The sequence below is a fragment of the Balaenoptera borealis genome (genome assembly GCF_965194805.1).
Source record: "Balaenoptera borealis genome assembly, chromosome: 4".
In the NCBI taxonomy this organism is placed as follows: domain Eukaryota; kingdom Metazoa; phylum Chordata; class Mammalia; order Artiodactyla; family Balaenopteridae; genus Balaenoptera; species Balaenoptera borealis.
Window position 1 is genome coordinate 134,688,911 of NC_138861.1, and position 144,179 is coordinate 134,833,089.

At 34.2% G+C, this 144,179-nt stretch overlaps 1 long non-coding RNA gene across 1 annotated transcript; it reads left to right on the top strand.

The window, feature by feature from the left end:
* The first annotated feature begins 65,471 nt into the window (after positions 1 to 65,471).
* Positions 65,472 to 113,782, top strand: LOC309628394. The gene is made up of 2 exons (XR_014244472.1): positions 65,472 to 84,043; positions 106,259 to 113,782. It is a non-coding gene; the product is annotated as an uncharacterized lncRNA (long non-coding RNA).
* Positions 113,783 to 144,179: the final 30,397 nt, after the last annotated feature.

Genomic DNA, 144,179 nt, shown 5'->3' on the forward strand with positions numbered 1-144,179 from the left:
TCATATCTAGTCTCCTAAGGACTTTAGAAAGTTCAATTCAATTGAGATTTTTACAACTCTACTCTGTGATAAGCAGAATCTCTGGATGAAGACAAAATTTGAAATAGCTCCTTCTAAAACACACATACACACATATACACTCACATCATTTATATGATGTGGTCCCTTCATTAACAGAATTTATAATTTGTTTGGAAGCTAAAAATAAACCTATTGAATAATTATTAGATCAAAACAATGTGTGATTGCAGTAATATTTTTTTTTAGTTTTTGTTTTTTATTGAAGTACAGTTGATTTACAATGTTGTGTTAGTTTCTGGTGTTCAGCAAAGTGATTCAGTTACATATATAGAGAGAGGTGGAGGAGGGATAATTTAGGAGTTTGGGATTAGCAGATACAAACTACTACATATAAAATAGATAAACTACAACAGTAATTTTGAAGGTATTAATATTTATTTATTTACCTGTTGCCCCAACTCTTTCTTCAAGTAAGCTCTTACTTAGAAACTAAACATGTCAAACATATAAAACACAGGTTCTGTGGTTGCAGCACATGTGGAGAAGCAAGGTTCTCTCATGTGAGCAATTCCATCCTTTAACAAAGCTCCTGAGAAGCTTAGTAGGGCCATGGATGGAACAGAGAATGAAAACCTCTGATGGAGTTTCAGTTCAAGGATTATAAATAACAGAAAGATCATCTGGTATAAGATATGCCAGGCAAACTCCACAGTGGAGAGTTTCAAGTGGAACTACAAAATAAATGCAGAATTTAGGTATATTTATTTATTCACATAGCTTTATATTCAGATTAAATGGTTGAGATCCTCAACACAAAGTATTCAATCTGGTGATTATTTACAATTTCCAAGCTCAAGGCAAACATGTCAAATCTGTCTTTCAAAATTTACATTTCGCAAATTAATTCATTCTGCTCTGCTCAAGAAAACTTAGTAAAGGTACTTAAAGGGTAATAACTTTAAACAAATAAAATATATTTTCTTCGTGTGCTTCTTTTGAAAAATAATTATGTGCATTTCTCATGAAGAAAAAGGTAAAAAAAAACAATGAGGAGTAAAACTGTACTGGTATTTTCCATCTTTAAGATAAAAGCACTATATGTACAGATATTTAATAATATGACATGGTTTAAATTGAAAGAAAGCTGGTGAAAATAGCTCAAATTATTATCATGAACTAAAGTCATTTAAAATAATTAAAGTGGAATAGGAAAATTTAATCTTTGCAATTTGGCATATTCCTTCTAATAGTAAAACAACTTTGTTTATAACAAAGATGTTACTCATTTATTTCCAGAGTACATCTTAGTACAACTGCATGGGAAAAAAATAAAAGCATAATGCTAGAAAGAAATGAAATAAAAACTGTTACATCCTTATAAAAGTTATAGTATTTTTTAAAAGAAAAATAATAAGTACTATATATCTAACTTAGATTGCATTCATTTTATTATTAATGCTTCTGAACGTGGAAGTAGCTATTATTGAGAATTTACAAAGATCCATGCATTCTACTGAGTCTGGTGCTAAACTTGGTTTATAGATATCATTGCCTTAATTTAATATTTCAATCAACATTTAAAAAACTGAGCCTTAGGGAGATTAAGGAATTTGTCCTAATTTACAAAATCAAAAACTGGCAAAGGTGACATTACAAATTCAGGACTCTCTGGTTTTAAATCTTGTGCTCTTAAACAATACATAGTTCTATATCCTGAACCCTTAAAGAGCAATCTTAGCAAACTTCTTGAAACTACTGATTTCCACAGAATATGATTAGTAAATAACTTCTTCATAGTGTTCATGTATTACCTGCTAATTAAAGAATGAGTCTTAAAAGTGATTAAAAACAAAATGGACATAACTCTACATCCGTCTGAATGTTTCTTCCAAATGGGTATGTACGAAGTGAAATGGAATAGAGTGACTAGAATACATTAACCCAAGCTTGCAATTTATGCATTGATTAAAGATTTACGGCACTTGTTACCTATACTTATGTAAATAGTTATACAAATATTTTCTTCTACCTGATTAACATAGCTGTGTAGTAATTATTTTATATTATGTAGAATTTATCTTTTCTTTATCATCCCTTTTATCTTTTAATTCTCATCACAACTCCATGAATAGTCCATTATTATTCTCATTTTAAAGATATTCCAGAGAAGTCAGTTAACTTGACCAACACCACACAACAACCAAAAGCAGTACTAGGAAGCAAACTGAGCTTCCTATGCCCTTCATCACAGCTAGGTGGCCTGTTGTATTGATTCAAGCAGTGTAAAGCCGGAAGAAAGATCTTGGTTCTTGTCTTCTTTGAAGAAAGAATTAAGCAAAGAGACCAAGATTGTGAAAAAGGTAAAAGCATTTATTAGAAGCAAATATGTGTGGAAGAAGCAAAATAGGTGTGGTAAAAACAAAATGTGTAGAAAAAGCAAAGTACCTGTGGAAAAAAACAAAATATGTGTTGAGCACACAGGCAAGTGCGGAGTGAGTTGTGTGCAATAGGGGCAGCTTAGGTTGTTTATATAGGGGCACTTTTCTGGGTTTTTTCTGGCCAATCATCTCCATATTTGGTCCTGGTGTGGCACACATCTTTCAGCCAGTATGGATCCCAGCTGGTGTCTTCTCCCTCCTTTTGTCCTTCCCCTCGACTGAGGGCCTTCTCAACACATGTGTTAGGCCAGGAAATCCACAAGAATACACCCAATCAGGGTGCAATGCTCTGCTGATATCCCATCTCGAAGTGTCAGCAGGAGACCAGCTGCAGTTGCTCAGCCCAGAGAAACCAGTTAGAGATGCTCAGCCGGGGACCTATCTACTACCTCAGTACCTTTCTAGATCTAATACAATGTGCAGAGTTTAACAATAAGTTCATGTGCATGTTATCACCATTTTTATTTAAAAGTTATGTTTATGCACAAAAATAAATTATACACTTTTGATAAAACATTAGTATTACTTAGAGTCAATTGCCTCTCCATTTAAGTGAGTAATTTCAGCATTTCAGTAGGGGTAAAGATAATAACCAAACATTTTCATTTTGCCCAAAAAAGTAAATATTTGACTTTAGGATTTCTCATACAGTAGTAATTCATCTTAATTCTGTGTATACACTTAGTAATATTAAGAAATTTTTACAGTAATAATTATAGGCAATGTTACTAATGCAATGTCTATGTAGAAAATGTTTATTAATATTTATACATATGTAGGGAAACCTTCATATTGATATTTACTTGAGAAAATACTGTTATGACTCAACCACAAAAATTCAAAGTTTGTCCATACATAATGAAACTGCCACTTACTATACAGTCCACCTATCCCTAGGCTACAATTCATATTAACTATAGTAAAAAAAAAGAAAAACTAAATATTTGAGACATGTATCTGTTATATAATAAGACACCTCCATAATTCAGTATTTTGAAGAAGAACAGAAGTTGATTTCTCTTTCATATTTAGTCCTTTCAGTATTCAAAGGTGTAGTAACTCTACTTCTGGAAATCATTTAAAGTCACCAGTTTCTTCTGTTTTGCTCCAACATTTTGATATGCTTGAGGCATTATTTTTTCAAGTGGTCACATTTATGGCCATATCCCTGCCAGGCTCTGTATTCCAAAGGGCAGGGAGGGAAAAGAGCCTGACTGCACATGTGCCTGATGTTTAAACCTAGATCCAAAAAACAGTAGATAACATGTCTGCTCACATTCTGTGGATAAGAAATTAGCCATATGGCTATACCTATCTGCAAGGTACATGCTGCCAGCTATAACTCTATCACCTTAAAAAAATTGTAAATTGATTTGGTGCATACACATACTAGTCTGCCGTGGTCCTCTTTGGCCACTCAAATCTCCATGCTCATTCCTTCCACATGTAGACACAAGCACTCCCTCTCCAGGGGAGACAACTTCATAATATAGCCAGATAATACCTCTGAATAAGATTTGGGAATTGGGAGCAAAGTACTGTATTCCCCATCAATTTCAGATAAAACTTCTTGTGGACTAGTGACTTTCAAAATAAATACATGTTATCTAATTCCCCCCTCCCCAACAAATGTATGCACACCTAATAAATACAAATACAGCAACAGGAAAGGATAGCCATAATAAATCTTTGATTCAAAAATGGAAATAATTAGAAACACTAAGTAGTCACTGGCTCTTTTTTGTCCCAAACTTTATTGATAGGTAATTAACAAATAACATTGTATAATTTTAAGATGTACAGTAAGATAATTTGATAATGTATATATTGTGAAATGATTACCACGGTGAGGTCAGTTAACATATCCATCACCTCACATAATTACTTTTTTGTGTGTCTGTGGTAAGAACATTTAAGATCTACTCTCCAAGCAAGTTTCAAGTATACAATAGTCACCATGCTGTATATTAGATCCCCAGAAATTATTCATCTTATGATTGAAAGTTTGTACCTTTTGACCAACATCTCCCCATTTCTCCCTACCCACCCCCTAGCCCCTGGTAACCACCATTCTACTCTTTGTTTATATGAGTTCCAATTTTTTTAGATTCCACATTTAAGTGACATAATACAAGGCTCTCATTCAGATTTGACGGAGAAGTCAAATCTTTACAGATAAGCAAAAGCTAAGAGAATTCAGGACCACCAAACCAGCTTTACAATAAATGCCAAAGGAACTTCTCTAGGGAGGAAAAAAAAGAGGCCACAACTAGAAACGAGAAAGTCATAAATGGAACAGCTCACCAGTAAAGTCAAACAGACAGTAAAAGTAGGAAATCATCCACACAAAAATATGATATCAAAACCAGCAGCAGTGAGAAGAGGAGAGTACAAATGCAGGAAATGGGAAATGCATTAGAAATTAAGAGACCAGCAACTTAAAATAACCTTATATATATATATATATATATAGACTGCTATATCAAAACCTCATGGGAACTGCAAAACAAAAAACTACAATAGATACACATACAAAAAAGAAAAAGCAATCCAAACACAACACTAAAGATAGTCATCAAATCACAAGAGAACAAAAGAGGAAGGGGAGAAAAAATACCTATAAAAACAAAACCGAAACAATTAAGAAAATGGCAGTAAGAACATACATATCGATAATTACCTTAAATGTAACTGGATTAAATGCTCCAACCAAAAGACATAGACTGGCTGAATGGATAAAAAAATAAAAGTCGTATATGTGCTGTCTATAAGACAGACACCCACTTCAGATCTAGGGACACATACAGACTGAAAGTAAGGAGATGGAAAAAGGTATTCCATGTAAATGGAAATCAAAAGAAAGCTGGAGTAGCAATACTCATGTCAGACAAAATAGATTTTAAAAAAAGACTGTTACAAGAGACAAGGAAGGACACTACATAATGATCAAGGGATCAATCCAAGAAGAAGATATAACAATTGTAAATATATATGCACCCAACATAGGAGCACATCAATATATAAGGCAAATGTTAACAACCATGAAAGGGGAAATCAACAAGCTATAGGAGAGAATTCATTTCCTTGTCTTTTCCAGCTAGAGGTTACGTACATTCCTTGGCTCATGGTTCTTTCCTCCATCTTCAAAACCAGCAGCACAGAATCTTCAGATTTCTCTGCTTCTGAATAAGGACACTATGGCCCTTATAAGTGAAAGTGTCAGGGAGTAGTCATTGGCTCTTAAGAATGATAGAATCCTGAGCGGTTAAAATTCCAATGATACATCCCCTGACCCGACATGGAAAAATTTCCTTAACTCTAGGAGGAACTACCTTCACTGTTTCAAGAAGGAGTGAAAATATGCCAGTGTGTCTACAACCTTGAAATTAAGGACAAGGGAAAGATTAGATAAGCATGGAGGTGTGGAGTGTCCAACTATAAAGAAATAATTAAGGTAACCGTATAATTTGTCATCCAACAGGAACACATTTGAGAGTGAAAGGTGATACTAAAAGTAATTAACATCCCTTAATTGATCTACTAGGAGCATAAGCCAGATTTTTCTAGGCAAATTGCAGTCCATGTTTATTCTGCTTGAAACTAAATAAAATTCTAGCTATGGGAGAAGTACTGTCTAGTGGGAGCTGTGGTCATAATTAGATACCTCCTTCCTTGGAGGGAGGTGGATTATGAATGTAGGGAATACATACTTGGCTATCCAGGCCTCTTTTTCAGTCCTCCTCTTGCCACTGCCTTCCGTTTCAACTTTGGTGTGGAAATCTGTATAGATCAGCCTTCCAGAACACAGTTGGAGAAAGGAAGAGACTGGATCATGGCACAGGGGGAAATCATGGGGGAAGATATAGGTAATTACACAACACACATCTTCTATTAAAAACAAAAATCTGGCAATACTTTGTAAGCATGCTCACTTTCATCCACCATGTACTCATTCACCAAAGACAGCAGCTATATGGCTGCATCCACACGTTTTTGGACAGAAAATGAGTTTTCTAGTTCACATCAGTTTCCATTTTCCAAATGGGCCTCTTCATTTGCTTTAGGTACCTGCCTGCAGGTGACTTCATCAGCACCCATAGACATCTGATATTGTAGCACCAATATTAAAGAAACAAATACGTCAGTAGAAGAGAGTGGTCTACATAAAGAGGTAGAGAAAGAATCAGATGGTGTTTATTCAGCACATTCTAGAAAAGTGTCATTTAACCAGAAAACTCACATATTTGGCATGTATATCCCTAATACAGAGATAGGTGCATTGAATAAATTTAGCCTAAAACAGATAAATTTTTAAATTGTGTAACGCTTTGCCCTGTATGAAATCACCAAACAACTTAGTTCTTATAGGGAGGGTCTGCACCAGTCATGTTGATAAAATTGTCTAGCCTAGTACTGTCCAATAGAAATATAGTGAGTTTTACATGTGTAATTTTAAATTTTATGGATGCCATATTATAAAAAGGAAAAGGAAACGGGTACAATTCGTTGTAATTATATATTTTATCCCAATATGTAAACAATTTTATTATGTAATCAATATAAAAGAATTAATGGGATTTTTGCATTTTTTTGCACTAAGTCACTGAAATCCAGAGTGTATTTTTTACTTATAGCATATCTCAATTTGGACTAGCCACGTTTCAAGTGTTCAATGGGCATGTGTGGCTAGCGGCTACCATATTGGATAAGGTAGGTCTAGTCTATTTAAACCCTATCTTTTTCATTAGAAATTTTAAACCGTGTACCTGAAAAATCTTGCACATTTAGTATCTCAGAGTTTAATGTAACGTGGATCACAGATAATGTGGAAATTCTTGGTCTGTGAAGCTAACAACCAGATCTTATTACCTAATAACTCCCTCTACAGATCTATCTGAACTACCAGCTGATGTTTAATAAGCTATTTCTGTCTCAAAAGCAATTACTATATATCATCACTTATAATGTGGGGTAAATTTTTTCTTTGAATAGTCTCTGAAGTTATGTTTGACCATTAGTTTGTTTATTTGAATTATTAATCAAACAGAAAACTGCTGACCATTTTCTCCAAATCCTATGAAAATTACTCTGAGATCTTATTTCTTTGCCAGAATATATCCTTAAAAATGTTATGGAGTTGTTCCAGCTGTTTCTTTGACCATCGCGGTTTGTTCTAAAAGTACAAGACAAATGTTTGAGTCTTTCCTGCCATTGGTCAAAAGCATTGCTCGGAGTATTGTTTCACTGCTTTCCTTGTTCAACATTACCATGAAAGGGAAAAGGGTGCCTCTTCTGCACCAGCCTCTGCTTCCTGTCTTGAAATACTTTGCATTATGTCACTGATCTTCAGCAAAATCCAGCCTGTTTAAATTAAAGTACTACATGGAATTATCTACATTTTCCTGGTGAATAGCCAGCATTTTACATGCTGAACTGTCATTCATCTTGCATTATTTACCACTTGTATAAATGGACTAGTTTTCAAGATGCTGTTGAAACAAAAACAATAACAGAAAAGTTCTATTAGGAAAAGGGGCCCTCTAGCAATTCTTGCTTCACAGTCCATTACTTCCCCAATCAGTAAACTGTGGAGTTCACTAAAAGTAATTTAAACTAATGGTTTGGTAAAAGGCAATCCAAATAAGGTGCTATTATGGAATAATGCAAACTGCAGTTTTTTCCTGGTCAGTCACTGGAAGAAACTGTGCAGAGATATCGGAAGGAAACCTGTGGACACTTTTCACAGGCCTTTCTCAAACAGGCAGCCTGCTGTTCAGGGTGAGGGAACCAGGTTTCTAGGAAGTGCCTTTGCTACATTGTGACGAATGCCACATAGTAGGGATCACCAGATCTGGGGGTCCAAAAGGTTTCATAGATCCCACTTTGGAGACTCAGTAACTTGTTAATAATAATTCAGGTCAACAAATATGTAAGTATGTAAAAATTTGGGCAAATCCTGTGAGATATAACATTATATTGATAATAAACATGAACCCAGACCACCTGAAATTATAAAAGTTAATGGGGAGATAAATATAAATATCATGAGCTGAATTAAAAGCTATTCTAGAAAGCCATGGAATTCCAGAGGAGACAGACTATAAACAATAGATCATATAAGTAGGATCTTACTGAACTTTAAGAAATATATTTACATGAATAAATCCAATTTTGTGTCCACTTGATTTTACACTAATATGAAATGGATAGCTTTTATCGTCATGATATAAACATGATCAGCTACTTAATGCAAAAGGGTAAAGCACTTGATGTCATCTATGCCATCTAATAATAAAAGTTCCTTTAAGTGGTCCTATTCATGTAATGCAAAATATAATTGAATCAAATCAAGTAGCAGGAATAATGTACTCTTATCAGAGGAAATTCAATCATTCCTTTGATGAAAATGTAAACAATATTATATTATCATTCTGAGAGGGCTTTTTTCTATCATAAGCCTGAATCTCTATCAAGTCCATTACCTTTGGCCTGATAATTAATAGCTTCCACCTGTCAACTGCACCACCTTTTTTTTCTCTCTAGGAGTTCCTTTGGGCATCCTAGGGTCTCTCACTTAATTAGAACTACTGTTTACAGATGTGGTTGGCTGTAGTGCACTCAGTCTTTTCTTTCTCTCGTATGCGCACTGTCTCTTTCTTTCTTTCTACTTTTTCAAAGTTAAGAAAAGGTTTATGCAAGTCATGTGTTGGTGAAGGCAGCACTAAACAACATTTATCTCCTAAGCTTGAGGGGGATTTGTGCACCCTCAGATATAGCTGTCTAGAGCCAGCTACTTATTTCTATTGCTCTCTTTCTAGAGAAGAAAGAAAATTCTTCCTTTTCTACTGTCTAGCTTTTCCAAAGGAGAATCTACATAAAAGGGATTGGAGTCTCGAGAGGCAAAGTTTCATCGATTTAACATGCATCCATCTTTCCTAGGTTTGCATAGGAACTCTTCATGGCTGGGAAACAGGTGGGTGTGGACCAGGATCAGGGTGGAAGAAATTTCCATCTTATACTAAATTTAAAATCATTTTTTTTAAAACTCCTGGGCTTTGGCCTCAAGTCTGCTTCACAGTGCCAGACTTTTTTTTAACATTTATAATAGTGTTTTTATATGATTCCTTTTTCTTCATTCAGATTTTTTTCACCTGAAATCCAAATTATGGATGGGGTTCTAATTCTTCCTTATGATGGCTTATGAGATGTGGGTGGACATCTTTTAAATGTTTATGAGATTTAGATGTGATGTTTACTTGCTGGATCCACATAGAGTTACTCAAAAAGGGCAAGAGATCTGACTCAGCCAAATTTTATGACATAAAATTTGTAGAAATGGAATTTAGACACAAATGCCTATATTGATGGCATATCTTTAGTAAAGTATGTTCATCAAAACGTCTGTATATTTCTATCATAATTTAAAATGCTCAGCTTTTTTTGTCATGAAAAGGTACTATTTTGGCTTAATAAAGAGATACTATAGTTAGTAATACACTTTTCATGCCTCTTCTCAGCAGTGATGAAATTTACCAGATGGTTAGATTTATAGGGGTGACTGTGGGTAAGTCACTGAGACAATAAATCTCTTAGTGGAAAGCAGGATGATCCTGACTGCAATCGTTAGGTAAAAGTCTGACTCCTTTGAGAATTGTACTGAAAAATACTCTATTAAGGATTTTATATTAACCAGCACCTCAGGTTGAAGGACTGTGGCCTAAAAATTATTGATCTCTGTAAATACACACTCATAATTGTAATATTCTACTTCTGCCTCAAATATGACTAGAATCAATATGAGAACATACACCCTGTCACAATTCCCTTAGATGTAATTATCTAGTGCCTACACTAGCAATGGTATTGTATTGACCAGCGAGCAAGCTGGCTCCTCCTGTAACCAGCAGAAAATAGGATGATGCTCTTTGTCACTAGCCTTACCTCTGAGCAGCTATTTTTTGCTCTTGATGTCCTGACAACTCACCTTTGCCTTTCTTGTTCCTTGAAACCTTGTTACTTTTCTACATTCTTATTCCCAGAGCTTCTGTTTATTACAGACAACTGTTATTACCTGGTACACAGTTTTTCCTTGTTTCCCTAACTCATCCTCATACTGTATGATTTTAATATCCTCTGTGTGCAAACCACTTACTGCTATTGACAGATACTACTGATCTTAACTAATAGCGTAACAAAATTATCTAGGAAGCTTTATGAAAAACAGGTTTGGGTCCACCTCAAGTATACATGGTTTAAAAAAACAAAGTAAAATTTCATCTCTCTCACATGTCCCAAATCCATTCCTAAGTCATTTTTGTATGCCCTTCCTGAAATATTTTATGAATATTCTAGGAAGTATTTGCTTTCATTTTCCTAAATTTGGGGTCATACTTTGTTCATTAGGATTGTTCTGCTCAGTACATTTTTCCCTTTATAATGCTTTCTGTGGATATCACCACTTTAGATCTGATTTATTATTTTCTAACTGCATATTATTTAAGTATAATATATTTAACTTATCTTCCACTGGTAGAAACTTAAATTGTTCTAAAACTACGCTATTATAAACTGTTACAACAAATGTCTTTTCCTATCTTTACACAATTGTGTTAATATTTTTCTAGTGTAAACTCCTAGAAGTGGAATTTCTGAGTCTAAGAGATTATACAGGTTTATGTTGAACAGATCCTGCCAAATTTCCTGCCAAAACGTCCATACAACTGTTTGCGCTCAGTCAGCCATATGACAATGCCAATTGCCCCCTTTCTTGGCCAAAAATAGGCATCATCACACTTTTTAATCTTTGCGAAACTTATAGGAATAATATACTCTCTAACTGGACTCTCATTTGTAATTCGTTACTTTTGAGTGAGATTGAGAATTTATTTCTCTGCTTATAAGCATTTTTATGTACTTTGTTGTAAACTGTTCATATTGATGATTTGACTGTTGAGTTTATAGTCTTTTTCCTATTTGATTTGTAAAACATTACATAACCACATTAGTGATTTGTCATGTTTTGCCAGTTTCACTTTTCAAAAACTGAATGTATAATTTATTTCTATGTGCATCTTTTTCTTTTAATTAAAGTGGTAATTTTGAAAACCTTTTGAATGGCTTCTTTATTCTGTGCCATACATGAAAAGGTTTTAACTTTTCAGTAATTTCTTATGTTTTCTTCTGGGCCTCTAGTTTTTTTCCCAGTGTTTACACACTTCATGCAACTAGGTTTTATTTTGGCTTAACAGATTAAGTAATTTTTTTTAGAATTTTACTATGAAAATTTTCAAACACATAGAAAAGACTTAAGAATTTTACAGTGATATACCCATTACCAAGGTTCTACAATTACATTTTAACTATTTTAGGTTCATCACACAACTTTCCATCTATCATTTTGAGACATTTAACATTACCTTGTAAAAATATAATATTACAAATATTATTGTTTCTAATTTTGCCATCTTATTGTAAGTTGCATTTGATATTTTATCATTGTTGTTCATTTTCTACCTTTTGCTGGAAGCTCTATTTGTTGTGTAAATGTCTGGCTTTAGAAGGTATGCATATTATAGTATCTATTCTTCAAAACTACCAATAATATACTTAAAACTTAGGTATCCCAGTGTATCCATTTTAGCTAATAAAAAATAACTTCACTATGAAAATGGAGAGAATTTGAACACCTATATCTCAACCTACCTCTATTTGTCATTTTTATTCCAAATTTGCCTTGTTCAGTTTTGTAACATTTGCAATCTTTTAAAATAGTTCTCTTCATCGTTTAGTCTTTAATTAGTGGTAGTCACTGCTCACTACTTTAAAAAAAACACTTTACTTCTCCATTCCTGAGTTCTTCATTTTGATTTTTTCCCATTGGCTGAATGTTTTTGCCTAATACTCTGTCTAGTTGTTTTAATAGTTATTCCCAGATTAACTTGCTGGGCTATGATCTATTATTTCTTACATGTTTGAGAACATAAACACACATCAAAGTTCTTTTTCCCAAACCTTTACGGAGAGTTGCATTTTCTCCTGTCAGTGATCACTGCTCTGGGAAGTCTGAAGTCCTTATTTCCCTCTGTTGTAGGTGCCTTTACATCTTGGATGAAGATTTTGTTGTTTTTGTTGTTGTCTTGAAGTTCATAATATTTATCAAGATACAAATGTGTGAGGAATATTAATTAATGACATTTCCTAGTACAAATTGTACATTCTGATCTACAAATTCTATTATTCATCTAAGAAAACAATTGTTTCTATAACTTAGATTTTTCTTTTAACTCTGTTGTCTTATCTAGAAATGCAATTATACAGATTAGATCTTTTTAAAGTTTTATGTTTATCATCTTTGTGCTTTAATTCTTGGTTCTTCTCAACTTCATGTAATGTAGCTTCTCCTATCCATGCCCCAACTCAATTTTCAATAGAATCTATATTTTCCCTCAAATGCTAGCATGACTTTTTGAAATGATTTAATTCTACTACAGATTTTCTTCAGGCTCTGTTCATTCATTTTTTAAATCCCTTTTGGTGAGAGTAATCGTCTCTTCTTTTTTAATCATGTCTCATTTTTTGATATCCTTTAAAATAATTCATATACTTCTTCCTTTGAGGTTATGGAGAGGTATTTTTTCTCTGAAAATTTCCAAGGGCAATTCTTCTAATTGAAATACTTCATTATCTTTTGCTATGCTTTAGCCTGTCTCTGTTTTTAATTTTTTCATTTCAGTTTTGCATGGACACTATTTTTTTCCATTTTTAGTTATTTCTCTTCTCCAAATTGAGATTTTAATAGAGCCAGCTAATGCTGAAGAGTAGAATGGGAGTTAGTTGGGCAGATGGGGATTTGGGAAGCACTTTGTACTCTTATCATCCCTGTGTCCACCTGCCACACTTTGTCATCCTTGGAAGTTCAGCTTACATTTAGATAGGGCATGATTTGAAGGCAAAGGTCATTCACATTTATCTTATTGTATTACCCAGTTTTAAAATCTCATTAATTATACTTTAAATAAATTGGTCACATTGATAACCTAGCTCCGAACCCACTAAACCTTTGATTCCCAGCTAGCACTTTCACCTTTTGGCACATTCCTGGCTCTCCTTCAAACCTGGCTCCGCATAAATCCATCTTGGCCCATTTTTATCTTTATCTCATTGTGAGGTCAATTAGAAACTCATGGTAATTATAAATGTCCCTAAGTGAACATGGATACAACAAATTAGGGTGTAGTATAATCAATGTAAGAAAAAAGGCTGGCAATAAATATACCAATATGGTGCTAATAGTCATCTCTAAATTGAGAGAACAAAGATAATTTTTAATTCTCTTAACATTTATTTTAAAAATATCTTTCTGTGAATTGAGTTTTCCTCCCCCATTTTTTTTTAATAGCCTGAAAATTATTCCATATGAATTTCTATTACTGGAGACAAGGGAATTAGTAGACAAGAATTTCACACTTTTCATATGTTACTGGTACAAACTTTAATTATTTTCTCATTCATGTTGGTTCCTTGGTCAGTTTTGTTGCTCCTTTTAAGAATTTTCCAGTTTTTTCTTTTCTTCTTTATTCTTTCTAGGTAAAGCTACTAATACTACATATATTATCCAGTTGGGAATAAATGCTGCTTTCTCTCTTTTTGTGTTATTTTAAAATATACTTCAAGATGAGGTCTAGTGTTGGTTGTATGAGAGTGGTTTGAAAATAACACATTCAAGATTATGATTTGTTTAAACCATTCAAAATAATTCTTAAAACAAGTTAAATATCTTATTTTGTTAAAAGATGTGGTCAATTTGTGCATTTATATAACTAAAGTCTAACAAGTCTCAGTTAATACTTTGGAAACATTAAACACAGAGTCCCTGGCCAATTTTCTCAGTGGGTTGTATGATATTTTGCTCTGACACTTTATGTGGTGGGTATGATCATAAACTAAAGTTTTTGCACATGGACCATATTAAAAGTATTTCGGGGGAGGGGTTTACCTACTTAGTCTCCAATTAGAATTTTTCACTAAACTTTAGCAGAAAACAAAAGTTCATAAATTCAGGGTCTTTGACATGCTGTAATATTTGCACATGGAAATGATCATATGAAGAACTACACCACCCAAGCAGTAACAGTAAAAAATAATGTTTTCAAAGAAAGTTTGGAATTAAAGTGAAAACATGAGGCAAAAATCAAAGGTAAAACTTAACATAGCACCAAAATACTGATAAAAGATATATAGATTGTTCATGTATTTTAGAGTAAACACTGAAGTTAAGGATACAAAAAAGTTTTGTGTAATGAAGTTTCCTGAAGTATTTACTACAGTGTTTCTAGATTTGTGTGTAAACACATCAAGTCCCAAAGGGTTGTGTGTAAAGCTGGGGATTACTTGCAACATGGATTCTAGCTCTTCCCCAAAGCACTTATAGCTTGTAGTACCCTAAACCTTTTGTTTTGTCATCATTTTCATGAATCTATCTATCTTTAAGCAGTGATTTAAATAAAAATGGTCTATGGCATTCAGTCCTTTCCATTACTGTGGGTTTTCTGTCTCTTGAATTTTTTTCTTTCAAATTCCTTTTATTATACTTAAGTAATTCTTTCTAAGGGCTATCTCTCCCTTCCACATTCCTCTATCATATACCAGTAATCTACAAGTATACTATAAAATGATAATAATTTAAACACTGTTTCAATTTCCTGACAACTAAGAGTATACTGCCTTGACCCTCATAAGCAATATATTGATAAGGTATTAATATCACTTTCGAAGTCATTTTGAAAAATATTGTTAACAAATATTCATCAGCTATTGGGTATGTGCCATATCCCCTACATAACATTTATTTGACCATAAAAATTTTATCCATTTCAAAATTCAGAATTATTTTGCTCCTCTTGGAACTTCTGTAAGCCTTAAGGTAAAAAGAAATGGTCAATGCTTATGAGTGTACTGATCCCTCTTCTCACTACTGTCATAGTGGATATGGGTCTGCATCTTCAAAATTCACATTTCCAATTTAATTGTCCAGTAAAGGAATGGACATGGTGCTAAATAAATATACAGTGTGGATACAATGGAAATGCTATACATTCTAAGACAAATTAGCAACCATTTATTGTTTTATATATTGAACTTTTGTATGGAAACTCTTTGGAATGAAGGAAAGATTGATAATAGTATTTGAAAAATATAGTTTTGACCCAACTACTATTTTTGATTGTCAGATAACCCATTTTTATATATAAGGGTCTTAATAATGTTTTAAAACATTTTAAAACATGTTAAAATTAAATATTTATACCAATAATTTTACACAAAGATGAAGACAAAATGATTATTTCTGAAATAAATGATTAGTTGCATCATCTTTTATGCCCACAGTCTTGAAGAGAAGGTTATTCATAAACATGAATTGGTAACCAACAGTTTGTTCCTCGTGGGCTTTTATGAATATTTGTTAAAAAGATAATTATGTAGATGGTCATTTAGAGAAAATTATCCGGTAACACTTCTTACATGTTTCTGTTTTCATATGAATTACCAACATTAATCTGTTGATGCTCTTCTTAGAGTTTTAATAGAATATTTCATTTTTGAGATAATCATCAACATGTAAAGGAAAGGATGATTACAATATGTCTGTTTCTGTTAGAAATCATCAAGTCCCTCAGATACACACACATTCCAGATATAGAAAATTTTTCAGAAGAGAGTAAGAAAAATGTATGAATATATTTGTACTCTGTAAAAATGCAGGTGTTATTTGTTGCCAAATCTTACATCACTAGATGTGGTTATAAGGTACCCAGAATCATGTTATGATTCCTGCATTCTCAGACAGTTAGATATGCTTTAAACAACTTTGAAATTTTTCAGACTAGTAGAAGCAAGGATAACTATTGTTTCATGTTTATGTTTTATATTCCAGAGGAAAATACTTTCAAATAAATATTCTTTATGACTTTTTAGCAATTTTTAAAGTCAGCAGGGTATATTAACAATTGTGAAATGATTCCCAAGTTGTAGTTTGTTCTTGCCCTTTTTTTTTACCTTTTAGACAGCTTTTAAACCAGCCATGCTTTATAAAATATTGCAGTCTTTAGAGGAGCATGTGTGTATGACAACAAAGCTAACTTCTCTGAAAAGATATTAACTTTATCTAAGGGGATCCCTAACAACTTAAAGGTACATAAAAACAAATAAGTATTTTGTTTCATCACATCTAAAGTTTATTTTATCAGAATTTAGTAAGGAAGAGTTGGCTATTGAATGTGAAGTACATGGTGACTGGCTACTAGATAGTCCCTAAATGATTCTGAATTTGTATATAGCCAGAAATTAAAAAAAATTTTTAAATTCCTTTAAAAATTCACAGAAGTAGGATTTTATAATATCTCCTCAAGTTAGTTGTTTTAATTTCAGCTGATTTTTCTCTAGGAATAAATTACATGAAGTAATTCATCAGTGTATCAGTAAATAGATTGAGCTAATGTGTGTGTGTATGTGCGCACGGGCACGCGAGAGTGCACATGTGTATCCATAACTCTTTTCCCTGGGAAAGAAGAAAATAAATTATAAAATATACTTCCATAATAAGGTCATTCTTTTGGAAATTTTCATATTGATATATATTATAGTAAAGTATTTTAAGATATTTTAATTGTAGTGGATAAATTTTCAGTTGTAACATAGCAGAAATATTGCTGAATTTGGTGTCATAATACATAGATTTCAGTCCTAACACATAATCACTTACTGGTTCTGTTCCTTGACCTTAGTTGATCCTTCAGTCTAAAGTAATAATTTTTAGCAAACTGTCATCATATTCAGCACAGTGTTTTGCATGGAGTCAATTCTCAATAAAATGCAAATGAATTAAAGGTATTGTATTTAGATAGTTGGAGAATTATATGTCTGCCACAGTTGTGCAGATAACAGAGAAAAAATACTTCAAAATATTTCTTGTAATAATTCTTGACCGTTCTTGGTGAACCTTTGTCCTTTTTTTTTACTTTCCTCAGATTGGTTGATGATCATTATAGAGAGAACTTTGAGAGAAATTATCTATTTGCAGACAAAAAAAAAAAAAAAAACTTGCCTGCCATTTCAGTAAATGAAGAATGTTGTGGGCCTTCAAGTGGTCAACCTCTGCTGCCACCCCCTGTGGTGCGCCCTGAGGGGAATTCAGGATGGAGAAAAACCAGAAGCATTCTGTGCTTTGGATACTAGCCCTAGATAGTTAAGATGCATATCCGAGGAATAATTTCAATGAACCCAGATTCTTGCACCTTCCCATACATAAAAAAGTACTCAAATCATTAGTTTGAGATGTGTGTTTTTTGTGATTAGCAGTAATCTTTTGATGTGACACTACATGTTTTTTTCTTTTTATTCACCAAAAACTCATATATCCTGGCTCCTCCCTTACCTCTTTGGCTCAGTTCCTCAGAACTATCTGAGAGGCTGTTTCCTGGGCTATAGTCCTCAGTAAGGTCCCCAAACAAAACATAACTTGCAACTTTAAGTTGTGTGTTTTTCTCCAGTTGACATATTACAGAGAATAGCTAATTTATTTTAACTATATTCTCATAGTTGACTCAGTAGTGATTTCTTTCCTATAAAAATATTTTTGACATTTATTAAGTGTGTCATCACATAAATCAATTTTGTCAAGATTTAGTGAGCTACAATTGTGAGTGCCTGAATTATTATTAAATATTCTATAAGGGAACAAGATAAATGGAATGCACATATTAACTACCTTTTTTATTTACAGAGGAACACAGTTTCCTCCTTTGCGTTCTGTCTCTTCAGTCTCCTAAATTATCTTCATCCTTCATTGACCACCTCATGATTTTTAGTAAGTAGAAATGTTACACAGTGTACTTTTTCTTGAGACCTGAACATGTAACTTATTTATGCCAGCGTGAAAAAAATGATTTTCTTCCTTTTTATTGACATGTATAAGAGAAGCTGAATAGTAATATTCTCTTCTTTGGAGTCTATTCTGTGCTCTTAGCTTTATTTGCTGTGTTTTAATCAAGTGAATTATCTAGTAACAGGTTTAGAACAACACAGCAAATAAAGTAAAAATACATATGAATATGTATTAAGCTAAAGTAAAAATACATATCGCATCTTTCCTTGTTTTGCAGGTACAATAGAAAAGATGCAACACATTTAAATGAATTTCAAAGGCCTTAGGTATCTTGGGGTATATTTTCACCTTGTTTTTCCAGAATTGCATTGTTAGTGCATTGCTTCACTCCTTTTATATCCCAATCATCCAGGCCAGTACTAATTGATATATGTTGCTTGATATCCTATATATCCTAAGTAAAAGTACTGAATTAGGAATCCAATTTGATTTTGAAATAAGTCACTATTGTAACTTGGGCAGTGTGAAGTTAATTTCCTTCAGTGGTAATTATTTTCTTTCTTTAAAGTCAGTGGCATTCATTAGGGAAGACTAGAAAGGATACATAAAAGCTTAGGTAGACAGAGATAAACAGGAACTTTAAGTTATTCCTCTTGTTTCCCCTTAATAGGGATTATTTCAGTATTTGAGTGCAATTGACTTCTTCCAGCTTTCATGTTCCTGTTCTGCCTGAGGTATTGCTTATGGTTGTTACATCTCCTACTGTGGCTTTAAAAGTGATTTGAAAAGTCTGTTGTTTAAAACTCTCAGGCAGATGTTACTTTTACCAACACAGTCAAGCATGGCTCCTGTGTGTTTGACTTTCAAAATCCCTGCTAAGTTCCTTGCTGAGATCAGAAATGGTTTGTTTATTAAAACTGTATCTTTACATAATGTGGGGGGTCTAGAAAGAAATACCAGCTCTGTGACAGAATCCCAGGGGAATATATACCTACTTAATCTTTCATCCAACACCATTTTCCAGTAACAAAGACGTATGTCTAAATTTATGAAATGAACAAATAGTGTTTTGGTTTTCATCAGTATCAAGTTGGTTTATTCACAATCAGGAATTTCCAGAGTAGACTCTATAGTTGTTTTGCATATGAGGCTGGAATATTAAAAAAGCGTATTTTTATTGAATATGTTTGGCATAGTCTAACTATTTATAATTGAGTTTTCATCACAAATAATTTTTGTATCTCTAATCAACATAACTTAAAGATGGGAAATGATCTCTAATTAACTTATGACTTTGTATATTTAATTTAAACCATGATTTCATTTTAAAGACAGAAAATTGGTATTATTAAGATATTAATTTACATTCTTTGAACTACTTTAATGTAATTCAGTTACCTGGTTCTGAATATAAAGAAAATAAAAACCAAATCCCATGATTTAATTTCTGCTGCAAAGCACATTATAGAACATCAAGAAAAGGTGATTACATCAAGAATCTATGCTCCTTAATAATTGGTAATAGAGATGCCATGCCTTAATTCATATTTTCTTTAAGAAAGTAGGTAAGACATTTTCATTATAAGATATACAAGGAGAGAAAATTTCACCCTTTAGAGGTAACAACACATTATTTGTGGGTACCCATAATTTCTCCCTCCTAAAAGAAACAAGTTGATTTAAAAATGATGTAGGTCTTATTTCAACTTATTAGGTATCAAAATTAATTATCAAACTTACAATTAGTGAAGTAATACATAATATTATCATTAGTTTAACTGCAACATGGACACCTTATGATGTTTAATTTTCTCATTTGTTAAATGGTGATAACATTTATGTTGAGATTGCTTATTTGTGAAACATGCATTTTCTGATGCATAGTGCCTGAAACCATGATTTTAAAAAAAAAGTAATAGAGTATTATTCACAGAGTAATTTTTTAGCCCTAAATTCTATTTGTAAATTATAAACTAAAATCAGTAATGTATTTCTGATACTACATTATTTTCTTCTCCTCTAGAGGAAAGTCACCACAAAACTTTCTTCTTTACTTAGCTAAATTTTACTTCCTCCAAGAGCAGGATGATAATTTATTCTTCTTAAATTTCTGCTTAACATCCTAGGTGCCTGCTGGGCCTTTAATCCCAAATCACTGGACTCTGTAAAAAGAGGAGAGAGAGACACACACAAGGGAAGCTGGCCAGGTGAAAGATAAAAATACTATAATTATTCTGCCACAAGCCAAGGAACACTTGAGACTACCAGAGGCTTAAGAGGCAAAGAAGGATCATCAAGATTCTTCAGAGATAGTTTGGCCTTGCCAACTGTGGTATTTCAGACTTTTAGCCTACAGAATTGCGAAGGAATAAATTTCTGTTGTTTTAAAAGCCACACAGTTGATAGTACATTTTTATGGCAGCCCTGGGCAACAACTAATATTAATAGTAAATTTAGAAAAGAAGAAAGTTTAATATCAATGTTCTAAGATTTCATTTTAAATAGCTAGTGAAAAGATACCACCCAAATAATGAGAAGAAACAAAATAATAGAGATATGAGCGTATATCGACAGAATAGGGAAAAATGTTAAAGTCAAAAATTGGTTCTTTAAGACTATTTTTTTAAATGAAAATTCACTGGTAGGAATGACAAATAAGAGAGGAAACACAAATTACCATTAACAGAAAAGAAAAAAAAAAAACATCTAGAGGTTGCCACCATAGATATTACAAACATTAAAAAGATTGAAAATTTCCTAAATAATTTTATGTCAATAAATTTGAAATCTTAGATGAAATATGGTAATTCCTTGATAAAAACAACTAACTAAAACAGACACTGGGTGAAATAGAAAACACAAAGTGAATAGCCCTATGACTATAAAAGAAGTAATATATGCTAACAAAACTTTGTCCACAGAGAAACTTTAGGCCCGTTTGATACACCAGTAAATTTTATCAACCATATAAATAAATGGTTCTAAACTTACAGAAAACCTCTTGGAATTAGAAAAGAGGGAAACTCTTTGTAGCATGTCCTATGAGGTGAGCAAATATCTAACATCAAAATGTGATAAAGACATTAAAGAAAAAAGAAAACTATAGAGCTCTAGCCCTAATGAACATATGCAGAAACATCTTGGACAAAATATTAGTAAATCAAATAGAGCAATTTATCAACAGAAAAAGGAGCAAAACTATCATGCCAAAATGTGGGTTAGCCCAATACTAGAAGACCACCTTGACATTTGAAAATTTATCCATATATTCTACCACATTAATAAAGTAAGGGGAAGAACCCACATATGACCATTTTAATAGATGCAATTTGGCACCCATTCACAGGATAGCTATGAAAAACCTAAAGATAATATCAAACATAATGGTCAAATAATGATTGCTTTCCCTTCAATTTAAGGAAAATAATGAATGACTGCTCTCCTTGCTTTTACTTAACATTGTCTAGAAGTTCCTGCCCAAAAAAATAAACAAAGTGTATTAAGAAATAATATGAACAATAAATGAAAACTAAAGAAATAAAGAAAATAAAAGTTAAAAGTATAAGGATTAAAAAGAAAGATGTAAAATAACTCTAGTCACAGATGAGTCAAACAAGATTGTTTACACAGAAAATCCTAAAGAAACTACAAAACAACTATGGCATTAATGATTAAAATTAGCAAGGTTGAAAGATTCACAATCATATAAAATTCAATTATATTTCAAAGTAATAGTAGTAAAAGGATTGAAAAATAAAGTTTTAAAACTCCATTTCTCAATACTATTTAAGTAAATAACTAGAAATTAATTTCATAAACAGGGTAAAAAAAACACCTGTTCATTGATAACTACAAGAAATTACTGAAAAAAATTTAAATACTTCAGTAAATGGAGAAATAAATGTATTCCTGGATTAGAAAACTCAACATTGTTAAAATTTCTATTTTCCTCAGAAGGATTTTTCATTGATGTGACAAGTTTCTTCTAAAATATACTCTAAAATTTGTATGGAAATGCAAAGAACCTATGTAGCTAAACAATTTTGAAAATAAAAACAGATTTGGAGACCTTAAAATATCTCATTTCAGGTGTTACTACAATGATACACAGTCAGGTTAGTTTGGACCTAAAGATAAATTAAATATACTCAGTGGAAAGGATAAGGAATCCAGAAACAGACCTACATTTAGAAGGTAAATTGACTTTTGACATAGGCTCCAAAGTAATTCATGGGATAAGAAAAGCCTTTTCAAAGAAATTACATTGAAAAAAAATCGCATATCTAATCATAAAAAAAGGAACTACTTCCTCCTACCTTATATCAGAAATTAACCAATATTTTGGGATGAATAACGAAATTATACATAAAATCTAAAATGATGAATATTCTAGAAATAAAAAACAGAGGCATGTCTTATCCTGAGAGTAGGCAAAAAAGTATTTTGGAGAAGACACACGAAGCCATAACAATTTAAAAAATGTATAATCAGATCTCATCAAAAGGCAACGTTAAAAATTTGTTTTGAAGCAAACCATAGACTGGGAGAAAATAATTGAGAAAAAATTCATATGCTGATTAAACACAGACATACACACACAAAATTAATAATTAAAAGACTGTCATTCCAATGAAGAAATGAATGAAAGACTGAAATAGTCATTTCAAATAGGAATATTTGAAAGAAAGGAATAGCCCTAGAGAAAATAAACTAAGATAATATAAAATCTTTCATTTACTTTTTCTTATTTTTATTTTTAAACAGATCTTTATTGGAGTATAATTGCTTCACAATACTGTGTTAGTTTCTGTTGTACAACAAAGTGAATCAGCCACATGCATACATATGTCCCCGTATCCCCTCCCCCTAGAGCCTCCCTCCCATCCTCCCTCTAGGTCATTGCAAAGCACCAAGCTAATCTCCCTGTGCTATACTGCTGCTTCCCACTATCTAACTATTTTACATTCGGTAGTGTATATATGTTGATACTACTCTCACTTCGATCCAGCTTCCCCCTCCCACCCCATGTCCTCAAGTCCATCCTCTATGTCTACTCTTTATTTCTGCCCTGCAACTAGGTTCATAAGTACCTTTTTTTTTTTTTTTTTTTTAGATTCCATATATATGTGTTAGCATACGGTATTTGTCTTTCTCTTTCTGACTTACTTCACTCTGTATGACAGACTCTAGGTCCATCTACCTCACTACAAATAACTCAATTTTGTTTCTTTTTATGGATGAGTAATATTCCATTGTACATATGTGCCACATCTTCTTTATCCATTCATCTGTTGATAGACATTTTGGTTGGTTCCATGTCCTGGCTATTGTAAATAGTGCTTCAAAGAACATTGTGGTACATGTGTCTTTCTGAATTATGGTTTTGTCAGGGATATGCCCAGTAGTGGGGTTGCTGGGTCATATGGTAGTTCTATTTTTAGTTTTTCAAGGAACCTCCATACTGTTTTCCATAGTGGTTGTATCAGTTTACATTCCCACCAACCGTGCAGGAGGGTTCCTTTTTCACCACACCCTTTCCAGCATTTATTGTTTCTAGATTTTTTGATAATGGCCATTCTGACCAGTGTGAGGTGATACCTTATTGTAGTTTTGATTTGCGTTTCTCTAAAAATTAGTGATGTTGAGCATCTTTTCATGTACCTCTTGGCCATCTATCTGTCTTCCTTGGTGAAATGTCTATTTAGGTCTTCTGCCCATTTTTTAACTGGATTGTTTGTCTTTTTGATATTGAGCTCCATGAACTGTTCCTATATTTTGGAGATTAATCCTTTGTCTCTTGTTTCATTTGCAAATACTTTCTCCCATTCTGAGGGTTGTCTTTTTGTCTTATTTATGGTTTCCTTTGCTGTGCAAAAGCTTTTAAGTTCCATTTGTTTATTTTTGTTTTTATTTCTGTTACTGTAGGAGGTGGGTCAAAAAAGATCTTGCTGTGTTTTATGTCAAAGAGTGTTTTTCTATGTTTTCCTCTAAGAGTTTTATAGTGTCTGGTATTACATTTAAGTCTTTAATCCATTTGGAGTTTATTTTGGGGTATGGTGTTAAGTAGTGTTCTAATTTCATTCTTTTACATGTAGCTGTCCAGTTTTCCCAGCACCACTTATTGAAGAGGTTGTCTTTTCTCCATTGTACATTCTTGCCTCCTTTGTCATAAATTAGGTTCCCATATGTGCGTGGGTTTATCTCTGGGCATTCTATCCTGTACCATTGATCTATATTTCTTTTTTTCTGCCAGTACCATATTGTCTTGATTTCTGTAGCTTTGTGGTATAGTTTGAAGTTGGGGAGAATGATCCCTCCAACTCCATTTTTCTTTCTCAAGATTGCTTTGGCTATTCGGGGTCTTTTGTGTTTCCATACGAATTGTGAAATTTGTTGTTCTAATTCTGTGAAGAATGCCATTGGTAGTTTGATAGGGATTGCACTGAATCTGTTGATGGCTTTGGGTAGTATAGTCATTTTCACAGCATTGATCTTCCAATCCAAGAACATGGTATATTTCTCCATCTGTTTATGTCATCTTTGATTTCTTTCATCAGTGTTTTATAGTTTTCTGAGTACAAGTCCTTTGCCTCCTTAGGGAGGTTTATTTCTAGGTATTTTATTCTTTTTGTTGCAGTGGTAAATGGGAGTGTTTCCTTAATTTCTCTTTCAGATTTTTCGTTGTTTTTTTATAGGAATGCCAGAGATTTCTGTGTATGAATTTTGTATCCTGCAATCTTACGAAATTCACTGATTAGTTCTAGTAGTTTTCTGCTGGCATTTTTAGGATTTTCTATGTATAGTATCATGTCATCTGCAAACAGTGACAGTTTTACTTCTTCTTTTCCAATTTGTATTATTTTATTTCTTTTTCTTCTCTGATTGCCATGGCTAGGACTTCCAAAACTATGTTGAATAAGAGTGGCGAGAGTGGACATCCTTGTCTTTTTCCTGATCGTAGTGGAAATGCTTTCAGTTTTTCACCATTGAGTATGATGCTTCCTGTGGGTGTGTCATATATGGCCTCTATTATGTGGAGGTAGGTTCCCTCTATGCCCATTTTCTGGCAAGTTTTTCATCATAAATGGGTGTTGAATTTTTTCAAAAGCTTTTTCTGCATCTATTGAGATGATCATATGGTTTTTATTCCTTAATTTGTTAATGTGGTGTATCACATTGATTGATTTGCATATATTGAAGAATCCTTGCATCCCTGGGATAAATCCCACTTGATCATGGTGTATAATCCTTTTAATGTGTTGTTGGATTCTGTTTGCTAGTGTTCTGTTGAGGACTTTTGCATCTATGTTCATCAGTGATATTTGTCTATAATTTTCTTATTTTGTGATATCTTTTCCTGCTTTTGGTATCAGGGTGATGGTGGCTTTGTAGAATGAACTGGCGGGTGTTTCTCCCTCTGCAATCTTTTGGAAGAGTTTGAGAAGGATCAGTGTTAGCTCTTCTCTAAATGTTTGATAGAATTCACCTGTGAAGCCATCTGGCCCTGGACTTCTGTGTGCTGGAAGATTTTTAATTATGGTTTCAATTTCATTACTTGTGATAGGTCTGTTTATATTTTCTAATTCTTCCTGGTTCAGTCTTGGAAAATTGTAGCTTTCCAAGAATTTATCCATTTCTACATGGCTGTCCATTTTATTGGCATATAGTTGTTTGTAGTACTCTCTTATAATCCTTTGTATTTCTGCAGTGTCAGTTGTGATTTCTCCTTTTTCATTTCTAATTTTATTGATTTGCATCTTCTCCCTTTTTTTCTTGATGAGTCTGGCTAAGGGTTTATCAATTTTGTTTATCTTCTCAAAGAACCAGCTTTTAGTTTTTTTGATCTTTGCTATTGATTTCTTCATTTCTGTTTCATTTATTTCTGCTCTGGTCTTTATGATTTCTTTCCTTCTACTGACTTTAAGTTTTCTTTTTTCTCCTTTCTCTACTTGTTTTAAGTGTAGGGTTAGATTGTTTATTTGAGATTTTTCTTGTTTCTTGAGGTGAGATTGAATTGCTATAAAATTCCCTCTTAGAACTGCTTCTGCTGTGTCCCATAGGTTTTGGGGTCATTGTATTTTCACTGTCATTTGTTTCTATGTATTTTTTGATTTCCTCTTTGATTTCTTCAGTGATCCATTGGTTATTTAGTAACATATTGCTTAGTCTCCATGTGTTTGTGTTTTTAAAGCTTTTTTTCCCCTGCAATCTATTTCTAATATCATAGCATTATGGTCAGAAAAGATGCTTGATATGATTTAAATTTTCATAGGCTTGATTTGTAACCCAAGACGTGATGTATTCTGGGTAATGTTCCATATGCACTTGAGAAGAAAGTGTATTCTGCTGTTTCCAGAAGGAATATCCTATAAATATTAATTACGTCTATCTGGTCTAATGTGTCATTTAAGGCCAGTGCTTCCTTATCAATTTTCTATCTGGATGATCTGTCCATTGGTGTAAGGGGGGTGTTAATGTCTCCCACTATTATTGTGTTACTGTTGATTTCCCCTTTTATGGCTGTTAGCACTTTCCTTATGTATTGAGGTGCTTCTATGTTGGGTGTATATATATTTACAATTGTTATATCTTCTTCTTGGATTGATCCCTTGATCATTATGTAGTGTCCTTCCTTGTCTCTTGTAACGGTCTTTAGTTTAAAAGTCTATTTTTTCTGATATGAGTGTTGCTACTCCAACTTTCTTTGGATTTCCATTTGCATGGAATATCTTCTTCCAGCCCTTCACTTTCAGTCTGTATGTGTCCCTAGGTCTGAATTGGGTCTCTTGTAGACAGCATATATATGAGTCTTGTTTTTGTATGTATTCAGCCAGTCTCTGTCTTTTGGTTGGGGCATTTAATCCATTTACATTCAAGGTTATTATTGATGTGAATGTTCCTATTACCATTTTCTTAATTTGTTTTGGGTTTGTTTTTGTGGGTCTTTTTCTTCTCTTGTGTTTCTAGCCTAGAGAGGTTTCTTTAGCATTTGTTGTAAAGCTGGTTTGGTGGTGCTGTGTTCTCTTAACTTTGCTTGTCTGAAAATCTTTTGACTTCTCTGTTGAATCTGAATGCAATCCTTGCTGGGTAGAGTAATCTTGGTTGTAGGTTTTTCTCTTTCATCACTTTACATATATCCTGCCACTCCCTTCTGGCCTGCAGAGTTTCTACTGAAAAATCAGCTCATAACCTTATGGGGATTCCTTTGTATTTTTTGTTTCTCCCTTGCTGCTTTTAATATTTTTTCTTTGAATTTAATTTTTGTTAGTTTGATTAATATGTGTCTTGGTGTGTTTTTCCTAGGGTTTTTGTTGTATGGGACTCTCTGTGCTTCCTGGACTTGGGTGACTATTTCCTTTCCAATGTTAGGGAAGTTTTTGACTATAATCTCTTCAAATATTTTCTCAGACCCTTTCTTTTTCTCTTCTTCTTCTGGGATGCCTATAATTCAAATGTTGGTGTGTTTAGTGTTGTCTCAGACGTCTCTGAGATTGTCTTCAATTCTTTTCATTGTTTTTTCTTTATTCTGCTCCTCAGCAGTTATTTCCACCATTTTGTCTTCCAGCTCACTTATTCATTCTTCTGCCTCAGTTATTCTGTTATTGATTCCTTCTACTGTATTTTTCATTTCAATTATTGTGTTGTTCATTTCTGTTTGTTCTTTAGTTCTTCTAGATCTTTGTTAAACATTTCTTGTATTTTCTTAATCCGTGCCTCTATTCCGAGATTCTGGATCATCTTGACTATCATTACTCTGAATTTTTTCACGTAGATTTCCTATTTCCTCTTCATTTATTTGCTCTTGTTGGTTTTTACCTTGCTCCTTCATCTGTGACATACTTTTTACAGTCTCATTTTTTTTTTTTTTTTTTATGAGTGGGATTGTGTTCCTGTCTTACTGGTTGTTTGGCTTGAGGCTTCCAACACTGGAGTTTGTAGGCTGTTGGGCAGAGCTGGATCTTGGTGCTGAGATGAGGACCTCTGTGAGACCTTGCTCTAATGAATATTTCCTGGGGTCTCAGGTTCTCCTGTTAGTCCAGTGGTTTGAACTTGGAGCTTCCACTGCAGGAACTTCAGCCCGACCCCCAGTTCGTGAATCAAGGTCCTGCAAGCCATGTGGGGTGGCAAGAAAATAAAAAAAGAGAACAATAACAAAGTAAAAAATAAAATTAGACTAGGAAACTAGCAGACATGTTAGAAAGAATATAAAAATAACAATATAGCTGAATCAACAACCAGAAGGTACATCAGTACCACAGTAGTAAAAAAAGAGGAGGAAGGAAATGAAAAAAAAAAAAAGAAAGCAATAAAAAGGGGGAAAGGCCTTGGCTGTGAAGGGTGGGGCCTAAGCAAGGGCGAGGTTTGGGTGGTGAGTGGGCCCTATGCTTAGGACCCACAGGGCTGGAAAAGGCCCTGGGGGCTCTGGGGGTTGGGGCTTAGGCTCAAGAAACAGAAGGGGTCCAGGTATGTCTCCCACCTCTGATCTCAGAAGGCAGGGGACCTCACCTGGGAGCCCAGCAGGCTTCCTGGGCTTGAGTGGGCGGGGCAAATGCCCTCCTCTCCTCTCCTGCTCCTCCCGGACGGCTTCTCTCATGTGCCTCTCTTTACCTCCCCAGCCTCAGGGGCGCCAATCCTGTCTGGCCTCCACTTCTCCTCCCTCCTCTGTCCCCCCAACATCCTACCAGTTTACTTGGGGGTTCCTCCCATCTCCTTGGGCATCCGAGACCCCACCCGTTACGGCAGGCACCCTAGTTGTGGGGAGACGCTAACTTGGTGTCTTCCCTCACTGCCATCTTGACTTCACCCCCTATTTTTTCTTATTCTTAACTGAGCTAATAGATAGCACTTTGTTCAAAATAATAATAGCAACAGTGTATTTGGTTGTGATACTTTATGGATAAGTGAATGAATGACAGCAATATTGTAAGGGATAGATGGGAAGAATTGGGAATACTCTGTTATAATGTACTTAAACTTCACATAATATGACAGTGTTATTTGGAAGAGGACTTGAAGTATTACTTGGAAGATGTAAATGGAACCACTAAAAAAAGAAAATAATGTAAAAGTAATATGCATTTAAATTTTATTGAATAAAATCACTATGAGTTGATCCTAAAATAATTCAAGAATTGAATGACAGAAAACATGAAGCTTTTTCTTGCAATGTGCTCAATAGATAGTGAAGGAATGATGGAGCTATGTGGTCATCGATAGTTTCTAAATCTAGTTGATGAAAATTTGACTAGGATCAGGATATTTACATCATTTCAAGGTATTGCCTTAATTTTATTAAATTATTAAATTTGTTAAATATCAAATGTTAAATTTAAATTGTTAACTAAAATGAGATAAATTATCATTATGGCTACCAGACACCACTATAGCCAAATAATAAAAGTTTACATCTGCTATATTGTGACAAACTGACACAATATGCTTTCTGATAGTGATGCACTAGAAAAGAACGTATTATCAATTCAATACATTTCTGCCAAAAATGCATACCTGAGTACATTTATGAGGTAGCTTCAGACAAACTCAAATTGAGAAATATTCAACAAAGCAACTGGTCTGTACTCTCAAATATGTCAGGGGGAAAAAAAGACAAATAAAAGCTGAAGAATCATTCCAGACTGGACAATTGAATGCAATGTGTGATTGTGAGTTGGATCATGGACATGGGGGGAAAAAAGCTATATAAAAAGAGTTATTATTTGTACAATTAATGACATTTGAATTTGGATTGTGGATTAAATAATAATATTGTATAAATGCTAAATTTTCTGTTATTGGTAATTGTATAATTTAAATGTATAAGAGAGTGTCTGGGTCTAAGGAAATACATACACAGAGCATTTTAGGGGTAAGTAGGCAGAGTGTCTTCAGCTTACTCTCAAAATATTCAGAAAAAAAATAGACCAGGTAGATAGATAGATATCAATAGATAGAGACATAGACTTTGTAAATAGATGGATACATTGGTAGGAAGAAAGAATGATACATGGGGGAAAATGTAAACATTTGGTGGATCTAAGTAAGGTACATATGGGGGCTCTTCGTATTCTTATTACAACTTTTCTGTAAGTTTGAAGATATATTAAAATTAAAATCTATGAGTAAAAATTACACATTCGTTCTTTCTAATTTCTAAAAATTTGGAAATAGCAAAAATATGCTGTACTTATTGCTGTGGATAAATGTACTGCATAGAAAAATGTAAAATATATTAAGACCATGAAGAACTTTAAAGATCATTCTATAGAAAAAATAAATCTATTTCCAAATTTACCACTTAACAGGTCTCCCTGAAAGATCATATTACTGTGGAAAGAAAAAGCGTTTTGAGGGGAAAGAACAAGAGAGAGAGGGAGAAGGCTAGGGATATTCTCTGTATTATCACATTTAATCCTCAGAAGAATCCTTAGATTATGTTCTATTACCCAATTTTCAGATTAAAAAGTGAATTCATAAAGATCAAGTATATTATGCAAAGCCACAGGGTTTACAACTTAGTTTGTATCTAGCGTTGAATCCACATATTTCTGACCCCAACATCCATGCTCTACCCTCAATACCCAAAACAATGAATTTTTAAACTGATAGTTATATTTACTAAAATATATTTAAAAACATTTATTTATTCAAATATATATATATATATTTATGCTCACGTTTTCTTAAACACAAAGTCAAAAATTATAAAAGTGTTTATAATGAAAAGTACATTCTTTCTATCAATACACTCTGGTCCATGTTCTTATTAATTCATATTCCCAGTAATAGTCTGACCATATATAATCATATAAGTAAATATCACTTTTAATTCTTTACATAAAAGGTAAATCATGGTTCCTAACCTCACTTTTTTTTACTTAACAATATATCTTAACATGTATCTCAGTAGTGTATTCTGTAACTTTTAAAAGATATTACATCCCTATTTTAAAATACAAGGTCTCCAGTTGATATTAAATTTGGTTGCCCCCACACTTTTGAAATCAAACATTGCCACAATGAATCCTTTACTCACATATATGTATATGTGTATACATATGAGTACTTCTATAAAAATATTCTACAATTAAAATTTCTTGTTCAAAAAATATATGCCTTGCTAGCTTGATATTGTCAAAATGCCTGCTAAAGATGGTGTACTAAAAAAAATACATTTAAGAATGTCTGTTTCCCCACTCCTAAAAATACAACATTACAAATAGATATGGAATTTTTTCTCACTGTATTTTTAATTTGCTATTCTTTCAAATTTCCTAAGGGGGCTCATTTTTGTTTCATGAATTTAAAAGCCAATATGTCTATTTCCTGTTGGGGAAGTCTTTATTCATGCCTTTTGCCCATTTTATATTCTTTGTCTATATATATTTTCTTTTTTTCAAATTCTTTATATTTTAAGTATATTTTACTGATAGTCCTCATCAAACGTGTATCTTTAATATTTTTAAGTTGGTCTTTTGTTTTTTTAATGTATATGCAGTATCTTCTATGGAGAATTTTAAAATATTTATTCAAAAACATTTATCAGTCTTTTCTGTTATGAATGTCTGGGTACCATCCCTAGGAAGGATTTCTTTGCTGTCATTATATGAAATGTAAGTCTTTGGTATTTCCTTTTATTCTTCCTTTACTTACATTTAAATTTTTATTTTTCTAGAAGTTCTTTTGTTTAAGTCAGCTAGCCAAGTGTATTTATTTCCTATGATTATACAATTGTCCCTATACCATTTCTGTGCTCTTTTGAAGTATTCTTCTTATTATATTTTCTTTTTACCCATATATTTGGGTCTATTTCTGGTCTATGTTTTATCACTCTTTCTATCTCTGCACCAGGAGCAAACAACTTTAATTGCTTTAGCTTTATAATATTTACATAAGATAGAATATATTCTCTTCTTTACCTTTTATTCTTCCCCTCATGACTACTTTCCAGAATTTTTCTGGTTATTCTTACACATTTTCCAAATTAATGCTAGAAACATCTCTTATTCTAAAAAATCTGTATGAATAATTTTAATATCTCATTAAGCTATAAAATAACTTAAGAAGAATTGTCATCTGTACAATTCTAAGTCCTTGATTCCAACAAAGGCATTTATCTTTCAATTTATTCAGAATTCTTGTTCCATTGGTAGCATTTTATAATTTTCTTATTAAGTTTATACCTGGGGATCTTTGCCTTTCTGCTGTTTTAAATGGTGGCAGGCTTAGCAATTGCCCCTTGGGTTAAATTCAGTAACTTCTTTAAACTTCAGTTTATGCTGCTATCCTTAGGTGTGGCATTTGGGAAGGTTCTAAATCCCTCAGTAGCCATACAAGGCAGATTAAGAATAGGATAATGTAGGTTCACATTGAAGACGCAATAGCAATGTATACAAAAGATTCACATTAAGATTTTGTTTTCTTTTGTTGTTGTTGTTTTCAGTGCAGCTGATGCCCATGCCTAAGAAAGAATTATCCGTATGTTAGGGACGCATACATAATGGCTGGGCTTGAGATCGGGGCTTTAGTTCTGGAAGCTGGGCATATTAGTTGCTAATGGACATGAGTTAAAGGGGGTAGTACTTAAGAAGAAGACTAATCTGATAGGCTGACTTCATACCTTATTGTGAAAAGAGTTATAATAAGGAGTCCTATGTCTTGACATTTACACAGAAACCAAGAGTATATCACTCTATACTAGACATGGGTTATGGGTCTGGCTGGATGCTCCAGGAGGGGACAGAAACCTGAAAAATTTCACGACATCCCCCAACACACAGAAAATCATTGATCTAAAAACAAACCAAGAAAAGATTATTTTAAACTTCTCCACCTATCTTAATACTATCTTAAACTCCTCACAATCAGAGATATTGGAGCTAAAAGTAAGTGAAGACTACTAGTATTATTCTTTTCCCTGTCATATGTTATGTTGGCTTGGAAACTGGAACAAGCTAGCACCCATTGGTCACTGCATCAAGCTCTGAGAAATGAGAAGGCAGAGGTGGGGGAAATATGCTCAAAGAACTATAGCTCTGTCTCTGTGCCTTATTCCTTGCCGCTTCCCCAGTGGTCATTCTTTCCTAGGAACTACAGATACCTGCTTTGCAAATATACTCAATTCTGCTCCAGGGGTCACCACCGTGATAACTTTCGTAACAGATCCAAAAGACAAGCCTGAATGTGTTTCTGCTTTTATTACAATGGAGATTCCCATTTAATAAGTTAGAATTCTCCATTCAGAGCAAAAGAGCAATTTGAAAAATAAACGTATCTATGTAACTAAAGTCCAAATATGAGCCCATTTGAAAATGTGTTTGTATAATTTACAAATGTAACAAATATCTCTACATGTATCTAAATTACTTAGTATATAATATCTTTATTTTCAGCTTTCCATGGAATTTAGGCATTTTCCATGAATGAGCTTTATGAATGAAGTCATCTGTACAATGTCACTTTCTTATGGGACTCCAAAAGTAATAAGGGAAAATAGAGTCAGTAATATTCTAAACATTCATTCACTTAATAAATATTTATTGTTGGTATTTTTCTAGACTGTAGAAATACAGTAGTATAGAACCAAATCTTTGCCCCCATGGAAGTTACACTCTGGTTGGGATAGATATGTAATAATAATTTTTTAAAAGATTAAGTTAAATATATTCAATGTATGTTACTCTGGAGATAATAGGACTCAGTGGGAAGTTGAAATTTTAATATTTTAAGGACGGGAGGGAGCCAGCCTGCATGTAATATGTTTGTCCAATAGTGAGTCTCCCGAGCTCCAGCAGTTCCAGCTTGCCGCTGTTCTGATCGACTGAAGGCCATGAAGTAACAGCTGTTAAATACTTTCGATATCATTCCTAAGTGGCCATCTATTGTTTTCACAGAAACCACCCCCCTCTTTTTTTTCTGGGATCATCTGCCTTTCTTTCTGAATCCTAAATCCATCTTTCTGAGTCCAAAAATGATGGACCCAGGATTAAGCTTCAGCCAAAACCTGGCCAATCATAGACCTTCCTAGGTTTCAAACCATAGATCTAAGGAAAGGTTCTCAGTGTCCTTCTATGGGCAAAATGGTGATGTATAGAGCACAAGTTCTGCCAGTTGCATATCATATATACATATGAATCTTCCTTTTTTGTGTGCCTGGTTAAAGCTGAATTTATGTCACTTGTAAAAAATAATTTAAAAAAAAATTTTTTTACATTTATTTTTTGGCTGCATTGGGTCTTCGTTCCTGCATGCAGGCTTTCTCTAGTTGTGGCAAGCGGGGGCTACTCTTAGCTGCAGTGCGTGGGCTTCTCATTGCGGTGGCTTCTCTTATTGTGGAGCATGGGCTGTAGGTGCACGGGCTTCAGTAGTTGCAGCACACGGGCTCAGTAGTTGCAGCACCGGGGCTCAGTAGTTTTGGCTCGCAGGCTGTAGAGTGCAGGCTCAGTAGTTGTGGCACATGGGCTTAGTTGCTCTAGGGCATGTGGGATCTTCCTGGGCCAGGGATCAAACTCATGTCCCCTGCATTGGCAGGCGGATTCTTAACCACCGCACCACCAGGGAAGTCCCTAAAAAATAATCTTAAATAAGACAATCAGTTATGTACCAGACACTGTGGTAATATCTATAAACACTGTTAGTATTTCTCACAATTAAGCCAAAGAAACTTGATTTAATTACAAATCTAAATCAGAGAGCACTATCACATTAACCATCTCATTTAATCCTTACAAAACTCATATGTGGCTTACTTCAACTGGGTGACTTCCCAATTCCATACAGACAATTAAGTTGCAGAATCATTATTCAAACTGAGATTCCAAAGCTAAATCATCAAAGCTATACTATTAATGACTTCTAGGTTGCCAGAATTTGGAAGAAAATTTATTGTTCACTTATTTTTAAAAATTCTATAAATATTTATGGAAAAGTCAAAGATGAGGAAGGAACAATAATAAAAATAAAATGCTGTGATGTTTCAGAGAAAGTAGAATTTGGCATTTGGACAACTCCATAAATATTGCAGGGAAAAAGGAACTGAGGACTATATTATACATGTTGTTTTTCTTGCCCTTATTATATAGTCTGTGTGACTCTTCCCCCTTCGCTCTAATGAGACTTCAAGTTTTTAATCTTAATACAAATGTAACAGAGAATTTTTCCCAGAGTTAACTTTCAGCCCCATATAAAATTTGACTAGCATTAACAATTATACAAGCTTTAGAAAGTGACAGGTAATTAAAAACATTGTCAACTTTATTATATAATTCTATTCTCCTAGCTCAGTAATATGGACAGGAGTTTTCTCAGCTTACAGAAAACAAAGAGATTAGTGTTCATATGTTTAAAAAAATGATTACTCAAAGCAATTTAGCTTACAAGTGACAGAATCAGAACCATAATCCAAATAGTCTAACCATTACTTTTATAGCCTCTCTACCTAAAGCTATACAAATGTATTATATTTAAGAGTATTATGGATTGCTGATCATTTTTTGTTTTTGTTTTATTTATTTTTTAAAAATCTGCTATCTGTTATTTGGTCACTGCTTCAGGAATTAGCTTTGAGCATTAGGAGTAGAAAAAATTACTTAAATGTCTGTTGTTTCAAGGAATGGAAACTAAGACCACTCCAAACATGGAATTTACTGATTGAAAAGACAATGGGATGTTCACAGGAAAAGTCACATGTATGACTTTTGGAGGATTTAATATGTAAAGATGTGAGGTGGTGACTGTCTGTATCTGTTCCAGAAAGAAACACAATCCATTTTCTATCAATACTTGAGTCTCCAATCTGGAGATGTGATTTCCCTACTGACACATAGTCTGTGTTTTTCCTTAACTTTACTTAGGTTTATTGTGGTGCTATTTCAAGCCTTGACTCTCAATGAAATTTCAGCTCCAGAGCCTACCACTATATATGTTTCTGAGTTGATTTTTTTTTTTTTTTTAAAGATCAGACTGCTCCTGAGCCAGCCAATTTGTTCACTCTGTTAGGGTTAACTGTATACTCTGATCTAATTTGATATGGCCAAAAGGATGGGTCCAATAATATAAACATGGGTGTCCCAGCATATCTTTTACAAATAATTTGCCTTTTCAGAAACACTTATGTGAAGGATTTGAAATTTTGTTAGTTGGGAAAATTTTACCTTAGAACTTTATTTTCCCTAAGAAGATATGTTATCCACATACCTGTCTGTACCCCTCTCTTCACTTTTGCCTCAGTAGACACTTTCAATGCTTCCAGATGAAGGGGCTCAGAAAACGTTTGGTAAACATGTTCTTCTGGATAAGGTCAAACTATTTTGCACCTAAGGAATTTCTAATAAAATCAATAGCCAGAATGAGATTTTATAGAAGCAAAAGCAAAAACATGTGAACCATGACTGACCAAACTATGTGAGGTGTGACTGACAAAAACATTAGTCAGGTTTTCTTAAGAGCAAATGAGCTAAGTCTGGGCAAAACTACTATAATTAGAGCAGATATGAAAGTATGAATCATTCAGAAGTGACTAGCAACTTCTGATTATCATGGATTTAATTTTCTTAACGTTTCATCTAGAAATAATAGGCTTATAGATACATTGCAAAATAGTTCAAAGAATCCCTGCTTATACTTTACACGGAGATTCTCCAAATGTGAACAATTTACCATATAAAAAACATACAGTCCGTGAAACTTTCTGAACCATTTCAAAATAAATGACAGACGTGACTCCTTCTGCTCCTAAATAATTTCCTAGAAACAAGGACTCTCTTGCATAACCAAAGTACAATTATAAAACTCAGAAAGACACCGCTGACATAATAAAATTACCTAAAAATAATTACCTAAAACTATTACCTAAAAATAAAATCTGTAGATTTTATTCAAATTTTGACAATTTCTCCACTCATGTCCTTTACCTGATCAAGGATTCAATCCAGTCACATGTTGCATTTAACTGTGATGCTGTTAAATCTCCTTTAATTTGGAACAGGTCTTTACTTTGTCTGTCATGACCTTGACTCTTATGAGGAATATAGAGTGTCTCTCAGTTTAGTTTTGTCTTGTATTTCCTCATGGGTATATTCATATTTTGTAGTTTGATGGAGTATCACAGAAGTGGTTTTTGTATTCTTCTCAGTAAGTCATATAGAAAACATGATGTTGATTTGTCCCATTACTAATTATATTAAATTGATCACTTGGTGCTGATGGTATCTACAAGATTTCTCTACCATAAAGTTACTGCAAGATTTCTCTACTATAAAGTTACAGTATTTTCTTTGTACTCAATTAGTATATTGAGAGGAGATATCAATACTTTGTGACTACATTTAACCCTTGAACAGTGCACAGTCAAAAATCTATGTATAAGTTATAACTGGCCCTTCATATCTGAAGTTTCTCCATATCTGAAGTTCTGCATCCTCGGATTCAACCGACCATGGATTGGCTCATGTACTACCATAGTATTTACTATTGAAAAAAGTCTGCATATAAGTGGACCTATGCAGTTCCAATCCATGTTATTCTAGGGTCAACTGTATATAGGTTTCTCATCATGATTTCATCTCCTAATATTACCAATAGTGATGATGCTAATTTTATTAGTCAATGTGCTTCAAATATTCTGGACTAGTCCTAAATCTAGAGCAGAATGAATGTTTCCCAATTTAAAATAATCAACCAAGAATTTTTTTCTAAGCAATTCGCCATTCTACTTTCTTAGCGATATATACTGCTCTAGTAATAGCAAGAACGTTTTCAGGGAGGGGATCATTCCTAGCCTATTCAGTAATCTAAAAGATCAATGCATTTGGCACTTTCTTTAAACTTCACTTTATAATTTTTTTCTTTGTTTTGGTTTAGTTCTGGGGTTGGTTTGTTTGTCTGTTTTCCCCCTACTGTTCTTTTTCTCCAAGTGGCAATTCAGCTGTAAGATTTTACCCATTTGTTCAACAATGTCACGCCGAGCAATGCTACAATCACGAATTCTGAATATAACAGAAACTTGTTTAATTTGACTAATCATTTTCACCTGTAAAACATTATGGCTTTTGCCTTTATGGGCCCCATCCTTGCTTTTGGTCTGAGATCATCTTTACACAGACTCCTTTTCCCCATCTATATCTATACAGAAGCAAATGCTTTAAACAAACTTCCTGAATTATTCTTTTATGTTAACCTGAAATTCTCATTCTCTGCAGCATAATTCATCTGTGTAGAATCAGATTTTCCCTGATTCAATATTAGTAAACTCTTAATTTCATTGTGGCTTTGAGTCTTTATATTTCTTTTATCAGTAATACAGCAGAATCTGCAAAGATAAATATAATGATGTTTTAAAGCCAAGATATGGAAACATTTATTTAATGAAAAAATATTGCCCTAATCTGAGAATAACAGTGATGATTTAAGAAGATGTGAACTATTTTATGCATTGGTGTCACATCCCCTAAGCCTATCTCTAGGGTACCACAACCTCTGTTTATAAAGCTTAGCTACAGGATATTCAAAATATTTGCTAACCTGCTTGGGTCAGCATATTCCAGGGTTATCTAGTCTTAGGGTAGCATAACCAGGTGGTGTATCAATCTTGACAGAGCTCTGAAGGGGGCAAGACTGGAATACATACAGAACATTCACAGTGGGGTTAAACAAGTAAGGACTTAGAGATTATTGCATTGGAAATTTTAAATATACTCATTTCTAAGTTTCACTTGAGAAATAAAAAAATATGAGTGGTTTACCCTCAACCTATGCAAGTAAACTGTAATTTGTTAAGAAAATAAAACATAAGCAAACTCTACTGACTTCCCTTTGTGTTCTTTATACATGTATACCTTGTTTCATTGCGCTTTGCTTTAGTGTGCTTTGCAGATATTGTGTTGTTTACTAATTGAAGGTTTGTGGTAACCCTCTGTCAAACAGTCTATTGGCATCGTTTTTTCAAAAGCATTTGCTCACTTTGTGTCTCTGTGTCACATTTTGATAATTCTTGCAATATTTCAAATTTTTTCATTATTATTTATTGTAGTGATCAGTGATCAGTGATCTTTGATCAGTGATCTTTGATGTTACAATTGTAATTGTTTTGGGACACCACGGACCACACCCATAGTTGCATGCCTCTCACTTTAAATGAAAAGCTAGAAATGATTAAGCTTAGTGAGAAAAGCATGTGGAAAGGTGAGACAGGCTGAAAGCTACGCCTCTTGTGCCAAACACCCACATTGTAAATGCAAAGGCAAAGTTCTTCAAGGATATTAAAAGTGCTACTCCAGTGAATACACGAATAAGAAAGCGAAACAGACTTATTGTTGATATAAAGTTTTTAATGGTCTGGATAGAAGATCAAACCAGCCACAAATTTCCCTTAAGCCAAAGCCTAATCCAGAGCAAGGCCATAACTCTCTTCAATTCTATGAAGGCTGAGAGAGGTGAAGAAACTGCAGAAGAAAAGTCTGAAGCTAGCAGAGGTTGGTTCATGAAGTTTAAGGAAAGAAGCCATCTCCATAACATCGAAGTGCAAGGTGAAGCAGCAAGTGCTGATGCGGAAGCTGCAGCAAGTTATCCAGAAGATCTAGCTAAGATAATGAATGAATGTGACTACAGTAAATGGCAGATTTCAAGATAGATGAAATAGCCTCATATTGGAAAAAGATGCCATCCAGGACTTTCATAGCTAGAGAGGAGAAGTCAATGCCTGGCTTCAAAGATTCGAAGGACAGGGTGACTCTTTTATTAGAGGCTAATGCAGCTGGTGACTTTAAGTTGAAGCCAGTGCTCAGTTACCATTACTAATATCCAAAATCTACTAATTTACTCTTAAATATGCTAAATCTGCTAATTCTACTCTGCCCATGCTCTATAAATGGAACAAGGAAGCCTGGATGATAGCACATCTGTATTTAGCATGGTTTACTGAATATTTAAAGCCCACTGTGGAGACCTACTGCTCAGAAAAAAATGGTTCCATATTACTGCTCATTGACAATGCACCTGGTCACCCAAGAGATCTGATGGAGATGTACAGTATTAATGTTTTTATGCCTGCTAACAGAACATCCATTCTGCAGCCCATGAATCAAGGAGTCATTTAGATTCTCAGGTCTTATTATTTAAGAAATACATTTCATGAGGCTATAGCTGCCATAGATAGTGATTCCTCTGATGAATCTAGACAAAGTCAATTGAAAACCTTCTGGAAAGGATTCACCATTATAGATGCCACTAAGAACATTTGCGATTCATGGGACAAGGTCAAAATATCAACATTAACAGGAGCTTGGAAGAATTTGAATCCAAACCTCATCCATGGATCACCTTGAGGGGTTCAAGACTTCACTGGAGGAAGTAACTTCAGCTGTGATGAGAATAACTAGAGAAAATTAGAAGTGGAGACCGAAGATATGACTGAATTGCTGCAATCTCATGACGAGTTGCTTCTTATGGATGAGGAAAGAAACCAGTTTCTTGAGATGGAATCTACTTCTGTTGAAGATGCTGTGAAGATTGTTGAAATGACAACAAAGGGTTTAGAATATTATGTAAACTTAGTTGATAAAGCATTGTCATGGTTTGAGAGGATTGACTCCAATTTAGAAAGAAGTTCTACTGTGGGTAAAATGCTATCAAACAAGCATTGCATGCAAAGAAGAGTCAATTGATGTGTCAGACTTCACTGTGGTCCTATTTTTAAAAAATTGCCACAGTCATTCCTTCAGCAACCATTCCTTCAGCAATCAATCAGCAGCCATCAACATGGGGGCAAGGCCCTCCACCAGCAAAACGATTAGGACTTGTTGAAGGCTCAGATGATGATTAGCATTTTTTAACAATAAGGTACTTAAAAATTAAGGTATGTACATTTTTAGACATAATGCTATTGCACACTCAGTATAGTGTACAGTATAGTATAAACATAACTTTTATATACACTGGGAAACAAAAACATTTGTGTGACTCTTTTAATTGTGGTAGTCTGGAACTGAACCTGCAATATCTGCAAGGTATGCCTATATTAGTCGACAGGAACTAAAGCAAAACAAACAAACAAAAAAACCCAAAAGCTATGTATCTCATAGATACAGAGAACAGATTAGTAGTTGCCAGAGGCAGGGGAGTGGGGATTGGGCTAAATGGGTAAAAGGAGTTAAAAGGTACAAATTTCCAGTTATAAAATAAATAAGTCATAGGGAAGTAATGTACAGCATGGTTACTGCAGTTAATAGTACTGGATTATGTATCTGAAAGTTCTTAGGAGAGTAGATCTTCAAAGTTCTCATTACAAGGGAAAAAATCTGGAACTATGTATTGTGACAGATATGAACTAGACTTTTTGTAGTATGTTTACACCTGAACCTAATATAATGTTGTATGTTAATTATACCTCAATTTTTTAAAAAAACTGTGTATCAAGTTGAGTATATGGTAGACTTACTAGTGTTACTTGACACAACAAAAACCTGTTATCCTTTATTTATTTACTTGATATATTTTTGAAATCTAACTGGTCCTTTAAGTCTGGAATGATCGGGATAAGTAATAGAGGTACTCAAGTAAAGGAGCTGAAAATTGACTATTTGTGAACCAAATGTGGAGATTTCATTGACTTAAGTCTTCAGGGTGTAATGAGAAAATTTGTGTCCTGGAAAAAGAAATGGAAATATATCAGTATCCTATCATGGAAGAATCAACAGACTTCTATTTTTCTAATTTTATTGTTTCCTGGTCACTCTTTTAGAAAATTAAATAATAATAGTACAAACAGACTGGAAAATTCTTAACCCTGTTATCAAAATGTGGAAAATTTCATCTGCAATCATCAAATCTCAGACTCATAGGTGCTCAACACTCAAAGGGACATTGAAAGCCATCTTATTATTCTCCCCTCTGGTGGAGATTTGGTTGAATGTTATGTAACCATATATACTATTAAGTCTGTGCATTTGTGTGTCCTTTTCTCAGCACACTCTTCTAACATCCAAATCAGAGTCATGTTTTAAAGTTTCTAAACAGAGTTTTGTGGCATAATGATTTTTCTCTCTGCTAATTTACAGAAACATTGTGCATCTACTTTAATAACCTTTCTTTCCAGAAGGTCATTAGGATATCTCCTTTGTCTTGGTGGGACAAACCAAAAGTTTACTAAACTCTGTCGAATAAGCTAGTATCATCACATTCTTGTGCTGCTTTTTTCTGAGCTTGCACCTGTAATTCCATAAAAACCAAAGAGAAAAATCAGTCCCTAGCACTTCAGTACTCTGATTATTAACATAATTCCACTGATGCATTTGTCTTTAAAGGAGCTCAGCACTCAAGATGCATAATTTGAATTGGCTTTGCTTAGAAATATGGTTCAAATAGTCAAGGAAGAATACAACCAAAATCCAGACAATGAAATTTTATCCTGGCACTGTATATTCTAAGAACTATAGACTCTGAAATGAGCTTAGATATAAAATTCCACACAATGAGGAATAGCAACATATTAAACCTAAAGGAGGCCGATATCAAATTAGTATAGTATGTATTACAAAATGTGATCATTAATAATAACTTTCTGGCTTTAGTGTCTAAAAAAACCTTTAGCAACCATGATCGACTCCCAGTCCTTTAAAATATTTTTCAAACTGCTAAATTTGACAAGGCATTGCTCTGCTGACCATGTACAGTAAATAACCAAAAGCATGGAATGTATCATTGGAGGACCTACTGCTGATGAAATCATCGTGATTTTTATAGCCTAGCTCACTTTTACAAGCAGAAGTGCTGCAAGGGTCAAAGCCCTGTTTCATGTCATATGGCAATTGAACGAAGCTGGACACCCACCGTGAGACACTGAGGTGGCCAGCTGGCATGGTGGCAGCTCTGCCGTATTGTTTTGCCCACCCACACAGTGTGTTTTAAACCAGTAAATAAAGAACACAACAGTAATTTTATAAAATTACCAACTATAAACAATCAAATCATTAGATAAAAGTATTGGTAACAAAAAAAAGAGAGAGAAAGAAATTACACATGAATCTTAAATATGCTGGAAGAATAAAACCTTTCCAAATGCAACAAACAGGCCAGAAAAAAAAAAAAAAATCTCTTAAAGTGCTATATGAGACAATACAGTCTTCTACATTCAAGTTTCAGCCAAGAAACTACAGAAGAGAACTAGATGTAACTACCAGTTTTAGCCGTAATATTAACATGTAATACACTGGAGGATATCTTCAGTACCTTTCTTGGCATTCTAAAAAGTAAGCACTCTGTGAAGTAGAACAGGCTATATGTTAAGGAGTCTGACATAGAACACTTATGTCATGCTCCAATTTCAGAACCTAACACAAAAACCTGACATTCTGATAAATGAAAACTAGTGGGTAGTTGGGATAATCTAAATAGTTCGGACATCTCTAGTTGACACTTTTACATGTTTAAAAATAAATCTAATTCTACTTGCAAAAGAACTATATTGTGTCTTCTAAATTGATTAATAGATGTATTAGTAATTGTTTTTATTCTTTGAATAATAAAATAACTAAATTTATAAAGTTATTTTAACCAAAATAATAAACATGGGTTGAAAAAAAATTGCTTTGCGTTAGATTGGGGTGGGTCAATTACTCCCATATAGAGATTGTATATTTTCTGTGAATTAAGTTTCTAGAAAATTTCACAGGTAAGAGATAATTTTTAAAATGTTGTTTTTTTCACATAAAGAACTCGGGTGCTCTGCAACTTTAATTTCCATTTACTCTATTGTTCAGCAACCACTGTTTACTTTTCATTTGTGGGGTATTTCGTACATATCTCTGCATGATATTTCTGCTGGCTTACTTTGTAAAGTATCTAAAAGTTTTTCAAATGAGTTAGAAATTGTGATTCCTAGTGAATGCATGTAATCACCAAGACAAGAGATAATCAAAGAAAATATTATTTTAAAATAGGCCAGTTCCTACTACAAGAGTAAATTATTGACTCTTTAGCCCTCTGTTTTGAGGTTTTATAGATAGCTTTAAGAGCTCAATGAGCCCTCTTCAGTCCAGCCCACCTTCCTTCAGAGCCGCAAATAATCAAGTTTAGATTTTTTTTTTTTTTAACAACAACAGCAACAACCATGCAAAAATCAAGTTGTGAGGATTGAAGAAGGGGGAGAAAGAGGGTAGAGCAAATTTGTCTTCTATTAGCACATTTTGACTACAATTAGCATGTTAACATGATTTCCTTTTATCCAGTTACCTTCTAAAGGTATTGAAATTGCCCCACCTCCCTCCAAGTGAGGCTGAGATTCTGAATTCCCACAGTTAGGATACAACCTTGGAATCTGCCTTCAGCTATAGGTAGAGACAAAGGAGACAGTGAAATTGACTTCTAGGTGATGCGACATGAGGAAGAAAAGAATAGGTTGAAATGGTCAATGTTTGTGGGGAAAAGCACTGTCTGCTGAGACATCATAAGTAAGAGGACAAGAAGGTGGCATCTAGCAAATTTTCCTGGGAAAAGGTTCACAGGGAACTGGAGATTTTGTGGTGTGCTACTTAAGGGTTTAAAGAAATATTTCTTAAATATACAAATTCAGGACTGATAATCAAAAATGAAACAGAGGGACTGAAATATTGCCTGAGTATGAGACTACATGAAGCTGAGATGCAAGGTGAACTTGATACAGAAGAAAAATTTCTGGTGGTCAGCCCACAAGGGTGTACTGAACTCTACCCAGCTGAGCGCAAACGTGAGGGTAGGCATGCAAGGAAGGCTTGGCCTCTGTGTAGGGTGGACTCAGCTTGGTCATGTAGAATGAGAGCGCTGAAAATGGAACTGGGAAATCTGAATTTTAATCCAGATTTTTTAATTATCTAGAAAATAATTTGGAAAATTACATCATTGGGATGAGGTTTCATCATCTGGAAATATTATGTCAAAAATACTAAGGCATATTCAGTTCCTAAATTCAGTGTCAGTAAAATGGGGTGGAGTGAAGGAGAGGAGCCCCAATATGAATATTACTAGCTCCACAGTACTGCTTAGGAAAATTGCATATTTTGTGTATATTTACCACTTTTAAATGACTTCATCAATGATGTCATATGTTGATTGGATTTAATCTGTATTGTTTTAAAACTCTCCTTTTCTACCACCCCAGTGAAAGCAAAGAGTACATTTTTTAACTGTATAACATTTGAAACTGGGCATTTTTTCTTCCTTTTGTGATACATATCCTTAAGTGGTTTAAAACAATCATTAGTTCTGATTTATGTCTTGTATATACAGAAAGTAAACTATTCTCTCACTGTAGTAGTTTCCAAGATACCATTTTATAAATGACAGAGTATCTAGTTAACAAAAGAAACTGAAGTCATTAATAAGGAAAACTGCTTTTCTGGAAACCAAACATATGAACAGCTAAGCTCAGAATAGAAATAAGCAGTTTAAAGTTTTATGGTAAGGGCAATATGTTACTATGACACCACTGGAGGTACATATGTTGAACTTAATTTTTCCCCTGGGAGAGGGAATCACCTGCAGAGGGAACCCATCAGTCTGGGGTGTAGACTACGAAGGAGAGAAGACAGAAAGAATGTTCTCTGTCATTTAAGGGTGGGAACTAAGAGCTGATCCCTTAGCCAGTACAGAAAGATCCTGTCCCTAAATAGAATTTTTGATACTCTGCAGTCTGTGGCCTCTGAATTCCTTATTCAGGGTCTTCCTTTTGGGGTACACTTGAGGGTTTTTTCCCTAGGGAAGAATAGCTTTCTTGTATAAAGAATGACTTCACATGACTTCACATGACTTGCTGTAATTGTGAATGAGCTAATCAAAATCTTAGGATTAAAAAAAAAACATAAAAATAAACTTAGGGAGGTCATCTCCTTCATTTTTCAGTTACTTCCTGCCAGGTTCCAGCAATCATATTAAACTCAAGGGGCAAAAATGTTATTAAGTAGGCTTAAAAATTATTTGCAGGAAAAAAACCTGGTATGTATAATCTATAAAACAATGCCTCACAGAGCAGATTACTATAAGAGCATTGAGTTTTTAAATATTTTGATTATTGGAGAAAGTATAATTATAGCTGTATATTGCTCATCTGGTCAACTGACTGAAACAATAGGATAAATACTTCATTTACTTGATAACGTGTTTTTTCTAAATCATTTATATTTTCCCACAATTATAAGTGGAAAGTATTAATAATGAAAACAAAATGAAGTTGAGATATCTAAGGAGTATTTTTTAAAAGCTCACACACGTGATTATACTTCTGTTCTTGTTTTTAATCTGTTCATTTTAACTGTTTAAACCCAAATTTAGAAAATGGTTATACCTCAAGCACTTTTTTTTTCATGTTCTCCTGTTTTAGATGTAGTTAGTTTTCCCCTCTGGCATGACATTGTAGCTATGGAAGCATGTCAGCTATTAAAGGAAATAGCTGCAGAGAATAAAAGTCTTAGACTTTTAAATACTATGAAAATAGTTAACTACTCAATTTGTCCTCAGAAGTGAGATTTTTAGTTATAATATTTTGAAAGAAAATTTACTGAACAAATATGAAATGATCCAAATGTTTTATAATTTTAAGAACAACCTCAAATTAGTAATGCAAATGAAGGTACTTGGGATAATTATTTTTCAAACTAATAATCATTTTACAGAAAATCACACATCTTTCTATTGCTTTGTACTAATGCATCTTTTAATTGCCACAAAATTAGTCTTCTAGGGATGGTGGTGGCAGTGATATTTCTTTTAGTGGTGATGACTAAGATGATTTTTCAAGTAATAGAATTTAAAACATCACTGAATACATTAGCATCTTGCTATATCCTTACTTATTGGTGGATGAAACTCTCAGGAATCTATAAAATACAGAGTCATAAATATCATTAAAATTTGGATAACTCAAAGAACATGTCAGTGAGCACTGTACATTTCATTATTCCTCATTCTATATAGAATCGAAGTAATAACGTTCTGGAGTGTATGCGTCAGAGTATCCTACTTTGAGACGATAAGGCCAGACCCTTAGGCTTTATACCTCCCACTTGCTCAGCCACCTGAAAAAGGTGTGAGCTGCCCTGGGAAGGGAGTGTCCTCAGGGGGTGGCTCCTTGCAACTGAGACAGATCCTGAGGAAGTTGCTGACAGGTAGAGGCTGTCTGCTGACTGTTCTCTTTGCCCTTAGGCAGAGTCCTTCCTTGAATTGGTATCTGGGAAGTGGATTTACACATCTGTCACAAGGGTGGTAACACTAGAGAGTGTAGAAAGAGGTCAGATTCTGGATATATTTTAAAGGTAGGGCTGATATAATTTCCTGATGGATTACAAGTGTGCAGTGAGAAAAGTAGTTAACAGGAAGATCCCTAGATTAGGTATTTTTACCAAACTAAATGCATGAAGAGTGAAATTTTTTTTCTTTTAGGAGTACATTTGGAGATTGGAGAAATGAAAAATTTTGTTTGGGGCATATTAAGTTTGAGCTGTGTATTCAACATCTCATGCAAATGTCAGTTGTAGATTCAGATGTATGAGGTTAGTCGGGAGATTGGGGGTGGAAATGTAAATCTGGACATTTTTACAGTTATATGGTTGGACAGGAGTGAGGGTTAAGGTAAGACAAGAAAGTCAAAAAAGAGGCAACACTTAGAGTTAATCCAAAATTTAAACGTTGTAGTGATGAAGAGGATCCAGAAAGGAGATTAGAAAAAATTTCCAGTGAGGTGATGCAGAGCAAGAGAAGGAGTAAACTGAAGAAGATATTTCAGGTTTGGAAGATAGAGATCAAGATGTTTCCAAATCACTGAATCTGACTTTTTTCATGTTATGATGGAAAAACTCTCCCTTGATTAACAAGGAGTACAGCTGATTTAAATAGTGCAGTGTTGTCGAAGTACAACATTTTCTCTATAAAAATGAATGACTAAGCAATAACCATTGGCTTTCACAAAGTTGTATTTAACTATAAAGATGCTTTTGGAAGTGAAATATGAATTAACTTTGACAAAAAAAGAGAGTTTAATATGCTTAACTGTAATGATTGCCTAGAAAAACATTCCAAATCCAGTCAAAATTAGTATTCTTCTAAATACACAAAAGCTGTGTTCTCTGCATAAGTTTCTGCTTGGTCAGTAGCTAATTTTACATGAATGTCTTGCTTATGAAGGAAGTTTTGGGGATTGATATAACTAAAAGATAGTGTTAGCTTAGGTTTTCCTTTTTGCTTTCCTTTTGTTGTGTTAACTGCATATGTAAAACTGACTCTCTCAAAACAAACTTGTAGATATATTTAAATGATTTTTAAAATAATAAATTATTTTAGAGTTTATTTACATAAAAAATGAAAATGAACATGAAACCCATTTGAGACTGTCAAGAGAACTTAAGCTTTGTTGCAAACATATTAAATATATGCCCATTCAGCACTTGGGCAAATGTTATAATGCAGTTTTATCACTCTATAAACAACTAGTATTGTCTTAGATATACTGAAAATACAGTAGCAGGCTACATTTGGACCAAATTATTTTATTTTATTTTAGTTTGGAATTTTATTTTTTTTTTTTATACAGCAGGTTCTTATTAGTTATCTATTTTATACATATTAGTGTATATATGTCAATCCCAATCTCCCAATTCATCCCACCACCACCAACCCCCCCGCTCCCTGGACCAAATAATTTTAAATGTGAAACTAACGTGATAAAAAATAATGAAAAACTATTTTGTTTATTTAAGAAAAAAACCTCACCTATATAGTATTTATTGGCCATTGGTTTGTTTGCCTATCTTCAAGGATATAATTAAAGTTAGTATAATTTACTCTTTCCATGCTAATATTTGGATTTAATATTCTTGAAATTTATTTTTTTAAATCCCCGTATAAAATTAGATTCTAATTCTTATTCTTTCAGTAACATAATATTTATTAAAAAGAAGTCTTTATTATGAGGAACAGTGTTATATGTTAATTTCTGTATGACCACATGTACCCTGGAAAAATTTTCAAATTAAAATATTTATTTAAGTAAACCAAAATTATATTTGGGTACATTCAATCAGATTAACATTTGTTTCTGGTGGAAATACTTGTTTAAGTTTCAATTTGTTAAAGGTTGTTTCAATCACAGTGTTGTTTACTTTTAAGACATTGAGGATAATATGAAATTTTTGTAATTTGCAAAGACATATTGCAAGTTAAAATGTAGTTTACCCATGAAATAACCTCGACATGATTGGAATTTATTTTAAATTGTGAAAATGGTGAAACCCTGCCATAACTCAGTAAGTAAGGTCCAAAAATTCAACCATACAAAATGTGGTGTAGTGGTATTGCAATGTTAACAAAAAAAAAAAAAAAAATGCATTTTTTAGTTAGTCTTCCAGTGACTACATGGTAAAGGAAAAGAGAAAACATTGCATTTATTTGTTTTTATTTATTAGGCCAACTGGGAAAAGGACTGATTGTTACAAAAAAAAAAAAAAGTAACAAAAAAATGCACCCTATACTGAACTAAGAAAGACTGAAATGATCATGAGACAGTCATTTGCTAACACTTCCTTCTGTCACCCAATCATCAAGAAGAAGTTAGCTTTTACCCACCCTGCCCCTTTTGGAGAACTTGGGCAGGCCAGAGCGTTGGCATTATTCACCAGTACCACATAATCTGTATTTTACTGTGGGGGGCTTACTGTAATTTGAAATACCATCTACTTCAACAGTCTTTGTTTGTACACTCACCATCTTGTTTATTGCCAAGGTTTATTTAGTTGATCTGACTGGCTAGTGGATTATAATGTCCACTACCTCATTGCCTTCCAGACTGTTGATTAACAAGAAAGGTCTTTCCAACTAAAGAATAGCCTTTCTGAAAAGAACCTAAATCGAGTTGTACTTCTCTAAGGAAAATTCTAAACACATTGTGTGTGTTTGTTTTTTCATCATTCCTAGGGTATGGAAAACTGTATGTTTTATTAAAACTGTGTTTTGTTAAGAAGCAAGTGTTGTTTGCAATATTTTATTTAAAAAATTAGAGTGCTATCCCAACCCACAATTTATTTCTACATTTACTTTTTCTTCAACATATACTGGGGCCTATGGTAGCTAATGAAGATACAAATATGAATAATTCACAGCCTTTGTGCCCAAGCTGCTCATAGTCTAGTGGCAGTGAAAAACAAAGAAAAATTGTAATAAGTGTGATACAGGCTATAAAGGAATACTCACAAGAGTCAGTAGTGCCACTAAGGAGCAAGTAGATTTGAAAGTAGAACAGGCCTAAATATAATGTTTGAAAGAGTTTTCAAAATTAAAACCTGGGAAGTAGTAAAATAGGTAAATAATTTGATGTTCTTTTTAAAGTTACCACTCATAATAGATCAGCAGCTCTTTTCAAAGCCTGGTAAAAAGAGAATCCTTTACTACCCTGACTAAAAGGAAATTAAGGAAGAGAGGGGGAGATATCATGAGCAAAAATATTTCAGGTACTTCTCTTTGATATACAGGGCTCTGGTATACTTACACTAGGGTTGTATGTCTGTCATAAGACATACAGCTTGCAATCTCATAATGAAGAGATGATTACATTTCACATATGCCTCCCTTATGGGAGAAAACATATTATTTAAAATGAGGTTAACCAGCAAATACAATTGTTTAATTTCATTATGGGTTTGGATCCCAGGTGTAGCTTTATAGCCATATTAGCAAGCATTAGTTTTGGTGTGTTTTTCTACCAAATCCTTTTAACATTTCTTTGGGGAGATAAAAAATAGAGATTATCAGAGTTCTTTTAATGCCTTTATCCATTGTCTCTATAACCAATTTTAAGATGAAAATGCCAGAGAGACTTTACAATAAATAGCATCATTGTGCTCTGAGATATTACACAATACGAAGTATAAAGCACCACCCTCAGAGTGGCTCCATCTTTTGTTCTTATCATTCTACAACTTCTAGCAGTTAAGACAGCAAACAGGGTGAATAAAAGAGTCTCTAAAGTACTGAGACTATAGATAATTCCCTTCTACTCTGGATTTCCCTATGTCTCAAAGTTCAAATTTGGAATGTATTTATTTCAGGAAAATGTCTTGAGAAAAGCATTCAACATGCGCTCCTTTTAAGTCATGTTAAGCGCAGTGCTCTTGCATTATCTACATTTGGTCCTGTTTCAAATCTATGTTCTTTTTCTAAAATATTTGTTCTTATTTTGATTTGTTCCACTTAAGTTATTAAATTGTACTACATGGCACACAACATCAATTGACATGATTTTAGTAAAGCCTACTGGTAAAGATTTTAAATTATTAAATGAACAATTCTTAGTTTTCTTGCAAATTTGCCCCCTTATAATGCATAACACTTTACAATTCCTACTCTCTAACCAATTTATGTGTAATTAACCACTCTCTTCAGGTGCTTCTCATACCCGCTTGACTGCATTTTTTCATTGTCTTTTGTTGATTTTCCTTCCCTTCCTACCTTGTAAATATTAGTGTTACCTGAAATTTTATGCGTTTCCTTCTACTCATCACTATGCTTTCTTCCTGAGCCATTTTGTCTGCTCCTCTATTTTCAGTATATTTCAAATATGTCAAGCTATTAAACCTATAATCTTAACCAAGTCTTCTAAAATCTTCAAATGATGTATACCTCAATTGGATATTCTTATAACATGAGCTGGAAAAATACTTCCCTCATTTTCCAATTTGATTTGGAAATTCTCTTGTTTTTGTCTTGTTGACACACTATTAACTGAAACATGTTCTTAAGAAATAAAATTAGGAATGTAGTATGGAAGGAGAAAAATCTTGTTCCAAAGAGAATGTACTTTATGTATTCTTGACTCATGCTAAACATTATCTATTCTAACCATTAGTCAATAATTGAATTGTCAAAGCAATTACTTTGATAGTCATTATCTTTAGGGAATACTTTTATCTGTTGCGTTCTTTATTGTATACTTGAGATATCTGACTAATATAAACTATAAATGTTTATTCCCTGGCAATTATAAAGAAAGTCTTAAAATATTATACAGAGTTTCACTTTTTCTAATAGATGCTTAATGAACTATCACAAAGAGAAATGAAATTCATATATTGATTCAGCTTACAACTTGATATTGCTGTAAGTTTTCATAAACATGTGTATCTTTCAAGCAGAATTGGTGAAGAACAACTCATAAATAAACTTTTAAAACTATTTAATTTTTTAGTGTACTGGAGATATTTTTATAAGCGGTTGAACTATCATTGCTCAGTGGAGGACATCCTCTGAACATAGATGTTTATTTATTGAAAATTACTGATGCATTAACCCAGAGCAATGTTATTGAAACATAGTTGTTTTTGAGAGAGCTAAAGACTTAGTTCTCTAGTAGAGAGAAGTTTTGGGCCTTTTGAACTTCATTATTCTTCATTATTTTGTGCTACAGTCTTTTATTATTTTGGCTGGTCCAAAATAAGCTTTCAGTTTCCGTTAAATATATTAATTATTTGATTACGAATTCTTGTGTCAAAAGTTTTTTGTTGTTGTTTGTCTGTATGCTTCTGACTTTAATTTTAAAGTCCTTTGGGTCAGCACTCGAAAACTTATTCACATGTAGTTTGACCTGGTAAAAAGCAAAATCTAATTTCAAAGTTTATTTCTTTATTAAAACTAATTTGTTATAAATGCAGTTCATCTGAGGTATATATATATATATATATATATATATATATATACACACACACACACACACACACACATATGTATTCCATTGTCTTTCTATTAACCTATATCTTTGCTCCTTGAGAGTGGACTAGTTATATTTCAGTATGTAGTAATATAATGGGACTAAAAAGTTAAAGTTACACTGTGAAATAGAGTAAAATAATAAAATACCACTTAATTCAGATAGCTACTGTGAGAAGATGGTTTCATTATTTATAATTATCAATTTAGAACAAATGCAATAAATTGCAAAGGAGATGTTTACATTAGGTCATAATCTTAAAATAGATATAATCTACATATTCTAAATGCAATAAAGATTGCTTGAAATCCCAATGAGTGGGAATTCAGAAAAGCATGCCCTCTGTTCTTTAGTTTCTCTGTTTTAAAAAAATATATTATTGATGTTTATTATAATATCTTAAAGAGACATTCAGTAACATTCAAAAAGATGGAGCAGAGGATCCCAAAGGACCCTGTATCAGTCAAAGTCCAGTCAAGAGACGTAAACCGTACCAGCTCTTTTAGCAAAGAGAGCTTAGCTTAAAGAATGGTTAATGAGTTGCTGAAATATTGAAACATAATAAAAGAGAAACTAAGCCATTATTTTGGAAACAACTGTAGGAAGCAGATATCATCCCTGGAACTATGAGAACAAAGGGAAGAGATTGGGATTACCAAACCTTTGAAGTTTGGAGAAGAGGTCTTCCTAAACTGAACGCCAACCTCCCAGGGGAAGAAGTTTGTCTGACACTAATATCTCAGAGCTTAGAAGAGGGGCTCTAAGAGACTGGGACTTGGATTTCTGAGAAGGGGATGCTGTCTGGTTCCATGCCAGTGTCATTGAAAGGTCACAAGTACAAATATTGGAAAAACTCCAAACTGCTGCAAGTGAAATGAACCCACCAAAGCTGGCTTGAAGAAGCAAGGGTGGGTGCCATTGAGAGGAACAGGAAGTCTGAAAAATCAGTGAGAAAGGAACAATTTCCTTCTTACTCTTCCAGCCTCGCAATCTCCCTTTAACTCCCTGGCAGAGCCTAACAGGAAGCCAGCTGACAAGGCACGACTGTAGTTTGTGGAGCTCTAGCCCCCGTATCAAAAAAATCACTGTATAGAAGGATAGGTTAAAAGGAAAGAAAACTAGCTTAATAGCTAGCACAACTGAACGCTAAAGTTGGCAGTGTTAGGGAGATGCATTTTAAAATTGTGAAATCAAATTGAAACTGCAAGTTTCGCTGGCTGGCTCTAAATCCTAAAAGTGACATAATATGATGGAATTTAAAGAATATTTTCTGAGATATAATTGACATATAGTATTATATTAATTTCAGGTGTACAACATAATGATTCTATATCTTTAAAAGTTTTTGATTCTACTCTTAAATAATATCTTTTGAAAGGTATGACAAACCTGAACCTCAGCAAGGAAAACAAAAAAATTGAGTAAAACTCTGAAAAGAGAATAATATTCATAACTGTCTATTCCCCAGTGCACACACATACAAAGTATAAAGGTTACATTTGTGATAAAAGGTGACCAAGTGCGTTAAAGAAAAGGAAGGCTTTGCGATCTGACCATCAGAAACAGGTCAGATTTATCAAAAGCTATCTATACAATGTTTGTTTATGGTCCCTGGGAGAGTATCCACTGCTTACATGTGTTTATAAAAGGAAAACTTCTGTTAGATAGAACATAAACCAACTAGTTATTTCCCCCACAATTCCCTGAAAGATTATTATCTAGATTTATCCAAAAATAGTTGGCTTTCTTCTAAAACTACATCCTAGAAAAGCAGTCACATTTGCTTATTAGCTCTGAACATGTCTTCTACATTTTTTCTTATTTTTTTAGGAGACGAACTATGCAAGAATATTTTACTAAAAATCATGGTCCTTAGCTTGGGGTGCAAATAAACTGAATGAGAGAGAAGTTGAGAATTGCTGCAGAGGAATTTTTTCAGAGCACATCTTTATGCTAAAAGGGACATAGCTTATACTATATCCATCTCTATTGGAAAGCACCAGTCTAAAGTAACTATTACTAGCTTGTTCTATTATAAATATCCATAAATATATACTTAGGAAAAATAAAGGTTCTAGACACACATGCACTTCAATTTATCTCTTATTGGTATGTATAACTATAAGTAAATTTATTAAATTATTAAAGATATATGTCGATACCAATTTTATTGCACAGTAGCACAAATCTAGAAAAGCCATATAAACAGTTATTTGATTGCAAGGCATTAAAAAGTGGCTAATATTTATTGAGTGCTTTCTAAGTATCCAGAGCTATTCTAGGTATTGTGGATACATAGTTGAAGAAATAGATACTTCCCAACTCATTTACTAAGGCCATTAGTACCTTGATACAAAACCATATAAAAATGGTACAAAAAACAAACAAGATTGATGTCGCTAATGAACTTAGATACAAATCCCTCGACAAAATATTAACAAATCAAATCCAGAATTACATAAAAATAACAACAGACATGATCAAGTGAAATTTATTCCAATTATGTAAAGCTGGTTCAACATTTAAAAATTAATCAATGTAATTAACAGGCTAATGAAGAAAAATTTTATGATCATGTTAATGGATGCAGAATAAATATTTGTCATAATTATTAATATCCATTATCCAATATTCATTAATGTTATAAACTCTCACCAAGTTAAGAATGAAGGGAGCCAGCTAAAATTGATATGGTTCATCTACAAGATACTAACATCATAATGGTGAAACACCGAACGTGTTTCCTCTAAAATCTGGTACAAATCACGGATACTTGTTCTCATCACTCTTATCCAACCTAGTAACAGAAGGTCTAACTGTTGCAATAAGAAAAAAGGAAATACAGATCAGAAAGATATAAAACAGCCCATACTTGTAGATGATTGTCTATACAGAAAATCCTGAAGAATCTACCAAAACAAAACAAAACAAAATCCAACAACCAAAAAAAACTTCTAAACTGATGTCAGTTCAGCAATTTTGTAGGATGTAAGAACACTCAAACCAAAATTAAAAACATAACAAAATCACTCTAAAAATAGTTATATACTTAACAAAACATGCACAGAATCTGTATGATAATTTTTAATGGTGATTAAAGAAATCAAAGAAGACCAGAACAGTGGAGAGAAATATTGGAAGACTCAACCTAGTACACGTGTCATGTCTTCCTAAATTGGTTTAAAGGCTTATTGCAATTCCTATTAAAACCACAGTAAGGTATTTTTTGTTGACATAGGCAAGTTTATAATTTATATGGAAAAATACAGACCCTAGAATAGCTTTAAACTCTCAAGGAATATAATAGGAGGAATCACTCTACCTGATATGAGGCCTGCTATATAGGCACAGTAAACAAGACAGTGTAATACTGGTAAGGTATAGACACATAGATCATTGAAGCAGAATAGAGAATCCTGAAGTAAATGGATCCAACTGATATTTGTCAAAAGTGTAAAAGCAAACCAGTGGAGGAAAGATAGCTTTTCAACAAATGGTATTGGAACAATTGGACATCCAGAGACCCCCCCAATCCCCCAAAACAAAACAAAACAAAACAAAACCCACTTGACTCAAACCACAATTTTATACTAAAAATTTACTCAGAATGGATCCAGAGTTAAATTTAAAGTGCAGAAATATAAAAATTTTAGAAAAAAACCATAGGAGGTAATTTTTTGGATCCCAGGCTAGGCAAAGAATATGATCCATAATAAGAAATATTGATAAATTAAAATTCTTTTCTCTGTCAAAGATCTTGTTAAGAGCATGAAAATACAACCTCCCAACAGGGAGGAAATATTTGCAAATCTCATATTAGACAAAGGACTAATATCTAGAATATACAATACAAAGGACTCTCAAAACTCAGTAGTTAAAAAAACACATGCAATTAGAAAATGGGAAAGAATTATGAACACATATTGCTGAAAGGGATCTACAGATGGAAAATAAATACATAAAAAAAGGGTTCAACCTCATTAACTCTTAAGGAAATACAAATACTAAGCCACAATAAGATATTACTATATCTTATACTACCAGAATAGCTAAAATTAAAAAAGTAATAAGACCACATACTGGCAAGGATGTAGAGAAAATATTTTAATCTTACATTGAAGGTGGGAGTATAAAATGGTACAATCTCTCTGAATAAAGATTGTCAATATCTTATAAAACTAAGCATGTAACTACCATGCAACCCAGGAATTGCACTCTTGAACATTTACCCTAAAGAAATGAAAATTTATGTTTACTCAGAAATCTGCGCACAAATGTTCATAGCAGATTTGTTTTATAGCAGCTTAAACTGGAAATAACCCAGATGTCCTTCAATAGTTTAATGGTTAAGCAAACTGTGGTGCATTCATACCAGGGATATTACTCAGAAATAAATAGGATGGAACTATTGATACAAGCAACAGTTTGGATGAATCTGCTGACCTTTATGCTGAGTGGAAAAAAAAAAAAATCCTACAGTGTTACAGACTGAGTCTATTTATAAAACATTCTTGAAATGACAAAATTATAGAAATGGAAGCAGATTAATGGCTCCAGGGATTAGGAACTGGGGGATGAGTGTAGATCTAAAAGGACAATAGAAGAGATCCTTTTGATAAAGGAACTATTATGTATCTTGACTGTTTAAATATTAATAACCTGTGATTTTGCAGTATAGTTTCACAAGATGTTACCATTAGGGGAAACTGGATTACCTTGCATTATTTCTAACTACTACATATGAATCTACAGTTATCTCAATAAAAAGTTAAATTAAGGAATAAACATAATTTGCTTTATAGATGATGTTATGATTCAATATTATAGATGATGTTAAGATTCACCTGACAGATTGGAAGAGGATACACTCTATAAATTTGAGTAGCACTAATATATAGACTTACAAGAAATTATTGCAATAAATAGAAATAAATAATCCATAGAAGTATAGGCAAGACATGAGCATATAATTTATATAAGATAATACTCAAATGGATAATAAGTATATGCGGACATATGGAAGTTCACTGGAATCAGACACAAAGGTTATCCCACCCACTAGGTCTGCAATATTTTGAAGTTTAAACATTGTCAAGTGTTTATAGAGATGTGGGGAAACGGAATTCCTGATGCATGTGCATTTGATGCAAGAACGTACTAGTACAGCCTTCTTAGAGAGCAATCTGCAGTACTTAGTAAAATTCAGCATATATACATATACATATACATCATACACACACATACACACACTTATACCTTGCACAAAATCTAAGACAGAGCAACATAGCAATTATTCTTTGTACAAAACCCAGTATATTCATACACTATTCCATTATGGGACAAATACAGGTATGTTCATCTCAGTGTGCTTTGTGGTAGGGAGAAATTTAAGACAGCTTAGGTATCTATTAATGGAAAGATAGATAAGCAAAATATGGTGAATATACAGGAAAGAATTCTAAGCAGCCATTTGAAGCATCAAACTAGATGTAGACACAGTAAGATGGACAAATCTTAATATTATAGCAATTGAATATGCCGTTCAGTTAATAAAAATTTTGTATATATACATATATAAAAATATATGTATTAATATATAATATATATAATACAAAATCTGTACTGAGAATTTACAAAGATACATATCTCACACATTAAGGGGTTTGACAATATGTAGGGAGGGCTTTAGGAATGGGGTTAAAAGGAATACATGATAAACTAAATAACTGATGATATTGAAAAATTGAATATTTTATTGATAATACAGTCCAGGACCAGAGATGCCTTTGGGCCAAGTCACTCTGAATCTACCAGATTGCTTGGAGAAATAACTCTATGCATTTCTGAACTCAAGGGGCTGTATAAATAAAAATCAGGACTGAGCCATACATGTGGTTATATAAAGTCCAGAAATTATCAATGCAAGGTCATGTGTATCAGGGTGCCTTGAGCATCTGCCTGATTCTTCTTTTGTTGGCCATCCTTGTGATATTTTCATCCAAAAGAGAATAAATACAACATCAAGTTGTCTGGGCATCGAGTTTCTAAAAAGGTGGACACACAATTTAAAACTAACTAGGCCAAGAGGGCTAGACTGAGAGAGATTCATTATCAGTGTTTCAAAAATGATACTCTTTAGCAATTTATAGGGGAGAATAAGCTTCTAAATAATAAGGATTATGTAAATTCGAAATCCGGGATCCATCTTTGGTACCATATTGTCTCTTACCCCTCCTATTTGCTCTATCACTATACCTTATATATTTTAAGGACTATTTAATGCTTTGAACCCACCCACTTCTTGTCCTATCAACTGTCACCATCCTAGGCTAAGCTGGCATCATCTCTAAGCCCCATTATTCTAAATGTCTCTGAACTTCCAGTATTCATGCTGGCTCTTTCCAAGCAGTTTACTACACTGAAGCCAGAGTGGTCATTTAAAAATACAATTCTAATCACACTTTCACCCCAGTGCCACTCTCCATCCCCCCACTTAAAATATTTCAAGGGTATTATATTGTATATGTATAGAATCGAGGGGAGGATAGAAAACTTCTTGTGGCCTACAAATCCCCGCATATTCTAACTCCTGCTAAAAAACACCAGCAGAATTGTCTGTTGATTCAACAAAATTGAATGTATTGTGTATACTGCAATAAGGGGAAATGTCACCTAGGCAGAGTCTTAGTAATGTCTCAGAAGAAGAAGACCGGGGGAGAATATTTGTGAAGTTTCGAAATCTGGACTCAAGTGGTATAAGGAGAGTCTTTCAAAGCAGGGAGCTTATTAGGATTAGGCACATTTTGTGTCATAATAATAGTTTAGGATTCGGTAACCCAGCGTAGAAGTAAGTTTTAGGTAAACTGATAAATGAGCTGGTTGTCTACGAGAGCAATGTATTCTTCTGATCAAGGAACTATCTCCCCAGATTAATTCAGATAGATTGGTTTGTAGGAATTTCCCAAAGGAACCAGAGAAGTACTTATTGGTTTACAGCCTATTTTTTGGGACAAGAGTTTCTTAAAGCCAATAGGAGAGTCTTGTTGACTCAGGTGGCCTCTGTTCTCAGGCCTCAATAGTTAAACTCTGTGGAGGGGGAAGGTCTTGGGTCTCATTCTTCAGCTTGAGTTTATATAAATTTTTCTCTTTCTCCTCCAGCCATATTCCCTTGCTATATATAATCAGGGAGTTGTATATCTCATGGTCTCTCTTTCAGTGGTGTTTTTTGTATATGCATTTCTTCCTGCATAGAATGCTCTTCTATTTCCCCTTTTCATATCTTAAACTCCTATTTCTTCTTCATGGCTCAGTAATTACTTCCTTGGAAAAGTCCTTCCTGATACCTCCGAATTAGATAAATCAGTCTATTTTGTGCTTTTGTAATTCCAAAAATTGCTTACTTGTAGACTTACAGTTATAATTTTATTTTGTTTGCTTGATTATTTGATTAAAGGATAACTCCTCCACTAGACTAGACTAAGCTTTAAGAGGTAGATTTCTTATTGCTTTGGCTCACTCTTAGACTCTCAGTATCTATTACACTATGTCACATGTTATTTTCTCAAATATTTGGATGCAGGATGAAAAGATGAATAGAAAATATCCCTCTACCTAAATACTTTTGATTTTACCTTCTACCGAAATCTAATATTCATAACTAAACCCTTGGGCCATGTAATTACCACCAGGAATCCTGAACGTATCACTGGAGATGATTCCATGGAGTGAAGAAGTAGTTTTTTCCAGTAAGCAGAGTGGAGACTCAGCATAATATAATTTAAATGTTTAAAGACTATGAACCTTTATTTTAAATCCCAAATTGCTGAATTGAGACTTATCAGTATGGAAGATGTTAACCGAAGTGATTCATGGTAATTAGGATTATTCAAAGTACTTTATTATATTAAAAAAAATATTCAAAATGGGAAAATTTTCTCACTTTGAATTTCAGAGTATTTTCTCAGAAGATATTGTGTATCCAAATATAAATATGAAAATCCAAGCTTAGCATCTGTGAACAATAAGGAAATGCTTTATTTATTATAATCAGAGATGCTAAGAAATTGAATATGAGACTGATATGTTTTTCTTTTCTGATCTTCTCTGTTTTATTTTTTTATTTGAATTTTATTTATTTTTATAAAGAAAGTTCTTATTAGTTACCTATTTTATACATATTAGTGTATATATGTCAATCACAATCTCCCAATTCATCCCACCATCACCCCCCCGCCACTTTCCCCCCTTGGTGTCCATACATTTGTTCTCTACATCTGTGTCTCTATTTCTGCCTTGCAAACCGGTTCATCTGTACCATTTTTCTAGATTCCACATATATGCATTAATATACGATATTTGTTTTTCTCTTTCTGACTTACTTCACTCTGTATGGCAGTCTCTGGGTCCATCCACATCTCTACAAATGACCCAGTTTCATTCCTTTTTAAGGCTGAGTAATATTCCATTGTATATATGTGCCACATCTTTATCCATTCGTCTGTCGATGGGCATTTAGGTTGCTTCCATGACCTGGCTATTGTAAATAGTGCTGCAATGAACATTGGGGTGCATGTGTCATTTTGAATTATGGTTTTCTCTGGGTATATGCCCAGTAGTGGTATTGCTGGGTCATACGGTAATTCTATTTTTAGTTTTCTAAGGAACGTCCATACTGTTCTCCATAGTGGCTGTATCAATTTACATTCCCACCAACAGTGCAAGAGGGTTCCCTTTTCTCCACATCCTCTCCAGCATTTGTTGTTTGTAGATTTTCTGATGATGCCCAGAGACTAATATTTTAAAAGCATGTATTTTTAAATGTTTTTCCTCCAATTCAGTTTAGTTTGATGTCATGGAAGAAATTATTGACAGAGGATACAAGTGTGCGTGCACACACACACACACACACACACACACACCACACAATCTCAAGATATATGAGAGAAAACAATAAAACATTTTAAGTAATTTAAAAAGTAAGCCAAATAAGCTATTTACTTCTCACTTTGACCAGAAGACTATAGGCTAAATTTAAGTGAATTGAAATGAAATAACATTTGTTAAGCATCTACCAAGGCCTAGCACTGAACTTAGTACTGTTGGTATCAAAAGAAGAACATGAAGGAGATAAAGTCTCTTTCTTAACTGGTTCTAGACTAGAGGAGACAGGGGACTTCCCTGGTGGTGCACTGGTTAAGAATCTGCCTGCCAATGCAGGGGACATGAGTTTGAACCCTGGCCCGGGAAGATCCCACATGCTACGGAGCAACTAAGCCCGTACACCACAACTACTGAGCCTGCGTTCTAGAGCCCGCGAGCCACAACTACTGAAGCCCGCATGCCTAGAGCCTATGCTCTGCAACGAGAAGCCACCGCGATGAGAAGCCTGTGCACCGCAACAAAGAGTAGCCCCTGCTCGCCACAACTAAAGAAAGACTGCGTGCAGCGACGAAGACCCAACGCAGCCAAAAAATAAATAAATAAATGTATAAACTAGAGGCGACAGATAAGTAAGCAATCGAGTGAGATGCATTTTTATAAGGCCAAGTGGTAAAAGAAGCATAAAACATATAGAGAAGACAATGACTGACATGCTAATAAAGTAGGTAGATTTATGAAAGATTTGGACATTGAGGGAAAATTAGAAAGTGAAGACACACTAAAAGAAAGTGAGCCCAAAGAGATACTAAAACACATTTGTTTATACTCATCTTAAGCACTTTCTTTCTAGGTCAACTTGTTTGAATGTAGTCTCCTAAGAAAAAATATTCACTCTCAAGTCTTATCATACTGTTTATAGAAATGTGCTGTTTGTGAGGACTTAATTCACATAATTAAAGGAGCAGAGCATACAAATAAGGCACTAAGAGTGCTCTGGCATGATAAACTGCTAAGTCTGAATTCCATAGTAATGAAAGCTAGCCCTATCAGAAACCCAGGTACCATAATTGGGAAACATTTCTTCATGGAACCTTCTCATTTCTGCACAGCTTGTGAGAAGAAGCACTAACAGCACTTTGTTTTGGATTATCTTTGTAAGTACATCTGTAAAAGGAACAGCCTTTAATGATGTCTCCTTCCAGGTAAAAGGGCAAGCTTGCTGCCCATTATAAACATTGGGATTCTCTTAGCTCAAGATTCCTCTCCTTTAATGCAACTCGCTAAATGTGCAGGCATCCATCTGAGCTCTTCTGAACAATCCCATGAGACCTTTCATCAGAAAACTGATGAAAATTCAGAAATTCATAGATGCTTATGTTGCTTATTGTGCCCTGAACCAGGAATCTTGGGTCTTCTGAAAGCATTCATAAACTTGCTAGCTTGCAAGCAGGGTAACATCGCAGATTCTTCAGAAGTCTTGACAGTTTGTGCTACTAGAACAAAAGTATCATAAACTGGATGATTTAAACAACAAACATTTATTTTCATAGTTCTGGAGCCTGGGAAGTCTAGGGTGAAGGGGTCAGCAGATTCCTTGTCTGAAAATGGTCTACTTCCTGGTTCATGGATGGCTGTTTCTCTCTGTGTCCTCAGATGGTGTAAAGAGTGAGACCACTCTCTGATATCTCTTTCATAAAAACACTGACCTAATTACCTCCCAAAGACCCCACCTCCTAACACTATCACACTGGGGATTAGGATTTCAACGCCTGAATTTTGGAGGGACAGAAACATTCAGTCCATAACAACAGTTTTAGCAATGAGGATGGGATGCTGACAGAGACGTGACTCTCTAGAAAGGAAGGATAAGGTTGTTATTGACCAATTAACAGGATTTGAAGGAAGACCATGAGAATAAATCACAAGTGTGTTGACCATGCTATAAGGCTAATTGGGCAATAAGTCATCCTCTACTTTTTTGCCTGTTACTGAGGAAGAATTAGGTCAGTTGTTACAGCTGAGTACTGGAAAATAGTTTCAGAGCTATTGTAGTTTCCTCAATAGTATCTTTTTTGCTTAATACCCTTCAGGCAGGGGGATTCCTTGCCAATCTGGTGGTCACCCCATTGCAACAACAAATGCTAAGATTCACCCTAGGTGGCCAGAAGGTTTCACTCCCTTTCAGACAATAAAGAGATAAGCTCATAGGCTGAATGAGAAGGGAGGAAAATTTCTCTAGTGCTATGGCAGAAACCAAACCAATTATGAGTATGCTGGTTCTCTTGGAAGATGAGGAAATGTGTTCTGTAATGCTTGTTTAGGAAGATGATGGCAACAGCTGGACTGTCTTAAATCTTCATCTTAGCTTCTCCTGGCGTCTACCGTGCCAACTTTAGATACATTCAAAGATAACCATAAAAGATCTCAGAGTTTTATTGCAGTGGTTTTTGACTCATTTAAGGGAGCTTTGGCCCTCTCTGGGGAATTTCCCTGAGCATAAAAAATCCTCCTACCCCCATTAAGATGAAACCCAATATAAATTTAAGAGATATTATCATGACAGTGGGGTAGTTAATACCATAGATAAAGAAGGAGTCCTTCAGGAATAAAGACGCAGACGTAGAGAATGGACTTGAGGATGGGGGACGGGAAGGGTAAGCTGGGACAAAGTGGGAGAGTGGCATGGACATACATACACTACCAAATGTAAAATAGATGGCTAGTGGGAAGCAGCCACATAGCACAGGGAGATCAGCTCGGTGCTTTGTGACCACCTAGAGGGGTGGGATAGGGAGGGTGGGAGAGAGACACAAGAAGGAGGGAATATGGGGATATATGTGTACATATAGCTGATTCACTTTGTTATACAGCAGAAACTAACACACCATTGTAAAGCAGTTATACTCCAATAAAGATGTTAAAAAAAAAAAAAAAAAGATGGAGTACTTTATAAAGTGTTGCCATGTGAATTATTGATGGTTGAGTCACCCAGCCACTGGGTTCAAGGCCTATGGCCCCAGTGGGAAAGGAATTTGGGGATATCAAGTTATCCCCAAAGCTGAAGTAGATATTATAGGGAATAATTGCCTTATCACCTGATATAGGGCATTGGGTAGACCAAAGACAGTGGAAGTTAGTTTGATTGAGCTGTCAGCAGCAACGTCTACACTCAAAGAACAGAAAATAAATTCATCTGGCTTATTATTCATCTGGCTTACAGTGAGAGCCACTTACTTGTACCATGCCGCATATCTCTCACTCCTCCATGATATCAGTTACCTTAAGATAGAAGAGGATTAGGTGTGGCAGCAAGGTCTCCCTCTCTACAAGGTGGACTGAAGACTTTACATACCATGGAGTATACTGAAGACCTTTGGGGATGTGAAGAATTCCCATGTGTATGGCTCTTTCCAATAGGCTCCCATGGGGTAGAAGTGGGGAAACAGATGCATGATTTTAGCCCATGGGGTTTGGGCAGGATTACTAGTGGGAAAGCGAGGTAAGCATGATCTTAAAGGTGAGGACTTTTAAGATTGTATTGGACTAATACAGTGTACTCTTATTGCTTCTATATCTGAGTATATCATAGGAACTGATGTTCTATATGCTTGTGCTTCTCCATCACATAAGTACCATACAGGATTCCCCTGATTGAGAATGTCTCACAATAGAAAACTACTAACAAGACAAACTCATCTGCCATTTGCCACCAGTTGGTGGATAAGAATTTAGTGTGGCTGCTTCTATCCTTGATATCTAAAGCTTTTACTCTTTAGTTGATTTTTCTCAGTCACCTTCTGAATTGTCTTGGCAAATCAGAGCCTCAGTGGTCCTGAGAATGATGTAATCACACCATTGCCAGCAGGAATGACAGATAAACACTTACATAATTCAAATGGCTGTTCACCAGTAAAGTTTCTAGGGACTACATGGACACATTCATAATGATTAACTCTGCTGGCAGTCAAAAAATATTGGTTATGTTTTTGGACAACCTCCTGAACAGCAAAAATAAGACCTACTACCTTACTGGAGTTTTGGAGTATTAGAGACAATGCTTGCCTCATTAATGCATTCTTCTTAGTCTTTATATTGGCTGATTCACAAAGAAGCATCCCTTCAGTGGGGCCCAAACTGAGAATGCTGTTTGGAACCTGTCCATCTTGTTGTGGTATGCGTTTTGTCATTGTGGTGCCCCAGCGTAAAGTGACCTTTTTGGACTACAAGTCTTTGATAGTCTTGCTCAATGAAGTCTCAAACAAATGGATGGCACTTAACACCCAAAGGCACTCCCTAGGGTTTTGGATTTATCGCCTCCCTAACATGGCTCTCAAGTATACTCCTTTTGAAAGCAGGTATTAGATTTTTACCAGGAGCTTGTTGATACTGAATGCCTGACCAAGGGGGCTTTGTGATTCTCTTGCCTGATATTCCCATGATGGAGTAAATCAACATGTACTCAATAACTAACAAGGTAGAAAGAACCGACAAGCTTACTTGTCCATTGGAAATGGCATATTCAAAATACAACCTGCCTAGCCCCAGTGACATCTTGGCATTACATGAAAAAAGTAGCAATCATCCTCTTCTTTGACCCCTGGAGCAAATCTGCAGTTTCATGAGGGCCCTCAGTTCACCGAGGCTCCCTGAATTCCTGGGCTAGATTTAGTGATGATTCACCTTAGTTGAAACCCAGTATTGTTACAGGACCTATAGAATCAGCTTTGTATAGCCAAAAGCAGTCGAGGTCACTCTGCTTAGTGGGCAGAACTCAAGGCCATTCTCATAGCTCTGGCTGGTCCTTTCAGGAACCTTGTTATATTTTACTGACTCTTAGGTTGTTGCCCATGGCCTGGGTGCTTCATTTGCCACATTGAAGACAGCAGACTGGCAGATTAAAGATACCCCTTTTTGGGACCATTAACTCTGGAAACAAATGTTGGCTGCTTATCAATCCATCTAGGTCACTTATGCAGATGTTCAGAGTAGGGGATCATTCTGTGATAAGTCAAACAGGAAGTAAGCTGCTGCTCAAGGCTACACCACTCAAACTGTCCTCATTACTGCCCGAGCCCATCATTTTGGGAGACATGTAACATATTCAGTATTATATCTGGCTATAATGTGAAGGACTCCATGTTTTTCTTTTGTCTCTGACTCAGGAGTCTTGTGTCTTCTACCAGCATCCATGGAACTCTAGCAACCTAACTTGTTCACTTGCAAATAGCATAAAATCTTAGACCTTTCACAGTTCTTGACACCTGTAGATAGGCATTTTAAAATCTGTGATTCAGCAGATTTAATAGTTTTCATATGTCATATTTGAATTGTGGAATGTATGTGTATGCATATGCATGTGCATATGCCTTCTTGTTTCAGTTAATAAAATCTATTTATAAAATTTCATTCTGAGTGTGCATAAAAATGGGAATTCTTGGACTATTAAGAAGAGCAGCTTTCAAGATATGCTTTGTATTTCTCTTTCTGGCTTACTTCAGTCTGTATGACAGACTCAGGTCCATCCACATCTCTACAAATGACCCAATTTCGTTCCTTTTTATGGCTGAGTAATATTCCATTGTATATATCTACCACATCTTCTTTATCCATTCATCTGTCGTTGGACATTTAGGTTGTTTCCATGTCCTGACTATTGTAAATAGTGCTGCAATGAACATTAACGCATATATGTGGTATCTACAAAAATGGTACAGATGAACCTAGTTCTAGGGCAGAAATAGAGATGTGGACATACAGAATGGACATGTGGGCACAGGAGGGGAAGGGGAGGGTGGGACAAATTGGGAGATTAGGTTTGACATAAATACAATACCATGTGTTAAATAGATAGCTAGTGGGAAACTGCTGTATAGCACAGGGAGCTCAGCTCGGTGCTCTGTGATAAACCTAGATGGGTGGGATAGGGGGAGTGGGAGGGAGGTCAAAGAGGAAGGCGATATAGGTATACATATGGCTGATTCACTTCACTGTACAGCAGAAATTAACCCAACATTATAAAATAATTATACTCCAATAAAAAAAAAAAGATATACTTTGTAGAGACAATGCTAACTGAAGTGTTAACTTAAATATTCCCCCAAGTAAACTCTTGCATGAATAGAAGCTAAATCTTTAAGATTACTATTATTTAAGAACAATAATATTTCAAACACTTAGTATTCATATCAGCAATAATTATAATAGGTCAAAAGTTCTATTATCATCATACAGCACCTTATTATTACTGTTTCTTACCCGTTAATAGGTTACTTATTTCTAGGATTTATCAATCTAGTAGTTTTAGTATGCACTAAATATTTTTTCAAAAAAATTTTTCTTTTCGAAATATGGTAAGTGAATTAGTGAAAGTAAAATATTGAATTCAAAGAATGAGAGGGTAAGATTTGAAAATCTATGATTTAGTTATTATTAATAACAAAGAGTTTTTCCCAAAATTGTATTTCTTTTTCCATGAGAAATAGAGTTATTAGATCTAATGCCATGCAAGCTAATGCATTACATTTCACCAGAACAAATGACAACTGTGGGCTGGTTTTCATTGCCATAAAAAACAGATGAAAATTTCAAAGTTAGCTCTTTTGGATTGTTTCCTACATATACAGTACCACTGAAAACTCACTCCTATCCTTGATGGTGGGAAGATAAACACTCCCTCAACATTTGGTGAAGCTTCTTGATCAGTAAATACAGTCTTGAATAAGGGAATAAATGTTTTATTGACATGAATACTGTTTTCTCCCTGGAAGAGGCGATGAATGAATCATCCTGCACTATCATTTGTTCTGAGATTCAACGTCAGACAGAGCATTTGATGGAAAAGTTTCACTAAACAGGGTTTTATGGGAAGATAATATCTTTTGACTTTTTTTAATGTTTGGGAACCATTTAATATTTTGGCCTATTTTGTCTCCCAGAAGTTGGTTACATGGTAAATTATTTTCACTCGTATAGTCATTCTTGCATTGCTAAGTGAAAAGTGTTTTGCCATTATTTGGTGCCTTGTTATTCAGTTTTAGCAACTACCCTGTGAGGTTGTGCAACATAATGAAATTCCTTTTTATTTTTTAATAAGAGGCAATAACGATGTACGAAAAGTCAATTTCATTTTTGTACGAGAGAGTAGCAAAGCAGAGTTCCATGCAGAGTTCTCTGAAGGATTTATTCCACTATTTCATTGTCTGTCTATACACAATATGCCAAGTAAAATATCAAAACTATCTTTCTTTTCATCTATTATTTTCTCATTTATTTATTAGACCCTGTTTTTACAAATTGGAGAGTCTAGAAGCCTTACTTTGCTGATACAGAGGTCACATTTTCAGGAAATGTTGCAAAATTACTAGTTATTGTACCAAGTTCATACAGTTATACCAAATCCATTACTTACTCCACCTACACTTAACTGAAATGGGCATGAAACCTTAAGTTATCACTTGTAGATGTGTCATTTTAATATGACTGACATGCTGTGTTTCTGAAAGAAGTAATGAAAAAAACTGAAAACACATGACCTTCAAAATGTTCGACCATTTGGATCCTGTCTCTATAATCCCTTCAAACTTGAACACAAGATGCATGAGCGTTGGGCTTTCTCTGTTTATTTAACTGACTATCCAAACAGCCTAGAATAGTGTATGGAGTGTAGTAAGTATACAAGTATACAAGCATCTATACTTCGAAGTTTACAAAGCATTAGTTAAAATTCTATTTGCCTTTTCCCATTATAGTTAATTCCTAGCCAAGGTAAAGTAAATGTTGATAAAGTTATCATTTCGAGAAGTAAGAATTCTGCTGGAAAAATTGCTACTCAAAATTTTTTGATGCTTTTTCTTATTTGGGAAGTGCTAGAAATTCTATGAAGAATATTACTGTGATGTTTACACAATAAGACCTTTAACCTTTGTTTTTTAAAGACTATAACCTTAATTAAATAAGCTTTATAAAGTTCTACAAATGGAGCTTCTCTTTCAGAAAGATTATAATCACTTATGATCTTCACAAAGAATCAGTAGAATAGTGATTATACTTCAAGTAAACAACTAAAATCCACAGAATCAGTTAAGACTTTCTTGATCCTAAAATAATTGATTCTTCTCCTGAATGCTCAAATAGCAGTAACTGCAACTTTCTTCTGGTGGTTATTCTTTTCTAAATCATTTTGGGATCAAAGAGCAACCCCCAAAAAAACCCTCCCTTTTCTTAAGTTCTGTATCAATTGAGAATTGATACAAAATAATGAAATGGGAGATTATCTTTACTCCTAAATAAAAGATAAATGTAACTTAGAAGTTGCATCTTTATCTTTGAGAGAGTGGGCTTCCTTATAATGAGGCTAACTACATTATTTAGTATTTCAACCAGGGAAGAAAAAAGGAGCAATGTTATTAATTACATTGAGCATAAATTAAGACCATCCTGACAAACCAAGACATATGTTTACACTGTTTGTAATGAACCACAGACTTCAACAAATGTACCCATCCTATAGCAGACTCTGCTGAATGATCCCAGACCTCTCTCCTGAAAGCAAACCCTTTTTGCTTCATGCTGGAAAGCAGAAAAGAGAATATATTCTCAGCAGGCAGATTTTCTCCCAAGAAGGAAAGAATTGAGGCAAACCTTGTCAGTTTATTCTCCCAAATTTATTGTGCCAAGCCTCTAATGTAGGAGGGGACCGACGGGGAGGGACAGTGAGAGGTCAGGGGTTTCACACCAGTGGTTATCTCTCCATATGGAAGACAACATCAGGAGGGAGTCACAAGTGTCCCTCCCCCACTCCTCAAAATCTTATACTATTTTCTAAGCACCAATCCTTCTACATTTGGGACAAATTCAGTACTTGTGTGTTTTAGCAGAAAAGCAAAGAATTAGACCAAGTTCTTAGCTCTTGTGTTTACAGAGACTAATCTTGAAAGAAACAATATAAAGTTTATTCTAAAAAAAATTGTTTTCAAGAATAGATAGCCAATTAGAGACTGTCTTCATTGCCATGGCCATGGAGAGGAAAGAAAAAAGAGACTGATGAAAACAAGATGGTTAGATGTTGATATGTGACCATAAGAAAAGTTTTTGCTTCCTGCCCTACAGAGCATGAGCCTGCCATGAGGGTAGAAGGGTAAAGCAAAAGAAGAAACCCAAGATAGGTTTATATGCATGAGGACAGGTAAGACAGTGCCTTTCTTCCTGAATGAGGGCTTAGTGAATCCTATGCCCAATAGTTAAATAGAGTAAAAGTATTGCATGTGGCATCAATGAAACAAGCCTAAGATACAGGATACGAAATAGTACAATTTTTTTTTTTTAAGCTGCAAGGGTAAGTCACAGAGACCCAAAGGACTTTTTGACCTTTTGTTTGGGAAAATGAAATGAGAACAACAATGGAGAGAGCAGATGGGGACACAGATTAATGTTCAATAGTCTTCCATTCCTCCCAAGCATGCCGATATAATACATAAATCCCTAGAAACAATAGCAGCCCTAAAGAGAAGGATATAAATCTTCAACTATTAAGATAATGATGCTGTCTCTTTGAAAAAAAAATAGAGCAGGGGGGAAATTGAGCCATTGAAAAACAGTTATATTCATATATATGTGTATATTTATTATGTTGACTGTTTACATTTATGGATCCTTGGCACATTTTGAATGATCTTCCCATATTTGGGTAATTTGGATAATTCACCCAAAGAAGAAGTAAAATGTATCTCTTGTAGTCTCTCTTGTACATTCACAGGCATGTGACCCAGGATTTATCAATCAGATGCCCCCTTAAGGGGCTTTAATTTGGAAATGAGCACTGTTAAGAAGTGGCAGCTGTGTGGAATAGATATTTTTTTATAGGGTAAAGGCAGAAGCATACAGCTTTTGAATGGTAATACTGTAAGTAATTCTTATGTTCAATTCTAGTTTTATTAGTTTGCTAAAGCTTCCATAACAAAGACCACAAATTAAGTGGTTTAAAGAACAAAAATCATGGTCTCACAATTTTAGAGGCTAGCAGTCTGAGATCAAGGGGTTGAAAGTATTGGGTTTTCCTGAGAGCTGTGAGGGAGGCCATTCTATGTCCCTCTCCCAGGTTCTGGAGTTTGCTGGCAATCTTTGACTTATAGATGCACTATCCAATCTCTGCCTCTGCCACAGATGTCTCGGTGTTAATAGGTGAGTTCCCTTCACCTGTGGTCCATGTGCTTTCCAAGCTCATGTTTTTGTGCTGGTTTTTGGTTTGAGTAAGTCTGCCTGTGAGCCCTTTAAGAGCTGGTTTTCCATTCCCTGCAGTTCTATGGTTTTCCCAGACATATTCCCTGTTGGTTTTCAAAGCCAGGTGTTTTGGAGGCTTGTTTCTCCTGTTCAGGATCTAAGGGTTGGGGTGCCTGATGTGGAGCTCGAATCCCTTGCTTTTCAGGGAGAAGTTTCATACTTTTGTGATCCTTCCCAATTATAGGTCACCACAGCTTGGGTGTGATTTTTTTCCTTGTTAAGACCATATCTCTGCCTCTCATCCATCTCAGTGCCGTTCTTTTACCCTGTGTTGGGGAGGTTCCGGTCATTCAGTTTTCAGGACTCTTTCAGAGGGAATTATTCCATATGTAGATGTAGATTTGTTATGTCCATGGGAGGAGGTGAGTTCAGGATCCCCCTATGCTGCCATCTCAAACCCCTTCTCTATGTTTAAATGTGAAACTATACACTAACAAAATAAAGCAGAGAAACATGGTGGCCACAAAAAATTCTCACATTTTTTGAACATGTGTGTTTAATAATAAATAAGCAAGTAAGGAAGGCAATTACAGCTAAAGGCAGTAAATAAAACATAAGGATAAATCATTTCTGAGCTGGGCACCATACAAAAAGTCCAAAAGTGTTGTTTCCTTACTAAAATTGCACATAAGTGACAGATATTGGTAATCTGAAATAAAACATGCTTTTACTTTTATCTTTTTCATGGTTATATGAATTATCTGGGCTCTGCAAATGAACTGAGAATTTGAAACATCTTTAAGATTTGAAACATCCATCTCCTGAAGGTTCCGTGAGGGGGCACAAGCTTTGAAACAAGAAAAAAACATTGTCTTGGTTGAGTATGGATAAAGTTAACACATTAGGAGGATGGAAGAAATACATCTTCCATCACCAGATGCCACATGACTAGTACTAAAGCAGGACCTATATTTTATTCTAAAATATAAAATCAACTAACCACTCTGTTGCAGAACATGTTTTAGACTTAGATTAAAAACAAACAACAACAAAAACCAAAAACAAACAAATTACCACTGTGTTAAAAAATGGCAGTTGAATACCTTAAGGTAGAGCAGAACTTCTTAAATTTCAGCATATACCAGAATCACTGGAGCCCTTATTTAAAAAAAAAATAGATTGTTGGGCCAATACTCTGAGTTTCTAATTAATCCTGTGGCAGGGCCAAGGATTTTCCAAATCCTCTTTTTTTCCTTTTTCTACCAACTCTCTGCCCCCTCTCATACCAGTCCTGGAGGCAGTAGATGGAATATGAGGGGGAGCTATTTGCCCCTCTTTTGTCCTCTGCTCACCAAATATCAATCTAATGGCAAAATTGACTCTATGAAAAATGTCAGTACCTGCTTTGTTAATTGTTATTTTTATTACATCCTTTAATATTATTGCATGGTTGCAACTGCCTTTTTAAAATTAATTTTGAGGTTGTAGAAAGATTTTATTTTATTTTATTTTTAAATTTATTTTATTTATTTATTTGGCTGTGTTGGGTCTTCGCTTCTGTGCGAGGGCTTTCTCTAGTTGCAGCGAGCGGGGGCCACTCTTCATCGCGGTGCGTGGGCCTCTCACTGTCGTGGCCTCTCTTGTTGCGGAGCACAGGCTCCAGATGCGCAGGCTCAGTAGTTGTGGCTCACGGGCCTAGTTGCTCCGCGGCATGTGGGATCCTCCCAGACCAGGGCTCGAACCCGTGTTCCCTGCAGGCAGATTCTCAACCACTGCGCCACCAGGGAAGCCCCAGATTTTATTTTTTTTAATGGCAGATGCTCTCTTTCTCAAACTGGGGGTAGAAAGTCTTGGCTTGTAGCTGAAGCATTTGGGCAAAGTTCTTTACAGCATTTAAAAAAAAAATTACATTTACTTGGGAAAATAGCGTCATGTGAGAGGACCGTAGCAATCATAACACCTTGGGTGCCAGAAAACACTCACTCTGGGTGGCTTGGATGACTCCAAATTAAGAGCATTATTTTTTTTTTTTTTTGGTGGTAGAAAGTCCCCGCAGTGCATTAATGTCTACGGAAAGCTAATAGCAGCGCTGTCTCTAAAGCTACTGGTTTGTAGTTTATGAGTCTGCAAGGCAGAAGAATAACAGACACATATCACTGACAGTTAACAAAGCTATCTTTCATGATTTTCTTTTTTTTTTGCCCTTTTACCAAAAGTCTCATTTTGTAGAAAAACCCTCTACAAATGATGACTTAAATTATTTCCAAAGAAGCATTTCTTCCTCAAATTATCTAAAGTCTTAAAAATGCCACAATGTTATTTTAGCAATTCCTCAGGGCTTCCCCCCTCTTTTATATGTATATACAACATGAAAAATGATGTTTAAAATGTTTTTCTCTTTTTGCATCTGATATGCGTGGCCTTATATCACAAGTAATTCTGTAATCTTGCTAGTATTCTTTATGGAGAATAGGCACATTTGATTATATGCAATCTTTTGCAAGAATCTATATAGTAACATTAGTATCTAGCATATATTGCGAATCTGCCTGTGAAAAATAAGATGTTTAGTCATTTGTCTAGTTTATTTTCACTCGGAATTGTCATGTATGAAGAGAGGGGCTATCAGAGGTGGTCATAATTGTTGAGGCTCCAAAGTTTTACCAGAGTGAAATACCACAGTTTTACTAAGTCTTTTTTTTTCTTTTTGATGGGTGTATTTTATGCTTGGTACCACAGTTAGTCCCTAAAGGCACTCTCTTTCCTCAGATGTCTTGGTTTAATATGGACAAACATTCCAAAGTAATTTTTTTAAGAAGGGGAAAATTAAGACAATAAAATATGGAATCTAGACACAGGTAAGTTTACATAGAGTCTCTTCTCTGAAGGTAGCCGGAATCTTAACCACAGATTGACTTGTCTGGCCAACTTTCAAGGACTTAAAGACTTTCCCTTAATTCCGTCCGGTATTGTTTCCGACCAGTAAGGCCAGCTTCAGGTTGGTACCCTGAATGGGTAGGTAAAGTCCCCAACCAGTTGCACAGCACTCTTCTGCCCTATCTCCTGTGTTGTGTCGTACTTCAGTTCAGACCAGTCTTGATCTCTGCTTCATAAAGGAAAGACACCATCCCCCATCTGGTCCAAAGTAACTCCTCTCTCTTCAGACTGACCTGCAATAACTTCCTAGAATTTATTGTTCTTGTTTGCTTACTCTGTCCTAGAGTGATTATTCTCAATTCCAAGTAATATTTCTCTACCCTCTTTTCCTTACCTAATTAAGCAGAAGACAATTCAAATGTCATCAGGAACCTAAAATGTAATGTGAATATGTGAAATGGTGCTGGGGACGGGGCATGATAATTGTTTTATCTCAGTGGCTTTTTTAAAAAATTCACCACTTGGTGAAATCAAAGGCCACCAAAAAATAATGTTTTCTAATTATCAGCTTGACACCAGTTACGGGCAGGAGGAGGAGGCAATGGGGATAAAGAGATGCAACACTTTAAAAAAGTATGTAGATAGAGAGGTAAATGCATGGGTATATATATATATATATATATATATATATATATATACACATATATGTATAGAGCACGTGGAACAAATAATTGTTCATTTAATCAATATATATGTGTGTGTATACATATATATATACATCACCACCTTATAAATATATGGATATAGAAATTTTTCTAAATGAATATATATACTGTTTGCTTTTAGAATTCTAAAGGCAGGAGTATTTCAGAAATAATATAGATAAAGGTAGAAAAAAATGATGTTTGTTAAAAAATATATCTTTTTATAGGCACTAAACTATTAGAGCAGTGCTCCTAACGGTATCTTATTTATGTGACATCATGATTCTCTCAGAATTTTACAATAGACTCTACAGTATTGAAGTGTGTGCTGACCAAGTTTGAGGCAGAAAAATAGAAGCATAGGTCTGTATATAAGTTTAGGTTATTCTGGGTCCGCCAATTAGCCAGAAATAGTTTCACTTAGAACAATGTGTGGTTTACATCAATATTTTAAATTATCTTGATACAGTGTAGTTCTGTGTTAAAACATAATGTTCTAATAAATTTCTCAGCACTCGTGGGTTGCTTTACAATCCTGACAATTGTATATAAGGTCATTTAGCATGGCACATTTTACATCCTGACAGAGGGGAGCCCTGAGTCCCATGACTGTAAGCATTAGTGCTAAACATTTCAGAGGAAGATATATGTTATCTGCTTTAGTTGACCAACCTAAGGTGAAACCACTAGCATCAACCCAGCTTGGTTTGTATGCTTTAGTGAAATGCTTTCGATAACTTGGTCAGCTATGAATCTGCTCCTCTATACAGAAATGCATGGTTTGTTATAACTCTTAGACTGGAGAAGCAATTCCTGTGGCTTCTTAGAAAGATGATCTTTCTGACTTTAAATTTAGAATAGCTGAACATCTCTGACTGCTGTGCAGTACTGGGGAGGGAGGCTGCTAAAGATACAAAGACTGCAGCTGTGCTTATTTTGGAAGACCCACAGTGCAGAGTCAGTTGTTGTGCTTAGATTATAATGCATGGCTGAGATATCCAAGTGTACAAGGGATGATGGACCAGAATAGGCTAACAGAAAAGCAGATGGGCCTCTGTAAAATGAAATCATCGAAGCGAATATCAATTAAAATTAAAGTTTGTACCTATGCTTAAACAAGAAGTTATATTTCTGGGATGGAAATCCTAATTGTGTCTTCTCAACTGATTTGAAGGCAAAATATGTTCTCCTTATTTTCTCTTTAGCTTTTCCATTTATTTGTGGTAAACAAAATGGAAGAAAATAAGTGGAAAGCAGATAATGATTTTTGACTACATGTAAATAAAACTTCTTTGATCTTAGGAAAAAACATTGTTTCACACAAAATGATTTTTTAAATGATGCCCATATTTTTAAATCTAGAGATTAAATGAGCAATTATTTGTTCCATGTGCTATATCAGTGAAAGCCTTACACTTTGACATCCTTATCACCTTGTGTTAAATTTAAATGAACAATCACATAGTTCTAGTACCTTGGTTCATGTGAATCATGAATTTTTATATTATTTCTAAAGGAAGTGTTCAAAAAATACATTTTTTTCAAAGAATAGTTTTTTTAGGCTGCTCCATTCCCTATCAGCAATCTATAATATTTACCACTAGGTCAATATCCTGGACTTATTATTCTCTTAAATATATCCCTGTGCGGATATGAACAAATGGAGACAATTTATATATTGTTCCTTAATATATCCTTTCTCTAATGCTTCAGTAAACCCTAAATGCTACAGAAAATATTGATATTATTTAAGAATAAATGGTTTATTATGAAGTTCCCTCCCTCCAATAAACAAAACAAAAAAACAAACAAACAAAAGAACAAAACAAAAAGATTTGAGAAAGAAAGAAAATCTTGGGAAACTAAGAACATAATGTGGCTTCCAATTATATTTTAGGCAAGATAGGAAATATCAACCAAGAACTGTAGTTTTAAGACCTTTATAAAAGTATAAAATATTTTCATATTACTTATTTTTGATGATCCAGACTGTTTTAGCCTAATGATTAATGATACATTGCTTAAGATGAAACTGCTTAGGGGGATAGTTTCCAGGAAAGTATCCACTAACAGTTATTTTTTTCTGTGAAAGAAAACTGCAGTTGACCAAAAGGTAGAGTAGGTAGTAATATTTAGAAAGAAAAAAAAAAAAGAAAGAAAGAGAGGGAGATATATGTATTTAATGTCACTATACAGATAGATCCCTGCAAAAGATTGCAAATGATCAAGCATGCCTATTCTCCATAAAGAATACTGCCAAGATTACAGAATTACTTGTGATTTAAGGCCTTGCACATTAGATGCAAGAAGGGAAAAAATAGTCCCTTCTTGCATCTGGGAGGGAGGGCTATCTGTGTATCATTTCTTTTACTTCAGAAAAGTAAAGCTCAAGATTACTTGTGCTTGAAAATTGTTTTAAGATAGATAGAAGAAAGATCCTATATTCTACATTTCAATAGAAGCTAAAATATGTTTTGCTGAACACTGCTCTTTTGATTTAAAACAAAACAAAACAAAACAAAAACTTTTAAAGGAAAATAGAAATTGTCTGTTTCTGGTTATTTTGCACTTAAACCATTAAAATGTTGTTTTCTTAGTTTCCATTAATTTTGCAAAATCATTTTTAACAATTTCAATAATCACTTTAGTTGCATTTCTCTTAAATGCAGGCCTGTTTTCCAAGTACAAATAAATTTGAACAAAAGATTTGATTTCTGTTAGAAATTTCTCCAGATGTGAATTTTGAAATACGGCTCATGTTATTATTCTGGTTTGCAGTAAAACATGGATTAAGGCATGAAAAGAAAAAGAAAATGCTTGGTAAATAAATAAGTAGATAATTAAACTTTGTTTACCATTCCATCCACAGATTTTTATGTTTGCCAGAATATAACATTGGCTTAAGAGATGGGGTGTCAGTTAACTTGAAGCCAAACAATTCAATATTTAGGAAAATAAGAACTGAATTTTGTTGAAAAACAAGTTACTTTCAGATTTCACTTAATTCATATGGCCACCATTTTGTATTTGTGCATGTTCTAGCTTAGCATTAGTAATGATGCTAAGCTGAATGGCATTATTGTAGCCCTATGCCTGTCCCTTGAACAATTTTCAGCCACAGGTAATCAATATGACCAAATATGTTAGTCAAATAATTCAAATTCAAATAAATAAAATAGTTCAAATTCAAAAACACTTTTCATCATTTTATCATGTCATCCTGACTTCATATCATCAGAGAGACACAATGTATAAACCAACATTTTGTGTTATCACATTTGAAAATACAGCTAATTTTAAAAGACATTTGTTGGCAAAATATAAATATATAAATATATATATAATCATTTTATTTCTCTTTCTTTTTTTTCTTTCTATCATATATTGGGTAAACAAAATTAAATATCATTTGGGTATTGTTGCAACCAGACACACTTCTGTTCCTGCAATATAGGATTTCATATTATCGCATTGATATAATTTCACCAGTCAGACCAGCAAGCAATTTAAAGACTTCTACCATTCTTTGAGAAGACAAGGGAGACTAGGCACTCACATATTCACAGTGAGCATAAAATTTGGTAACTGTCTTCTGGGGAGTAATTTGCCAGTGTACATTAAATTTTAATTGTGCACAGAAAGCTGTTTTACAGAAATTACATCATAGTACAGATGTTCACGGAAGCATTACACCAAGAATGGACACCACTTACCTTCCCATCAATAAGGGAATAGTTAAACTATGATAGATCCATTAAAGTGAATACAGAGCAGCCATGAAAAAGAGGAGATATATATTGAATGCTATGAAAAGATGCACATGGTATGTTCAATAAAATGAAGACTAATATTAGAAGTCTTAGAAGATTATTCTATTTCCTATAAAGAATAACAGCTAAATATATTTATGCATATCAGTAAAAAAAAGATGTCTGGAAGAATAGCAGCAAACTTAGGTGGAGGGATGGAAAGTGGACATTGAGAGGGTTTGACTCCTTGCCTTTTATGTTTATGTCTATATCTTAGGAGTAAACTTAGTTTACTTTACAGATTTTTCTGCTCTTTTCTGCTAAAAGCCAATCCTGAAAACAGCACTTATTCCCCTTGGTCAGCATTTTTCTTTTTTCCTGAAAACTACTCTTCATCCAAAATAAATATTTCTACTGTACCACAAAACAAATTATTCAGCTTTAAAATTGCACAGCCTTTGCCATATAGTAAATTCCACTAAGCCATGGCAAAACTCCATCTCCAATTCAGAAAACGTTTATGTTTGACCAGGGGGAATGATGATAAATTGTTTATATTACTCTTTGTCTTCTGGGGAAATGTTTTCATTAAGTCTGAATGCTATCTAATGATTAAGACAGGAAAGTTTGAGAAAAGCTACTACTGTTATTCAATCACTAAATACAGATCACATTAAGATAGAGCAAGGGGGTGGGGGAAATGGCCATGCTATCTGCTTTTGGACTCTCCTTGCTACCCAATCTCCTGCTGCTCAAGGTAGGAGTAAAACATCTTTCTCACTAACGAGTGACTTTCTTTCTCTTGCAGGAGAATATTATACTCTACTGTTGAATGTTTTCTTAGTGTTATGACTCTGTGTGTGTGTGTGTGTGTGTGTGTGTGTGAATTCACAGAAAACTACAAGGTTTCAATGGATGTCTGAGAAATACGTGCTTTTTGCCATCTCTAATGTTGCCCCATCTCAAATTAATTAAATTAATGGCTGCATATAAATCTGTTAGCTCCATTACTTTTATGGCTTCATCATTTTTAAGTATTTTAACAATTTAAAATATTAAGAAATTATAAAATAGACACGTAATTCCGTATTCTGCGTTTTGAGTTAATGTTACTCATTTTCTGTGTTTCTACATAAATATGGTTGAATGATATTAAACGAGAAAATCTGATATTATATATTTAATCAAAATCAACCCTTCAACATTTGGTATACTTCAGTTTTGGGTAGTTTTTATGATGTCATGATGAATATACTTATATATCTGGATTTCCCCTATTTTAATGAGTTGCTTTGGAGATATTCCTGTAAATAAAATTAATTTATTGAACAATATGACTTAAGATGCATGGCAAACTGCCTTCAAATTTAGCATTGTATATTTAGCAGAATATTCATAATATGGTCAACTAGGCTTTATTAAATTCCATAATAATTTAGAATATTTATATAAATAGGAAAACAAATGTTCATATTGAGTAATGAGTCTTAATTAGTTTGAATTTGTTTTATCGTTAAGTAAGGCATATGTATTTTTTTCATAATAGCTTTGAGGTCCTATCTACCTGGGTAATGAAAAATTCAGTTTAGTTTTATTTTGAGGACATTCTCCTTCCCTACCTTTCCGTAGTTGTATACAATGCAGTAATTTGTAGTAAATATCACTGGTCTTTACTTCGTTACGGTCTCCACTGCCAATGTCCATTATCTAAGCCAATTTGATCCACTCAAATTTGTTAAATTTAGCGACCTATACTTCTACCTAAGCTTTTAAGGCCATTACATTCAGGGTTATGCCTCTCTAATATATGTATACCGTCCCCAGCAGAGCCCAGCCATCTTCAGGATTACTGAATTTTGTTACATTACTGTATCAGAGATCCTCAAGACCACCTTCAAATTCAATGATTCACTGGAAGGACTCACAGGACCCAGAAAACCATTATACTTACAGTTACAACTTATTATAGAAAAAGGATACAGTTTGAAATCAGCAAAGGTAAAGGCACATAGGGCAGGTAAGGCACTATACTTCCATGTGCTCTCTTCTGGTAGAATCTTAAAGATAGTGCTTAACCTGCCAGCAATGATGTGTGACATGTACGAAGTACTACCAACCAGGGAAGCTCACCTGAGTCTTGGTGTGCAGAGTTTTTACTGGAAGTTGGTCACTGATCCATGGTTGAACACCTGCATGGCTGACATTAGTCACTTAGTTTCCAGACCCTACAGAGACCTAACTGATACCTTGTAGCCCAAGGCTTCAAGAAAACAAAAATACTCTTATCCCGTACAGCTGCGCCCAACCCCTTGAAAGGCCCTGAAATTTAAAAAGCCAGAGCTTTTCTTTGAAAAATGTAATCCTCTTTACTCTCTGTAATGCAGGGAATTTCAGACCTTCAAAAACAAATAATTACAATGACTTCCTTGTCCTCTTTCAGGGGATCAAAGAAAAAATATTCCTCTCATTCTTCCCAGATACACGTAGAAGAAAAAAAAAAAAATGACTTCTTTAATCAGCTGTTTTTCCACAGATGTAATATATTCCCAGAGACATCATGGTTGTTTCAAGATACTAAGTTATGAAGTTGATTTGTTACATAGCAATAGTGATCAGAACAGTTAGATTCACACATGTAATTAATAAATTAAATGTGAATCATTTTATGACTGATGTTTTTCCATTTAGATAGTCAGATTCCGCTACATAAACTAAAATATAGGTAGTTTAGAAAATTTTAGAAATAATAAACAACATTGAAACTATATGTACTTAATGCAGATATAATTATGAATTTTCTACTGATCAATTCTTTGGGGCTTCCTTTTTTTGTTTTTGTTTTTAAATTAAATATGTCATAAAGAAGTCATTATTAATTTTTAAAACAAAGTATATGCAAATATATGGGCACATATGTTCCTATGTTAAACCCCATGTTCCTCAGCCACAGAGTTACCATTTATTTGTTTGTTTTGTTCTTTCACAGAGTTACCTTTGAAAAGCCACGATTTGGGTTTTTTGTGGGTTTTTTTGCATATTCTTTATGAGGTGACCTATGCATATACAAGCATCTACCTCTATCTATATTTTTTAAGCAAATTTTAGTAAACTGCACACTATGGTATAACATATTTTTTCCTAAAATATACATATTGGAAATTATACAGCTATTTTTCTGTGTCGTGGTTTGTATTTTTATTTTATGTATGTCATTTTAACCTTGTGTTTTTAATGTTCTGTAGTTAACTGTGTTTTCTTTAATGAAATCTAGAATTGTTGATCATACTCTCAAAGATCTTTCTAACTCTACTATAGAAATATCACAAATAAGAGAAATATTAACATTTTTACATTTGGATTTTTTCCTTCTTATTTATTCCCACTCTTTAAAGAATCATTTCCAAAATATTTCCCAGAGGTCTACTAAATTATCACAATCATTTATTTTAAAATATAGAATTTCCACTACTTTAAATTAAATTTTTATTTTATTTTAAATTATCATATATGCTTATACCGATTTATGAAATTTATAGCTAAATTATACTGATATAGCTATGTATGTACCATCACAACAACTGTTTTAATTATTACATTTTGTCATATATTTTAATATCTGGTAGAGCTACTTCATGACTTTATTTTGATTTTTAGAATTTTCTAGGATAAACTGGGTTGTTTATTTTTCCAAATAAAATAGAACATAAGAAACATAACTTACTAAACTTTTAAATGAATATAGTGCCACAGAAGCACAGGCCTAGATTAAAAAGGCTTTTACAGTTCAAGTCTTAAAACGAACTTCAGGCCTCCAAAGATACACTAACAAAAGTGGCCATGAAAACTGTGCAGACACAAAGGAATGTACACTACATAAAACTCATTTCAGATGTGTCCCTAAGAATAACGTTTAAGAAAATAATCTCCCAGAATACAGACACAAGGACCATGGAAAACCTTGAAAAAGCACATTCTTCCCAGAGGACTGAATTTCATCTTGGGAGACAGAGATAATGCCCCTCTCCATGGCAAAGAACAGATCTGTTTTCTCCTCCAGGATTATAATTATGTCATTTTATTGTAATGATATAAGAATGTCTCCCACTAGCGCAAAGGTTAGCAGAATTGATATCGTAACATTGGGAGTTTTATAAACTCAGAATTCCTGGGCTGGGATGAAGACCCATTGGGTGAACAGCATCAGCCTGTTCCACAATTATGGGACTCGGGGTGTCAATTGTAACTGATGCAAACATGCAGCTCATGTTACCTGCTGTGCCACCAGTGATACAGTTCTTTGTCCCTGACACAGGATTTTTGTGATTTTTTTCATCATCAATGACACTATAGTAGAATAACTTGTTAGCTTACAACCAGGGTAAAATCCAAAACACTGGAGAATTTTTTGATAATAATATATCTTTTCAATATTAGGTCACCTGAACAAGGGAAGCCATATTGAATCAGATACAAAGAACCACACATCACGTGATGAACCTGGACTTCATGCTCAATGCAATTACTGGACGAGAACTTGTGTTGTTACTCTTGGTAAAAAGGTTATGTTCTATTTGTATAGTGTTATGAGTTGAAGTGTGTCCCCCCTCAAATTCATATGTTGAAGTCCTAACTCCCAGTATCTTATAATGTCACCTTATTTGACAATAAGACTATTTCAGATGTAGTTAAGTTGAGATGAGGTCATCAGGGTAGGTGCTGATCCAATAACTATATCTTTATAAAAACAGGAAATTTGAACACAAAGATATTCATACAGGGAGAATGCTGTGTGAAGCTGAAGGAAAGTATTGGGGTGAGGCTTCCAGACTGTGAGACAATATATTTCTGTTGCTTAAGTCACCCAGTCTGTGGTAGTACTTTGTTATAGCAGCTCTAGCAAACTAATGTAGGAAAAGGGTGAAATGGATGTATGGAAATCCGGAGAGCAGGGACTTAATTGGCTGCCCAACATATGTCCTTTTATTTCTAGGATGACATTTAAACTGCATTCCCATTCTACCTTATATTCTGGTGGGGACAGGCATCTGATTTCTGGATATTACAATGCAGATGAGAAGTATAAAAACACCATTTAGAAGCCTGGGTCATAAAAGCCTTTGACTCATTATCCTTCATGACTTTTCATCTTTCAGTAGTAATCGCTGAAGCCATGTTTTGAAAACAAAAGAACCAAAAAAAATTTTTTTAAGTGCATCTTTCAATTCACTTTTGAAGTCTATGAGTGAGAACTGTGTTAAGTCACTGAGATTTTGGATTTTATCTGTTAAAGTAGCTAATATTATCTAGACAAATACACAATGACAACTTCCTTACCAGTAACCCGATCACATTATACAGATTAATAATTCAGGAATATTTTGGAAAGTTTGTGTTGGGATGATTGGAGAGTGAAGATATACTGAACCTTTGTTCTATGTTATTAGGTAGCATTAACTGTCCAATTTGATAAAATGTAATGAGCATAATAGAGAACCACATCGTTTTGTAAGTTGATTATCCAGATTTCCCTGAGGGGGATGGGTATTAAGTGTGAGCTATGAAAATGCCAACTCTGAATACTTTATAATCCAATATTTTCTGACATTAAACTTAAATTGGTTTCCTGTAGTATTTTTTTTTTAAAGAAATGTATGTTTTGTAGCTATGAGTGAATACTTTAGAGTTAAAAGATAAGCACTAAGAGCCTCTTCTAGAATGGAGGCATGAGGAGATCTGCACACTGGCTCCCTGGCATAACCTGGTAAAATTTTTATGAAAGAAAACATTTAAAGTCTATGGATATTGTCTTAAAGGCATACACCAAATGAAGAAATGTTTATTCAAGAAAATCTACATTTTGGTAAGACTAGCAAGAGTCGGTGGCACTTGATCCATAACCGGCGCCCTCTCCCGCAATTCCACAGATTAGTATGATAACATCTCTACTCTTGGTAGATGTGGTGAAGAAGATGGGACTTCCTCCTCCTTCAGTAATCAGTCAAGTGCTTCAGTATCTTCCTGGGAGAGGCAATCAACCAGCATTTATCATTCTCCCAAGCTCCATGTTGCAGAGCCTAAATTTCAGACTAGTGCAGCAGAGAGGCTGGGTCTTCCTTCCTCTCCCTAGCTTTCCTTCTTCCATACGGTGATGGTTCCACTGCAAGAGAGGAAGACTGAGAATACTAGCACCCTATCCTTGCTGCAGGCTGCTTAAAGGGCAGAAGTTCTGTGCAGGGAAAGGCAAGCTGAGAAGACCAAAGGCAACTGGTTCACATGCTGCCTTGCTCATCAAACAGGAATGTCTTTCTGAGAGAAGTGGACGACTCTCTCTGCTCCCACCTTAGGGTCAGGGGCTCAGAGGTTTTGCCCAAAGGGTAAAGATATGTCATAATAACACAGAGCTCCAAAGCCCTCCCCTCCAAAAATGACTGTATTTAGAACAGAATGTGGGGAACTAAAGGCTAAGGTAATCTGAAAAACAGTGAAGATTTTGGTGGGAAGCAATTTAGAGGAGGCCGGTCATAAGAACCTTAAACTAAGCTGTAGATCAGCTACTCCATCAGAGAGAACCAGGGAAAGAAACAGATAAGGAAGCCTTACTGGAGTCAGAACAAACCTTGAAGACTGACCTCCAAAATTATTTCTTCAGGACCTCAGACTTAGTTGGATTAGACTGAGGAGCAATTCACACCCCACAGCATAGTCAAAACCAATAGTGCAATCAGCTGACAGTTACTGGAGCCTAACTGCTGTGTGTGATACCAAAAGAGACAGATAGCCTAACAGAGAGAAGGGGAAAGTCAAAGAAAGCCCTGTCAAAACCACTGACATACCAGGGTGTCTGTGCACACACCCAAGGCTGCCTGCACCCTCTGAGTAGTGACATCAGAGGCCTCACACTATAGGGAAATATACTTTGTTAAAATAGTCCAGCCAAGTCTCTAAACAAATAAGCAGGCAAGCAAACAAATAAGACGATAATAGCAAGCCCTGGAGAGGGAAGATCAATATCCAGAGTTGCTACTGTATATTATCAAAAATCAAAAATTTTTTCAACAAAAATTTATAAAACGTGAAAAAAAAAACCCCTGAAAGTTGTGACCCATACATAGAGACAAAGCAGGCGACAGAAATTGCCTGGGAGAGGGCTTAGATGTTAGACTTAACAGACAAACACATAAAATAACTATTATAAATATGTTCAAAGAAACAAAGAAAACACTTAAATAAAGGAAGTTATAGTGACAATATCTCATCAAATAAAGAATATAAATAAAGAGACAGAAATAATGAAGAAAGACTCATATAGAAATTCTGGAATTTAAAAGTACAACTGAAATAAAATTTTCTCTAGAGAGGCAAAATAGTATATTTAAAACAACAAAAACCAATTGCCAGTGAACTTGAATTTAGATTCACAGAGATTATGCAATCTGAAGAGTAAAGGGAAAAAATTAAGAAACATAAACAAATCTTCAGATAAATATAGGATACCAATATACAACATAATAGGAGTAGCAGAGAAAGAGCAGAAAGAGAAAAGGAAAGAAAAAATATTTGGAGAAATAATAGCTGAAAACTTGCCAAATCTGATGAAATATACAAATGGTCATTAAACATCAGGAAATTCAAATCAAAATTGTAATGTGTTACTACTTCACACTCACGAAGATGACCATAATCAAAAATATAAATAAGTGTTGGCATAGATGTGGAGAATTTGGAAACCTCACACATTGCTATTAGGAATTTAGACTCAGGTGTGGTCACTTTGAAAATAGTCTGGCAGTTCCTCACAAGTTTAAACTTGGAGTTATCATATGACCCAGAAATTCCATTCTTAGGCATATAATTAGGAAAATTGAAAACATACAGCCACACAAAAACTTACAAACAGATGTTCATAGCAACATTATTTATAATAGCCCCAAAGTGGAAATGACCCAAATGTCCATCAACTAATAAATAGAAAAATTAAAAGCTGTATATCCATACAATGTAATGATTTTTTTCATAATAAAAAAGAGCAAAGTATTGACACATGCTACAACATGAATGGACCTCAGAAAGATGATGTTGGGTTAAAGAATCCAGTCATAAAGGGCTACATATTTTATGGTTTCATTATTAAAAATGAACACAATAGGCAAATATAGAGACAGAAAGTAGATTAGTGTTGGCTAGGACTGAGAGTGTTGGGGAAGGAAAAGAGTGACTGTTAATGGCTACAAGGCTTGTTTTGGGTTAATGACAACATTCTAAAATTGATTGTATTAATGGTTGCACAACTTTGAGACTATCCCGAAGACTATTGAATTTTATACTTTAAATGTGTGAATTGTATGGTATGAGTCTAATCTCAGTAAAGATGTTATATTTTTAAAAAGGATAAGCATACCTCTCCAGAGGTTTACACTCTATTTAGAAAATAAAATGTTTATAGGATCAATCAAAATTTGATAAGAGCCGTGAAACATTAATGAACAAACTAACACTATTTTACTAACTCGATTGTGGGGGTGTTTCATTTGGGAAAACCAGATAAGAATTCATATGAACGGTGGAATTTGGGCTTCAGAATGATATCCATAGATATTGAATGTACACTGTGAGAAAATAGTGAAAAATGGAAAAGATATAGCATCTTCTGGAATGGAGTAGAATGTACAGCAGAGGATTAGCTTTGAAAAATGCAACTTCTGACATGAAAAGGAAATCAAATCATGGCAGGCCTTGGATGTCATGCTAGCAAATTTGTTCAATACTTCAGCTTGAGAAAGTTTTTCAAAGGTTTAAATAAGGTAGTAAAAAATTACTGTATCAGTTGATTGCAGTTTCTTGGTAATAAAAATTTCTCAGTTTCCAATAACAATTGTTAAGGGACTTCTGTCTTTAGAGGTACACAATTTCTAAAGGTTGACTTGGTTGTCAGGCTTATTTTTATTCTCAACACATACTGCTTTGAAACAGTTGAGTTGGTCATCTTTCATGGTCAACGAGTTGGTCATCTTTCATGGTCAATGAGAAGAAGTTTTAGAGGGTAGTCTAAATGACACATAAAAAGACTGACCGATAATATATCACTAACATATTTATTTGCATTCTCCGTCAGTCTCAAGGGATTTTAATTACCTAGATTGAATGAAATAAATTAAATGATATTATTGGAAGTTTGGAGATTTTGATTAGTTCCTAGATTTTTACTTAATATCAGTTTCATGCTTTCAGAAAACTAAAAAGTCTACACATTCAAATCAAGAAGCTTATATTTTTTCTTTTTTGGAAACTGAGGAAATGTCACCCTAATGTAATATTATCCTGCCATATCAGCAAGAAAACTCAACTCTAGCAAAATGTGTAATATGAATTTCTCTGATTCAATGTCACACACTCTCCAAAGTTGTCTTATAATTTCAATATTTAGCTTCAAGATAGAAATATTACATTTTAATAGTGGTGTTGTTATTATTTATTATAATTATATTATTTCATTGTTTAAATATTTTTATGGCTGCGTGGGTGTTTTAAATACAAATAGCCATATTATTTTAGACAATTATTTTAGACAATCATTTTAGAGATATGATCTATCACACCCAGCCTTTTGTAGATGAAACTGAGTCCAAGAAAGACTGTGAGGGGCTAATGGGTTTATCACAATTTAGTGCCAAAGCTGGGATACAATTCAAACATCTTAATTTCAAGATCAGTGACTTTCCTTATATACCATCCAATAGATTAGCTAACAATTGTTTGGATAATCATGTAGGAAACCTAATAAAATTATGTGACATGGTAATAAATGATTTCTACTTCTGGCCTGTCAAGGATTTGGACTGTATAGACTATATCAAGCCCCAGAGCCATTTATTATATTCTGCTATGTGACATTCAGTCATGGGGGCCTGCCCGAATTTAGATCTTCGTGGATAGCAAGGGGTCAGTTAAGTCCGTTCAGCCAAGCACTAAGTCCTCATGTTTGGCTTCAGTACTGCTGGCATTTTCCTGCCTCAGCATGAGCACAGTCTTACTCAGTGCTCTCACAGAGTGTGAGAGAAATGAATTGCATTAGGTTTTAACAATAAAGATGCAGTTACCTTCTGCCGTTTCCAGATTTCCTGTGTGACAAACGTCAGAATTAAACTGTTGCAACATTCAGCACATTTTTATCCAGATAAATATTGAAAACATATTTAATGCAATATCGAAGGGATTAGAGCATTCAGAAAAGGGAAAGTCTGACTAATGCAGCAGCTGCACAGCATTCCAGCGCACTCAAGCTATTGCCAGCATTTATTAGCCAGTCAAGTCTTTGACAATAAACAATCTGCGGTCCGGCTCATGTTCTCCAGCGGATAGTTGTTGGAAGTTTGTTTTCATGACGGCATTAACAGCTCTTGTTTCTGCAGGTTGCCTATTATTACTGCTTAATTAACATCGGAAGTCTTTTAATCGAACTTTAAATGTACTTTTAATTGCATTCCAACAGATGATATTTTTATGTCAATGATCCACTTGCAAAGGGTAAATAAATTCATATATATCAAAAATAGAATTTGCAACAGAAAATAGCGTATCTGTTAACTGCAAAAATTGAGCTGGTTGTTTCTTAATACCTTATTTCAAAAACTTTATATCTAAAATAAAATGAAACAAAAGAAGCACACCATTTTTTCAGCCTTCTTCCATATGTAATGCACTGTTTACATCTCTCTATAACTATATTATCTCATGGGGTTAGAATCAGGCCTGCTTTTAAGCAGGTTCACATGGAAAGGACAAAATGGTTGCAGAAAGGGTTTCATTTCCGATGGGATGGGTTTTGCTCTGTTTCCAGGTAATACTAGTTGTTCGATCTTTTGAATCTCACTTTTGGGTAGAATGGATCATTAATGTGGTCAAAAATCATTTTTTGTAGTTAAAATTGGAAGGTATCCAAACGATATGACAAAGAAATAATTAAAACAAGAGGAGGTTTTTTCCCCTTGGAGAGTATCTCTAATAAATATTTTGAAGAAAAAGTGGAAATCTAAACTCAGGAAATTAAATGTAAATATCTCTAGGACTTCAACTGTAAAACTACAAATGTAAAGATAAAATTTAATGCAAAAGATAGACTCAGTAATATGTTACTCTTACATAGCATTTTACTAGCAATTAATACTCCGTATATACATGCATACCAACGCTTATGTACTTTGCCATTAAAATTTAAACTTAGGCTTCTCTTATTTTTTTTCCTTTAATATATTCCATCTAGAGAGTATTTTGAAATTATTTCAACAACAAGAATGGGACCAATGTGATTTCTGCCCCCATAAATACAAATAGCATAAAAATGAAATTCCGTGTATATAAGCATCCATGTTTATGTAACATAGCAATGTAATCTTTAAACATTTAATCTATTTTGTTTTGTTTTTGGTCTCTAGGAGTTTACAATGTATAGATATTGTCAATTAAATAACCAAATTAAGTTTGAATAATCTAAACATAACCTCTAAAACTTAAATTCCTTTATTAAGGACCTCTACATCACACTTGTGGAGAGTTTATGAAATTTTTAGGCAGTAAAACTTTTGAGATGTATGTAATGAAGAATTAGGGTGAAACATTATTCAGTTCCTATGAAAATAAATGTATTCAATTAATATAATTATTTTAATTAAATCAGTATCCTAGGATAGTTTAAAGGGCTATAGATAAAATTTAAAGCACAAGTTAAATAACTCTAAAACTTATGCCCAAACTAGCTGTTATTGCATATCTCATATCAATCAACCATTTAGATTAATCTATAAAATGAATCTTTCAACCTGTAGCAATCTTCTCCTGTTTTAGAAAGACAATGGTCCAGTCTGTATGTAGGTTGAGATTCCATAACATAAGGCTTCAAAAAAGTATCTTCTTTATAGGAATGGGAGAATGGGGAAGGAGATATTCTGTTTAGTTGTATTAGAGAGTTGTAAGTGGTTGTTCATATAAATATAATTTCTTTAAAAGTACTTACCAATATATAATAGCATGTACTTAATCTACTGATGTAGAAGCATATGAAATCAATAACCTCTCATCTCAGGCTTATGGTTTATTATTGTCTCCTACTGATTCAGTAGAATATGTTATAATTTTGTTTTCTATAAAGCTTTCTTCTTAGTCACTGTATGACTTTATATAGTTTCCCATACCTGCTCTATCCTTGAGGAACTTGTATTTTAGATAAATGAAAAAAAGTCTAAACAAAAAGTATCACCAATTTTATAGGTGCTTTAATAAGAAATAATAAGGCACAAAAATCTTTTTAAAGAAGACTTTTTATTTATTTATTTATTTTTTTTATGGCTGTGTTGGGTCTTCGTTTCTGTGCGAGGGCTTTCTCTAGTTGTGGCAAGCGGGGACCGCTCTTCATCGCGGTGCGCAGGCCTCTAACTATCGCAGCCTCTCTTGTTGTGGAGCACAGGCTCCAGACTATCGCGGCCTCTCTTGTTGTGGAGCACAGGCTCCAGACGTGCAGGCTCAGTAATTGTGGCTCACGGGCCTAGTTGCTCCGCGGCATGTGGGATCTTCCCAGACCAGGGCTCGAACCCCTGTCCCCTGTGTTGGCAGGCAGATTCTCAACCACTGCACCACCAGGGAAGCCCTAAAGAAGACTCTTTTAAAAAATCTTCACAGAAGGGGATCAAACTTCTTTATGCATGAGGGAGTATTTGGGGCTGAATCTTAGAATACAACTATTAAAGGTTCAAAAAAGCAGTTTTCCTACAAGTATTTCATTGCTAAACAATATAAAGTATTAGAAGTTTTGAGACCCAACTGAAAGAAAATATCTGTAGAGTTATACACAAACCAGTAAGCTTGTTAAACAAACAAGAAATATTATATTTTCATGTTTCATGCAAATGTGAGAAAATGTAAGAAAACTTGGGGTGGAAAATATAAGAAAAATATTTTTATTTTATTATTGTATTAGGCAAATATACTTTCTATTATACAAGAAAAAGTATAAAACATTATTACTTACCTGAATGATACAATGGAACATATATACAGAAAGTTCATTAAACTCTTCACTTCATTTTGATATTTTCACTGCTGGAACTGGTTGCTTTAATTAAAATATGGAACATCCATATGTAATATTGGTGTAGTCTAAGTATTTATGCCCCCCCAAATTCTTATGTTGGAATCTTAACCCCCATATATGATGGTATTAGGAGGTGAGGTCTTTGGGAGGTGCTTATGTCTTCATGAGGGTGGAGCCCTCATGAATGGGATGGTGTTCTTATAAAAGTGGCCACACAGAGATCCCTTGGCCCTTTCACCATGTGAGGGCACAATGAGAAGGTGCCATCTATGAACAAGGAAGTGGGCCCTCACCAGAACACAACTATATTCATGCCTTGATCTTGGACTCCCCAGCTCCAGAACTGTGAGAAATAAATGTTTCTTATTTATAAGTCACCCAGTCTATTGGAGTAAGTAATCAGCCTGAAGGGACTAAGATAAATGTATATGTATTTTTAACAATTTATTGAGTCACTTATATTTATTCTATTCTATAAGCAATAACTCTACTCCCAGCCTTTGCTGTGTATTCCATAAATATTTGTTATTGATCAAAATGAGGCTAGACCAAGAATATGTGATATGTTACTGCTATCCATTTTCATCCTGCATAGTCAGTGTTCTTCTTGTTTTAATTATTTCTTTGGCATATCGTTTGGATACCTTCCAATTTTAACTACAAAAAATGATTTTTGACTACATTAATGATCAATTCTGCCCGAAAGTGAGATTCAAAAGATTGAACAAGTAGTATTACCTGGAAACAGATCACTCAGAGCAAAACCCATCCAATCAGGAAAGAAACCCTTTCTGCAACCACTTTGGCCTTTCCATGTGAACCTGCTCAAAAGCAGGCCTGATTCTAACCCCATGAGATAATATAGTTATAGAGAGATGTAAACAGTGCATTACATATTGAAGAAGGCTGAAAAAAATGTACTCTTCTTTTGTTTCATTTTATTTTAGGATACAAAGTTTTTGAAATAAGGTATTAAGAAACAACCAGCTCAAGTTTTGCAGTTAACAGATACCCTATTTTCTGTTGGAATTCCTATTGTAACTGACATGGTGGTTGGGATAGGAGGTTCTGAAAGAAGCAATCGAGCCAGATTACTATAATAATTTAATAAGTACTGATCAACAAGGGACACCCACAGTTCATAAGACCCACTTACATAGACAAAGTTTCACATCAGATTCAAATGCCCAATTTTAAAAGATAAGCAGACAACCATAATCAGGAAATATCTGGGGAGGCCTCCAATATGAAATAAATAGATCAATACAGATAAACAAGCAAAAAAGGAACCTGTAAGAAACATGAAATTCAAAAAGAAAAAGTTAGTATCATTAATATTCTCAGAGATAAAAGAAAGAGATGTATCCATGCAAGAAGACCAGGATGTAACAAAAAAGAACTTTTGGAAATGTAAAATATATAGTAGAAATGGAAATTCAGTATATTGACTGGAAACTTAAATTAAGGAAGACTCCCATAAAGTAGACCAAAAAGACACATTTATGGGTAACAGGAGAAAAAAAGATAAAAAAATCAGAGGCTCAGGTCTGGAGTTCCAACATCTCAATAAAAAGAGTCCATGCAAAAGAGAGAAGAGAAACAAAAGAAAAAGGATGAGAAAATAAACTAATACAAGAAATTATTCTTGGAATGAAAGGATTAGTTTCTTGATTAAATAGACCCACCAAATGCCTAGAACAATAGATGAAAATGGATCTACCTCTGCATATGATCCTACAGTTTCTGAATGTCGAGCATTGTTATCAATGAGAACAGCATGATTTTCAGAGAGGAAAAAAAGAGTTTTTATATGAGAAATCAAACATCATATTTGAAGCTAGAAGACAATGGAGGTATGGCTTAAAATATTGAGGATAATTTTTCCAACCTAGTATTCTGTCCCTAAAGGAACTGTCAGTTAAATGTGATTGCAGATGTTTTCCTATAAAAAGTGTTGAAAAACTATTTACTTTCAATAACTCATTATCAAAAGCTACTAGTGAATAATCTTAAGAGAAAATGAAATAATTAACAAGTAATTAAATTATAGGGGTTGAATAATTTTTTTTAAAAAAGGAAAAGAGAATCTGAAGGTGATAAAGAACAAGATCTAGAGAGCAAACACTCCAGACTAGAGCAAGTCAGAAATCGCTGATGACTTTTGTAGGACATCTGATGCATTAGAATATATTTTTTAAAATATTTTATTTATAGAGGTAAACTTGGGATCGGTGATTAACACATAGAACTGGTGATTAATACGTTGAAAACTAAGCAAGTAGAGATAATTAGCAACCACAGGGGAAAAAAATAAATTGTTCAAGAAAAGAAAAGAACATTAATATTCTGTACAACTTAGATGTGAATCATGTCTACATAGTCAAAATAATATAAACGCAGACTATTGATCTAACTAGAACTATAGCTATGTTTAGGAATAGACAGAAGGAAAGTGTGTTTGTTGCATTTTGTGGTAAAAATAGCTCAATTCCCAAGACATAGAGATAAATAACAAATGTGACAACTAACATAGTTAAAAGTTATTGCTTCTGGGAAGCAGTAAATGATGAGAGAGTTTTTTGAGAAGGGGTTAGAAGACTGCCATTTTTCATAAAGAAAGGCTTGACTCCTTAAACAACATATAAGTTTGAGAAAATTAAATATAATTTTGACCCAAAAATGATCATTTAAAAAAGAGATTATATGAAATGGGAGAATAAAATTCAATTCTGTTCAAGAGAAGAAACACTATTCTTGAGTAAGTAAGATATGTGGAAATGAACCATACTGACAGCAAAGTAATTGGGAAGCACTGACTTGTATTTAATTCTATATGACCTGTACAAGAACATGTCTTCAGTGTTGTTTGTTCCTTAATTCCACTGAGACTGCTTGCAAGTTACTTATTATTCTCTCTCAATGCTCAACAGATGGAGGATTTATCATATATTCTATTCTTTTCTTTGATCTGATAGAATACAGTTTACATTTAAATCTAATCCAATATTATAAAGAAAATGCCAAATGTTAAAAAATCACAAAATGCTAAAAGAACATTTACAGTACAATAAAATGCCTGATTATAAACACTGTTACAAAAAACACCATACATAAAACCACTTTAACTTTTAACCAGATTATCATCTGGAAGGCAATGTACACATTTTGAGATCTAGAGCCATTGCTCCAGTGTTTTAAATTAAAATGGAATTTTGCCAGAACACACACACACACACACACACACACACACACACACAAAACCCCAAGAGGAGGAACACAAAACCCCAAGAGGAGGAACACAAAGAATAAATAGAATAAACCTAAAAACGATCAAGACAAATTTAATGTGTTCTAGGAGAGCTGTAATTTGAAATCAAGTATCAGTGAATTATTTTAAAACCATACTACTAAATGATCAACACATTAATGTACTCATTTTGAACCTTTCCTGCAGAAAGGATCAGATAAGAAATGTATTACAGTGGCCCAGAGAATGACATCACAAATAAGTATATTCGTTTTGCAGACTGTTGGCCAAACAACAGCATATTAGGCAGCATAGGCAAGTAAGGGAAAAGGTGTATGCTTTTTAAACTTCTCCAAAATACTCTTGTTAAACCCAACTCATGATTTCAGGTTATGTACAGCCCAGGGTTAAAAGGAACAATGATCAAGTTGGACTCAGACTAAATTTGTGTTAAACTGGTAGAAGTAAATGTCAGGAGCACTAATGGTCAACATGACTGATTATAAAGAAAGTTCTTTTCCAAAATGCACTGTTCATTTTGTTTCTTAGGAAAAATTATATTAATAAAATAGAAATAGTTTACTAAAGGTGCTTAGTTTATAAATACAAAACTAATCATTAAATCCACACTGCTAAACAGCTCACTCTATAAAGTAGAAAAATGATTCATGTTTATACTTTAAAAGTTTTATGTGTGAGTGTGGTTGTGTGTGTGTGTGAGTGTTTAAGGTGTAGGGGGTAGCATTTTGTTCTTGGAAGTTTTTCATAATTTTTCTTCATTCAAATACAAATGTATCATGAAATGGAATTAATATTAAGTTCAGATATAAAAAATACAATGTTATATACTACATGCAGCTGACAATAGCCAAATAAAGAAATCTACTTTAGGAGAGATTATGAAATACTTGGGAGCTTCTAGAAGCCTAGACACTCCAATCCATAACCAAGCATGGAGGTCTGACTGAGTTAAGACACCTACCCAAGACACCTACATCAGAAAGACAAGCCTGAACCTGAGTACACACATTTCTCATTTTTGAGATCATGAATGTTTTTATATCCTAATACAAACTTTTACCAAAAATATTCTTATTTTAGGTCTATAGTTAACATTCTCTTGATTCTGTCCTCTGAAAGATCTGGAAGGATATGAACAGTCTGAAGTGATGTTCAAAGAGCCTAAGCTCTAAATTTCATAGTGTCAGAGTAGTAAAATATGTCCACTGTTGAATAAAACTTGGGGAACATGAAGACATGCGGTTTGTTGAATTTTCCTGACTTGATGTTTTGTTACTGTTCTTTGAGATTGCTTTACCTGTGGCACTTTTATGCCTTATTTCCATCTGTGTGCCTCTGTGTGTGTGTGTTATTTAATTCAGATTAATTAAAATTATAGCATTGAGTTTAATCACAAAACTCTGTCAATCCTTCCCTTGTAAACTGCAGAACTATTTCAACAAACCTTTAGACTCAAAGATTGACCAATTCAATCAAATAGTTGATTGAGTCAAAAGGCTAAGCAAATTTATTTGATTAAAGTAGGTAATTCTGTGTGTGAATAATCAGATTGCTGGCTCCTTATTAAGAATATTTTAAATAGAAGACCAAAGCATGAGAAGAAAAAATCCATAAATCTAGCAATGCTTTTAACAGATTTTTGAAAGTATAAACTTTGGAGCCAAATAGATCTGTGTTCATTATCCATTTGGGAAATACATTGACTCTATGCTCCCTTATCTGTGAAATGGGATTGATATTACTCATAGAGGTTTTTTCAGAGTGTGGCTTTCCACAAGCCCATCTTCATCAGAATCATTAGAGACTTGGATAAAACATGTATTCCTGGCCCTGCCTCAGATCCTGGAGGTGAGCACAGAATCTGCGTTATTAACCAGTACCCCAGGTGATCTTTATGTTCCCTAAAATTGAAGAGTCATGACTAAACCTCAGGATTAGTGTTTAGATTAATATTAACAACCAAAACATTTAAGGCCTTAGCAAACTGAACTAATTCTGAACCTGTTTTTAATGGGGAAACCGTGAATTCTAAATATAACGTTGGCAAGGTTTTTGTTGTAAGGGAGGAGGAGGATTCTAGTTAGGACTGCTCCCCGGCCCCAGAGAGCAGCAGCCTGGTGTGGCAGGACTAGAAAGCACCCAGGCTTTTATGTGCTGGCACGTTACTGCATTGAGCTCTAGAGCCCTTATATAGCCCAGCCCTGAGTGTGTGTGATGAACCGACATGAACATAATCTCTTGTGGCTTGTGCGGTTCCAGTGAGTGGACTTGCTGCAGGGAAGATAGGGGACAGCACGGTAACTATCTTCTTCTTCAAGGTCATTCCTCTCCCTCGGACACTTTACCACTAGGTGAGCACTGCCTTTAAAAGACTCGAAAATATCTAGTAAATGCAGTAGAAAATTTAAATAGATTAATCCATAAAAAGGAAAGCAAAACAAGCACCACAATTAAAAAGAGGATCTGATCACTCTAACAACAACAAAAATGTATAAATTCTACTTCTTTCTCTGCAACTGTCAATTGCAAGACAAAGCAACTGATGATAAACCTCATTCCGTTAATACATGCCTAATTAATTGAAACTGTATAACAATTATATGGGATATCAAGACTTATATAAGGAAATATCCAAAATAACACTATAAACAAAGTATTCTATACCAATGGTTTTTTCTTTCCTTATTTATTTATTTATTTATTTATTTATTTATTTATTTATTTTTTAAGCAAGGTATGAGAATTAGATTCAAAAGTCGTGGTTTGTCTTGTTCTGGATTAAGCAAAGTGGCTAGGTAGAAATGCATTTTTCTTAAGTATCTAATTATGAATGAGAATATTGTGCTATCAAGTTTAAAATTGTGGTCTGAATGACTGTGGATTTTGTAAATAATTTATTTTTTTATTGTTCTTCAGATGTAAAATATGACTGTGTTCTAAGGCCATAAAAAATCAATTAAAAGGAGAAAAGTACATAAGGTGTAAGAATGATTAAAGGAAATATTTAATGGGAGAGACAATGTGAAAGATTTATATTTGATTGTTCCCTAGATAATACATACCTAGGGATTTATAAATGAGAATTGAATTACATGTTAGAGGTTAGAAAGTACACACAGCTCTCCCTTTCCTGGTTCACCATGTTACGGTAAGTAGAACACGTTCATGGAAAACCTGGGCTACATTTGGTGAAAAAAAAAAAAGCCTCCTGTATGTTTTGGAGCAGAAATAATGAGAGGCCTAGGTGGTTTGAGCTTGGTCGGTTGTTCAGCTTCAGTTTAAGGATTTGTTAAGTCCAATCTCTGAATTTCACATAGCTTAGGGGGGCTGGGTATGTGTGTGATTTGTCCATATGTGCACCATTTACATAAACAATCTTCTTATTCACTATACAGAAGAGTCAGAGATCTGTGATTCCCCTTAGGCAAATCAGTTATATTTAATGGTTCAAGAACAAGGATACACAGGTAATCTTTACACCAGGACTAAAGCCTTGGAAGGAAGAGTGAGTATGGCATTTCTTATAGGACTACTGAATTAAATTTGGAAGAAAAATAGAAAAGTGTGGTAAATAAGCCTTGTTTTCATTTTTAAATAGTTCAATAGAATTAGATTTTAAAATGTAACCCAAAATAATATTAAAAATTAAGTCTAGAAAAATTTGAAGGAGCTCTTGTAGTTGTAAAATAAGCTTTATCAGATAGGAGAAAAAATTAAAATAAAAAAGAGAAAATAACCTACAGTATATAATTCATTTTTTCATCATGACAAAGTTGGAAAAAAAAAATCCTGACAACGGAGCTTACACACTAAGAGCTAAACACATTTTAGAGTATCAGTATTTTAAATCCTAAACTCTCTATGGAATATTTATTTTCTAGGACTTTATAGCTACTTAGTTTATGTATGGCAGGAACTGAAGGCTGATATTTATATTAGTTCAGTCTGTGAAACATTTTTGATAGGCTTATTTATGATTTAGAACTAGTTAGAATTTAGGTTACCTACAGCTCAGGTTTCATGTTAGGTCTGGCAATTTTTCCTTCATGTCACAAAAATTTTTCATCTTGAACACAATAGCCTCACAAAATCATTGAAGGGAAAAATGTTCACACATACACACACACACAACCATTAAAAACAAAAACAAAAACCTAGGAATCTGTTATGCTGTTTCCTTGTGCTTTCTCTAAGAGTATTTTTGGTGGTCTTTTGGACCCACAGTCCTAAAGACTGTATGAGGCTGTAGTTTGAAGACCCTACACATCAATTCTCAGACAGCCTTGTGAAGGACACTGCAGGAAAATTGGTGGCAGTTTTGTTTTGTTACTTTTTATTTTGCTTAAGCCATCTTCTTAATGACATATACAAAACAGAAAAATCCTTAATTTGTCCTACTTCATGATGAACATTAAACTCTTCTTAAACTTTGTCTAAAACACAAAAGAGCTGACATAGTGTTACTGTCACTAGATAGGGTCAAATTGCTGTAGGTGTCAACATATCTTAATAGATTCTTAGGCAGTGGAGAAACTATAGAAAACCTCTCACATGTCTCATTTTAGAGTTCAATAAACTGAGGCAAAGAGAAGTGAAATACCTGTATTCACACCACATGCTAGTGACAAATCTAGTACCTAATGTAGCCTAATGTCATTTTCCTTTCTCTTTTCAGTTATGACAAATACATTAGAAAGTAATTATTATAATTAAGATGTATATAGGTAAGTTAAATAAAAATTTTGCATTTTCAATTCACTGTACTTGGAAAATATTTTTGGCAGATTTGAGCCCCAGGGTAGTCTCATAAATGGAATACATTTGAGTGATTTTATTTTATTTAACTAAGACTGGAAGACATGCCTCACACATAGCAAAAAAAGCTAAAATTCAACATTTTCCAAACATCTTCTAAGGCAAGCACCATGGGAAACAGTGGGAATTTGAAAAGACGAAGACCTACTAGAGAATGGACTTGAGGACACGAGAAGGGGGAAGGGGAAGCTGGGACGAAGTGAGAGGTTGGCATGGACACATATACACTACCAAATGTAAAATAGATAGCTAGTGGGAAGCAGCCCCATAGCACAGGGAGATCAGCTCGGTGCTTTGAGACCACCTAGAGGGGTGGGATAGGGAGGGTGGGAGGGAGGGAGACGCAAGAGGGAGGAGATATGGGGATATATGTATACGTACAGCTGATTCACTTTGTTATACAGCAGAAACTAACACACCATTGTAAAGCAATTATACTCCAATGAAGATGTGGAAAAAAAAAAAAAAGAAAATGAAAAAGACACTCTTTTGGTCTAAAGCATAGTGTAATATTCTGTGGCAGTATATTATCTCTATAATGCACAGGTTATTAAAGGAGGAACATCCCCAAGGAAGATCAATAAATATTTGATAATTAGTTTGTTTTATTAGCTAAATAAAAGTCTTCCATTTACTACTTTGCATATTTTGTACAATGAAATCAACTTTTATAATCATAAAATTTAGGGGAGTTCATTACTAGCACAACAGATTAAAAGGACTGTATCTCTGCTGAATTCTTTAAACGTTGTTAACAGGCAAATCATTTTGGATCCTCTTACCAGTGATAAAATATAACTTTCGCAAGGTAAAATGATGACTCTCAGGCAAATATAAAGTGAACACCTGTCAAAAATTTTACTTAACTCATTAATTAACGAGTGAACCAGTAAAATGTTGAACATTTGAAAATCGAAGTATAAGCAATTTAATAAAGGAGTGTCAGGGCAAGATTGTTGGGTTAAATACAAAACTGGTCAGTGTCCATGCAGGTCGATAAACCATAACCTTTGAGGTTAATTTTTCCACAGGACAGAAACTATTTGCATAACCATCAGAAAAAGAACATGCAAATTTACGTCTATCCCTAAAAAGTTGTAAAATAGCTCAGTCAATAGAAAATCAATCAAACATGTAAATCCAGCACATCACTGAAAGAACACCCGGTACTCTCTTTTTGCCTATTTTGAAGTTTTGGAAATCTTTTCTCATACCAGCACGCTTTATATATTGAGGCACTATGCTTCTGTACAAGAACCCCAAATAATTTATCTTTTCTACCTTCCATATCACTCACTTGGAGAATCTATTTGACCTCAGTTAGTCCTGTTGTTTTTTTTTTTTTTTTTTTTTTTTTTAAGTAAGCCCATTAGCCAACTGCCCAATTCTGTAACAGAGAAAATAAAAAAGAAAATTTCTGAGTAGCAGACTGCTATATTTATTCAGAGAACAAAACTTTCTATACTTTCTATTATATAGAATATGTTCAATTTAAAGTTTATTTAAATTTCTGTTTGAGGTCCAGAAAACATAAGGTACCTCCATACTTCAGTGAGTATGTGGGAATTTAAGTTTAGCAGTTGAAGTTTAAGCACATTGAAGAGGAGTAAGATAGGGGATTTCCGAGGCAGTTAATCTAGTGTTCCTAGACAACTTAATCTGCCTGTTAAGCCCCTCAAAAGCAGTGCTTTTGGAAATTTCTTTGCTTTGAGGCTTTGCCTCAGGAGATCTAATAATTTTCTTGTTTTTGTAAGATGGCAATACAGAGGCATGTAGTTGCTGTTATTACACCAGTTTCCATTGTCTCTGATCCATAGCTGCGTTAAGTGATAGTAAGGAAAAAGAAAGTCTGCTCACCCAGTTGGGAGAAAGGGAAAACATGACTTCTAAGTTCAGTATAGAGGACAAGGAAATCCTGAATATGTGAAATAACAGAACTTCATGCTCCATGATAGAAATTAAAATCCATCATTAAGATATTACTTAAGATTACATAATATTGTACAATATGATAGCAAACTATACAGTCTATAACACATGATTTGAAAAGAATACATGATTTTTTTTAATAAAAAGCACAAGCCGGGGCTTCCCTGGTGGCGCATTGGTTGGGAGTCTGCCTGCCGATGCAGGGGACACGGGCTCGAGCCCTGGTCCGGGAAGATCCCACATGCCACGGAGCGACTGGGCCCGTGAGCCACAACTACTGAGTCTGCGCGTCTGGAGCCTGTGCTCTGCAACAAGAGAGGCTGCGATGGTGAGAGGCTCGCGCACCGCGATGAAGAGTGGCCCCCACTTGCCGCAACTGGAGAAAGCCCTCGCACAGAAACGAAGACCCAACACAGCCATAAATAAATAAATAAATTTAAAGTCCAAATTTTAAAAAAAAAAAAAAAGAGTAAATGCTGAAATAATGAATGATGAGGATTGAATTTAAAAAAAAAAAAAAAAGAGTTGTCCTTCCCAAACTCCTGGGGGTTTCTGATGAGCCCCTGTCACAGGGGGAATCTTTAAAAAAAAAAAAAGCACAAGCCATCCAGTAAGACCTTAGCTATGCACAAGTTTCTCTTCCATTGTGTTATCTTGTTATCCACACTAATGCTGAAGTGCAGTCCTAATGAGCAATGTTGACTGATGCCTTATGCAGTGAGGATAACCTCTTCACGCTAAATTGTACGGCATTATTTCTTTTGTGTAGTCTTTGACTTATTATATTTTTAAAAAGTTAACTAAATTTAAAATTCTAATAAGGATGATTTTTAGCAAAGAACAAAAATGCCCAGTTGTTGCGCCTAGACTTAAATTAACATCAATCTCATAAACTATGGAATAATTTTCATAAACAATATTTACTTACCTTCAAGTTTTATTTTAATGTTTCTCATTATCTAATAGTGGGTTAAGCTATTTAGTTTTTCCAGAAATGTAACCCCCATATATTGCATTGTTCCTATGAGGAATTAGGTTTTGAAAAATGGTTCTAAATAAAGTTCATATTACCAAGTATGTATTTCAAGAGTTTTTTAAATGACTATTATGCTGAGATATTGAGTTTCTAAACAAAATCTTAAATTAAAAAATTGAAAAAAATCATGAAAAAATGGATAAGCTAAAAGGATTTGAAAATATTTTGAGACTTGATTTTCTTTAATTGCATTTTCACAAATAATTATTATAATAATTATTATTAACACCAGTATTTCTCATTCGGCTGAAGCATCATTTCTTCACATAGGAAAATCCAAAGTAGATTTTCATCCTTCCCATAAACTATTTTGGCAAACTTAATCACAGTGTTTATCAATGAAATCATTTCAAATTCCTTACCATAATCAGGATTACTCTTATCTCATAATCTAAACTAGTACATAAATTCAAGAATACAAGGACTGTATTTTGCTCAGTGCTGTATGTCCAAGACAGAGAAAGAGAATCTAGTCCCAGTAGATCCTTTTTGTTGACTGAATTAATGAATGTTTTAAATTTGACAATATTACACTTAATACATATCACAATATTATTTAAAAGGCTACATAATGAACCACCGAACAAACATAGTATAATTCAATCCTGTAATCTTGACTATTTAGGTTGTTTTCTACTCCTCATCATTATAAATGATTGTGCATCTTTGTGCTCATCCCTAATTGTTTTGGGAATAGATTTTTGGAATTAAGGTTCCTTTTGATATACACTAACTGACCTTCCCAATGTCTGTACAAATATAATGAACTGTTTCAGTGTAACTTTTTCCTTTATAAAAGTTACCTGGATCATCGGATGAATGGATAAAGACGATGTGGCACATATATACAATGGAATATTACTCAGCCATAAAAAGAAATGAAATGGAGGTATTTGTAATGAGGTGGATGGAGTTAGAGTCTGTCATACAGAGTGAAGTAAGTCAGAAAGAGAAAAACAAATACAGTATGCTAACACATATATATGGAATCTAAGGAAAAAAAAAAAAAAAAGGACATGAAGAACCTAGTGGCAAGACGGGAATAAAGACACAGACCTACTAGAGAATGGACTTGAGGATATGGGGAGGGGGAGGGGTGAGATGTGACAGGGTAAGAGAGTGTCATGGACATATATACACTATCAAATGTAAAATAGATAGCTAGTGGGAAGCAGCCACATAGCACAGGGAGATCAGCTCGGTGCTTTGTGACCACCTAGAGGGGTGGGATAGGGAGAGTGGGAGGGAGGGAGATGCAAGAGGGAAGAGATATGGGAACATATGTATATGTATAACTGATTCACTTTGTTTTAAAGCAGAAACTAACACACCATTGTAAAGCAATTATACTTCAATAAAGATGTTAAAAAAAAAAAAGTTACCTGGAAAAAAATTGACAACATAAAATCTGCATCATTTTAGAATTATTTTAAAAACATATAGAATGTGTTTTTGTATTATTGTGTTTGTTTTCCAAAGAATATTTTAAAAACTGGTTTATAATGATGTTTAGAAAGCTACTCGTGTTTTATACAAATTGTGGCAAATGTAATTAAGGCCAACTATCACCCCAAGAAAGTTTCTACTGTATATAATACATCTCATCAGTTTTCATACAGTTGTTGATCTAGAGTTAAAAAAAAAAAAGTCAATATCACATAAAAATCTGTCATTTTGATACCTGGCCCCTTAAACTTGGTATTTTTGTATAATTTTGCTCATAACTTTATCTTACCATCTGTCTGGGCGAAGCTAACAACTTCCCTTATTTTGGCAATGCTGAATGAATGCATTTCTACAGGAATCCTTGACGTATTTATTTTATGCTCTTTCATGAGGGTTACAAAATATATGCTGCATGATCTAGAAAAAAAAGTGCTAGCAACTAAAAACTTAACTGTTAGAAGGTATGATTTTTTCCTTTAACATCCCTTGAAAATCTCATAGTTGATTTTCTTAGTACTCTCCCTAATAACGTAGAAGGTAAGATAATTCAGCTGTGAAAACAAGCAAAATTTTTTCTAATATAGAACAGCTGAGTGCTTCACTGTCTTTAGAAAGAATTCACTCCTGTAGCCACAGATATTTTTTTTTAATCAATTTTCTATTATGGGCACAGTGCAGTTAATTAAGGGTTCTCCTTTCTTATTGTAGAAAACTTAGAAGAATAAAAAGGCAGAGGGAGCCTGAATTTTTTTCGTTTGTGTTACACTGGCCTTGAAAAGAAAGAGAAGAGGATAATTTAGCCAAAAACAACAAACAGCCAGTTACCACAGATTTCAAACTCTCAGGTTTAGAGTGAAAGAGACCCATTAATTCAGGGATGTCAAGGCTCCTGGTGAAATTGAATGCCAAAAAATACTCTTGAGTTGCTCTAGCTAGCTGCCTTTAGGAGATAGTGTTTTGGGGAAATGTCTATGCTCGTTATTTAAGCTCTTTGTAAAACAGTGGAAAAGGGTGGAGGGAATAGAAGCATGTTGTCTAAAGTATACATCCACTCGATCAGAATCCCAACAAAGTGCATAAACTCTGGCCGCTAAGAGAAAAATAGAAGTAACAGTTTCCTGAGAATTGCTAAGCCCATATGCTATTAAATATACCACCTAACATTGTTCTTTTACTCTCCTTTTTCACTCCTGCAGCTACCACATGTGATGGAAGGAATCCAAGTTAAACATTCTCACCAAAGTATGTTCCAAGACAGATGACTGGGCCTCAGGCTTGGCCAATACAATGCGCTTCTATTCTCTATTTATTTTTGTAGTTCAAAGACCTGGCAGTAACCGAGTTGATGCCTGCCATAAGGACCAGTGCACTCCTGATTAGTGCCCAGTGATTTTTATATCTGTATGCCAGCTACTCAGATAGACCACGTATAAAGAGTAGGGGGATTTTTTTGAAAGGAAAAGAAACCCCAGCTTCCACTTAACGCTTTGAAATTTCAGATGATATACTGCCAACTTACAGACCTTGCTTTAATCAGAGCAGCCACATGAAAAGGCTGTTTCTATTTACCCTAGGTCATTTAGGAAACCAGTGATACGTAGGCCGTGCAAAATTTCAACTTCTCTTAAAGTTGGCATGTTCTCCTCAACTAGAGTTGAGTCTTGATTTTGTTTTCTGAGTGGAAATATTTACAACGCTGTCATACATGAGTTTTAGTCTTCCTTCTGTCTACCAAAAAATAGCCTTTTAAATAATGCTTAGGGTAAATTGGAAGTTGTCTTCCGATGGTGGGCCCATATAGATTTAAATAATGTCTAAACTACTCTACTGGTCTGTATGATCAGGCCACTTAAGGTGGCTGTTCTCTTGCTCTCTGTATATTCCCTGCTTGACCAGTGCCTACTTCACCTACACCCTACTCACATGGCTGACCTTCCTACATACCTGCCCCACCCCAGCTGGGACTATTCTAATCTTTAGATCAGAACATCTCCACCTGATAGCTTATTAAAGTGGTGGTGAGGGGCCCATGCCTCTGCTGGTTTCCCTGGTAACTCATGAGCCAACCTGACGTCAATTCCCCCATAACTGGCAACCTCCCCGGCCTCTGGGAGAGACTTCCTCCGCGTCTGCTGCACATGGTGGGGAGGCGCGCCAGGACCTGGCTTCACACATGTAAGTTCCCCCATCCAGTAAACCATTGACGTGTTTGTTGCTGACTCCGGGCTCTTTCTTCGGTCTGGAGGACGTGCAAGTACAGGCCTTGTAGGCCTGCGGGGTGCAGCCCGACAGCAGTTGGCAGAGCAGCCAGGAGGCCGAGGAAGCTCCCATGAGCGCCGAGATGTCAGGAAAAAAGGACGGGGGATGCAAAGTTGTAGGGGCCTGAGAGTTGCAAGGGGAACCCTAGGGTGGTTGTCCATAGCATGTGGGGTCCTGTGGTGGCTGTCCCTGATGAATGGGGGCTGCCAAGAGGGTACGGAGGACACATGGACACCCCTAAGGCTGTTGTGGAGTTACTGGCCGCCATTGCAGTGGGAAAAAAGGAGTTAGACTAAAGGTGGTGGCCGCAGCTGTGGGCTGGCCGTTGCTTTTCCTATTAAGAAAGGCCACCGAGTCTGAGCTAAGGGCCACGGTGAAGGTTAACTTGAATGCCGATTTCTGTTCTTCTGAAAGTGAGGCTTGTGAATGTGAATGAATGATATGTATTATTGTCTATTACTATTATTTGTTTAAACTGGATTGCTATTTAGAAACTAAAGAAAATCCCTGAAAATGGCCAAGATGGGAATCTTTTGACATTCTAAAACTGGTTGTTGCATATGCTTTTAGAGGAAGTTAGCTTTCTAGAAGGAACTGGTATTTCTCTACTTGTGCCTTTGAGATGTAAATGATCCACCTGAGAGTGGGGGGGGGGGGGAAAGGCCTTTTAAAACTCTAGCAGGAAAACAGATTTCTATGTCTGTATAGATATGTGTACGTCTATGTGTACCTTGTAAATAGAATGCGTCTCTGCCTTCAAATGGTGTGGCCCAGATTGGTTTGTGAGTGAGCTCTGTTTAATTGGCTTAAAAGAAATTAAGTGCTTTATATAAATTCTCAGAAATATAAAAGAAACTGCCTAGAATGAAATTCAGGTTGATTTGGGAAGCATTCAGTACTGAATCGTTATCTGGTATTGAAGCTGCTGAAGCTTGTTGATTTGATTAATATAGACATGTTTTTTAGAGTCATCAATATGAACTCTTCTACTTCTGTTGTACCTAGGTTTACTAGAGGTCAAATAAGACCTTATTACACCTGCTGCAAATTTATCAACAAGGAAAATAATATGATGAAACTTTAAGTAAATGTAAATAAGAGCTTTTAGGTAAACTCTATAGGAATAATTATGTTTTGGGAATGTCTGTCTAAAATAGTCTCTCCAGATTTTGGTAACTTGAAACTAAACTAAGTTAAATGAAGAGAATTCATTGACTATCTGGGTCATTTCAAACAAGATAAAATATTGGAGCATTAATTGCTAGGCGAGGCTAAGTTTACCTACCTTTGCTTTCTTAAGAGAGGAAGACTAAAGTATAAGTTTTCCAATCAGGAAATGCTGGTATGACAAACAATTCAAAATTACTTGCTTCTTGGTTTTTGCCAGAGATTAAGGTTTTTAAGGGTTAAGACTACATCAGTCATAATTCCAGTTACTGTAACCAAGTTTCTTTATCGATTACGTTGTGATCAGGTGTTTAATCGTGCCTTAAGTCTTTTGTCATTTATAGACAGTTATTGTTGTACTCTTATGCTTTTGCAAACTGTTTCACCTTCAAGAAGAGTCATGGGAAGCCCCTTTTGACAAGCACAGGTCTCTGATAAATTTTAGATCATACTGCTGAACTGGGTGAGAAATTAGAGAATCCTAAGGGAAAACCTGATGGCTTCATAAAAAGTTAACAGAAGGATTGGTTACTGAGTGAGCTGGTGAATAACGTTATAACGTTTATGGTTTTTGTCTGGAATATTACCGGTTTAGAACTATTTTTTCCAGATATAGGGAAGCCTTTCCCCTGAACTTAGTTATAATCTACAGCAATTTGGTAAACTACCCCTGTGGGTAGAATGGAAACATTTTTCTTTTCTCTCTGCCTGGTCCCTCCAGAAAATGGAGACTCTTGGATCTGAGCAGCCTTATCAGGTGAATGGGAAAGACTGTCTCCTGACATGTGCAGGAATCTCGATATTTTGGGGACCTCTAGAAGAGAGAAATCCATGGAGACGGCATCTGATGGCAGGCCTTTGGCATGGCTTTCTTTAATGGTAAACTACTTATGACATTAGGTAGTGTCAATAAATGAGCACGAGGATATAACTCCAGACCATTAATCCACCATAACTCACAGTTGTGAGTTGGAGTGCTGTTGCAAAAGCTTTCTAGTAAGTCTGTGATAGCCTGATTGGTGGAACTTGGAATGAATTTTCTCTTAGAAATTGTACTATGATAACGATTGGATATCTTATTCACCAAGGCCTATTAAATCTATTATTTAAACTAAGTGGAAAAATAATACTTATGAAACAAATTATTATTTCACTATGGTGCTTGCTTCATGGTTAGTACACAAGAAGTATATATTGAGAGACTAAATAAATTAATAAATACATGTACAGCAGTGCTTCTCTGGAAACTTGCCTAAAATTCTGATTCAGGTCATTGCTACCTTTTGACACTAGTGTCCTTTACACATCCTTTCTACTCCAACCCCAATCCCAGCAGCTGGATCAATATTCTATCCCCTTCCAAGCATCAGTGGAAGGAAAGATAAGATATAGGGATTTATAGATCCTCTGTTCCTGCAGAGACCTATAGATACTAATATGGGAGGAGCAATCTGATGGAGAGTTATCTGTTATCATGGCCTCTTGAGAGAGAGGAGTGGGTTGGGTAGAGTTCTGGAGGAGGAGTGGGGGCAGTGGCTCTACACAGTGACAGCATACAGAGTTTACTCTGGGGTGTTTATGGGAGGGCAGTTTCTCTTGCAGCAGCATTTCCAATTCATAGTCACCGAGATGCCAGTGGAACATGGATGCTCTTGTGGGGCAGTGGGAAAAAAATGGTCATTTTACTGACCACAGTTGTGCATACTTTTTAAGTAGCCTAGAGTCACCATCTTAAAAGGAGACGACATTTTCAAACTGGATCCAAGTGGATATACAAATAGAACAGGTCTTTGGGGATAGATCAAACTGCAGGTAGAAATCAGATGTGGCAGGCAGAACACACTATTTAAAACAAATAGCAACTGAACATGGCAACAGAGAAGTCCTAACAAGGGATTTCCACAGAACCAACTGGAAGTCCAGGACTAGGTGATAACAGAACTATATAGACGGGCAAAGAGGGAAACATGACAGGGCTCTTACATGAGGAGCTGCTAAATAGCAGGAAAAACTCAGGTCCTTGAGCTATAAAAATGATGAAAATTTTACAGAGGAATAGAGTGCCTTCCTTATACTGGGGAAAATATAATGACTAGGTTTGAGGAATATGGCTCAAGTCCCTTAAGCAGAACAGGGACATAAAATTAGAGTCAGACAGGTTTTGTTCTAGAGAATTTGATGGAGTTCTTATGTTTACTTAATATATAAGTTCAAGGTGCATCCCAGAAACTGGGAGACTAAATTTGTTTCTTAGAAACAAATTGTTTTAACTTTGGGAAAACAGAGAGCTGTAGATGTTCAAGCCAGCAAGCTCAGCAGTCTAGGCCTGGGTCAGTCAGTCTGTATAGCAGGTCTTACATTTTCATTTTCTTCCTATTTCATGCCACTTTAGTCTTTAATGTGTCCTTATGCTTCATCAAAGCTTTCTTAAATTTAATTCAGTCTATAGGTTGACTTTCTTAGACTCCATTCAAATGTAAATCGGAGGTTTTGATTTCCCTATCTCTGCTTCTTCTATAGTTATCTCTTTAGCCCCTTATATGATTCTATATTTGAGTTTTAGGCCTTCAAATTGCATTTCTTTCTATTTTTGCCTACACCTGATGGAGCACTTTGTGCTATTAGGCAAAATGTTTTCTGAATATTTGTTTTATATTTGTAGTCTCTAAAGAGTCATTAGTTTAATTTCAAGTGACACGCTGAATAAACCATGCAAATCACCAAGGTCCATTTAGAACTGACAGTAAATAACCCTGATGAAAAAATCCAAAAAGTGACTGCATACAGAATTCTTTAATAGAGTTTGGTGACCACACACATGGCATTGAATTCATCAGAGTAGAATTATCTGTAAGGGTACATAAATGACTTTCCACTGAGTGTTTCTACAATTAAGTAAATGTTTCATGATTAATAATCTAGAAGAAGAGGAAATCTATGCTCAGGAATAGACGTGAACTATGTCCTGGACAATTTGAAAACTCAAGTAACTGCATCTCAGGATTTATATTTGCTTTGAACAGGAGCTATAAAGAAAACTAAATGACCAACAGTTGTAGTCAGTTTATCCCCTAGGTTCCAGATGCTTCAACATGCCTCTCTTAGATCTTCAGGCATTGAACTATGGATCAAAAGAATTTTTGAATATATGTCTCACATGTAATGATTTGTTGACAACTAATGATATTAAGAGAAAGTAAATTTTTTTAAAAAAGCAAATAGGTGAACCAAGGAATTAAAAATCTTCCTGATCACTTATGTTTGACAATTTTCTAGCAAATTAACATAAGCCATTCTATTTCAGTCAGTTTTCAATAAAACAAAAGTATCGTATTCTGAATAAGGCACCAATAAATGGATTCAGTGTAATCTCAGAGTAATCTAGCAGGCAAAGAAACATAGGTGCAGGCTTCATTCTATCAATACTTTCTGTAACTGACTATATTATGTATCTGAGGACTAAAATACACAACGCCACCTACAAAGTATTATAGTACTACCAAATTTTAAACCAGAATCTGATCAAGCCTCTAAATCTAACTCCAATTTATAGGAAATATAAGAAACAGAATACAAGTTAAACAATACCAAAGGGAAGCAATTAGCAAACTTTATACTCCAGGAAATTACACAGAACAAATGTCCTGGTCTCTTCAGCAAATAAACTTCAAGGAAAAAAAAAATAGAAATTTAGGAAAAAAGGGGCTGGAAATAATAGAGTTTATTTAATCCAACTGTTGTGTATGGATTTTATTTGTACCTTGACTCTAACAGTCTGTAAAAGAAATTTTGAAACCATCAGGGAATTTGAACACTAATTGGATATTTCATAATACTAAGAATTATCCTTGGGGCTTCTCTGGTCGCACAGTGGTTAAGAATCTGCCTGCCAATGCAGGGGACACGGGTTCAATCCCTGGTCCGGGAAGATCCCACATGCCACAGAGCAACTAAGCCCGTACACCACAACTACTGAGCTTGTGCTAGAGAACCCGTGAGCCACAACTACTGAGCCTGCGTGCCACAACTACTGAAGCCCATGTGCCTAGAGCCCGTGCTCTGCAACAAGAGAAGCCACCACAATAAAGAGTAGCCCCTACTCACTGCAACTAAAGAAAGCCCACGCGCAGCAACGAAGACCCCATGCAGCCAAAAATAAATAAATAAATTTTGAAAAAAAAATCCTTTATAATTTGTTTTGATAATAGAAATATGATTATGCTTCAAGATGAGTGCTTATTTACAGATATGTACTGAAATATTAAAGATGAAATAATATGATTCTTGATTTTTTTAAAAAATAAATTGGAAGTGGTAGGAATTGGCAAGAGCTGTAGACAAATCAAGATTGGTCATGAGTTGATAAGAACAGAAAGTACATTTTTTTAACATAATAGTCTCTACATATTTATGAAATTAAAATTTTCCATAATGAGAAACTTAAAAAATGATAGTCTCAACCGTTACCTTACTAAACATTTATTGTTCAGTATAGAAATATGATTAATCATTTTCCAAATTGAGATATATATAGCTACCCTGCTAAATTCACCTATTAAATCTAATAATTTATATACACATTCATTTTGGATTTCTTCTAAATAAAACATGTCATCATCTCTCATTTCTTAACTGTTCTCTAACATAGTGAGGCTAATGATTAAAATGAATGTAAGTTCTTGCTTAGGACTTTAACGACCAGGGAAAGTTAAATATAGTAGAGTTCCTATAGCTAAAATCAAGGCCATATATGCCCCCCAGATTTGTCCTACTTAGGACAGTTTTAATACAACAAATTGGGTTATGCTTATTTGTGAATGTGTTGAGGAACTTTCCTTTTAATATAATTGTCCCTTAAAATATTTTATGGGAATAAAATAATAAGCTATATTAACCTATCCCTGGGAGAGGCCTTGTCAGTCACACCTGTATAATTTTTGGTTTGGACTATAAGTAACTATGAAATGTTTTTCATATATGTATACATATATGAAACAAAATAAATAAAAAATGACATAATGCTCAACATCACTAATCATCAGGGAAATGTAAATCAAAACTACAGTGAGAAATCACCTCACACCTGTTAGAACTGCTGTTGTCAAAAAGACAACAAATAATAAATGTTGATGAGAATATGGAGAAAAGGGAATTGTAGTCACTCTTGGTGGGAATGTAAATTGGTGCAATCACTATGGAAAATAATATGACGGTTTCTCAAAAAATTAAAAGTAGAACTACAATATGATCCAGCAATTTCACTCCTGGGTATGTATCTGAAAAAAACAAACAAACCACTAATTCAAAAAGCTATATGCACCCTTATATTCATTGCAGCATTATTTACGATAGCCAAGATATGGAAGCAACCTAAGTATCCATCAATAGATGAATGGATAAAAAATACGTAACACAATGGAATTACCCATAAGAAAAGAATAAAATTTTGCCTTTTGCAGCAATATGGATGGACCTAGAGGGTATAACGCTTAGTGAAGTAAATCAGACAGAGAAAGACGAATTCTGCATGTTTTCACTTATATGTGGAATCTAAAAAATAAAAGGAATGTATCTAGCAAAACAGAAACAGACTCATAGTTACAGAGAACAAACTAGTGGTTACCAGTGGGGAGAGGAGTGGGGAGAGGGGCAAGATAGAGGAACGGGGATTAAGAGGTACAAACTACTATGCATAAAATAAATAAGCTACAAGGATATATTGTACAGCACAGGGACTATCACTGATATTTTATAATAACTTTAAATTGAGTATAACCTATAAAAAGATTGAATCACTGTGCTGTACACCTTTAACTAATATAACATTGTAAATCAACTATACTTCAATTAAAAAACAGTAAAATCTTTAAAATTAAAGAGACAACCAACCATGTAGAACATGCCTTGTTAAGACACATACATATCAGAGACCAATAGAGTCCAATTATTTGGGTGAAAAAATTAGAACCACAAAAATAGATTCATATCATGCAAGACGCATGGAAATACCTCTGAGATTTAGTTTGCTAGTCAGTTAGCACTTATCTCTGTCAAAACCTCTTTTCCTCATACGTCTTGGAATAAAATAAAAGGAAATAGTCTTGTACCATGAAGTAGTGATGAAGGGAGAGTGTCTGGAGGGAGATACTTGGGTCCATTCTTATTAGTGAGGACAAGCCGCTTAACATCCCATGTCTCAGTTCCTCAAGTGTAAAACTAACATCTTACTAGCTCGTCAACTCAAAGGATTGAATAAATGAGTTATTACTTATAAAAGCCCTTAGAACAGTGCAATATACAACAAGTCATCAGCATTATTATTTTGATTATTACAATTATTATTAAATATAAGTTATTAGAGACACAAAAATAAAGTTAACACATGAGGGTCTTTAGCTTTATCTCTTCATCCATTGACTTTTCAAAAAGAGAAGAATGTTGAACATAGATCATTTCCATTCATATATCAATTTAACAAATAATCATTATGTGCTTACTACGTGGCAGACATTGTACTTCGGGTGTGCGAATGATCCACAAGGTGCTTTTACAGATATAAATTATTAAAGACACCTAAGTGTTACAGGAGATAACCAAAGAAGTTCACAGAGGTTACCATAGGTGGGCAGAGGAAAGAATGGGGAGTTTGACCTGAAGAGAGTTCCAGAAAAATTCTTAGAAGGAAGACAATATTCTAATTCTCTAGAAAGGTTTAGGAGGATTTATTCACCAGGTGGTCAGGACCTGGAAGACCGTGCCCTTTCCAGGCAGAGGAAAAAGCTTGTGAAGAGACACAAGCATCTGCAACAGGCTGCTAGGCATAGTGCATTCCTTTATTTATTCTGTTAATCAGCCAATAATTTTTGAATGCCAGACCCTGCAGACACTGTACCGAACAAAACATACAAAATTTCTGGTTTCATAAAACTTACAAAAGACAATCAAAAAATAAGCGTATATATAATATCTCAAATAGTGATTAATTCTGTATAGAAAAGCAAAGCAGAGTAAGGGGATAAGTGGTACGATTTTATAAGGCTAGTCTACTGAGAAGATGACATCTGAGTAATAACTTGCAGGAAGTGAGGGAGCAAGCAGGGTAGGATAACTTTTCAAGTAGAAGAAACAGGGCAAAGACTTTGAGGCAGGAGTTTGAGGCAGACAGTTAACATGTTTGAGAAATAGCAAGGAGGCCAGTGTGGCTGACATGGAGTGAGTGAGGGAGAGAGAGAGTTAGAACTTGAAAGAGACATGAGAGGAGAAAAGGGAAGTGGAAAAGAATAGGAATGGCCTTTTAGGGCATGGGAAAAATTCAGGATTCTGGAGGATTTTGAATAAAGATTGCTTTAATATGATTTAAATTTTAAAGAACCCTGGCTAATGTATGATAAGATTACAAGACAGGGGTGGAAGCAGCAAAAAAAAAAAAAAAAAAAAAGGCATGAAGTTTTCCCAGTAATCTACATGACAGATATCCGTGCTAGGACCAGGGTAGTAGCATTTATATAATGAGAAGCAGTCAGATTCAGAATGCATTTTGAAGGTATTGTTAACAGGATTGGCTAATGGACATGGAAAATAACTCACTCAAAGGTGACTCCAAGTTTTAGAGACTGAGCAACTGAGCAAACATAGTGTTTCCATTTATAGTGATGATTAGATTAGTGTTGAGAAACAGTTTCTTCTGGGCATGTTAAATTCAAGCTGTCTATTAAACCACAGGGTCAGGCATATTCTAGTACCAGCAAGCTGTTTGGTATGCCTGGGGCATCAGACTCAAAGCAGGCATGTTGAAAGCAAATAAGGCTGGGAGGTGAGTAGACTTTGTTACATGGAAGGTTTTGTATGCATACCAAGGACAGTATACTTTACCTTCCCAGACTTCAGTTGGCCTGTATTGCATGAATAAGCATCTCTTCTTTTGATTAGCATTCAGTTACTTCAAACTGCTGTCTATTTCTGGCACCAGCACCTCTTATAGACAGATGTATGATGAGTAACCAATAGCTCTGTATTATTCTTTGCTTCCTTGCTCACCTCCTGCCAGGGACTTTGCTTTGGGAGATTTTGTTCTTAATTTAATAAGAGGAATTAAGTTGAAGATATGTTGGAAATAAAAGGAGAAAGACAGCTTGAGACCAGATAATTGAGGATCTTGAAAATCAGTATAGTTTTGACTTTATGGGTAAATGTGCATATTAGTTAAACTAAATAGGGTTATTAAGACTGTAGTTAAAGAAGCTTAAGCAACAATATCAAAGATAGATTGGACCTGAAGAAGACTGCCACTAGAACTAGAGTTAATCAGACTGGCGATATGAGACAGACAGGCAAACACCATAAGAGACATCGTCTCTTCTCCCATCTTTTAATGATTTTTAATGGCATAGCATCCAATTATGATATTTAACAACATCTCTTCAGTTGCCAAAAGGAAATTTTAGAATCACGTTCACATTTTTCTGTCCACGGATCCTATAACCAATTGGTTACCAAATGCTATATATCCCAGGTATTTATTGTTTTTATTTACCTTTCTCTTCATTCTGCTACTTCTGCCCAAGTTCAAGAAATCATCATGTTTTGCTGTAACTTAGATGAAATCATCGCTACTCACTGCTATAGCCATAGTGCCCTCTGTGGTTGAGAGACTTTCTTGATGAGGTGTCTTGTATAACTTAGTACTCAGTGTTGTGCTTAGTTTTGTTCCTGGTGGGAACTGAGCATGTGATCACAGAATGACTAGATGAAATGAAATTTTAAAACTTAGCCATTACTTTTTTTGTTGTTTTTTTTCATTTTTCTTCTAGGAATATTTACACTTAGTATTTCCCTTTTCCCCTTGTTTGTACCATCTCCCATTAGTAAATATACTTACTGGTTTAAAAATAAATGTTATAAAAGTAATTATTTTCTTCCCTTTTACTACCGTGTACCTCTAAGTTAGATAATAGAACTGTTAAATATGTGAGGGGATTAGAAAAAAGGTCAAATATCATTTGAGATTTAACGTTTTATATTCATAAATGTGTGATTTCTGAGACACAGTTATTGACATTTCATACTATGACACAGTCATTGAATTTCCATGCATAAATCTAGCTCAAGTCATTCATAAACAAGACCAGTAGCCACAATCTTTAGTGGCATATGAATGAAATATATTGTAGGGTGAATAAATCGTTTTCCCTAGTTTCAAACTCAAATTGCATCATTTCTGAATTGATAAATTAGCTGTCATAATGGATGGTAACTCAGAAATTGTAATTCTGCTTTCATTGGCGTTTCAAGATTATGAATTAAATCTGTTATTTCTTCTGAGAAAAAAATGGCATTACTGAACTTATTAGACTTTTGCTTTACTCCAATTTTTTTGAAATAAACTAAATGAGACTGCCTGAGAGGATCTGAAAATACTCATTTTCAGTTTTGAGAAATTATAGGGAATCTCTCTTTTGGTGTCTATAAGAGGTGCCATGTTTGTATTTAAAAGCAAAATAAAAATACAAATTTTTTAAACTTTCAACACTTCCAATAACAAGATCATCTATATTTTCTTTTCATTTTTCTATTTCCAAGAATAAAATAATTGACAAAAAAAGTATTTTTCTTAATTCTATCCCATTATTGGGGAGGATTCAATATGATACATCATAAACTTTAACAACATTACATATTTTCAAATGTTTTCCTCATAAAATAACAACTTTTAGGTACAGTTGTTATTTATTATAGTCATGGCAGGGTTGATGATTTTGCATAATATACACATGAAACACAAGTCTCAGTTTAAAAGACTCTAGTTTTTAAAATCTCAGAATTCTATTTTTTGTAATTATATATAAATATGAAACATATCAGATGTTACAGAATTTCAAAAATACAGTTTTACTGTGAAAAAAATTTGTTGTGAAGTGTTCTGCTTCGTTATTCATCACAATTAGAGAAAATTATACATTTTACAACTGTCAAACACTAATTATTAGTGAATGTGTATAAATTTTATTAATAATTTATGTAGCTGTATATGTTTTGTGAATATTATTATAGATTAAAAAAATCTAGGTGAACAAAAATGGAAAATGAGTGATTGTAGCAATAAGTCTATCTTAAGATGTTCAAAACACTCACATTTGAGGTATGATTACTTTTAGAGAGATTATGTCATGTAATTGGAATATAATTATGAATAATAATTGAAAAGATGATAATGCTCTTTTAAAAGCTTAGGTTTTTAGGAGTTGTCTAAGTATGTATTTTAACCCCTTTTGTTGAGGAATTTGCCAGTAATTAGTTTATTTTTGACAATTTTTATGTATAAAGTAATTTTAATCAAACATGATTATTAATTGTCATTAATAATTGTCATGATATTAATTAAACCATATTTAAATACTACATTCCTTCAAATGAAATTTGGTGACGTGGCTTATAACTCCTCTAGTAGATCTGTGTTAAAAAATTAAGCTCAAAACAAGTGAGCCTTAATTCTTTCCAGACTGCCCGTGAATCAATGCTGGCTTATTGGAAAATAGATTAAAACTTATGTCACAATACCATTCGCTCTTTTGAGAATACCAGATTGCTTGTACTCTAAGAATTTACAATATAATAGAAAAGTAGGAGAAAAAAAAGAAAGAAAAATGAGCCTTGATTCCTTTTTCTCACCATGGAAACATTTTTGGAGGAAAATATATTTTATTTAATATTCTTCATGCATATTAACTGGTACCACACTGAGTAATGCAGTGTTATAAGCAAATAAGCAGTCATTTTATTCAACTCTGGAGAAAAATATTTGTTGTTCTTTAGTGGGTGGGGCCTGTAACTGTTGCTCAGTACCCATTCTCTCCATCTTCCTCTTTGTAATGGAACTCCCTGAATTTTTGTTGTGTGTACATTAATCTGATAGCATTAATTGTAGGAAATGACTACATTTCATAACCTGACGTGTAGGCAGGCGTAGCCCTGTGTGTATGTTTAGGACAGTAATATATCAGGAAAAACAGTTTTGAGCAACTTGATGTCATTACTTTAAAGGGCAAAGATGCTCTTGCCGAGTGCTTGGCACTTGGGGAAAGGCAACTCCAGAAGGAACATTGGAAGTCTGGTAGTAAAGATGGCAGAACCGCTCTTCCAGGAAGTGACTGCTCAATTTCGATTGTTGTATGGGAGGGAAATATGTTTTCTACATATTTGAACACAGTATTATGGAGTCTCTTTGTTACAGCCGCTTAACTTGTACTAAACCTAATAAAGTATGCAAATACTATCATTAATGGAAAAAAATCTTTACAGATGTTCAGTGTACATGGCATAATACAGGTATCTTGAAAGTGACTGGACTCAAAAGAAAAGAAAAAAAAGTTTCTGGACTCTATGCATATTTATATAATGCTAAAACTTTGTCCACTTTGCAAATATAAGTTGCCTTTTAATATATTTGGAACAAGGCTAGGAATAAAAAAAAAGGAAAGAAAGGGTGGAAATAAAGGAGAGGATAAAGACGCAAATTAGAAAGAAAAGAAAGCTGGAGGATATAAAATTTTGAACTTTCAGTTAATAAGGAAGGACAATCTAAACTATTGGTATGTGACTAGAAACAGTTCAGATAAAAATGATTTTAATGAAAAAATCCTTTTATATACTTTTAAGCTCTTCCATCATCTTTTTCTTAGTATAAACAGAAAATTACCTCCATATAATCCAGGAAAAACACCATACTTCATTAGATAATTAAATTAATAGTTACTAAAGATATACATGCTGAGTGTAAATGGAGGCATAAGTAACTGGCTTTCAAGATTAAATGTGTATGTCTTTGTTTTTTGAAAATACTTTTTAATTCAATTTAATATCAAAGTAATATTTTATTTATTTTTGACTGAATGTTTGAAATACTGATATGTTTAACTAAAAGGATAAGCTTCTTTGAGTTCTTTGTAGCTGGTCAAATTTTAAACGAACCTGAAATTACTAATTTCATCTGTAAATAAAACGTCCAAATAAGAAACCCACAGGCATTTTAAGTAACAGGATTCCTGTTAGCCAGTGTTGATCTGTCACCTATTAAAATGTTGCAGAAAGATGGGATCTTTAGACTCTAACATCCTCTTCTCTGAGCACAGATCTAGTGCTAAAGCCAAGTTAAAAAAAAAAAAAAAAACCTACCCTCTTTCTTTGAGGCTCAACTTTCCATCAGATAATTTTTCATGAATAATGGCAAATTTCACAGCTCTGATTTTCTTTTTTTTCTTGCAGAAAATTCATAAAATAAAACCACATTGCTTTAAAGCAGAACACATGGTTAGTTTTTTAGCAGAGAAGTGAAAAATCTCGTTTGTCTACCACTGTAATTATTGGCAGCCTTTAAATTCTATATACAACATAAGGCATAAATTAGCTGATCACCAACATGTGTGTAGCCACAAGGTAACAAATATTAAATGTGGGGAAAAGGCAGAAAATGAAATAGGTTAATAGATGATGACAAAGAGATAAGATGTTTAGTTCTATGTTGATTAGGTTTTGCCACATGTCGTTTGTTTTAGTCTTCAGTGCCAGTTGTTATTCAACATTTTTATGAGAAGAGGTATTTTATGATATCAGTTTTCATTTTTAGTGGTTTTATTGCAAGGTAAACTCCTGCAGTTAGGCAAGAAAAAGGAAAACAGCAACAAATGCAAATAGGGCCACATATTTCTAAGCGCATAAAACTAATGTTAAGTCCCCCTGTCAACCTAGATTTAAAACCAAAAGGGGAAAAATAAAAAAGAGTAAAGTGCCATAAGTGATTTGTTCCACTGTCCAATTTTACTGAAGACTCTAGTTCTGCAATTAGAAGCTGATGACAGCTCACCATATTTAACTTGAATGTGTAGGTTCTTTTTAACAAATTTTGTGGGAAAAAAGACACAATTCTCACATTTTACAAACAACAATGCCCAAATACTAAAGTTTCAGAGTTATTAAAGAATAACTTAGATGAAAATATAAAATGAATAATATTCTATCCTCCATACGTAAATATAAGTTTAACGGCCCACTGTCAATACAGCATACACCACTGAAATTTTTTTCCATCGGTGATGATGGATTTACATTTATAAATTCACAACTTCCCTTATCCCTCTGTGATCAGAGATATTTGATTGGGAACTGTGTCATTGGACAGAGAGAAGCTGACTGGAATTCACGAAACCTAACCGCATTACTTACACTCATTAGTATGGCAAAGCGGCCAACTAGAGACCAAAAACAAAAACAGAAAAGAAGGAAAAGAAGAAATAATGACAAACATTCCAAAAGTTGAATTTTAACTCATAAAAGCTGACATTTGTTTCATATTTGCAGTTTGCAAATGATTTTTATGTCCATTTTCTTATTTAAAAACAATGGTATTTCCAGTAAACAGGACTTATAATCACACCCACATTATAGATTTGAAATTGCAACACAGAGGAGTTATGTGGTTAAAAGTCAGATGCAGGAGACAGAATTATATGGTGGCTAAAACCCGGCCTCTGGTCTGAATTCAAATCCCAGGTCTACCTCATAAGAAGCTTTATGTCCTTTTGTAAAGTCAATTATGGTTTCAGCCTAAATACCTCTATCTATTAAATAAGTGTAAAAAATAGCATCTACCTTATGAGGATGCTGAAAAAATTACATAGGATAATCACCTAAAGTGCTTAGATTTGTACTTGGTTTGAACAAATGTTAATATTACTACTATTATTACTATTACTTTTATTATTACTATTATTATCATTGCCGAAACATTCATGATCACCTCAGTACATCCTGCTTGAAATTGTGATAAGATCATTTATTTTAAATGGGTATTTTATATAAAATAATATAAAATTTCAGGTGCATCATAATCAACTGTGAATATTCTCATCCATGTAAGTCAAAGAGGCGAATTCTAACCCTGACTTTGTCACTTTTTAAGGTGATGTCAATCCCATCAGTAAACTTTCTTTGAGTCTCCATTTCTACTTTTGTTATATTAGGCTAATAAAATCTGCTCTGCCATACTTACTGAGTTGTGAGGATCAAATGCATAAGGACATTGAAAACTGGAAAGTACTGCACATGTGTAAAGTATTATTAGTACTTAGGAAATAATTGTTGGTGAAGTCAAACCTTACTATAGAACTTCTCTAGCTTCTCACCATCTGGTATTGCCTTATCTTCAACTGAATTGTGCTTTACCACTTTCAAATGAAGGGAAAAGAAAATGTCTTTCGGTCTTAGTAATTTGTGTTTGCAAATATCTTCCTCTCAGAGTAATTTTAACAAAATTAGAGACATTATTGGGTAACCATTGAGCAAGATGCTGAAGTATCTGATTCATTCATTTCATGTTCAGTGTGATCATAGGAGTTAAAACGACTAGACAAAATGAAACCTTTTAACCAGCACATGTGTTTCATTGTATGTTGAGTTGTAAAATCCCTATCTCTGATTTTTAAAGTAATTTCTCTTTTGACTCTTTTCAACAAAAGTAGTTTTGAACATGTGTTAAAGTGTAAAACAATACAGCTTTAGAGGGGTTGTGATTAATTCCAGTCTACCTTGTGATTTGTTAACAAATATATCAGCTCCATTTTGATCTGGATCTTTTCATTTGATAAGAGCTAGAGTGAAATGGCTTCAATTTTTAGACCCTGCATAAGAAATTAGAGCTTCAGTGAGAAAAAAAAAATTGACCTTGCTAATAAATCGTGTTCATTTGGAAGTGGTGCTCAAGAATATAGTTTACAGGAGAAGCAACCTAAGCATATAATATCATTTAATGAATATTTATGTAACAACCCCCCTGTACCACATACTCTTTTAGTCAGTGTAAATACAGCAATGAACAAATCAACAAAAATCTGTGTCCCTATATAGTAAACATTCCCAATGTATTATGCAAGGTAACAGAAAAGACAGACATGTTGTCATGGTTATTTATTAATTTAGCTGAATACTTTAAATTCACTCCCTATGTCTGTATGTTCTCAGAGATGTTTATGAAATACTGTTAGTGAAAAGTGAATGAAAACCTTTGGGTTTATTCAAAGATTGCTGAAGGAAATGTTTCTATGGATCTCTTAGAGCAGATACAATTAATATGCTTTCAGTAAATTTGGAAGTCAAGAGTATGCCCCAGGGATGACCTTACGTTCTCCAATCTCCTGTGCATAACCATTACTTTAATATCAGAATTAACTAGCTTGAGCCTCCACCAAGTTCGGTGGTATGCTCAGAGTTCCCACCCTCTCTGTAAATCCCACTGGCATTCTCATGTTGGGGGTTACACTTGAGTCAGGTCTCCAAAACTGCTGAATTCTTGATCCTGATATTATTTCCTTTCCTACGACTTCTACTGCCTATCAATTTGATCTCTTCTGGACCACACCCAGATTCTTTCATTCATGTATAATTGGCCCACTCAACTTTTCTCTGTGTTCCGGATCCCTTACCCTTCTCCCCAGCATTGCTAACTGATACTCTTTTACACAAACTATTTTAACTTTATCCAAATTCCTCTGATTAGGCACACCAAGGCACCTTACTCTCTTCCAGTGTATGAGAATAAATAAATAAGAGCCAATCAAGGGACTTGTTTCAAGGAAGAGACAGGATTATTGCTTTTCCTCTCCTAGAAAGATGTACAATACACAAACACATATTCACTTCCACATGCATACACACACACACACACGTGTGTGTGTGTGTGTGTGTGTGTGTGTATAATTTCTTAGTAGAAAATAAACCCCTTGCCCTCTACTTAGACTATCGTCTGCATTTGTATGACTGTTACTAAGAGGACATAGAATAAGTTCTGTCTTTCCCTGCTTATTATTTAGGTGGTATTGGACAAGTTAACTGCTATTAACCTTAGAAAAAGTCAGAAATACTCTATGTCAGAGGATTTGGGGGAGAATTATATGAGATAATATACATGAAAAATAGATGTTTTAATTTGTAATCACTTTTCACTTGGAGGAAGGTTGGTTTTTCTTTCCTGGTCTCCAAACCCTCACTTCCCTCCAGTCTGTCTTTGGTCCTGCTCTTTCAGGTACCTGATTCTTCCCTCTAACTTTAGCTGCTTTAGGTCCTTCCAGCCCTCCTGCCTGGAATAGTTTTGTTTTTAATTTAGTAGAATTTTTGGCTCTATTTTCAGTTTACAAAAAATTGAACAGATAGGAGAGTTCACATATACTCTTTTCCTCTCCCTCCCTCAGCTTCCCTATAATTAACATCTTGCATTAGTGTTATATATTTGTTACAACTGATGGACCAATATTGATACATTATTATTCACTAAAGTTCATAGTTTAAATCAGGGTTCACTTTGTGTTGCACAGTTCTGTGGGTTTTGACTAATGCATAATGACATGTATCCATTACTATAATATCATTCAGAGTAGTTTCACTGACCTTAACCCGCTGTGTTCTGCCTATTCATCCTTTCCACACCAACACCCCCTGGCAAACACTGATATTTTTACTGTCTATAATTTTACCTTTTCCAGAATGTCATATAGTTGGAATAATATATACCCTTTAAAGACTGGCATCTTTCTCTAAAAATGCACATTTAAGTTTTCTCCATGTCTTTTTGTGGCTTGATAGCTCATTTCTTTTTAATGATGAATAATATTCCGTTGTATCCATTGTATGAATGTAGCAGAATTCCATTCACCTATTCGAGGATATCTTGGTTGCTTCTATTTGGCAACTATGAATAAAATTGCTTTAAACATTCATGTGCAAGTTTTTATGCTTCCAGCTCATTTGGGCAGATACCTAAGATCACAAATGTAGGATCATATGGCGAGACTATGCTTGGTTTTCTAAGAAACTGCCAAAATGTCTCCAAAAGTGGCTGTAGGATTTTTTCATTCCCACTAAAAACGAACAAGAGTTTGAATGGATTTTAGTTATTTCAAAATCACCTTGTTTTAATTTGAAATTCCCTAATGACATACAGTGTTGAGCATTTCATATGATTATTTGATATCTGGGTATCTTCTTTGGTGAGGTGTCTATACTGATTTCTCTTCCATTTTTAAATTGGGTTGTTTCTTACTGTTCAGTTTTAAGAGTTCTTTGTATACTTTGAATACAAGCTCTTTATTGTATAATGTACGTGTTTTACAAATATTTTATCTCAGTCTAGGGTTTGTCTTTTTATTTTCTTAGTAGAGTCTTTCACAGAGAAGTTCTAAATTTAATCATATCTAAAATATGAAGTTTTTCTTTTATGGACCAGTGTTGTATCTATAACTCCTCTCCAGTTCCAAAGTCACATTTGATTTTACCCTATATGTTATAGTTTTGTGTTTTCTTTCTCTTTGTCAGTTCTTTCACCAATCCCACAATATCTTGATCACTATAACTTTATAGTAAATTTTGAAGTCTGTAAGGTCAGCCCTTAAGCTTGTTCTTCTTCTGTAGGATTGTGTTGGTTATTCAGGGTCTTTTGTCTTTCCATAGAAACTGGAGAACCCATCTGTACACATTCACAAAATAATTTCCTTGGATTTTGAAGGGGGTCGCGTTGAATCTATAGATCAAGTGGGAAGAAGTGACATCTTAAAAATACTGTCTTCCCATCAGTGAACGTGGACTATCTACTCATTTAGATCCTTTCATTTCTTTCACCATAGTTTTGTACTTATACAATATCTTGTACATCTTTGTTAGATTTATATCCCAGTGTTTCATTATTTTTGGTGCTGATGTCAATGCTACTGTGTCTTTAATTTCAAATTTCAGTTGTTCATTGCTGGTGTATAAGAGAGCAATGGACTTTTGTACATGTATAAATTTTGTATCTTGCAACCTTGCCATAATAGCTTATTTTTAAGAGTGTTTTGGTCAATTATGTGGGATTTTTTAAAATTAGCAATTTTGCCTTTGTGAACAAGGACAGTTTTATTTATTCCTTTCTAATACATATGCCTTTTAGTTATATATTATTGCATTGGCTAGGACGTCCAGTATGATGTTGAATAGAAGTGGTGTGATGAGACAGATTTTCTTTGCTTTGTTCCAGATCTTAGAGGGAAAGCATCTGTTTTCTCACCATTAATTATGATGCTAGCTGCAGGTTTTTTTGGAGATGTTCTTTTTCAAGTTGAGGATGTTCCCTTAGTTTGCTGGGAGTTTTTCATCATGAATGGGTATTGAATTTTGTCAAACGCTGTTTCTGAATCTATATTATAATCATGATTTATTTTTTAGCCTGTTGGTAAGATGGGTTACATTAATTGATTTTCAAATGTTGAACTAGCCTCGCACACCTGGTATAAATCCCACTTGACTGAGATTATATTTCTATTTATACGTTGGTAGAATCAAGTTGCTAATATTTTATATGTATGGTTATGACAAATATACATCTGTGTTTTTCTTCCTTGTAATATCCTTATATTTTGGTATTTATGGTAATGGTGACTTCATAAGAGTTAGGAAGTGTTCTCTCTGTTTTTATTTTCTGGAATTGATTGTATAAAATTGGTATAATTTTTTCCTTAAATGTTTGGCAAAATTCATCAGTGAAACCATCTGGCCCAGGTGCTTTCTGCTTTGGAATGTTATCAAATTGATTAAACTTCTTTGATAGAGATTGGCATATTCAGATTATCTATTTTTTCTTATTTGAGTTTTGGTAGATTGTGTTTCATGGAATTGGTCCATCTTATCTAAGTTATTAAATTTGTGAGCATAGACTTTCTCATAATATTCTATTATGGTCCTTTTAATATTAATGGATCAATCATGATGGTCCCTTATTTATTTATCCATTCATTCATTCTCTCCCTCTCTCCATCTTTCTATTTCTCTCTCTTTCTCTTTCTCCCCCTCCTTCCCTCCCTCCCTCCCTCACTTTCATTTTTTCAGCCTGGCTAGCAACTTATCAATTTTACTGATCTTCTCAAGAACTAGCTCTTGGTTTCATTGATTTTTTTTTTCTGTTTTCCTGTTTTCAGTTTTATTAATTTCCATTGTAATTATTTTTTCTTTCCTTCTGATTGCTTCAGGTTTATATTGCTCTTCATTTTCAGGTTGCCTAAAGTGAAAGCTTAGATTATTGATGTTAGACCTTTCTTCTTTTCTAAATATTTATACATTTATATATGATATAAATTTCCCTTTAAACACTGCAGTTATTGCATTCCACACATTTTTATAAGTTGTATTTTGTTTTCATTCAGTTCAAAAAATTTTTTTTGAGATTTCTTCTTTAACCCATGTGTTATTTAGAAGTATGGTGGTTACACCGTACACATTAGAGGTTTTTATGTCTTCATGCAGAACTAACCCATTTATCATAATGTAATGCCCAACTTTATTCCCTCATAAATTTTCTTGTTCTGAAGTTAGCTTTGTTTGAAATTAATATAGCTACTGCAATTTCTTTTGATTTGTATTAGCATGCTATATCTTTCTCCATCCCTTTACTTTTAATCTATATGTGCCTTTATATAAAGTGGGTTCCCTGTAGATATCATATAATTGTGGTTTTCTTCTTACCCACACTGTCATTCTCTGTATTTTACTGGTGTATTTAGAGTAGTGTATTTATTGGTATATATCAATAATCACTTTAAATGTATTTAAGGTTTTGAAGTGATTATTGATATTGTTGGATTAATATTGATATATACCATTTTTTTTTACTGTTTCCTATTTATTGTCCTTATTCTTTTTTTTCTTAATAATTTTTATTATGAAATATTTCAAACTTACAGAAAAATAATAAACACCTATGTACTTACTCTCAGGTATAAGGAATGCTAACATTTTGTGATATTTACTTGAGATATTTTTGATTAAGAAATAAAATAGAATTGAAACTTCTTTTGTACTTCTCCCCAAACTAGAAGTAACCACTGTACTGAAATTGATGTATATCTTTTTTCTATCCATGTTTTTATACATATATATATCCATAACAAAGTAACATTATTTTGAGTTTTAAGTTTTATTATATCTTATCATACTATATGGTATGTAATTTTCCATTCTGTAACTTGCTTTTTCATTTGTCATATTTCTAAAATTAATCCAAGTTAATGTATACATAGACCTATTTCATTCATTTTAAATGTTGTATAATATGTATAATATTCAATTATATGGTTAAACAACAATTAATCCATTATCCTGTTGATAGACAATTAGGTTGTTTCCAATTTTTTGCTACTATAAATATCCCTGTACATGTTCCTAGTATACATCTGCTTTGAGTTTTTCGAAGTGCATATAGCTGTAAGTAGAATCACTGGATCAGAGGTTATGTATATCTTCAACTTTACCAGATTTCAGGAAATTTATGCCCATAGTGGTTGTACCAGCTAATCTCATAAACAGCTGGGTTTCTAAAATTATATCTTTCAGTTGAAAGTAGCACTTATAACCAGAGCCCTGCACCTTCTTAAATTTAGAGGATTTCTAGATTACAAACAAACTCATCTTTTGGGTGCACTAGTACCAGTAGTACAGTAAAACCTACAGTAAATGTATCAATACTTAGATATAATGCAACTGACATTCGTTTCCTGAATCCCCAGAACTCCTAGTAAGCTGGCTATGTAGGTATACATCAGTTTGCAATAACTTGCAATAAGTTACAATAACTCAGCCCTGCAATTTAAGTTTTTTGTCTCACTTTTGTACTTTGGCAAAGTTTCACTGTTTTTTAGGGAGGTAATCTATTTTGTCCAAGTGTAGGACATGCTTCACTCAGCTACTATTTGTGCATGAAAAAAACAAAGACTGACCAGAGTCTTCTGGCCCATTGGAGAACACAACTACCAATAGAAAGCATAGTTCGCTCGAGGCTTTCTAGTACAAGGATCTGTACTAGAATCTGTACTCAGCATTTCAGTATCTCTTCGTGCATTACCCACATGTTCTTTTATTACTTGTCCATTTTTTTTTTTGCATTGTTTGTGAAGAGAAGTCTAATATACTTCTTATTCTTCGTTCTCTATAGATAAGGTTTCCCCCCCAGCCTCCCACTTCCACTTCTCCCTGGTTTCTTTCAAGATTTTCTCTTTGTCTGTGGTTTACTGCAGTTAGGATATAATATTACTAGATGTTGATTTTTGGAATTTATGCTACTTGGTGTTCTCTAAGCTTCTTACACTGTGGTTTTTTTGTCTTCCATTAATGTTGGAAAATGCTCAGTCACTATTATTTCAAGTCTGCTTGAAAGTCTGCGTCTGCTCCTTCTTTTTCTTCTCCTTCTGGAATTCCATTATGTTTATGGCATACCTTTTGTGATTGTCCCACCGTTTTTGGATGTTTTATTCCTTACTTTTTTTTCTTTTTGCATTTTGCTTTGGGAGGTTTCTACTGACTTATCTTCAAGCTCACTTATTCTTTTCTCAGCTATGTCTAGTCTGCTGGTGAGTCCATCAAAGGCATTCTTTATTTCTGTTACAGTGTTTGTGATTTCCACCATTTCCTTTCAATTCTCAGCATTTAAATATCTCTTCGTGCATTACCCACATGTTCTTTTATTACTTGTCCATTTCTCCATTATCTCAACATATTAATCATAGTTATTTTAAATACCCAGTCTGATAATTCCAAATTCTCTGCCATATCTGAGTCTGTTTATGTTTACTTTGTCTTTTCAGATTATGTCTTTCCTTGCCTTTGAGCATGCCTTGCAATTTTTTGTTGGAAGCTAAACATAATGTATCAGGTAATAGGAATTGACATAAATAAGCCTTTAGTGGAGGATTTTTATGTTTATCTGGTATATTAGTCTGTTATGGCAGCCATAACAAAATACCACAAACTAAGAGGATTAAACTGCTGTTCCTCATAGCTCTGGAGGCCGACAGTCTTAGATCAAGGTGTTTGCACGTTTGAGGTGTTTGTCTACTGAGGCCACTCTCTTTGGCTGGCAGAAGGCTGCCCGATGCTTGTTTCTCACAAGACCTTTTCTTTGTGTGTGTATCAGTGGTGTCTCTTCCTCTTTTGATGAAGACACAAGTCATATTGGATTGGGGGGGAGGGTCCATCCTTATGACCTCATTACCTTAATTTCCTCTTTAAAGGCTCCTTATCTCCAAATACAGTCACACTGGGTGTTAGGGCTTCAGTATAAATTTGGGGGGACACAGTTCAGTCCATAACATTTGGCTAGGAGTTAGGCTGTGTTAAATATTTCCAGTATCTGCAGGTATCAGGGAATTCAATTTCCTTTAGTGTCCTTGTTTGTTTGTTTGTTTTTTTTCCAGTTGTCTTTGGGTTTCCCTAGAAATTCGTTCTTAATATGAGTCTGTCTTGCAGCACTCTCAGTTATACTTCACTTTTATTATCCTGGAGTTCTTTGATGGGATGGCAGATAGAGATATCAGATAGAGAAAGTGTTTTATAATCTTGAGAAAGTGTTTTATAATCTTGTGATTAAATCTCTGGTTTTTTGTTTGTTTTTTCTATGCATTTGTTATTTTGGTGGACCAGAGTCCCTGGGCTGTGGCTGTGATTTTCAGAAGAATGCCTTGTCTTCCTTTTTTTTTTTTTTTTTTTTAAGCTCTTCTATGTGAGACTGGAAGGCTGGAGGGGCTGGAGTTGGCTAATTGTTCTTTCCCATGTCATAAAAGGCTTTGATCAAGTAGTTTCCCTTGGGGGCTGACCTTTTTAACAGAGAGAAGAAGGTAGCACAGAATGCTCTTGGTGTATTTCATAATGGTTACTTTCCATCTCACTGCCAGAAGCATGAGTAAATGTACCTTAGATATTCACTATAAGATCTGGTGGGGCTTCTGGAGGTTAGATTCTTGAAAGCCTGCGGGCCCCACCTAAGATTCACTTCCATTGCTGGAGATATTTTAACTCTCAAGTTAATCCACATTGAATCTCCAGCAATTCATCAGCTACAGTTTAAGTGTTCCTACTGATTCTGGCTCCAGAAGCCAGCTCCGGCTTCCTGGTCTCAGCACCCCTTGTAAGCTCTGATTCTCTGTATATACTTCTCTCTTCACTTTTCTTGGAAGCCCTTTGCCCAGTGTCTTCAATTCTGTGATGATTCTAGGAAGAATTGTTGTTTTTCAGCTTGTTTGCCTTTTTTGTCTTATTATGAGAATGGGAGAAGCAACTTCCAAATTTGTTGCAAGTTAGAGTGAAAAGTTCTTGGATGCTTTTTGTTTTCTACAGAAATTGTCCTACAATTAAAATTTAATGAATCCCTCTTTTCCATCACAATTGCCTGCTTAATTCACCATGACCACAAAGCAGTGTTCTAGTATTTCCAAGATGAATGCTAAGCACATGATGTAAAAATCAGTGTGAAAGAGTTAATGCTTGATAATGGAGTAATGTGTGAACTTTTTGAGGGGTATTTATAGCACTGTATTAACAATTGTAATAAGACTAATGAGAATGATACCAGCAGACACAGGCAGACAATATGAGGTGTTTTTTTTTTTTTTTTTTTCTTAATGTAAGTGAAGAGCACAATTTATTGCATACAGACAGCTACATAGAGCAGGAGACACAGCCGCTCCCTCGGTTAGAGGGGTGAACCTCCCCAGCAAACCAACCCACAGTGGTTTGAACACTAATCATATTCTCTGATCAGGTTAAGAATCCTGTCTCATAGTCTTTGGTCTTATCCATTTCAACGTAATGAGTTTATGTGCAAATGCATACTGTGGAAAGATGAAGAGCAGAAATTAGATAGTGGCATTCCATAAGGTGATCATAAACATCTTGGGAAAACCAGAAATAGTGATGGCATAGTCTTTGAGACTTTTTAAACAATGTACAATAATTTTCCTATATTATTCTTATCCTTCTAAGCACTCTGTACTAAGAACTGGGCATGTTATTAGTTCTGTATTGAGACAAGGAAAATGAAGTCAAAGGTTGCTAATGGATTTACTCCAGATTTTAAACATAGTAATCCACATTAAAGATTTGAACAGAAGTCCCTGTGTATTTCTCTGTCTGCTACATTGTGCAGTGTCTGCCTTAAGAAATGGAAATGGGAAGGGGAAGGGAAGGAAGATACTATTGATACTCCAGATGTTAAGCAGTAGCTGTTGAAGGGATTCTGAGGCCAACACCACATCTTGTGGTTTCCATTTCCATTTAGTTCTCTTTCAGCAAGGTAGGCTTACCATATTTCTGGTTACCTACTGAAGCTTCGCAACTATAGGTATTTGATATAGACTTCATCTGGATAGGAACATCTAAGAACTCATTTTTCTAGACGTGCTTTGCAAATTTTCAGTGGAGCAAAGCATTTAGCACAGCATGTGGTATTAATGTCATAGATGTGATTTAGTGTTTCCCTGAAGCAAATCACCGAGGATTTCCACCCCAAATTCTTGACAATTCTGGGAGGCACAATGGAAATTCTGATGGAACATCAGTCATAAAAGGATTGTTAGAAGACTCATGTGACAGAGACTCTTCCTAAAAGAAATTTTACATGGGCACAACCCAAATAATAAAAACTATATTAAAAATAACTTTTATATGGAAAGTGTATATTATGCTAAATTCCCATTGTTTTCATTCCCTCCAGAGTGGATATAGGGAAAGTAGACAGAATCTTGGCCTAGGTCTTTTCCAAGAGATCTTGTATTTTACTTTCCATCATTAGCTTAGCATTCAAGCCCTCATATTCTCCTGTTCTTTAAACTAGATACTATAATGCATACCTGTTCTTTTGAACAGTGATGTTGTAGGGATTTAAAAATATTCTCCACATTCTCCGTTCATCAGACCAGCATGCTATATGATATCTACAACAATAATTAAATAATGCCATATACTAAAACCTTTGCAATTTGCTTGATTCCAAGTTACTCTGTAAATCTACATGAAACATAAGAGAAGAGCACTCTTTATCTTATATCAAGTTTAGGAAAACTATTGCTTAGTGGTCTAATATTTCCCTCCACTCCTATACTAAAAGTTTTTTGAGAAAGCAGTCAAACTGTGTTCATTCATTTATTATTGTTTATGGCTGTGTTCCTCCTACAATGCTATTAGTAGTTGTGATTAGAAACTTTATGGCTCACAAAGTTTAAAATATTTACTAAGTGGTTCTTTAAAGGAAAAGATTCATAATACCTGTCCTGTGGAATATTCTCTACCTTTTTACTACATTTTACCATTTCTGATCTTTGTTAAAGTTTTTCATTAAATTTTAAATGTTCTCATCCTTCATTAAAAGTATATAAAAAGCCATCTCCCCAAATTAGAAAAAAGAGCATTGTACATTTTCTTTGTGTCATTTTCTCCTATTCATATGATCAATAATTTAATAGTATTTGTCTTTTATTAAGCACTAGTTGTATAGCAGAGCCTAGGATAGGTGCTTTACAGATATTCTTCCAAATATTCAAATCAAAATAAAACAAGCAGAAAAAATGATCTACTTCTATGTAGTAAAATAGTGAAAAATAATGGCCCCCACCCAGAAAAATGATTTTCTTTCTCTCTACATCAGCCTCTAAGAACATTGCTATGTATTTTATATGTGTAAAAATTACTCTTATAAATATATATCTCAAAGTGGAATGTTCATTTATTTCCTAGACCTAGTCATGTACCTTTAATTCAGTACTCTGTACGTCACTGATACTAACCTGTTACTCAAGTCAGAAATACAGGGAATTTCTTCATTTTCCAACCACCTCTTACAAGCTAGTATTTTTCATGTCTTACAGATTTTTACCTTCTAACATTTTTTTTTCCTGCTTTAACCACTGCCATGGTTCAGATGCTCAACAAGCCTTAACAAATTCAATAGCATTTATTGTTGTTATTTTAATTTTTTTTTTAATATAGTACCTACCCGTAATATGGGTACAGCAACCACTCCCCTCTTTGGAGGATGTGCTCCTCCTTTTTCCTCTTACCTACACACCTTGACATTCAATTGGGACCCGCCATCTTCCTATATGACCTTGTCTCCCTGGCAACAGTGATTAAATGAGAAATGAAAAATAAGAATTTCACCCAATCTGAACCTGTCACATTATACTAAATCCTTGAACTCCACAGTGAGTAACCAGCAGGGTGGGCATGAACCCAAGTCAGATTCTTTTTAACTTTCTCACCTGACTTGGGGTCTTCCCTGGAGGCTAGAGTTTGTCATCAGCCTTGATTCCAGCCTTTTGGATAAAGAAGGTCTGCAGTGAGAGGAACAAAAGCTGGATTGCAGAGAATAGCAGCAGTGATACGTTAAGTTCTATAAGAGTTATCTAACCTGGGCCCTGCCCTATTTCTGCTTTTCCCTAAGTTTGGTTGTAAGGACCAAAATATTCCTGTCATTTCAAGCTTGGTTTGTATAACTTGCAACTAAAAGGACTCTGATTAATATTCTTTAAAATTCATGGCCTGAATCCTTCTAAATCCATCCCACATGTCATTGCTATGGTTATCTATCCAATTTCCCCCTTGAAATATTCAGTACTGCCTTAAAATTAACAAGGTAAAACGAAAGTTCCATGGCTTACAGACCCTCTAATATTTCACCTCATCCAATTTTTCAGCCTTATCTTCACCCCCTCTTGCCTTAACATTTAACAGGCTATGATTTTCTTACTACAGAATGCTATTCCACACCACAGTTTTTTTGTTTTGTTTTTCTATTTGATTAAAATACCTTTATTTATAGTTTGTTTATTTATCTATTTATTTATTTATTTCCTTGCCTTACTAATCCCTGCTCATCGTCCAAAACTCAGTTCAGTGTCAACGTCTCTAGGGAGAGTCCTGTGATCCATTCTCCTCCCCATTCTCCTCCTCTGTTTCAAACTGGGCAAAATATACCTCTCATGTACATGTGCCTCTGTACCATACTGTACATATATGCAGCTGTGCCGACTCCATAGTGTTTCCCAGTGTTTCCTCATAACTTATTTACCTGTGTATCACAGCCTGAAATTAAGACGTATTTATTATAATCTATAGAAATGGACTGAAAAAAATGTCATCAAATTCTAGAGACATTATTTTTGCACTGGACTGTGTATAAGAACTCCCAAGGATGCTTTTCTAAATTGCAGGTACTGAGGCCTCATTCCTTTAGAGTCTAATGCAGTAGGTCTGGGTTAGAATTTAAGAACAAGTATTTTCAACAAGTACCCTATGGGCTTATTCTGGAGTTTATTGTTTATAATATTAAAATAAGGAATAAGGTAGATAATGCAACTTGGACTCTCTTAACCATCAAATTGGCCCTTAATATAATTCAACATAAGGGAAGAGAACTACTCTCAATTGGGGAATGTACATTTGCCAGGCAAAATTACATATTGCCATATGGAATATGTTCCTGGTATTATATGTTGCCCATTATATTATTTTCAATTTTTTTTTTTTTTACATTTACAAAACTCTAAGCACATAGATATACTGGAAAAAAAAATCTAGACAAATTCAAAGTAAGGATTGGTGACATTGACAATTTAAGCATATGTAATTTTTTACACATAACTCCAAGAGTTTCCATTAACCAATTAATGGTTTTCTTGGTGAACAAAACATGGTTTTAGACTTATACAAGTAACTGTTTAACGTATCTAGACAGTAAACATATTAGTTGTGAAGATATAACAAGATGCTAAAATTAAATTTTATATCTCAGATATCATTTCTAAAAATTAAAACTCAAGAGAAAAAAGATAAGTATACTTGACTACTGAAGATGAACATTGAGCACAGCACTCTTACTAAATAGTGACTTAAAAGTAAATCGATGCAATGTTTGACTCTTTCATTTTCTGTAATAATACTATCACCTTAACCCCAAAGAGGGAACATATTTGGCTTAAGAAAGAATTGGTAATAAGCATATTAAATATAGTTAAAATTTAGCTCAGGGTAGCAAATTATTTTTTTTTTAAATCTTAACCATAATAAATGTAATGCCGTAGAAATACATTTATTAAGCTTTTCTTTCTTTTATTTACAAGATATATTATAAACTCCATGTTTGGTACCTTGTCAAGGATTATCCCAGGCCTTCTGATCAATGTTAACTATAACACTTAACATTTAAAAGAGAAATTTTAATAGTGCATCCTTCATAAATTCACAGGAAGCACATATTATGTTGAAGGCATAGAAATAACCCAGAAATCACATGATATATTTCTGAAGCTAATCCCACAGTTAGCGGGGTGGTAATTACATTCCTAAAATATCTTATTCGGTCTGGTCTGGTCCAGATTGATCCAGAGATGACAAACTTCTGGAGCAAATGCTTTAAATCCACAGATTAAAAAAATATTTTAGATTCACATAGACTTGGATTATCACATTAGTTATGATAATTAATAGGTGATTAATTTACATTCTCAGGCTTTTCCCATTTGACAATAATAATTTCTGCCTTGCAGAGTTCTTGTGAGCATTGCACATAACTTATATAAAGCATGTGGCCAAAAGCCCTGTACAAACTAGACACAATCAAAGAGAGTAGTAACTTTAGATGTTCTTTTCTATCCTTGTGCTCCAAGTCATATTAACTTGTTTTATTTGGAAAAATTAAGAAATGTAATTTTTATAAGTATATTTAAGACCAAATTTTCAGAATTCAGTTAACTTTTGGAGTCATGAATGACCTAATATAATTTGAGCTCTTTCATTTTATTCTGCCATAAGATGTATTATAGTTGATCAGATTGACAGCCACGCCTGTTCTAAACGTTGTCCTCTAGTTCTTCACTCCTCAAAGAGGACTGATGGTCTGTTAGGATTAGAGCCATCACGTGTGGTGCCCATAACAACCTGACATTGTCAGGCTAAGGGACATAAAAAAAAAAGCAAAACAAAAAACAAGGTTGAAACTTCTCAAGAGGCTTCTTGTGCCTTCATGTATTTTGTTCTGTTTTGTTTTTGCAATTTATCCACAATCTGTTGTTACTATCTACCGGAGGTTTGGTCTGAGAGGATTTACTCAGCTGTACTGCAAGTAGAACTCCACTGCAGTTATTTATAAAGGTAATTTAACATGCACTCATATTGTTTAGAAAAATTCATTAATGTTGTTTGACAAAAACTGAAGCACTAAAATCACTGATGCACCTGATGAGAACAGAAAATTTTCATCTCTCCTCCAATTTCAAATGAAGAATAAAAAGATAAATGAAACGCATGTTGACAACCTGTCTGCATCTTAAGTTAATACTGTTATTATGAGATAATTTTTTTAAAGAAGTTCTTAGAAAATATGAATTGTTTTTTAAAAGGGTGCACAATATGTACCCTTATAAAATATAATAGATAACTGTTTAGGATCTTTTATTTTTCTTTATACATGTACTGTGTATTTTGGTGTGTTAGCAATTATCACCATAGTTCTCCTCTTTGACTGTAAGTGGACAGTATTTGGTAATCCTTGCTAACAAATTAAAATACCATAAAATCCTGAGTCAATTAATTGATTATTAAGGGTTATGCTTGTTTTTCTCCTCATTTTAGATACTTTTTATTTTGACATCCGGCCTTTTATTTGCAGTCACATGTTTTATTTTAACCCCTCTCTAAAAGATGAAATTGTTTTGTAAGTCAATGCTTTTGTCTAACTAGCTATATTTTTTTAATCTTTATGTTCCCCCTGTTATCACTGCAGATTATCATGGCCAGATTTAGAACCAGACATACAAATAATTTGCCAGTGGTAAAAAAATTCAGCAAATTTACAGGTGAAATAGCATAAAAATGTTAAGGAAAATATTGCAATAAAATACCTCCACAACATTCTGTTAATAATATAGGAATGTAGGATATCACAAATACTATAAAATTTTAATAATTTGGAGGCATGCCAAAAACCTAGACTCTAATTTTGTGAATATTTAGGTAACTGATTGTTCAACTAACAGCTAAAGTAAGAACCTGTGAGTCTCATTATATTTTTATCTGCTTTTAGTAATGCTGGTCTTATAGAATAAATTAGGAAGTGTTTCCTCTGTTTCTATTTTCTGGAACAGAGTATAGAGAATTGGTATAATTTCTTCTTTAAACATTTGGTAGAATTTACCAGTGAAACCTTCTTGGCCTGCTGCTTTTTCTTTGTTTAGAAGGTTATTAAGTATTGATATAATAAAACAAACAAACAAAAACCCACAGGCCTGTTCAGAGTATCTACATCTCCTTGTATATGATTTTGGTAGTTTGTTTCTTTCAATGAGCTGTTCCATTTAATCAAAGTTATCAAACTTGTGGACATAGAGTTATTCAAAATATTCCTCTGCTATCCTTTTAATATCTATCAAATCAGTAGGGATACCCCTGTTTCATTTCTGATATTGATAAATTGTATCTTCTCTCCTTTAGTCCTAATTAGCCTGGATAGAGGTTTATTAATTTTATTGATCTTTTCTATGAACCAGCATTTGGTTTCATTACATTTTTCTATTGATTTCCTGTTTTCAATTTTATTGTTGTCTACTTTTTTTTTTTTTTTTAATATATGTATTCATCTTCCTTTGGTCCAGGACAGACGCCTATCCCTGTCAGATGGCACAAGAGGGGGAGAGAAAAGTTGTTGTCTACTTTAAATTGTATTATTTCTTTTGCTAGCTTTAAGCTAAAATTGTTCTTCTTTCTTTAATTTCCTAGGTGAAGCTTAGGTTTTTGGATTTTAGATCTTTCTTCTTTTCTAATATATACATTGATTATATAAATTTCCCTCTAATCACAACTTTTGCTGCATCTTACAGTATTTGATATGTTGTATTTTTTTTTAATGTAGTTCAAAATATTTTCTATTTCTCTTAAGACTTTTTTTAGCCCATGGGTTATTAACAATTGTGCTGTTTAATCTCCATATATGTGTAGAATTTCCAGCTCTTTTTCTGTTACTGATTTCTAGTTGCATTCCATTGTGTATGTCACCACAGTAAAATTTTAACCTGTTGTTTTTGTGTCTTCCTGTGATGCACTCTTTTGTTGGATTTTCTTCTTTGTGCTAGTGTTTGTCATATATTGTGATGTTGAAAAGAACATTTTAAAGACTCTTTCTTAAGCATTTGTATACCTGTTTTTAATGAAAACTTAAAGTAGTAGCCCTGTTTGTTACATGTTCATTTTATTTCTGGCCTAGCACAATCAGCTATTCCCCAGACCATAACAGGTCATGGCATTATTTGCTTATCACCTCAAGTCCAATATTATTTTAGTTACAATAGAATATTGAAATGTTTCAATATTTTAAAGAAACTTACTGTTAAGTATCTTGTAAATACTTATTATGAATCTTATATGACTCAATTGTTTCAGCAGAAATATTATTATCTATGGTTGAGAAGAAAGCATTAGAAAGTTCAAAGAGAGACGTTAACTTTTACATACAAATTCAAAAGAGCACATTATTAATTCATGGGCTCATTTTCACATTTATAGTTAATTAAATTTTATTGAAAATTGTCAGTACTTGATTCTACATACTTTAAAATCTAACAATCTACAAAGCTCAATATCTTTAGAAAACAGATTCCAATATGCATATTAATTTTCTGGTTGTCCTGTTCTACATTTGTTTCATATATATATAATTTTTAAATTTTTATTTATTATTTATTTATTATGTTTATTTTTGGCTGTGTTGGGTCTTCGTTTCTGTGCGAGGGCTTTCTCCAGTTGCGGCGAGTGGGGGCCACTCTTCATCGCGGTGCGTGGGCCTCTCACTATCGCGGCCTCTCCTGTTGCGGAGCACAGGCTCCAGACGCGCAGGCTCAGCAGTTGTGGCTCACGGGCCCAGCTGCTCCGCGGCATGTGGGATCTTCCCAGACCAGGGCTCGAACCCGTGTCCCCTGCATTGGCAGGCAGACTCTCAACCACTGCGCCACCAGGGAAGCCCCATATACATTTTTAAAACAAGTAAGTATACCCCACCTTCAAAGAACTCATAATACTGTACAAGAGATAGAATCAGTGCAAAAAGGAAAAGTAAGACCCAAGTACTCTAAAAGAGAGATGTGTAGAAGTTTAGATAAAAGCATCTCTCCCCAGTTGCAGAATTAGTGAAGGCTTTGTGGAGAATATGGTATGTGAAGTGGGTTTTAAAGAATAGATGGAATAGATACACCCTATGGTGTATGATGAAAGAACCCATTCAAAACACAGAAAAGAGTGAGGGATTTATAAGTATAAATAAGGTGTTTGATTTTGAAGCAGTCCCTACTACATTAAGGAGAGAAAGTATTCCTGTATAGATTTTGAGCAGGTATTATTCATGTAGATGTACAGAAAGGGACACAGGATTTTTAGGCAGAATGATAAGGCTTTAAACGCTAGTTTTGCCACTCCTCTTTGTATTATGTTGTAACAAACTGCTTAACTTTTCTGGGTCAGATATCTCACCTATATAAACAATAATATCTAATTCACTGTTCTGTTATGAGAATAAATTGGAAGGCAAATTCGTCAGAGTGAGTGAGATTTAGAGTGAGAAGAAAAAAGAACTCTGTGGTCTGCCAGACCAGGCTGTGAATTGGAGTTCCTTGATTTATAAACTGTGATCTTGGGCAAATTAACATCACCAGGCTTCAATTTACTCACCTATTAAAGATCAATAACTATACTCTCTAAAGAGTGTTCTGAAGAGGTAATTGAATCAAGAACCAAGTAAATGCCCCATAAATCATAGCTATTTTAGGAGTTTAGCTTTCATAGAAAAGTGGAAAACATGAAACATTTCAGAAAAGTGAGATGCCATGGTCAGAGTTATAGTTTAGAAAGAGTCGTTTTTCAAAAATGCACAGTTTATAATTAAAGTAAAGCCAAAGGTAGCGAAAACCGTTAAGTTGATTATGTCAATTGTCCAAATATAAATAAAAGGAAATCTCAATATGGTTAGTGGCAGGTAAAGTACAAAGAATTAAATATTTATGTTATGAAATCAATAGTACTTAATGGTTAGAGGCTTTGCCTAAAAGGAATAGTTGGAATTCACTCAAAAATGTGCACATGGTATTTTAAGAAGATGCTAGTGGCATTGATTAAATAAGAATATCAGTAAGAGGATTAGGTTTAGAAAGAAAATATGTGAAAATATTGACATTATGATCTCAACAAGGAATGTTGATAGGAACGAGAAAATAATTATGTAAAACACATATTTAGGGTAAAGGGGTAAATTTGAATAAAAAATTTCGTTGGAATGTAGAATATGAACACTTGCAATCTGAAGAGCAGATTTCAAATGTTGAAAATAAGTTTTATCCTACTTCTAGAGGCTGATTTTTATTTTTATTTTTTTTTAGTTTCTCGTTTCTCGTGACCAGTATACAGACATTTATATAGGCTACAAGTTCCACACACACATCAAAATGATTTTTGTTAGCTAGAGAATGCTAGTCTCAATGACTATAATGCTGGGATCATACGTTTAATGATTCTTTGAGTCTGAGTTGCTTTATTTGAAACTAACATTGTTTTATTAATGGAAATGCATTTAATTCACAGAAAATACCTGTGTATTTCATTTATACTATCTAGATTATTTTTCAATTCATGCATTTCATTTTGGTAATTATCATTTGAATTAGTAATTTCTTACTTTGAATTAACTTTGGTAATCATAATTTGAACTAAAAGCTCTCACATTTCATACAGTTAGTTTGGTGAACATTTGCCCCTTTTTCCAAATGTTACATGGATAGGAGAACGTCATTTCATTTTGGAGATTTACTTCAGCCACAGTTTGTTCCCAACACCGCTCTTTTTGTTTAATTAATTTATTTTTTATTGAATGAGAGATTTTTAAATTCTATAGTGCTTTACAGTTTTCAAAAGTTCCACACACAAGACTTTATATAATCCCCTTCATATAATCCCCTTTTTCCCCCTACCCCTGTATTGCCTCTTCCCACTGGTAACTACTAGTTTGTTCACAGAATAAGTTCACATTCTAACATTATTTAACCTTGCATTCACAACTGATCTAACTATTGCAGTTAGTACATAATGACTTTAAAAATGATAATAGGTTTAAGAAAATAGAAGAAATGAACAAAACAGATGAAAAGATGAAGTCATTCAACAGAGAATAATGCATAAAAATAATGAAACAGATATTCTAGGACTAAAATATACAAGATCTGAAATTATTAACTCAAAGAGTGAGTTTAACAGATTGGATTTAGCAAAAGACAGGGTTATTAAACTGGAAGAAGCATCATTAGAGCATATCTACATTGACGGGAAAAACTATGGGAAAATAAGAGGCCCTGGAGATAAGTGGGCTCAAAGGATTAGAAGTGCCACATTGGAGATGACATACTTTATCCATTAACAGTAGCTTCACATCCAAAACTATGTTTTTGTCAACCACGTAGTATCCAATATTTTAAATGTGTTTAGTCTATGTATTATTTGTTTATATATGTAGCTAAAGGTGCCTTTGGTAGAATACATTTTGCAGAGATATGATGCCACGGATCATAGATAGATTTGATAATACCATTGTTTGTTTACCTTTCAAAATACCCTATAAACTCTACTTTCATCAATTGTATGGATATCATCAATGGCAGTAATTGAAACCATATTCTTGATGAGATTTACACCAGTCTCCTCTAAGGCCAACTTGGCCATGCTTTCAAATTTTGCTTTAACTTGCTCCTACTTGATCCAATAAACTTTATTTTAAAATAATGGTATCTTATGGTAAAAATGAACTTTCTGTTTAACAGTGTGTACTTACACTTATTTTATTTCATTCATAAATATTTTGCCTTAAAATTGGGGGTATTATACAGAGTATTATGGAGAATTTGGAGAAGTCTGTACAGAAAATTTCAGGTTTAAATGTCAGTTACTTGATTGGCCTCCTTAGCTCTATAAGTGGTTGCAAAGCAGTATTTGAACAAGACATTTGATTTAATAGAGTGCAGTAGATCATTCCAAGTAAAAGATTGGATCAAAGGTTTCTGCTAACAAGATCAACTCTTTTATTAGACGTTACCACCTACAACCATATGCAACAATTTAGTCTTTGCCAAAAGGATGTTTACAGTAACTGTAGCATAAGTTACGTATACTACTTTGAAACAATGGGGTTGTTTAAAACCATAAATCCATGAAACAAATCAAACAAAGTGTTTTGGAGATATGTAGACATAGCTATGAACATAGCCAAAGAATGAGGTCAATATGTGGTTATACTGCCTTCATGATAAAATATTTAATGTCGTTCTACATAATCTACTTCAAAGGAATATATAATGCCTTATTAAAACAAACAGTAACTTAGGTTCTAGTTGTTTCTTCTTTCCTAATCTAATTTCCAAAATAAAGTTTGAATTTCTTCATTTCCCTGGCTTAAAAGGAACTTATCTTTAGGGAGTGATAGGTAGAAATGAAACAAAAGCCTATAGATCTGTGTGGATATGAAACAAAATAAAGTAGAAAAAAATATGAGTAACACTCTGATGACTGTTTTCTGTATAATGTCTTCAGGTGATGAACATATTGCTAACGTGTCTAGAAGGGAAAAGTAAATATAACTGAATCCTCAATGTCATCTTTTAAAAAGAAAAACAAGTTATTTAGAAAGTGCGAGATTAAGTAACATTCAAGCTGTTTTGTCTAAGTTAAGTGGCCTGAGCTGGAGAATACATTCTTCAACATGAAATTGTTTCTTATAACATAGAAAATACTTTGGTTTCCTTAGATTATTTTCCATTACAAAAATCAGAA